Source organism: Erythrolamprus reginae, chromosome 3, assembly GCF_031021105.1.
Source record: "Erythrolamprus reginae isolate rEryReg1 chromosome 3, rEryReg1.hap1, whole genome shotgun sequence".
Lineage (NCBI taxonomy): Eukaryota > Metazoa > Chordata > Lepidosauria > Squamata > Dipsadidae > Erythrolamprus > Erythrolamprus reginae.
Window position 1 is genome coordinate 246,385,275 of NC_091952.1, and position 144,179 is coordinate 246,529,453.

At 41.6% G+C, this 144,179-nt stretch overlaps 2 protein-coding genes and 1 long non-coding RNA gene across 3 annotated transcripts; all 3 read right to left on the bottom strand.

Moving 5' to 3' along the window:
- Positions 1–32,164: 32,164 nt before the first annotated feature.
- On the bottom strand, positions 32,165–116,242 carry OC90 (otoconin 90). Its single transcript, XM_070748650.1, has 15 exons — positions 116,167–116,242; positions 110,413–110,493; positions 100,117–100,267; positions 92,792–92,874; positions 75,585–75,680; positions 72,028–72,087; positions 66,243–66,417; positions 62,875–62,987; positions 58,644–58,772; positions 42,550–42,600; positions 40,989–41,153; positions 34,904–35,078; positions 33,598–33,704; positions 32,366–32,593; positions 32,165–32,256 (listed from the first exon to the last, which is right to left on the bottom strand). The coding sequence occupies exons 1-15, from the start codon at positions 116,240–116,242 to the stop codon at positions 32,165–32,167; spliced, it is 1,782 nt and encodes a 593-aa protein (XP_070604751.1).
- A 3,635-nt stretch (positions 116,243–119,877) lies between these two features.
- On the bottom strand, positions 119,878–123,402 carry LOC139165998 (uncharacterized). Its single transcript, XR_011558863.1, has 3 exons — positions 123,325–123,402; positions 122,606–122,854; positions 119,878–120,043 (listed from the first exon to the last, which is right to left on the bottom strand). It is a non-coding gene; the product is annotated as an uncharacterized lncRNA (long non-coding RNA).
- Positions 123,403–125,380: 1,978 nt separating this feature from the next.
- On the bottom strand, positions 125,381–134,222 carry HHLA1 (HHLA1 neighbor of OC90). The gene is made up of 6 exons (XM_070748652.1): positions 134,174–134,222; positions 131,715–131,798; positions 130,255–130,338; positions 127,773–127,856; positions 126,184–126,188; positions 125,381–125,557 (listed from the first exon to the last, which is right to left on the bottom strand). The coding sequence occupies exons 1-6, from the start codon at positions 134,220–134,222 to the stop codon at positions 125,381–125,383; spliced, it is 483 nt and encodes a 160-aa protein (XP_070604753.1).
- Between the last annotated feature and the right edge of the window lie 9,957 nt (positions 134,223–144,179).

Below are 144,179 nucleotides of genomic sequence, written 5' to 3' on the forward strand. Positions count from 1 at the left end.
TCACCTTCAACCGCAGCAATACACAAGCACGTAATAGATGTAAACCACACCAAACTCGGTTGCAGAAAATACGACTTCAGCAATAGAGTGATCGATGCCTGGAATGCACTACCTGACTGTGGTTTCTTCACCAAACCCCAAAAACATTAACCTTACTGTCTACAGTTGACCTCTCTCTGTTTCTAAGAAGTCTGCAAGGGGCATGCATAAGTGCACCCCCCCCCCAAAAAAAGTCAAAAACAAGATGGCAATGCATGCACAGTGCCGGAAACTCAGCTTCTGCACATACGCCGAAGAAAAAAACCGATGACAGCGTCCACAGACCAGCACCAACAGAACCGGTTCTATGATGTCACCATGATGTCACCAGTGGTCTGCTACTGGTACAGGCAAACCGGTGCGAACCAGGAGGAACCTACCTCTGACCAATGAAGGGCTGCAAAAATGTTTACTACCACACTGTAGGCGTGGCTTATTTTGTGGGTGTGGCTTGCTGACCATGTGATAGGCGGGAGTGGCTTGATGATCATGTGACCAGGGGGGTGGCTTAAAGGTCATGTGACTGGCTTAAAAGTGGGTGTTACTTGACGTCACTCACATCAAGGGTTTGGGTTAGGGTGCCTGGCCTCTCCTCGCCTCAAAGAGATACAATTTCCCTATCTATTTATTATTGCTGAACATCCAAAATATACTATTTAATTCTATGTATATGTGCCATATGTGTACATACATATTACGCACAGGCATACATTATCTACTATATAAACTGTATGTGTATGTACACACACATACGCACGCACAGCTCTTCTAAAATTATACACATTCATCCACATTTACTGCGATAGGAAAAACATACCCAGAGCCCAGAAGGGAAAAAAAGGGGGAAAATTCAAATTTTTCTACCAGTTCTGTGTACCTGATCCTACCTGTAGGAGCCCATTACTGCCGCTGTCCCAGTTCCTGCATATGTTTTAGCTTCCAGTCCCCTAATCATTTTGTTGCTCTTCTCTGTACTCTTTTCTAGATCAGTGATGGTGAACCTAAGGCATGGGTGCCACAGGTGGCACACGGAGCCATATCTGGTGGCATGCGGGCTATTGCCCTAACTCAGCTCCAATATGCATATGTGTGCTGGCGAGCTGATTTTTGGCTCACACAGAGGCTCTAGGAGGGCATTTTTGGCTTCCAGAGAGCCTCTGGGGGGGTGGAGAGAGCATTTCTATCCCTATATCTTTTTCTGCTATTCTCTCATAGTTATATTTTACTCCTTTATTTTTTCCTCTATTCTCCCTTTAATACATTCTACCTGATTATATCCTCTATAACCTCATTGTGTATTATTGTGTATTGGACTAAACAAATAAATAAATAAAATAAATAAACAAATAAATTTTTACCCTCCCCTGGCTTCAGGGAAGCCTTTGGAGCTTGGGGAGGGCAAAACCCAAGCCTACTGGCCCGACTAGAAGTTGGGAAACAGGCCATTTCCAGCCTCCAGAGGACCTCCGGGAGGCAAGGGAAGCTATTTTCACCCTCCCTGGGCATTGAAGTATGGGTGTGGGCAGCTGTGAGTGTGCGATAGCACGCACCCATGCTCTTTTGACACCCGAGGAAAAAAAGGTTCACCATTAGTGAATGGTGGGGTCCGTACCGAATTTTGAGGTGTTCGGTATGCCGAACCCGAACCCAAAATTTTTTGAAACTTCGGGCAAAGTTCGGAGTTGCGTTTGGCGTTCTGAGCTTTGACATCACCAGCAGGTTGTTAAGGACGCCAAGGTGATCACTTCCTGGATTCCATGGAATCCAGGAAGTGATCACCTTGGCGTCCATAGCAACCTGCCGGTGATGTCAAGGCTCCGCCCCCGGAATCTCTTTGTGGGAGGGATTCCCCAGCTCCTTCAAAGGGAGGTCTTCACATAAAAATAAACATTGTTATTTTTACGTGAAATGACACCGCAGCAGTGCTGCAAGCAAAGGGCAGTCCTTTCATGTAAAAATAAACATGTCTGAACTTGCTGAACCCGAACACCATTGGGTTCGCCCATCACTATTCACCATCACTGTCCTAGAGTCTTCACATCCTTTTTACATGGTGGTGGCCAAAACTGAATGCAGTATTCCAAGTGTGGCCTTACCAAGGCATTATAAATTCCCATTGCTAAATGTACTTAAGGAAGAGGAAGTGATTGTCTGTAGATGCATTTCTGGAGTTATTTTGCCTGCCTTGATGCCTGAATACGCCCATCACCACGTGCAGCAACGTCCAGGAGCTCAAACCACAGGAGCTCCTGCCAAGACAAGTGCCTTTGATTGCAGCCCAGATGGAAAATGTCACACAGGAAAATGTTCCTTCAAAAAAAAAAAACCTTTCAAGAACCGAAGCCCCCAATCTTGATTTTTACAGGCTCTATTGCCCCTGGTTGCGACAGATTATTTTTAAGAAGTCCTTGTGATGAAAGAACAGCACTCTTTGAAAATGTCAGTGTTTCAGAAATGTTTAAATTTAGAGTAGAGGAGGGAGGGAAAGGAAAAAAGGTACAGATGACAGGAAAGGCGGGAAGAGGGAAGGGAAGGTGGGAGGGAGGGAGAAGAGAGAAAAGGGAGGGAAGGGGGAAAAGGAGGGAGGAGAGGAAGTTAGGAAGGGAGGAAAGGGGGAAGGAAGGAGGGAAGGAAGGAAGGGGGAAGGGAGGGAGGGAGGATGGAGAGAGGGAAGGAAGAAAGGAAAGAAGGAGGAAGGAAAAAAGGAAGGAAGGAAGAACGGAAGGGGAGAGGGAGGAAGAGAGGGAGAGAGGAACAGAGAGAGGGAAGGAAAGGAGGCAGGAAGGAAGGAGGGAAGGAAGGATGGATGGAAGGATGGATGGATGGAAGGAAGGAAGGAAAAAAGGAAGGAAGGAAGAATGGAAGGGGAGAGGGAGGAAGGGAGGGAGAGAGGAACAGAGAGAGGGAAGGAAAAGAGGCAAGAAGGAAGGAAGGAATGTTTTGAAAGTGGCATCTCCAAATCTAATTTATCAGTTCATCATTCTGTTTTATACCTTTAGTTCCTTCTCCTTTATTTTTGGTTATGTGCTCTAGTCGTTTTTTGACTGTAGCTGTAGGTCAGGATAGTTCTTAATAAGATGTGGTAAATATTTTTTTAAAGGGAAGATCACACACCTTATATATACATATGCATGTATTTTCTGTTGGCCCAAGGAGATGTTGAAATTATTTTTTCTTGCCTTCCTAATGACTCATTCACTTTTTCAGAAAAATTGCACCTAAAGATGGTTTTCAGTGATAATATTATTCATACATTTTTTTTTCACAATTTAACTTGGCCCTTTGGGAACAGCTTTGTTGTTTTTGTGGTTTTAATTAAAGCTTCGTTTGACTAGAGTGTTTAATTCAGAAATCTTCAGCACACAGGACAGAAAATATACTTCATTTCTCCATAATAATGTGTTTTATAGAAAAATACTCATAAAGTATGCCTTTTCTGCAAGTAGATCAAGATGGCATATGGTATGTGTATAGTTTCCTACACTCCTCCTACCCCCAAAAGCCCTGTTTGATATCAGCTATATCAAAATAATCCATTGAGCTTCAAAACTCACAAATTATATAACATTGAATATTGACTAACTTATTTTATTTATTTACTTATTTTGTCCAATACACAATGAGGGTTTTAGTGGGTATATATCTATATACACATAGTAAAATACATGATGAAGGTTATAGAGGAGATACTCATAGTAAAATATATCTAAGAAATAATAGAAAAGAAGGTATAGTAATAGAACATATCAATGAAAGAATAGAATAAGAGATATAGGAATAGAAGAAAGGCATAAGAGATATAGGAGAGCAATAGGACAGGGGACGGAAGGCACTCTAGTGCACTTGTACTCACCCTTTACTGACCTCTTAGGAATCTGGAGAGGTCAACCATAGATAATCTAAGGGTAAAGTGTTGGGGGTTTGGAGATGACACTATGGAGTCCGGTAATAAGTTCCACGCTTCGACAACTCGGCTACTGAAGTCATATTTTTTACAGTCAAGTTTGGAGCGGTTAATATTAAGTTTAAATCTGTTGTGTGCTCTTGTGTTGTTGTGGTTGAAGCTGAAGTAGTCGCCGACAGGCAGGACGTTGCAGCATATGATCTTGTGGGCAATGCTTAGATCTTGTTTAAGGCGTCTTAGTTCTAAACTTTCTAGGCCCAGGATTGAAAGTCTAGTCTCATAGGGTATTCTATTTCGAGTGGAGGAGTGAAGGGCTCTTCTGGTGAAGTATCTTTGGACATTTTCAAGGGTGTTAATGTCTGAGATGCGATATGGGTTCCAAACAGATGAGCTGTATTCAAGGATGGGTCTGGCAAAAGTTTTGTAAGCTCTGGTAAGTAGTGTGAGATTGCCAGAGCAGAAGCTACGTAGGATTAGGTTTACAACTCTTGAAACCTTCTTGGTTATATTGTTGCAGTGGGCTTTGGCACTTAAATCTTTTGTTATTAGTATACCAAGGTCTTTAACCGAGTGGGGATTATCTGTGATAATTAGATTTTTCAGTTCATATTTGGAGTTCAGATTCTTCTTCCCAATGTGTAGGACAGAGCATTTGCTGGTTGAGATTTGGAGTTGCCATGTGTTAGACCACTCAGAAACATCTGGAAGTCTAAATCAGAGTTGGATGAAGTTAGTGTTCTTGGGGGCAAAGAGAGATCCACAAATAAATGGGATCACATCGTGTTTGGGAATCCAGTTTTGGTCACCACACTACAAAAAAGACATTGTAACTCTAGAGAAAATGCAGAGGAGAGCAACCAGGATGATTAGGGGACTGGAAACTAAAACATACGAAGGGAGGTTGCAGGAACTGAGCATGGCCATTCTGGCAAAGAGAAGGACCAGGGGAGACATGATAGCAGTGTTCCGATACTGCAGGGTGTTGTGGTTCAGCCTGAGTCAGATGAAAGACCAGCTGTGTCTCTGCTGGCTCCATGCCTGGGGGAGGATGAGAGCAGAGAGGAAAGTGACAAGGAAGAAAGGCCTGGGAGCCCTGGGGAGGGGTTCTCTCAAGCCAGTAGCTTGGATTCTCTGGAGTCTCTGGAGTCATTGGATGACGAAGCACAAGCTATCATTAGTATGCGACAGAGATGCATAGATCAAAGGAGGAATCAATTGAAGAAATATTATCAGCATTGAATGAGGAACACCAGGGGTTTGGGTGTGGTCCTCATTAGCAGGAAAGGGTTTATAAGGCAGGCAAAGTCTTTTGACAGCGTGGAGTGTTATCAGAGTGGAGTTGCTGTTATCTGCATTGTCTCTCAGCGTTTCTGTTCCTGGCTCATGGCCCAGCAGTCTTGAAGACCCGTGGGAGGTGTATGTCTGTTATCTCAACAGCCTCATCTTGGCATTAAGGATCCTGTGTTTCTGTATGAACAATTGCCTTCATGTATCTATTTGGAGTTCCAGTGTTTTCCTGATTTGTAAGGACATTTTCTGTTGGCTTCTTTTCTCTTTACCATTATAAAACTGTGTTTGGATTCTACCGGTGCGTCTGGCTTATCGTTTTGGGTTGGTCATAGCTTCCGGAGTGACACAGACAGAACAGAGGGGCTGTCACAGAGAGGAGGGGGACAGGCTGTTTTCCAAAGCACCAGAAGGCCAGACAAGGATCAGCGGATGGAAGCTCACCAAAGAGAGATTCAACCTGGAAATAAGGAGGAACTTTATGATGGTGAGAGTGGTCAACCAGTGGAACAGCCTGTGGGGCTTGTGTGAGCTCCAACACTTGAGACTTTCAAGAGGAGATTGGACTGCCATTTGTCCAAAATGGTGTAGGGACTACTGCTTGAGTGGGGGTTGGACTAGATGACCTACAGGGTCCCTTCCAACACTAGTAATCTGATCTGAACTTTTTCACCAGTTGTCAGTTCCTGGCAGGAAACAACAGACCCTGCTTGGTCAGGGAATAGACCGTAAGAATGTACCGTTGTGGTCAAGTACCCCATGGGTCACCATGGCAAAAGTTTTTAAATTATAGCAGACAGCTTTCAGTTACATTCAATTTAAATGTTCAATTTATCATCTTGTGAGAGGAAAAGAGGAGCAATAAAATAAACGCAAGACAAAACACCACCAAGAAATCAACCCCAATTGAGTATTATTCACGGATCAAGAGATGTTTTTAGAAATAGTTTGATTGCAGGCCACAGCCTACCTTAATACACAGCAGAGCATCTTGTGTGTCTATACTTTCTGTAACAAATTGATCCACAGAGACTTGGGTTCAAACGATGTTTGCTGGAGGTCATGGAAAATTCATTATTAAGCCGTGTGGAGGTTTTCTTCAAGAAAACTGGCATTTGGACAAGTCTCTAAAGATGCCCTTGAGCTTTCTACTACTAGCTGCAAGGAATTATGGATGAACAGGGTTCCCCCCCCCCCCTTCTCTTTTCATTCCTCTGCTTTATTTTGTCATCAACTCTTTTGGGGACATCCTGTCAGCAAGTAGGTGGATTATTTGAGTATTGCCCACAAAATCATATGCTGCAATGTCCTACCGGTCAATGACTACTTCAGCTTCAACCGCAATAACGCAAGAGCACGCAACAGATTCAAACTTAATACGAACCGCTCCAAACTTGACTGTAAAAAATATGATTTCAACAATCGAGTTATCGAAGCGTGGAACTCATTACCGGACTCAATTGTGTCAACCCCTAACCCCCAACATTTCTCCCTTAGACTCTCCATGATTGACCTCTCCAGGTTCCTAAGAGGCCAGTAAGGGGCATACATAAGTGCACTGGTGTGCCTTTCGTCCCCTGTCCAATTGTCTTTCCTTTCTTTCACCTATTGTATATATTCTCTTCTTTTCATATATCCTCTCCTCTAAGTTAACTTTCACCCTCATATATATTACTACATGTCTATTTTTCTTCCTATGTATTTGTGTACTGTATTGGACAAATGAATAAAATAAAAAAATATATTTGCAACCCATAGAAACATAGAAACATAGAAGACTGACGGCAGAAAAAGACCTCATGGTCCATCTAGTCTGCTCTTATACTATTTCCTGTATTTTATCTTACAATGGATATATGTTTATCCCAGGCATGTTTAAATGTTTAAATTCAGTTACTGTGGATTTACCAACCACGTCTGCTGGAAGTTTGTTCCAAGGATCTACTACTCTTTCAGTAAAATAATATTTTCTCATGTTGCTTTTGATCTTTCCCCCAACTAACTTCAGATTGTGTCCCCTTGTTGTTGTGTTCACTTTCCTATTAAAAACCTATTAAAGTGGGATCCTTGAGGCATCATCCAGGCCACAGACTGCATCAAAAATAGGCAGTCTGTGGCCTGGATGATGCCTCAAGGATCCCACCAGCACCCCTTAGAGCACACTTCAATGGAAGGCTTAAGTAGGATGTTGTAAGACCTTTTCCTAGTACAGTTTTGGAATAATAATAATAATAATAATAATAATAATAATAATAATAATAATAATTATTATTATTATTATTATTATTATTATTATTATTATTATTATTATTATTATTATTATTATTATTATTATTATTATTTATTATGCCAAAACTGTACTAGGAAAAGTAATAATAATAATAATAATAATAATAATAATAATAATAATAATAATAATAATAGAAACAGATGAAACAATTGATCACATACTCAGCTGCTGCAAAAAGATCACACAGACAGTATTGCAATAATAATAATAATAATAATAATAATAATAATAATAATAATAATAATGATGATGATGATGATGATGATGATGGAGAGCAAAGTGTCAGCATTGATGGAGGTCAACAATAGGAAGCTTCTCAAGGTGAAGCAAACTAAGAACCAGTGCAGGAAAGCTGTAACTCAATGTCACATGGACAGTTGGCGGAACAAAGCATTGCATGGCCAGTTCTTGGAGAAGATTGAAGGCAAAGTGGATAAAGAAAAGACCTGGTCATGGCTTACAAGTGGAACGCTGAAAAAGGAGACAGGGGGACTAATACTGGTGGCACAAGAACAGGCCATTAGAATAAATACTGTCAAAGCCAGAATTGAAAAATCAACAGACGATTCAAAGTGCAGACTCTGTAAAGAAACAGATGAAACAATCGATCACATACTCAGCTGCTGCAAAAAGATTGCACAGACTGACTACAAGCATAAACATGGTGCTGTGGCACAGATGATCCACTGGAACTTGTGCCAGAACTACCATTTACCAGTGGCAAAGAACTGGTGGAATCATAAGCCCAAAAAAGTGGTTGAAAATGAGCAAGCAAAACTACTGTGGAACTTCCGACTTCAGACTGACTGAATTCTGAAGCATAACACACCAGACATCCTGATTGTGGAGAAAAGAAAAGTATGGATCGTCAACATCGCAATCCCAGGAGACAGCAGAATTGAGGAGAAGCATGCGCAGAAGTAAAAAAATCACCGAAGTCTCACACGAGAGTATTCCCTCATGAGATTTTGCTTCTGCGCATGCACAGGAAGCAAAAAATACCAAAAAATAAAGGAAAAAAGATGGTGGTACCTGAAGGAGTGGCACCAGAGCGATCATGCACAAATTGTGCAATGTGCAATTAGGAATTAGACACATTTATATGGAAGGAGGGAATTTATTAAAACCCAATTGAGGAAGACTGGACTAAATTAGATTCAAGCTTAGTCTGGTTTATAATCTATCAACCATCAATCGATTCCCTTTCAAACTGAGGGAAAATATTTTTGAACCCAGCTGAAAAAAAACACCCTTGTGCTACAGGTACAATGTAGAATTACTTCAAAAGGAAATTATTATTAAACTCATCATGTGGGACCAGGCAGCCATGCTCAATATGTAATCCTGTTTGTATATCTGGAATCTTCTAGAAAGTTCTAGAAAGGCAGATGAGGGGGTGCTCAGCACTCCTGACTCTTCAGTCATAGCTTCACAAATGGCATAGAAATGGTTACTAATAAAACTTGGTTTGCTTCTAAACTGTTTTATTCCTAATTGTTTCAATGTATGACCAATTATTTTTCTCCTAGATTAATCTACAACCATTAACTAATCAGCATACCTCAGCTACATCAACGACCCCAATTGTTACCCCACTGACTCACCAGGAAGTTTCTACACAGCAGGCAATTGCTGAGCCATCAAACCACACCCAGCCACCAGTAGTTATAGAAGGAAGGCAGCTCAGGTATCGCAGTGTTCGCCTTAGAATAAGAACAGAAACACCAGCCTGAAGATGACGAGTGAGACCTCGTCGAAACGTCACCAGAAATTTCATATATATATATATATATATATATATATATATATATATATATATATGTAGATTGTTCTGAGTTCGGGTTTTGCCCTGTGTAATGTTTTGCATGTCTATGCGACGTGTGTATATATATATACACACACACATACATACATACATACATACATACATACATACATACATACATACATACATACACACACATACCTATTAAAACCCTCATTGTGTATTGGGCAAAATAAATAAATAAAATAAAATAAAGAATGCAGACAGTGCTAACAATAAAAGCAAAAAATGTTAACTATCTCCAACTGTTGTGCTGGCTGGGTTTCTGCGTGAAACAATTCCCAAATAAGATAGCATTAACTGTGAATGTTTTATTCTACAAAGTCTTATGGCACCCTTTAAAGTTCTCACCTCTTAGAGGTACTGGTACATGTGTGTTTCAACACAAAATCACTGCAGTCACAAAATCTGAATATTGCATCGGACCATCTCTCTTACCATTTTGGATATATTTCAATGAATTATCTTTGTTTTACAAGTCGACTGGTCATTGATGAACATTGTTGTTGTTTTTTAAAGCCCATGAAACAAACACTGCATGATGCACTAATCTGAAATTAAATAGCTGCAAACAAATATTTGATGGGAGAGGGGGGAAAAAATCCAGACTATTTTTATATGCGTCTGGGTCTAATAATATGTATTCTAGTCTTTAGCACCCTCTAGTGAACAGATAAACTTGTGTTAAAGCATAGGGAGAAGTCAGAAGAACGGTTGCACTGAGACTCATTTCAAAAAGAATAGAGATGGAAGGGACCTCCGAGGTCTTGTAGACCAACCCTCTGCTGAAGCAGGAGATCCTATAGCAGTGATGGCAAACCTATGGCACAGAAGCCATCTAAACTGGGCACAAAAGGCTTCTCAAAATTCTCTACCAAATCTGATGGATGGAGGACCAGATAGGTGATTCCCTGGAGATATCCAGAAGGAGAAGAATTTATTTATTTTATTTATTTATTTATTAGATTTGTATGCCGCCCCTCTCCGAAGACTCGGGGCGGCTAACAACAATAAAAAAGACAATGTAAACAAATCTAATATTAAAATAATCTTAAAAAACCCAATTTAAAGAACCACTCATACATACAAGCATACCATGTATAAATTCTATAAGCCTAGGGGGAAGGGAAAATTTCAATTCCCCCATGCCTGACGACAGAGGTGGGTTTTAAGGAGCTTGCGAAAGGCAAGGAGGGTGGGGGCAACTCTGATATCTGGGGGGAGCTAGTTCCAGAGAACCCCCAGCCACCACAGAGAAGGCTCTTCTCCTGGATCCCGCCAAACAACATTGTTTAGTCGACGGGACCCGGAGAAGGCCAACTCTGTGGGACCTAACCAGTCGCTGGGATTTGTGCAGCAGAAGGAGGTCCCGGAGATATTCTGGTCCGATGCCATGAAGGGCTTTATAGATCATAACCAACACTTTGAATTGTGACCGGAAATTGATCGGCAACCAATGCAGACTGCGGAGTGTTGGTGTAACATGGGCATACCTTGGTAAACCCATGATTGCTCTCGCAGCTGCATTCTGCATGATCTGAAGTTTCCGAACACTTTTCAAAGGTAGCCCCATGTAGAGAGCATTACAGTAGTCGAACCTTGAGGTGATGAGGGCATGAGTGACTGTGATAGAGCCGCAACTGGTGCACCAGGCGAACCTGGGCAAACACCCCCCTCGCCACAGCTGAAAGTTGTTTCTCTAATGTGAGCTGTGAATTTCTTCAATGATTTCTTGAGGACAGAATTCCATGTTGGTGGTACCAACCATCCCATGAGGAAACATTTCCTGATATCTTGCCTTGGCATTAAACAGAAGCATTGGGAGTGTTTATTTATTTATTGGCTACCAATCTGTTTCCGGACACAATTCAAAGTGTTGATTATGACCTATAAAGCCCTACATGGCATAGGACCAGACTATCTCTGAGACCCCCTTCTGCCACACGAATCCCAGAGACCGGTGAGGTCCCATAGAGTTGGTCTCCTTAGGGTCCCATCAACCAAACAATGTCGGCTGGCAGGACCCAGTGGAAGAGCCTTCTCTGTGGGGGGCCCAGCCCTCTGGAATTAACTCCCCCCGGAGATTCACACTGCCCCTATCCTCCTTGCCTTCCGGAAGAGTTTAAAAACTCATCTTTGCCGCCAGGCCTGGGGTTCCTTAGATCTTCCCCCATGACCAATGAATGCTTTAGTTTGATTGTTGAATGAATGATATTAATGCTTTTTTCTTTTTAATTAGAATTTTAAAGATTGTTTTTAATGTATTAATTGGATTGCTATTATTCTTGGTTTTTCTGTATATGCTGTTAGCCGCCCCGAGTCCTCGGAGAAGGGTGGCATACAAATCCAATTAAATAATTAAAAAAATTGTTAAATTTATTTGCCATCTTTCTTGTATCCAGTGACTCTGGACACTATAGAACAGTGATGGTGAACCTATGGCAAGGGTGCCAGAGGTGGCACGCGGAGCCATATCTGCTGGAATTCAAGCCATTGCCCTAATTCAGCTCCAAAGTGCATGTGTGTGCCAGCCACCTGATTTTTGGCTCACACAGAAGCTCTGGGAGGGCGTTTTTGGCTTCCAGAGAGCCTTAGGGGAGAGGTTTTTACCCTCTGGCTCGAGGGAAGCCTTTGGAGCCCTGGGGAGGGCAAAACCTGAGCCTACTTGGCCCACCACAATTTGGGAAACAGGCTTTTTCTGGGTTTCAGAGGACCTCCTAGTGGATGGGGGAAGCTGTTTTCGCCCTCCCCAGACATTGAATTATGGGTCTGGGCACTCGCACATGTGCGATAGTGCGGGTGTACATTCTTTCAGCACCTGAAGAAAAAAAAGTTTGCTATAACTGGCCCATGGGCCGTCAGTTTGACAACCTTGGTGTAGGTCCTAGTTGCATTCAACTGGAGCACCCATCATTTCAGGGCTCCAAATAGCATCTGAAACGAAATCAGAGTCTGAGGCATGGCCTTCCTCAAAGTTCCTTTTTTTTAAACAGAGATAAGTTGGCACATCTTTAAGAAACCTGAATTCGAATTCCTCTGGGTTTCTCCACCCAGTTTAAAGTTCATTCTCTTGTTCCCACACCCACAAGTTCATCTAGTTCTGCCAGTGTGTCCAGTCCTCCCATCAACTTCTGGGCAGGTGCTGAACAAAAGGATGACCTTGAGAATCTAGAAGGAATTTGTTGTGTCTACATTCGTGATCCCTCATGCAGCAGCCTTTCCCAAATTCCCACAGCACCAATACATTCTACATCCTAATGTGTGGCAGGCCAAAGTCTCCAAATCGAACAATAGCTTTGGCCTGACATGCAATTTCTGCTTCCATTTTAGGTGAACTGGTCCAAACCGGCTGAATACTACCTCGGGTGTTATAAGTCAGTAATTTCTACAGCTCAATTTTGCCCCAGATCTGATCTAAATATGAAAAAATGCACACTTCTTGTTACTTAAGAACAGAAAAACAGATTTTAGTGACCACAATCTGGCAAGAAGCAAGCCAACATGTTAGGTATGCACCCTTATGTTTTGCAATGATAGCTAGATGAAGACTACTTTGTGATATTTATTTATTTATTTATTTATTTATTTATTTTTATTTATTTATTTATTTATTTATTTTTATTTATTTATTTATTTATTTATTTGTTTGTTTGTTTGTTTGTTTGTTTGTTTGTTTGTTTGTTTATTTATTTATTTATTTATTTATTTATTTATTTATTTGGCGCCCCTCTCCGTAGACTCGGGGCAGCTAACAACAGTAATAAAAAACATCATGCAAATCCAATACTAAAAACAATTAAAAAACCCTAATTATAAAACTAAACATCCATACAAACAAACATACCATGCATAAATTATAAAGGCCTAGGGGGAAAGAATGTCTCAATTCCCCCATGCCTGACGACAGAGGTGAGTTTTAAGGAGCTTACGAAAGGCAAGGAGGGTGGGGGCAATTCTAATCTCTGGGGGTAGTTGATTCCAGAGGGTCAGGGCCACCACAGAGAAGGCTTTTCCCCTGGGCCCCGCCAAGCGACATTGTTTTGTTGACAGGACCCGGAGAAGGCCCACTCTGTGGGACCTAACCGGTCGCTGGGATTCGTACGGCAGAAGGCGGTCTCATAGATACCCTGCTCCGGTGCCATGAAGGGCTTTATAGGTAATGACCAACACTTTGAATTGTGACTGGAAACTGATCGGCAACCAATGCAGACTGTGGAGTGTTGGAGTAACATGGGCATATTTAGGGAAGCCCATGATTGCTCTCGCAGCTGCATTCTGCACAATCTGAAGTTTCCGAACACTCTTCAGAGGTAGCCCCATGTAGAGAGCATTACAGTAGTCGAGCCTCGAGGTGATATTGCAACTATGTTAGTCAGGCTTTCCAACACTCCTCCATTAAATCAGTGTCTCCATAACCTCCATTGCTTATCAGCGGGGTCCATATATCTGCTTTCTTTTCTATCCTGGTGTGTTATTATGGTGACTGGAGGCTAAAACAAATGAAGAATGGTTACAGTAACTGGGCATGGCTAGTTTAATGAAAAGAAGGACCAGGGGAGACATGATAGGAGTGTTCATGTATCTCAGGGGTTTCCACAAAGAAGGAGTCAACCTATATTATCCGAAGCACCTGAGGATAGGACAAGAAGCAATACATGGAAACTAAACAAGGAGAAAAGTAACTTAGAACTAAGGAGACATTTCCTAACAGTTAGAACAAATGGAACAACTTGCCTCCAGAAGTTGTGAATGCTCCAACACTGAAGGTTTTTAAGAAGATGTTGGATAACCATCTGTCTGAAGTAGTGTAGGGTTTCCTGCCTAAGCAGCGGGTTGGACTAGAAGACCTCCAAGGTCCCTTCCCTTATTGTTATTGTTATTGTTTAATATCTACATGAAACCGCTGGGTGAGATCATCCAAGGGCATGGGGTGAGGTATCATCAGTATGCTGATGATACCCAGTTATACATCTCCACCCCATGTCCAGTTGGTGAAGCAGTGGAAGTGATGTGTCGGTGCCTGGAGTCTGTTGGGGTCTGGATGGGTGTCAACAAGCTCAAACTCAACCCGGACAAGACGGAGTGGCTGTGGGTTTTGCCTCACAAGGACAATACCATCTGTCCGTCCATTACCCTTGGGGGGGATTACTGCCCCCCTTGAAGAGGGTCCGCAACTTGGGCATCCTCCTCGATCCACAGCTGACATTGGAACATCATCTTTCAGCTGTGGCGAGGGGGGCGTTTCCACAGGTTCGCCTGGTGTACCAGTTGTGGCCCTATTTGGACAGGGAGTTACTGCTCACAGTCGCTCACGCCCTCATCACCTCGAGATTCGACTACTGCAATGCTCTCTACATGAGACTACCTTTGAAAAGTGTTCGGAAACTTCAGATCGTGCAGAATGCGGCCACGAGAGCCATTGTGGGGTTACCCAGGTTCGCCCACGTTTCTTCAACACTCCGTGGCTTGCATTGGCTGCCGATCAGTTTCCAGTCCCAATTCAAAATGTTGGTAATGACCTATAAAGCCCTACATGGCATCGGACCAGAATATCTCCAGGATTGTCTTCTGCCGTACGAATCCCAGTGGCTGATAAGGTCCCACAGAGTTGGCCTTCTCCGGGTCCCGTCGACTAAACAATGTTGTCTGGCAGGCACCAGGGGAAGAGCCTTCTCTGTGACAGCCCCAGCCCTCCGGAACCAACTCCTCCCAGAGATCAGAACTGCCCCCACCCTTGTTGCCTTTTGTAAATTGCTCAAGACCCACCTATATCGCCAGGCATGGGGGAATTGAGACATTTCCCCTGAGCCTATATAGTTTATGCTTGTGTTGTATGATTTTTAAATGATGGGTTTTTTAAGATATTTTTTTAATATTAGATTTGTTACATTGTATACTGTTATTATCATAGTTGTGAGCCGCCCCGAGTCTGTGCAGAGGGGCGGCATACAAATCTAATAAAACTTAAACTTAAACTTATTGTTATTTTGGTCCCATGCAAATCCACATAAAGCGTCTGGTGAAATGATGATTCTATTAAAAAAACATACAGGCAGCTAATTCTTTTTTTATCCGAGTACCAATCCCCTTGCAATTAAGCATCTGGGAGATACTAAAAATTGCTTTCAAATAAAATTCAGATTGAAAGAGGAGAACACTTACTCCCCCAGACTCACATTTCTACCCTCTGGATACCCAGACGAAGTTGAGCTTGGAGACGTGATTTACGAGTTGTTGCTCTGTTGGTCTCGCCGAGTTCAGGCAATAAGTTTCTCGTCTTATTTTCCTTTTGGATACTGTGACTCTTCTCATATGGACTTAGAGCTGAGGAGTGGGTGGAAGACACATATGGTTCAGGCAGATGGCTGCACGTAGGAGAAAACAGTGAAGTTAAATAGGAACCCGCCCAACTGAAGCAAGAAGCACACGGCTTCTCTGCCAATAGCAATAAGTTGCTGTGTGTCTTCTTAACCACTTACAGTTCTGAGTAGCCTTATTTTGAGTCAACGCCTTAGTCATAATTAGTGCCGCAGTTGCTTCCTACTACTTCGCCTTCCATTTGTTGAAAAAGAATTGACTTTAGACCTTCTTTCAGAGGCAGCGATAATTTCAGTGAAATGCTCATGCTGTTCCTGAATTTATTTGCTTTCTTAAAAAAATCAGCCAATGGCTGTATGTGAAATCTTTGTCTTTCAGTCTTAAGAGAAGAACAGAGTTGGAAGGATCTTTGGGGGTCTTCAACCCCTGTTTAAGCAGGAAACCCTTCACCAGTTCAAACAAATGGCTCTTCAAACTCTTCTAAAAATCCTCCAATGTTAGAGCACCCACAACGTTTGAAGGCAAGGTGTTCCACTGATTAATTGTTCTCACCGTCAGGAAAATTTCCCTTATTTCTGTTCTGGTTAGTTCTGGCCTAGCTCCTGCCCCAAGGACTGTGGATGTGGGGGAGACATCCACGTGGTGCAGGCCTGTTTTGCTCCCGATGGAATCTGCTGATGAAGGCTCCTCTGACCAAGAAGACATGAGTGACAGGGAGGAGGAGAGTGGGGCAGACAGCTCAGAAGGAGATCAATTATCTAGCTCCTCCTTGGATTTGGAACAAGAGTTAATGATACAGCCACGCATGCGGAGAGCGATGCATAGGCAACAACAACTGAGAGATTATTATTAAAGAAAATGAGGCCACCTGTGGTTGGGTGGGGCTGTGGTAATTAGTGAGGCTGCTATGAATAGCAGCCTGTGGGTTTGGCCATTGTGGAGTATTATCTGATCCTTGTGTTTCGTGACTGCTTTGCTGACTTTGACTTTTGTGTGCTGATTTTTCCCCGCTTTGAAACTAAACCAAAGCAAACAGTGTTCTCTCTAAATTTTTTTTGGGGTGGGCGGAAAAGTATAGTGTCTGAGCGGCAGTCCCTTCGGGACTGGGCGACACAGAAATAATAATAAAATTTCCCTCTCGGCTTCTGGGCAGGTTTGGAAAACTCTGAGTTGATGATGATTTTTAAGTGAGCGATTGCTCACCTGCTCAGCTTAGAGGGAACTATGAAAGCAAAGTGTGTTTCACTTTGTGAAAGAAGAAGGACTGTGAATTGCCTCACAGCTGCAAGCTAAGTATCACAGAACTGATAAGGGATTTGTACAAATTACCAGTTTGTTTGGAGACGAGTGCTCTTTGCTATACCAAAAGAGGGCTTGGTTTAAGTGAATTTACATTATAAAGAACATTGTTTTGACTTTTCAAACGTGTGTGTGTCTGAAATTGTATCTGTGCATTTTCGGTAGGATTCTACCTGAGAGTTCGATAGAACAATTTCTATGTTGGATCTTGTTCTATCCCGGGCCTATACAGATTGAAAACAAAGGAGGAATGCATATGCTGATATTTCAAATCAATATTTTTATAAAGAAAGCCTAATTTTACAAGCCAAATTCATGCAGGTGAGTTCATCTTGGCAGCTTCTCAGTGAGAGGAGTTAGGCTGCTGCCAAAGACCAAAGCTGATTGTAAATTCCTTTATGAGATAAAGATTTTTCAGTTTCACTGACCTACAGTTACAGCTTTTCAGATTCCCCACATAAGAACGTAAGAAGAGCCATGCGGAATCAGGCCAAAGCCCATCGAGTCCAGCATTCTGTGTCACACAGTGGCCCACCAATTGTCCATGGGGATCTTGAGCACAAAGAGAAGGCAAAACCCTCCCTTTCCCTTGACCCCCAACAAATGGTACTCAAGGGAATCCTGCCTGCCTCAACCAACATAGAGGCAGCACACTGACATCTGTTTCAATAACCACTAACACTTGGCATCCATGAATCTGTCTAATCCTGCCATGAAGCTATCCAGGCTGACAGCTGTCACGGCCTCTTCTGGAAGTGAATTCCATCAACCAACAACCCTCTGGGTGAAGAAATATTTCCCTTGATTTGTTCTCACCTTCTTACCTATGAGCTTTAGGGAGTGTCCCCTTGTCCTAGTATTGTGTGACAGAGAAAATATTTTTTCTCTATCCACCTTTTCTATCCCATGCATGATTTTATACACTTCGATCAAGTCACCAGTTAAATGCCGTCTTTCAAGGCTGAAGAAACCAAGGGGCTGCAACCTGGGTTTCATAAGGGAGCTGCTCCATTTCCTTGATCATGTATGTTTGTTAGATTGGGGGAGGGATTCTTGGGGGAGTGTTATAATGGGTTTGTTAGGGTCATGTATCTTTGTCTTTTATAGGGTTATTTACTGTTGCTGTTTGACTTCTTTTTATTATTGTACTATTGTATTTTTTTAATTGTTGTAAGCTGCCCCGAGTCCTGCGGGATTGGGTGGCATAGAAATCAAATTAACTTAAATTCTGTAAACTGCTTAGAGAGGGCTGTAAAAGCACTATGAAGCGGTACATAAGTCTAAATGCTATTGCTATCAACACTGAATCCTGTGGAGGGGCTGGTATGCTATAGTCCAGTGATGTCGAACCTTTTTTCCCTCGGGTGCCGAAAGAGTGTGCGCCCATGGTATCGGGCATGCGCAAGTGCCCACTTCCATAATTCAATGCCTTGGGCGAGCGAAAACAGCTTTTCCCAACACCCTGGAGGCCCTCTGGAGGACCAGAAATGGCCTGTTTCCCAACTTCTGGTGGGCCCAGTAGGATCTTGTTTCACCCTTCCCTGGCTCCAAAGGCTTCCTTGGAGCTGGGGAGGGTAAAAACAACCTCCCCCATCTCCTTGGAGGCTCTCTGGAAGCCAAAAATGCCCTCCGAGAGCTTTTGTGCAAGCCAAAAATCAGCTGACCGGCACACACATGCACATTGGAGCTGAGCTAGGGCAACAGCTCATTTGACAACAGATATGGCTCCGTGTGCCACCTGTGGCATCCGTCCCATAGGTTCACCATCACTGCTATAGTCCATAGTAGAGGACCCCAAACTTGTTAACTTTAAGACTTGTGGATTATAACTCTATGCAACTCTATACTATGCTGGCTAGGGAATTCTGGGAGTCGAAGTCCACAAGTCTTAAAGTTGCCATGTTTGAGGATCTCCCAGTGCAAATATGGTTATGACTTTTAAGCCCTTCATGGCACCGGACCAGACTATCTCAGGGACCGCCTTCTGCTGCACGAATCCCAGCGACCAGTTAGGTCCCACAGAGTGGGTCTTCTCCGGGTCCCGTCAACTAAACAATGCCGCTTGGAGGGACCCAGGGGAAGAGCATTCTCTGTGGTGGCCCCGACCCTCTGGAACCAACTCCCCCCAGAGATTAGAATTGCCCCCACCCTCATTGCCTTTCGTAAACTACTTAAAACCCACCTCTGCTGTCTTTACCTTTACAAGGTAGGCCTTTACAATTTTATGCATGGTATGTCTGAATGTATGTTTGGTTTTTACTTTAATGGGTTTTTAATTGCTTTTACTATTGGATTATTGTGTATACTGTTCTATTATTGCTGCTAACCACCCCGAGTCTCTGGAGAGGGGCGGCATACAAATCCAATAAATCAAATAGTCAGACATGACTTAGCAATGAACTAAAGGCTAAAACTCATAATTCCTACCAAACTTTTTAAACTGCATATGAGGACAAGGTGTTCTCTTGTTGTATAAAATGGAATCACTACAGGGTGGGCTGCCCGCATAGTTTTTAAACGATGTGACCTTGCACAAAGACACATAGATTTAATATTGTAATTTTGGGAAATAGCTAGCTGTTAAAAGCTTCTCTAACCACTGGGAAGGCGCGACGTTGTCATTTTATTTCATTCCATTTCAATTTTTGACATTTGACATTATAATTATTGTTTGTTCAAAAAAGTCTTAAAGGCTCAGAAATGTGTTAGGCTTTCTGACCTCAATCGTGGCAAAATGAAAATGCAAATCAATATTTTTAGGGTATGGGAGAAAGTGAAAAGCAGATGATATTTTGATTGTCCCCCACCCTAATAGAAATTGATTTTTGTTGTTGTTGATGCAAAAGCATGCACTTTCCTTTATTGAATGTATGTGGGCTACAGAATTGCACAGCAGCATGTCTCTGACTGTAGAGCTGAATACATTTCCTTGAGAATAGATCAGACTAGATAGTCACTGAATTTAGTGGGATATGTGCAGAATAACAAAGTTGGCAAGGGATTTTGGAGGTCTTCTAGTCCAAACCGCTGCTCAAGCAGGAGACTATATACTACTTCAGACAAATTGTTGTCCAATCTCTTATTAATAAAAACCTCCAGTGTTGGAGCACCCACAACTTCTGGAGGCAAGTTGTTCCACTGATTAAATGTTTCTCAATGTCAGGAAAATCTTCTTTAATTCTAGGTTGGGAATAGGGAGGTGTCTTGCGTGCCTGGGGAGGGCAGAGCAGCATGGGGGGGGGGCAAGTATGCATGCTCTGGGGGGGCATGGGGGGCCTTGAATGATAGGTGTCCCTTCCCTACCACACCCCATGTTCACTTTCGACACCCAAGGGGAAAAAGGTTTGCCATCACTGATATAGGCCCATTTATATGTGTTACAAAATATTTATTTATTTATTCATTCATTCATTCATTCATTCGTTCGTTCATTCGTTCGTTCGTTCGTTCGTTTTGTTAGTTAGTTAGTTAGTTAGTTAGTTAGTTAGTTAGTTAGTTAGTTAGTTAGTTAGTCCAATGCACAATAATACACAATGAAGGTAATAGAGGACACCTTCAAGGAAATAGAATTAGAGAAAGAATAGAAGAGAGAATATAGGATAAAATAAATCAATGAGATAATGGAAGAAAGGTATAGGGATAGAAGAGTGATTGATTTGTGTTTGCATGTGTGTGTGTGCAGTAATGGGCAGCCACCATTTTTACTGCCACACTGTAGTTGTGACTTATTTTGTGGGTGTGGCTTGATGGTCATGTGACTGGGTAGGAGTGGCTTGCCGGCCATGTGAGCAGGTGGGAGCGTCTTGAACGATCATCATCGTTTAAGTGATCTGTTAAGTCCTCGACTTACAACCACACCAGTGTCGCTCTCTGGGGTGACAATTTGATTCGCGTTTCCCGCGCTCTCCTTCCTGGGTCGCCCCCTGCCTCAGACTGGGTAGCTAAGCGAACGGGTGCCAATCAGCTGTTGAAAACAATCAAGAAGAATCGGAATTTTATAAAGTATGGGAGAAAGTCTACATTTGGTTGGATTAAAAAAAATGCTTAATGAATTCTTTTTTCTATTCTTTTCTTTTAAAAAAAAATATACATATACATATAAATATTTAGATTTATTAGTTTGAAATGTTTACAAATAGACAAATGTAATAGATATTTTTTATTCCTCTGAATTTATCTAATTAATAATAGTTTTTCCTTTTTGTATTACGAAGACTTCTATTTTGAGTGGAGCGATTGTAGCTCCTCTTTATGTTATATGTTTGGTTTGGTCTTTCTGTGTTTGTTTGTAATGTTTGTTTTTTTAATTAGAAAATTAATAAAAAATTTAAAAAAGAGAAAAGAGGGGGGCGGAAATGGGCCCCCTTCAACTCCTGCTGGTGCTGGTCTCCTTGCCGCTTTCCAAGGAGGAGGAAGAGGATGGGAGAGGGGGATAGTCAGCTGGAACTGGGCACACAGCTTCATTTATGTTATGAGCCGCCCCGAGTTCTCGGAGAGGGGCAGTATACAAATCCAATAAATAAATAAATAAATTTCCACTGCTTGAAGTGCGTTCCACCCCGTCCTGCCTGCTGCCCACCCCTGTGTGTGTGTGTTTGTGTTTGTGTGTGTGTGTTCCTCTTCTTGTGTGATGGACTGAAAGGCTATTAAAAAGATTCATAACCTATTTTAAATTAGAGTAGGCAGGCAATTAAAGGAAATCACAGCCTATTAACTTTTGCAAACTTATTTGAAAGACAGCAAGCACAAACAGTTACTTTTCCAAGATTGTCATTTGACACCTAACCTGTCTAACCGGTCTTGCCATTCAGCTGGAAATAGATGTTCGAGAATATCCGTGGAGGATGTTTTAATTATAGAATAATAGCCTATTTTTGCGTCGGGGTAAAAACATTATTTTTATGGGCGAACTGGGTGATTTGTTAGGGCTCTTTTAAGCCACTTTTAGGTTAGGCCCTAGCAACAGATTCATTTGTTTGTGAAGAAATGTAGGAAGAGGTTGTGCAACCTTTTCTGGTTGATTGGGAAAGCTTCAACTTTTCTGTAAAAACAATTAACCCTCCAGTTGCCTCAGCAGATAACAAACTCTTTTGGTCTCGACTCCAGCAAAAGGCATCGTTCCTCAAAAAGAACCAACCAAATGTATGTGTTGTGGCCCATCGGCTGCCAGCCCCTCCACAGACAAGGGGGGAAGAGGGAATGGAGCTGGCAGAGAGAGAGGGAGGGAGGGAAGGCAAGAGAGAGGGAGAGAGAGGGAGGAAGGGAGAGAAAGAGAGAGAGAGAGGGAGGGAGAGAGAGAGGGAGGAAGGGAGAGAAAGAGAGAGAGAGAGAGAGTAGCATGCACCATCAGTCAGTCCTCAGATGGAGAGTCAACAGTCCCCAGGTCTGAAGGTGGCTGATGAAGAAGAGGATGAATGGCTGGTTTCCAGGGCCTGACTCGCAAATGCGCAGAAAGCAGAGGAGAGGAGGGCAGTGGAAATCTATGAGCCGGTCCTTGGGACAGAAAATCCACTGCTGCTACACCCTAGTTCTGGGGATAAAAGGCAGGGGGTGGAGAGGAATATCTATTTATCTGTCTGTCTGTCTGTCTGTCTGTCTATGATCTAACTATTTAAGAGGAGTTTGAATTGCCATCTGCCTGGCATGGTGTAGGATTCCTGCTTGAGCAGGGTATTGGACTAGATAGAAACATAGACATAGAAACATATAGGTCTGATGGCAGAAAAAGACCTCATGGTCCATCTAATCTGCCCTTATACTATTTTCTGTATTTTATCTTAGGATGGATATATGTTTATCCCAGGCATGTTTAAATTCAGTTCCTGTGGATTTACCAACCACGTCTGCTGGAAGTTTGTTCCAAGGATCTACTACTCTTTCAGTAAAATAATATTTTCTCATGTTGCTTTTGATCTTTCCCTCAACTAACTTCAGATTGTGTCCCCTTGTTCTTGTGTTCCCTTTCCTATTAAAAACACTTCCCTCCTGGACCTTATTTAACCCTTTAACATATTTAAATGTTTCAATCATGTCTCCCCTTTTCCTTCTGTCCTCCAGACTATACAGATTGAGTTCATAAAGTCTTTCCTGATACGTTTTATGCTTAAGACCTTCCACCATTCTTGTAGCCCGTCTGTGGACCCGTTCAATTTTGTCAATATCTTTTTGTATGTGAGGTTTCCAGAACTGAACACAGTATTCCAAATGGGGTCTCACCTACATGACCTACAAGGTCCCTTTCAGCTCAAACAAGCAGACAAACAAACAAACAAACAAACTGTTCTGTCTGGGTCACTCCAGAAGCCAATACCAACCCAAAAAGAGAAGCCAGACACACTGGTAAAAGGCAAAGGCAGTTTTATAAAATTCAAGAAAAACACAGGTAACAGAAAATGTCCTTACAAACAAGAAAATGCTGTATCTTCAGATATATCCATGAAGGCAAAAGTCCATGCAGCAATACAGAATTCTTGCTGCCAAGCCGAGGCTGTAGATAGCAGATCTACATCTCCCACGGGTCTTCCAAAGCTGCTGGGCCACAAGCCAGGAACAGAGACGCCGAGAAACAAGACAGGATAACGCAACTCCAAACTGATAACACTCCACATGGCTTCAAGGGCTTGCCTGCCTTTTAAACCCTGCTAAGGAGGGCCACACCCAAACCCAGCTGTTCCTAATTCAGTGCTGATAATACTTCTTTAATTGCTCCTTTCTTTGATCTGACCGTCTCTGTCGCATGTCAATGACGGCTTGAGCTTCATCACCTAATGACTCCAAACTACTGGCTGGGGAGAGGCCCCCCCCCCGGGGCTCTCATGCTGTTCTCCTTCATCCCATTCCTGATTTTCCTCTCCCCCGTCCGACTGTTCAGCCCCCTCCTCTTCGCTGTCATCCTCCTCTGGGCATGGAGCCAGCAGAGACACAGCCGGTCCCTGAGCAGCCTCAGGCTGAACCACAACACAAACCAACAATTCAATAACAGGCCATCCTGCTAGACAGACGTTCCTTGAGTATGGTCTCCAGCAGTCAAAAGACTAAACCTCCGACTCAGACTGGATCCTGCAACATGTATATTTGCCTTCATTTGTGAGCAAGCTTTCCTCCCCCCTGTAAGTTTTCCTGGCTGACTTAGTTTTAAACAAAGTCACATCCAGGAAGGTTTGCTGTAATCTTCCTTTATCGCTTGATCTGAAAATTGATTTTCCCAGCCCAAAGCTAACCAGTTCTGAATTATTCATTTCCTTGATCAGACGCGTCTAACATACTGTTCTGACCCAGCTCCCCAAGCACGACAAATCCTCTGAAGTTAACTCAAAGATTCTTTTATTAGGAGCGCCCGCAGCCTCGGCAAAATTTCTCTCTCTCACTGCAGGCTAAGAAATATGTCTGGCAGGGAGATTAATAGTTGTCTGCCATATCTGACTCAGGGCCAGACTATTTACAGGACCACCTCCTACTTTGTAGCAACCAATAAGAGCCCACAGAGTTGGCCTTCTCTGGGTCCCGTCCACCAAACAATGTCAGCTGAGGGAAGGGCCTTCTCTGCGGTGGCTCTGACCCTTTGGAATCAATTATCCCACCCTAGCAGTTTTCTGCAAATCCCTGGCTTTTCCAGCAGGCCTGCGATTAGGAATATCTGTGTGTGTATATGGCTTTTAGGGCTTTTTATATCCCTTGCTGTTTTTATTATTGTCATATTTTTATATTGGTTTAGTTAATTGTGATTAGGGTTAGCCGCCCAGATGTGAACGCCCCAACAACCTCTGCTGGCAGGCCGTTCCATTGGTTGATCACTCTCACCGTCAGGAGGTTCCTCTGCATTTCCAGGTTGAATCTCTCCTTGGTCAGTTTCCATCTGTTGCTTCTGGTCTGACCCTCTGGTGCCCTGGAAAATAGTGTGACTCCTTCCTCTCTATGACAACCCTTCAAGTACCTGTATACTGCCATGTGGTTTATCATGTCTGGAAAAATTTCTGCTCTGCTTATCTGCTTTGGTTTGTTTAATGAAGACAACTCCTGGGCATTTTGCCAAATTTTGTGAGCTATCAAAGATTAATTGCTATTCTATGATTTAAGGCTTTCTGAGCTTATGCCAACTGTTAAACTAATTAAAAGTTGGGCTTTTGCAAGAAAATACTGCTTTGTGGTCCGTGTGTGTGTGATCTATACTAAGACAGTTATTAGTAGTCGGTTATTGATTAAAATAAATTTGAACAAATTGTGTGTTTGTTATGTTCTTATCTGGGGCAGAACAGGTAAATCAGTACTCCTGTTGACTGACAAGGGGCCTGTTTCCCAGATTTCGATAATTACCCTGGCTATTTTTGTCCCTGCTCAACCAACAATCTTAGTAGCTGCAAAATTGAATGCATGTCCTTGTTCACTGCAATGTGAGACTGCCAATGAGTTTGGAGCTCCTCATCTGATTGCTGATTCCTTCATATTCAAATGATTGATCTGAATATTTTATTTAATGCTTTTCTAAAGCAGGTGCTAGGGTCTACAGTGTTATAAGCCATGATTCAAAGTTTGACTCTAACCTGGAAACATGGCCACAATCAATCTGTTTCACTGTTCCTGCTGTTCTTTTTAAGATCTTTTAAAATTTGTGAGTGAAGAAAAAAAAATTACTAGAATGTAACCATTTGAAAATGCTGGATGTATTTGTTTTCCATCTCAATTGCCCTGGATGTTAAATAGTTCTTCCAAATCACTCCTGGCTTAATTGCACTTATAATTATATTTTTGTTTTGTACCAAAAAAAAAAAGGTTTATGAAAAACATAAAATGGAATATTCCTATTCCTAACTCATAATTACATTTGATTTCCTCCAGAAAATTGATTAGCATTGTTAAACGTGAATGTAATTAAAATGGAAATGGCTTCGCAGATGTCTACATTGTTTAAATGTATTTCATAGTATGCTTTCCAGTCCCAACCCAGGAGAAGTAGGCTGTGGACAAATTTTATTTCTTCTTGCTGTTTCAACACAGTAAACGCCTGGTTTCTCTTTGCGTAGAATACTTGACGTGTCACATCTAAAGATAAATCAAGATGAATTTCCGCCAAAATCTAAACAAGGAAGAAGTAATTAATAATTCATTTCAGTGTTGGGATTCAAATTTTTTAACTACTGTTTATATGAGCATGGTTTGGTAGGCGAGGCAGGGAAAAGATACTGTAAAATCTCCATTTTACAGTAGTAGTAGATCCTTGGAACAAACTTCCAGCAGACATGGTTGGTAAAACCACAGTTACTGAATTTAAACATGCCTGGGATAAACATATATCCATCCTAAGATAAAATACAGGAAATAGTGTTCTGTCTAGCTCTCTGATAGAATCCTCCCAACAGTGCACAGATACAATTTCAGACACACACACGTTTGAAAATTCAAAACAATGTTCTTTATAATGAAAATTCACTTAAACCAAGCCCTCTTTTGGTATAGCAAAGAGCACTTGTCTCCAAACAAACTGGTAATTTGTACAAGTCCCTTATCAGTTCTGTGATACTTAGCTTGCAGCTGTGAGGCAATTCACAGTCCTTCCTTTTTCACAAAGTGAAACACACTTTGCCCTGGTTTAGTTTCAAAGCAGGGAAAAATCAGCACACAAAAGGTCAAAGTCAGTAATGCAGTCACGAAACACGACCAGATAATCCTCCACAATGGCCAAACCCACAGGCTGCTCTTTATAGCAGCCTCACTAATTACCACAGCCCCACCCAACCACAGGTGGCCTCATTTTCTTTGATAATAATCTCTCAGTTGTTGTTGCCTATGCATCGCTCTCCGCATGTGTGGTTGTATCATTAACTCTTGTTCTGAATCCAAGGAGGAGCTAGATAATTGATCTCCTTCTGAGCTGTCTGCCACACTCTCCTCCTCCCTGTCACTCGTGTCTTCTTGGTCAGAGGAGCCTTCATCAGCAGATTCCACCGGGGGCAAAATAGGCCTGCAGCATGTGGATGTCTCCCTCACATCCACAGTCCTTGGGGCAGGAGCTGGGCCTGAGCTAACCACAACAAATAGTATAAGGGCAGACTAGATGGACCAGGAGGTCTTTTTCTGCCGTCAATCTTCTATGTTTCTGTTTCCTTTCTGTAGTCCACAAATCTGTAGTTCTGAAGTTCTGAAATCCACAAGTCTTAAAGTTGCCAAGTTTGAAGACTGTAGACAAATTTTCTCTCCTTCTGCCAGAAAGTCTCTGATGCTTGGGTCTCGAACCCAGCCTGTCAATCTTTAACATCGGAGCCATCGCATCCTCCTGGAGCCAATTATTAAAACTGAGGCCATGGAGAAAACTGCTCCAATTAGCCTTGGTAGCAAGGAAAGCAATTATATTGTGATAGTACACTATCGTATGTTCGTAATAATAATAACAAAAAAATCAAACAGTTGTATCTCCCATAGTGTTTCTACTGCTTCTTCCAGAAGCCTTTTATTTTAGCTCTGCTGCCCGTTTTGATTGAATTGGTTTCCATTGATCCTGGAGGCCCCATGGAAGGAATGGAGGCCTGTGTGGTAAGGATGGCTTTCAATTGCTTTCATCGTTGGAGAATTGAAAAGGCTCCCAGCGGACTGAGGTTCCGCCTTCGGTACTTTGATTTTCTTTTCCGAGACCTTTCATTTCTTTCATCCTCTACCCTTGCCCCTTTTTCACAAGACAGACGGCATTTCAAACACATGGCAGATCAGAGCAAAATGAACGAAAATCCAAAGTTTTCCCCAGAAACTTTTCATCCTCAGAAAAATATTGATGCTGAAGGGGCGAAGAGGTCTGGTGATATTTCTATCTCTTTCTGCTTTCTTAGATTAGATTAGATTTATTGGATTGATATGCCGCCCCTTTCCGCAGACTCGGGGCAGCTCACAACAATGGTAAAAACAGTACATAGTGACACATCCAATACCCACCAATCCAATTACAATTTTAAGTTAAGAAATTCATAAAACAACCCCAATATATATAAAAAATAATCAATCAAACACCAAAACAGCATGGGCAAGGGGGAAATGTTTCAGTTCCCCCATGCCTGACGACAGAGGTGGGTTTTAAGGAGTTTACGAAAGGCAAGGAGGGTGGGGGCAATCCTAATCTCAGGGGGGAGCTGGTTCCAGAGGGTCGGAGCCACCACAGAGAAGGCTCTTCCCCTGGGTCCCACCAGACGACATTGTTTAGTCGACGGGACCCGAAGAAGGCCGACTCTGTGGGACCTTCTTCTTCTTCTTCTTCTTCTTTTTTAATTTTTATAAAATTTTATTTACAAATATAATACATGGTACACAGAATCCAAAGAACATTACATTACATTACATCCAATAAGAAAAATAAGAAGCACCGAAAACAAAAACAGAAAAGAAAAGAGAAAAAAGCAAATAAAAAGAAAACCCCCCAATGAAACCTATATATTAAAATAAAGGCGTGTACAGGATCAGTATCTATATTCTTCAAAAAGTATGTAAATTTTCTTTAGATTCAGTAACAGTTTTTATCGAAAAAGAAAGAAAAGAAAAAGACAGTTTGATTTTTTTAAACATTCAGCTCATTTGGTAAATCATAACATTATATATATATATATATATATATATATATATATATATATATATATATATATATATATACAGTGATCCCTCGATTTTCGCAATCTTGATCTTCGCGAAACGCTATATCGCGATTTTTCCCACCCGATGACGTCACTCTCTTCCTTCCTTTCTCATCTTTCTTTCTCTCTCTCTTTCTCTATCTTGCTTCTTCCTCTCTCACACTCTCTTCCTCCCTCTCTCATCTCTTTCTTTCCTTCTCTCTGTTTCTCTATCTCTCCCCCTCTTGCTGGCGGGCGGCGGGCGGTGGGCGGGCGGGCGAGCGGGGGCATCAGCGAGGAGCCGGGGTTTCCCCTTTGCATGGGCAGCGGGGAAACCCCGATCTTCGTCTGCTCGCTGCTGCTGCGCTGCCGAGCAGATCAGCTGCTGGGCGGCCGCAGCAGCAGCGAGCAGACGAAGATCGGGGTTTCCCCGCCGCCCACACAAAGGGGAAAGCCCGATTCGGCTCCTCGCTGCTGCCGCGCTGCCGAGCAGATCAGCTGCTGGGCGGCTGAAGGAACCTTCCCTGGGTCTTCCCCTTTGCGTGGGCGGCGGGGAAGACCCAGAGAAGGTTCCTTCCGAGGAGCCGAATCGGGCTTTCCCCTTTGCGTGGGCGGCGGGGAAACCCCGATCTTCGTCTGCTCGCTGCTGCTGCGCTGCCGAGCAGATCAGCTGCTGGGCGGCCACAGCAGCAGCGAGCAGACAAAGATCGGGGTTTCCCCTCCGCCCACGCAAACTCCACCATCTGCGCATGCGCTGCCATGGAAAAAGGGCGCGCATGCGCAGATGGTGTTTTTACTTCCGCAACCCTACATCGTGAAAAATCGATTATCGAGAGGGGTCTTGGAACGGAACCCTCGCGATAATCGAGGGATCACTGTATATATATATATATATTTGTTTTCGTAAATTTTCACGGGTATATGTATGTAGATTGTTCTGAGTTCGGGTTTTGCCCTGTGTAATATTTTGCATGTTTATGCGACGTTTCGGTGGAATCACATCCACCATCATCAGGCTGAAGTTTCCAAGCTTCGTGCTGTTGTAACATTTTACAACAGCATGAAGCTTGGAAACTTCAGCCTGATTATGGTGGATGTGATTCCACCGAAACGTCATATATATATATGTAGATTGTTCTGAGTTCGGGTTTTGCCCTGTGTAATATTTTGCATGTCTATGCGACGTTTCGGCGAAATCACATTCACCATCATCAGGCTGAAGTTCCAATCTTTGTGTTGTTGTAAAATGTAATATATATACAAAAATGTAACCCTTCCCTGGTACAGAGCTGAAGGGATTGGATACTGTAGCCTAGAGGATAATTCTCTGCCTTACAAGGCAAAGGTTGCAGGTTCAAGTCCCAGTGGGTATGGCTAGCTGATGAGGCCAAAATAAGGCCGAAAAAAGCTAGTCTTGCTGCAGTAGTGATGTGAATAATCAAACAAATATGATGTTGCTTAAGTTGTTGGCATATAATCCCTAGTAGAAAACATTCTGGACTTTTTTCTGTGGTTCTCTAGAATTTCATCAATCCACAACCCGATTTTTTTCCCAATAGATTTGCGTTTTCCCACACTGCCACCATGTATGGTAGTACGATCTATACTCTTTCTGACACTTTCTTCCTCCTCTTCCTCCTCCTCTCGCCCCCCTTCTTTCTCTCTCTCTCTCTCCCAGATTTGAACAATAGCATCTCTAGGCCATGGCACAGCAATTGTATATCTAGGACAAGTGGAAAGTTACTGAATGGATCTCAAGAGCTTAGAGGTCGAATAATTGTAAAAGTTTCTGTCGATTGGAAATCACGGCAACCATAAGCTTCCCAGAGCTTTAGAGGTTTTTTTTTTTAAGATTTGCATTAATACTTCTTTAGAGCAGTAAATCTTTTCAGTTCCCCATGATGTCATTGGAATCCAAAGGGGCACTGTGCATTTTAAAGAAGCACTAAATGGATAGAAACTTCCTAAAACACAATTGTTAACTTGGATTAGGATCCGTGGGGATCATAGCCATTTTTTCTGTGTTGCAAATAGCCCCAGAGAAGCAGACTTCTATTCTCTCACCCAGAAAAATAAAATTAGCCCAGTTCACATCCAGATTTGCTCTATCTCAAATTCCATTGAGTATACTGTATACTGAGCATACTCAATCTGTATGGAGGACAGAAGGGAAAGAGGAGACATGATCGAAACATTTAAATATGTTAAAGGGTTAAATAAGGTTCAGGAGAGAAGTGTTTTTAATAGGAAAGTGGACACAAGAACAAGGGGGCACAATCTGAGGTTAGTTGGGGGAAAGATCAGAAATAACGTGAGAAAATATTATTTTACTGAAATAGTAGTAGATGCTTGGAACAAACCTCCAGCAGACGTGGTTGGTAAATCTACAGTAACTGAATTTAAACAGGCCTGGGATAAACATATATCCATCCTAAGATAAAATACAGGAAATAGCAGAAGAGCAGACTAGATGGACCATAAGGTCTTTTTCTGCCATCAATCTTCTACTGTGTGTTTCTATGTTTCTATACAAGCACATTAAGCAAATTCTTGCATTAACTGTATTAGAAGAAACTAACAGAATTACAGAGTTGGAAGGGACCTTGGAGGTCTTCTACTCTAACCCCCTGGTCAGGCACAAGACCAGTTTGTACTTTTGGCAAATAATGTCTCCATTGAAGTTTATCGTAAGGATTGGTCACACCAGAATTTAAGTCAAGGAAAAGTCAGGCATGATTACTTGGTCATTCTCTTTAAAAATGGGCTTCATTCCATGAACACAGCCCCTCCAGGATTAAGGCAAACCTGAATAAGAATTGTTAGCATATTTAACTTGTTTCATAATGTAAATTTGTTCCTAAAAATAAGGACAAAAGGAAGGAGCGGTGTCAAACTTTTAATAGGGACTTTCGTTTACATGTATGATAAGCTATAATATCAAGTAGGCATTGTTTATTTTAGTTTAGCGTTGTGCGCAGGATTATTTATTAGGAGTCATGATGGCTTGTTCCAGAAACAGAGATTTTAAAACCCTGTGATGGTAGTTTAGAACCTTTCATCTGATCTTTGTACAACCTTAATCCTATGCATAAGATTAACAAAGGAAGTAGGTATTATGGCTGTATAATCAGGAGGAGTGTTGAAGTTCCTCACCACTGATATATATATTTAGGGATCATCCTATAATTAGAAGATCTCTTGCATTTACATCCTGTTGTCTTCTAAGATAGAATAACCGAAAAATAAGTGTTGGACAAGAGCTTTGAGGTCTTCTAGTCCAAACTGATGTTGAAGTAGGAGACCCTATACTAGGGGTCTCCAATCTTAGCAACTTTAAGACTTTTGGACTTTAACTCCCAGAGTTGAAGTTCACAAGTCTTAAAGTGGCCAAGGTTGGAAACCCTTGCCCTATACCATTCCAGACAAATGGCTGTCCAGTCTCTTCTGCTTCCAATGATAAATGACCCACAAAGTTGCTAGAACTGAGGAGGAATTTCCTACCTCTTGAGAACAAATTAATCACTGCCAAATTAATGAAGCCTCCAAGGGAGGAAGCACCCACAACCTCCAAGGGATGAAGCACCCACAACTTGCCTTCAGAAGTTGTGGATGCTTCATTCCTTGAACGCTTCAAATAAAAAAGACTGGACAGACATATAAGATACACTACTGGCTGCCTCTTGAACGACGTTGGCAACAGATGTCACTGGACAGAGAAGTGGAGAATTATCTTCTTCGCAATGGGACTTTTCTGGATCTTCGTCTGCCATTCCATAGGGCTCTTTTTCCACGTCTCAAGAGGGGCGGAGCTGGACCTGCCTCTTCGCTGCTACTTTCTTCTTCTTCGCTGGATGTTCTGGCACCGCCTGAAGGGATGCTCGGAGGCCTCTCACGCCCTGCCCAGCGGCAAGCCAGCTTATCCACTTGGCAACCCTGTCTGCTGGGCAGCCTCCAGCTTTCGTTGAATGGGGCTACAGCCATACATTCTGCTGCAGCTTTATCGCAGGAGCACAGAAGGTTTTCACACAGGGTCCATCCAACACCTGAGAAAAAGGATGTTTTATTATTATTATTATTATTAGTAGTAGTAGTAGTAGTAGTAGTAGTAGTAGTAGTACAGGGTACATGGTTGTTAGGGATTGCCATTGTAAACTGCATATTGTACATTTGTACCAAACTTGTACTTAAAGAGTTAATGTGCACTTAAAGGGTTAACTTGTATTTGAAGAGTTAATATTCAAGGCTGTTTCGTCACTTCCTCATTGAAGCTATAAAAGCTCATTGTTTTGCTCAGTCACTTCCTTTACTTTTGCCTGAGAGATGGGGGAGTTGTGTTTAAGCTTCGTGCTTGTATAAGCTTTGTGCTTTTATCTATATTGTATTTTGCTTTGTGCTAATCTTGTAATTGCTCAGTGCATATTATTCTGTATTTGCTTCATGCTTATTCTGGATTGTTTATATTTTGTTTATATGTAAATAATACTTATTTAACTAAGTCTGTGTCTTGGCTTTATCACACATCCACACTCTGTTAAAATTCTCTGCTCGGTATTGTTGAAGGTTTCATAGCCTAGCTAACCAAGACAAGCCAACAACAACAACAACAACAACTATTATTATTATTATTATTATTATTATTATTATTATTATTATTATTATGATGTCAATACAACACAGCAAACGAGATCACTATGCTGGATTTTTCATCACCGGTCGGGCACTTCCCAAGCACCTAGGACTGCATGATGTAGCGGCGAATTATGTTTCCCGATCCCAGTAAAGCAGCCTTTTGCAATTGACAGATTGAGATTTTGTCAATTTCGATGGTTTTCAAATGTCCGCTGAGGTCCTTTGGCACTGCGCCCAGCGTGCCAAGTATCACTGGGACCACTTGACGTCAAGTTGGCCATCTCTAAGCCAGTCACATGACCTTTAAGCCACCACCCCCAGTCACATGATTTACTGGAGAAAAATGTTTCCCCCCCCTTTTAAAAACATTTCACTTAAGAAAGAGGTGATTCATATACACCATTATCTCAAAACTTACATGTTGGTGTGTGATCAAAACACACAACTTCGGATCTTGATTTTTTTTCTGGCTGACATCCCAGTCTTTTAACTTGTTCCAGGCAGCATTGATGGGAGAAACAACATCTGTTAGATGGAAAGGGTAAGAGAATTCATGTTTTGAAACCGTTTTCTACCCACAAGGATTGCAGCGTTCCTTACATTGGTATAAACCTAGCAGGTATCATATTTTGAAAAATATTTTCTTTCTTGCTTTATCATATCATCTAGTTTAGGAAGGAAGGAAGGAGGGAGGGAGGGAGGAAGGGAGGGAGGAAGGAGAGAAAGAGAAAGGGAGAAGGAAGGGAGGGATCATTCTTTGTCAAGTGGACCAGGTGAAATTGAAGTCTTATTGGAAAGGAAAACATATATAAAACATAGTAAAACATAGTAAAAACAACATATATAATAGGAAAAATGTACTCTTTCTAATGAAATAAAAATGAAGATGATTGAAGGTGAGAAAATAGAGAGTGATAGAAAAAAAGTGCTCTTTCTAGTGAAGATGATTGAAGGTGATGAAAAAGAGCTCTCTGTTTTCTCACCTTCAATCATCTTCATTTTTATTTCATTAGAAAGAGCACAGTTTTTCCTATCATATATGTTGTTCTTGTGATGGTTTCTTTTCAAATAAGATTGCAAAAGTCAGTCAAATGAATACCTGGTCCACTTGACAAAGAATGACCCAGAGGGAAGAGAATGGAAGGAAGGAAAGAAAGAGGGAAGGGAGGCAAAAGGGATGGAGGATGAAAGAAAGAAAGGAGAGAAAAAGAGAAGGGAGGGAGGGAGGAGAGAGGTGAGGGAGGGAGAGGGAGGAGAGAGGTGAGGGAGGGGTAGGGAGGAAGGAAGGAAGGAAGGAAGGACAGAAAATAATAATAATACTAATAATAATAATAATACTAATAATACTAATAATACTAATAATACTAATAATAATAATAATAATAATAATAATAATAATAATAATAATAATAATAAAATAAAATAAAATAAATAGTAAAAAAGAACACAATGGAAATACATCAATGGAACATCAATTGAATACATCAATATGCGACATATCAATCAAATTGAATGCATCAATATGGTTCATAATATCTAATATCCTGCCCAATACCTCTTGGTGAGCAGAAAAAGGGGAACATTTTTTCCCCCTCTGTTTCATTTTATTTTATCGTTAACTGTAAATATTTGTTTAGGACCCACGCGCCTAGATAGACGATTTAAGTTAACAAAATGCACAGAAGCATGGGCAATTCCTTTGTTTTGCTTTTAATGCTAGCCACCTGTCCAGTTCATCGGTCGGATGTCCTCTTCCCTCTTGTCCACAAAAGCAGCCATATAATTCGAACTCCTCTGGACACCGGTCAGTCAAGCAGTAGAGCATCTCACCCAACTGTGGAAACTCTTGTTTGAGTTGTCCATTGTCACCCCGTTGCAGAAAGGAGAAACGATCACAGACTGTGGAAAGGAGATAGGCATTTCATAGTTTTATTCTGCTGAATAGCATATACAGACTTTAATGGGCTGCTGCCCCCATGGGGTGGTGGGGACACACAGTGGGTATAGTAGGTTTTATTTATTTATTTTATTTATTAATTATATTTGTATGCCTCCCCTCTCCACAGACTCGGGGCGGCTCACAACAAAGTGAAGACAATTTACAACAAATCTAAATTACTATTTAAAAATATTTAAAAGACCCCATTTTCTAAACACACATACATACAAACATACCATTCATAAATTGTATATGCCCGGGGGAGATGTCTCAGTTCCCCCATGCCTGACGACAAAGGTGAGTCTTAAGCAGCTTACGAAAGGCAAGGAGGGTAGGGGCAGTTCTAATCTCCGGGGGAGTTGGTTCCAGAGGGTCGGGGCTGCCACAGAGAAGGCTCTTCCCCTGGGGCCCGCCAACCGACATTGTTTAGTTGACGGGACCCGGAGAAGGCCCACTCTGTGGGACCTAATCGGTCGCTGGGATTCGTGCGGCAGAAGGCGGTCTCGGAGATATTCTGGTCCAGTGCCATTAAGGGGTTTTAAAAGTCATAACCAACACTTTGAATTGTGACCGGAAGTTGATTGGCAACCAATGCAGACTGCGGACTGTTGGTGAAACATGGGCATACCTAGGTAAGCCCATGACTGCTCTCGCAGCTGCATTCTGCACGATCTGAAGTTTCCGAACACTTTTCAAAGGTAGCCCCATGTAGAGAGCATTACAGTAGTCTAACCTCGAGGTGATGAGGGCATGAGTGACTGTGAGCAGTGAGTCCCGGTCCAGATAGGGCCGCAACTGGTGCACCAGGCGATCCTGGGCAAACGCCCCCCTCGCCACAGCTGAAACATGGTTCTCTAATGTGAGCTGTGGATCGAGGAGGACGCCCAAGTTGCGGACCCTCTCCGAGGGGGTCAATAATTCCCCCCCAAGGGTAATGGAAGGACAGATGGAATTGTCCTTGGGAGGCAAAACCCACAGCCACTCTGTCTTATCACTATTTATTGAATACTTAACAGTTTTATTATTGTCCTTCATTCTCTAGTACCTTAGTATGATCCCTGATTACTTTTAAATAGAAAATAATGAAAGAATATGTTTTTACCCATAAATGCTTTAATCATTATCTAGAATTGAACTTTTATAGTAATTAAAAATATTGAGCTACTTGCCTAATCTGTTATCATACTGAAACTTCTGGGTTCAGTACAAAACTTTAAAATGTCACTGTGCTCCTCAACAAATAATGCTGTCTATCATTTGTCCTTTTTGTGGCTATTCAAATAATGTGACTTAATCCACTGAAAAAGAGTCCAAGCATCTATTTGAAAACTTTTCTTGGTCAGTAAGCCACTCCCACCCGGTCACATGACCTTTAAACCACCCCAGTCACATGATTGTCAAGCCACTCCCACCTGGTCACATGGCCAGCAAGTCACTCCTACCCGATCACATGACCATCGAGCCACACCCACACAATAAGCCACGCCAACAGCATGGGGGTAAAATTTTTGCCATCCTTCACTGCATACAGATGACTAACAGAATCCTCTTTTCTGCTGCATCTCTCACATTCCTCATATTATCTCCCCTTTATCTTCCAACCTTTTCTAGAGAAGATCTGGACATCAGAAAGATAAGGCTGAATTGGCATGAAGAACTCATTTTTCTGGAACTATCCATTCCACTAGCAAAGGGTTTTAAACTGCTTTTACTATTGGATTTGTACTATTTTGTTGTTGTGAGCCACTCCGAATCTCCGGAGAGGGGCGGCATACAAATCTAGTTAATAATAATAATAATAATAATAATAATAATAATAATAATAAATGAGAGTTGTTGATGCAACTTCTGTGTGCTATTTTTAAAAAAATTAAAAATAAACCCAAGTTATCTCCCAAAGAAGCCGAGTGGTGGCCGAGTAGTGAAGGCACTCGTTTTCCACTAAAAAAAAATAAGAGTTCAATCCTAGATAGTGGAAGAGGTTTCTCTGTTAGGGCACAAAGAGAAAATATCTGCTGTGAACTCCGCATGGTGTCAGGAAGGGCTTCCAGCCAGTAAATGCTCAGCTGCAGCCAATCTCCACAACTCTACCCCGAATTAAGGGATTCCAGAGCCATGAAAGGGAGTGGGGGTTTAAAAAAAATATCTCCTGAAGAATTAATACACTGATGGGTCACTTCTTTTCTGTTTACATTTCTTTTCATGTATAACACTCAACTAACTCTCAAACTAACTGTTTTGTAGGTCTCCTCTCTTTTTTCCAGTGGGGATTTTTTGTTCTGATCCGGTACACCCAAAGCAGAACACAACACACACACACACACACACACACATATATGTTTTTTCGCTGAATTTGAAAAATTAAGGGAGACTAGGATAGATCTATTTCGGCCTTATTTTGGCCTCATCAGCTAGCCATACCCACTGGGATTTGAACCTGCAACCTTTTCCTTGTAAGGCAGAGAATTATCCTCTAGGCTACAGTATCCAATCCCTTCATATATATATATATCTTGGCCAGTTTGAGTGGGCCTCTGCCAACATGAACAGTTCACGTTGGCAGAAGCCCGCTCAAACTGGCCAAGAGATAACAAATGGCAGCCAGCCAAGAGGGAGAGCCAATTAGCACATTATTCCTTGAGATAAGGTCTGTAAATCACCAACATACCCTCACAGATCTCCAGGTTTCCTTTCTTTCTCATTCATCGGCATCTCTGTGTGACTCTTAAAAGAGCCACAGCAGTTTCTCAGCACAGCAGTTCTGGAACTCCTGATTTGAATCCTCCACCATGACTAAAGTTGAAACTCCACACCTCTTTACCCAGAAATCCTCCTTTATATCCTTCTTTATATGTGGTCAACTGTTTCCTAGAGCTATAATTGACTAGACTTTCTTTTATAGACTCACTTTCTTAATGTTTTCCCATAAAGATATTCTGCTTCATGACTTTTTGACATCTAATAGGGTCTCCTGATCTCCCAGTCTCTGGAGGTTCCTTTGGTTCCAGCTCTATCTCACTCTCATTCTCTGATTCAGCTGGCAAGAATGCTGACCTAGGGTACCAAGATGGGCCCGGTTCATCCTCCTTAGAATCTGTCACTAACTGACCCGGTCATGGACCACTCACAACAGGTTGAGTGAAAGTATCTCATACCTTCTCTGAAAGATTCTTCAGGAGATGGTGACACTTCTGGAATCATCGTAGAAAATGCCACAGGTTCCTCCCCAGCTATCTTGAAGACATGTCCTAGATTTGGGGTTTAAAAGATGCCTTTTTAGATTCTGTGGACTTAAGATCTATTAAAGAAGTAACAAAAACAAAGCAGAATCTTGTAATGTTCTTGAAGCCCAGGTCCAAAGACGGGCTACAAGAATGGTGGAAGGTCTTAAGCATAAAACGTATCAGGAAAGACTTTATGAACTCAATCTGTAGAGTCTGGAGGACAGAAGGAAAAGGGGGGACATGATTGAAACATTTAAATATGTTAAAGGGTTAAATAAGGTCCAGGAGGGAAGTGTTTTTAATAGGAAAGTGAACACAAGAACAAGGGGACACAATCTGAAGTTAGTTGGGGGAAAGATAAAAAGCAACGTGAGAAAATATTATTTCACTGAAAGAGTAGTAAATCCTTGGAACAAACTTCCAGCAGACGTGGTAGATAAATCCACAGTAACTGAATTTAAACATGCCTGGGATAAACATATATCCATTGTAAGATAAAATACAGGAAATAGTATAAGGGCAGACTAGATGGACCATGAGGTCATTTTCTGCCGTCAGTCTTCTATGTTTCTATGTTTCTATGTTTGAATGAAAAAAAAATAACCTTCTATGAATCTCACTTTAAATAAGTGTCTTATATACTGTATAAAAAGTATTGTGTAGAAGAGGCCTCATTCTGCAGTGGATAGACAAAAGCTAGAATGATAATGATGATAAATAAAAAGTCGAGGTGTACTCTAAACATACAGCCACATTTGTGCTTGCACCATTTTTTTTTCTAATGAATCATCTGCACCTCTGTAACTGCCTGGTTCAGTTCTGCAACCCAACAAGACAGACACAGACTTCAGAGGAGAATCAGAACTGCAGAAAAACAATTCCATTGGGAACCCATATAACTCACGAGTCAAAAAAAGGGCGTTGAAAATATTTACTGACCCCTCGCATCCTGGACATAAATTGTTTCAACTCCTGCTCTCAAAACGCTGCTATAGAGCATTGCACATCAGAACAACTAGACACAAAACATTTTTCCCCGAATGCCATCGCTCTGCTAAACAAATAATTCCCTCAACACTGTCAAACTATTTACTAAGTCTGCACTACTATTAATCTTCTCATCATTTCCATCACCCATCTCCTCCCACAAATGACTGTATGACTGTAACTTTATTATTATTTATTATTATTTATTGGATTTGTATGCCGCCCCTCTCCCTAAACTCGGGGCAGTTAACAACAATGATAAAAACAGCATATAACAATCCAATACTAAAACAACTAAAAAACCCTTATTATAAAACCAAACATACACACAAACATACATACCATGCATAAATTGTAAAGGCCTAGGGGGAAGGAATATCTCAGTTCCCCCATGCCTGACGGCAGAGGTGGGTTTTAAGGAGCTTATGAAAGGCGAGGAGGGTGGGGGCAATTCTAATCTCTGGGGGGAGCTGGTTCCAGAGGGCCGGGGCCACCACAGAGAAGGCTCTTCCCCTGGGTCCCGCCAAACGACATTGTTTAGTTGACGGGACTCGGAGAAGGCCCACTCTGTGGGACCTAACTGGTTGCTGGGATTTGTGCAGCAGAAGGCGGTCTCGGAGCAACTTTGCTGCTTGTATCCTTACAATTTATACTGACTGGTCCCTAATATGATTGGATTGCTTATTTGTACCCAGACTATCATTATTGTTGTACCTTATTATTCTTGACGAACCTATCTTTCCTTTTTTGTACACTGAGAGTGTATGCACCAAGACAATTTCCTTGTGTATCCAATCACACTTGACCAATAAGGAATTCTAATCTAGTCTAGTCTAATCTATTCTATGGTAATAGGAATTTTACTTGCCGCTGTTTGATGCTCTTGGAAATTCTGAAGTTGGCACGAATTGTGCTTCTTGTGTGCTAATCCCAGATGAAGGGGTTGCAGTTCTTATAGTAGCAGAATAGCTCTCTGGCAATCCTGGGGAAAGATGCAGGATTAGACATAGAAACATAGAAGTCTGAAGAAAATAACATGAAGTAATATATATAAGGATAAAAGTGAAAATAGAAGATAAGATGTATGAAAGGAAGAATATATATATAATATATGAGATAAAGGAAAGACAATTGGACAGGGGCCGAAAGGCATACTAGTGCACTTATGTACGCCCCTTACTGGCCTCTTAGGAACCTGGAGAGGTCAATCATGGATGGTCTAAGGGTTATGGATGGTCTAAGGTTAATACTAATTTAAGTCAAGGATAAATAAGTCCCCCACCCCACCTAATCTTTCAAGTCTTGCTATATTGCCTTATCAGGTGGGAGGTTTGTGGGGGAGGATACATCAGGTATAAGAAAATGTTTGGATGTAAGATTGATTGATTGATTGATTTAGTCAAGTACGTATTGGTAGTATACATAGATATAACACTGTTTTATACATGAGATGGGTACTAATAAGAGGAATCATTAGGACGGGGATGGTATACACGCTGGTGCACTTACACACAGCCCTTACTGACCTCTTAGGAATAGGGTGAGGTCAACAGTGGATAGTCTAAAGGTAAAACTTTGGGGGTTTGGTGACGAAACTACAGAGTTCAGGTAGTGAGTGCCAGGCATTAACCGCTCTGTTGCTAAAGTCGTATTTTCTACAGTCAGGTTTGGGGCGGTTCACTTTGAGTTTGTATCTGTTATATGGTTGTCTATTGTCGTGGTTGAAGCTCAAGTAGCCGTTGACAGGAAGAACGTTGTAGCAGATGATACTCCTAGCAAGGTCACTCAAGGCATAAAAGTCTTTGCAAGCCAGGTCACTTTCAGCTACACCCGTTTTAAAGGCCAGAGTAAAAGCAAGATATGTGTTTCCAATAACTGTAAATTAGATTCACGTGTTCAGATTTAGATTACTAGCATTTGAAGGGACCTTGTAGGTCCTCTAGTCCAGGGGTCTCCAACTTTGGCAACTTTAAGACTTGTGGACATCAACTCCCAGCCTTCAATTCTGGGAGTTGAAGTCCACAAGTCTTAAAGTTACCAAGGTTGGAGACCCCTAATCTAGTCCAACACCCTGCTCAAGCAGGAGTCCCTATATCATTTTGGACAAATGATAGTCCAGTCTCACTTTGAAAGCCTTAAGTTTTGGAGTTCTCACAACCTCCGCTGCCAAGCTGTTGCACTGGTTGATTGCTCTCACCATCAGAAAGTTCCTCCTTATTTCCAGGTTAAATCTCAGCTCACTCAGTTTCCATCCATTATTCCTTATCTGGCCTTGGAAAACAGTCAGACCTCCTCCTCTGTGTCACCCCTGGTCCTGATCCTCACCAGACTAGTCATGCCCAGTTCTTTATTATTTTATTTATTTATTTATTTTGTCCAATACACAATGAGGGTTTTAGTGGGTATATATCTATATACACATAGTAAAATACATGATGACGGTTATAGAGGAGATGCTCATAGTAAAATATATCTAAGAAAGAATAGAAAAGAAGATATAGTAATGGAACATATCAATGAAAGAATAGAAGAAGAGATATAGGAAGAGAAGAAAGGTATAGGAGATATAGGAGAGCAATAGGACAGGGGATGGAAGGCTCTCTAGTGCACTTGTACTCGCTCCTTATTGACCTCTTAGGAATCTGGATAGGTCAACCGTAGATAATCTAAGGGTAAAGTGTTGGGGGTTTGGGGGTGACACTATGGAGTCCAATAATGCTGTGAGCCGCCCCGAGTCTGCGGAGAGGGGCGGCATACAAATCTAAATAATAAATAAATAAAATGAGTTCCACGCTTCGATATCTTGGTTACTGAAGTCATATTTTTTACAGTCAAGTTTGAAGCGGTTAATATTAAGTTTAAATCTGTTGTGTGCTCTTGTGTTGTTGTGGTTGAAGCTGAAGTAGTCGCCGACAGGCAGGACGTTGCAGCATATGATCTTGTGGGCAATACTTAGATCTTGTTTAAGGCGTCTTAGTTCTAAACTTTCTAGGCCCAGGATTGAAAGTCTAGTCTCATAGGGTATTCTATTTCGAGTGGAGGAGTGAAGGGCTCTTCTGGTGAAGTATCTTTGGACATTTTCAAGGGTGTTAATGTCTGAGATGCAACCACTCTTTGCATGTTATAGTTTCCAGGCCCCTAATCATAATTAAGCAGACACTTTCCATAGCAGGATTGAAGACTTGTTCACCCTGGGAACAAACTGCAAGGATCCACTTACCTCTCAGTTCTGAATTATCAAAAGCAACAGTCGGACCTTTCTGGGTTAAAGCTGTAAAGCAACAGACACAAGAAAAGTTCCTGTTACCATGTGAGATAATGTTTATGGGGCTTTGTTTTGTTTTTAAATTTCCTTGATCAGAAAAATGTCAAAACTTGCCTCTCTAAGCAATCAAATACCTTTTCTATTACTTCCTTTTTACAGAGGATGAAAATAGAAGTTTGATGCTTAACTGAATGAGTTGATGCAAACTTCTATCTTCTATCACTTCTAGAAATGGCCAAGTAAACTACAGGGGGAACAGAAAGGGTAAGTAAGTAAGTAAGTAAGTAAGTAAGGAAGGAAGGAAGGAAGGAAGGAAGGAAGGAAGGAAGGAAGGAAGGAAGGAAGGAAGGAAGTCCCCCATTATATTTGAATAAGATATTTGTTTTGAACCACATTTTGTCCCTTAGCCAACACTAGAACTATTTGGGTGTTGAAAAAAACAAGTACTTCCTGAAATGGCACCATGTTGAAGTATGCTGAAATACATTTTCTCCACGTTTTCATAATGAAATATGAAGACCTATACAGTACCCCCGCCTGTTAAGGTTTCAAGGACTCCACTGCTTTCAACATCTGAAGAAACTGAAAGAAAAACAGATTTGTTGGGTGTAAAAATTGTGCACGGATTTCTCCTAGTAAACAAGCATCAAATCATCAAATAACTTATAACAAAAATCTGTTGATTTGAAGGATGCCATATGAGGAGAGAATTCTATTGTACTGCAAACCAAAGCATACAAAACCTTTTGCTAGAGCAATTCTCAAATATATCTTGTCTGCCTGGAATCTACATTGTATAATGGACATCAGTACAATTGAGCAAGTCCAGAGGTGTTTAACAACGGTGCGCTTATGCACACACTCTTACTGACGTCTTAGATTTAACCTTAAACTGTCTATCGTGGTTAAATCTAAGAATTTCAAGGAGACAACAATTGCGCCAGTCTAGAAGAATGTATTAACTTACATCTTTCATGGTTGTTCAAGATCAGGTCACTGAACTCTTGAGGTACATCTGTCAAAGAAAAAAAATAGATTCTGTGACAAATCTGGCTTTGTAATTTACTCCAAGAATCAACACAAGTGGTTTTTCAAAGTAAAGAATGGAGAGGGAGAGGAAGAGGAGGAGATGGAAGAGGAGGAGACAGAAGAGGAGGGAGGAGGAGGAGGAGGCGGAGAAGAAGAGGAAGAAGAGGAAGAGGAAGAAGAAGAGGAGGAGGAGGAAGGAGAAGGAGAAGAAGAAGAAGAGGAAGAGGAGGAGGAAGAGGAAGGAGAAGAAGAAGAAGAAGAAGAAGAAGAAGAAGAAGAAGAAGAAGAAGAAGAAGAAGAAGAAGAAGAAGAAGAAGTCTTATTATTCTTTATTAGCTAAATGTGATTGGACACAAAAGGAATTTGTCTCTGGTGCATATGCCCTCAGTGTACATACAAGTAATACATGATGAATCATGATCATAGTAATCGTAAAAATACATTCATCATAAATAATAAAATACAACAAAGTGATAGTCACAGGATACTAATAAGCAATCAACATAAATCACAATAGGATACTAAAGTAAACAATATAAATCATAAGCTGCAGGCAATGAAGTTATAGTCAAAAGAAGATAAGCAGATAGATAATAGGAAAGATGGGAAGAATAACAGAATACAGCCTTACCAGATAGTTTGACAGTGTTGTGGGAATTAATTGTTTGTTTGTTTTTCAATAAATTTTATTAATTTTCGTAAAATAGACAAAACCGACAAACATACATTTAACATAAAGGTGGGGTTGCAATTTCCCCGCTTATTCTAGAAGATAAGTTTCAATACAGAAAAAGAAATACGTTAGTAATACTTTAAATCTACTTATTACTTTAAATGAAAAGAAGAAATTTGTTTAATCTTGTATAGTAAATCTTCATATAAAAACTATATCCAACACAAAATTTAAAACATATTCATTCTTCTACTATTCTGCTATTCTTTTAACTTTTACTTCTTCTTCTTATTTATCCATATATACACTTTGTTCCAAATCTCATAAAATTCTGTTTCCTAATTGTTTGGCAGAGTGATGGCATAGGGGAAAAATTGTCCTTGTCTCTAGTTGTTCCGGCATGTAGTGCCCTATAGCATCGTTTTGGAGGCAGAAGAAAAAACCCACATGTTTTTCCTTTATAAGATATGATTTAGGATGGCAAAAAATAATAGCAGATTTTTGGAGGTGGGGGGGCAATATGGCAATTATAATAAATATGGCAATTATAATAAATATGTATTAGATTTTTTTATTATGCCTTTATTATTATATAGGTAACTCAAGGCAATTCCCTATATAATAATACTCCTTTCTCCTTCTATGTTTCCTACAACAACAATTTTATGAAACGAGCTGGGCTGAGAAAAAGTGATTGGTTCAGAGTCACCTAATCAGCGTTTCATGTCTAAGGCAAGATTAGAACTCACCATCTCATCAGGTTATTGCTCCAAAGTCACCAAGCTGGCTTTCAGACCTAAGCAGGATCTAGAACTGGCTGTTACCTGTTGTTTGGCTCAAAGTCACCTGGATGACTTCCCTGGCTAAGATGGGACAAAAACTCACAATTTCCTGATGATTGGCCAGATTTCATGTCTTTTTAAAAATATATATATATAATCTTTATTGAAAATAAATGGGGGAGGGGAATACAGAAAGCAAAAGGACTATGTAAACATTGGTACAAATTTATATAACTTTAAAATATGCAGTTATAAAATAGTATACAGTGTTCCCTCGATTTTCGCGGGTTTGAACTTCGCAGAACGTCTATACCACGGTTTTTCAAAAATATTAATTAAAAAATACTTCGCGTTTTTTCCCCTATACCACGGTTTTTCCCGCCCGATGACATCATATGTCATTGCCAAACTTTCGTCTGCCTTTAAAAAACATTTTTTAAATAAACTCTAATAAATGGTGAATAATAATCTAAATGGTTGCTAAGGGAATGGGAAATTGTAATTTAGGGGTTTAAAGTGTTAAGGGAAGGCTTGTGATACTGTTCATAGCCAAAAATAGTGTATTTTCTTCCGCATCTCTACTTCACGGAAATTCGACTTTCGCGGGTGGTCTTGGAACGCATCCCCCACGAAAATCGAGGGAACACTGTACACTTCTTACATAGGGGAAGAAAATAAAGAGGAAAAGCTAGAGAGAGAGAAAGAAAAAAGAGCGAAAAGGGGAAGAAAGGAAGAAGAATAAATACTATAAAAGAAAAGGAAGAAGGGGAATAGAGCCACAAAGTGAGAGAGAAAGGAAAAAAATAGGTTGGAAAAAAGATGGAAATAAGACCAGCAATAAGCTGGTGTATCGTTTCCATAGGATATAAAGTCCGTATTTATCGTTGGATTATCATTCCCTTTTTAAGAGTAGTTATAAACTTCTGTTGATTTGATTAGGGTTATAGCTGTAAAGTTAAATCTGAGTATTGCATTGGCAGTTCTGTGTTAGCAAAAACTTCAGAAGAGAAGGATTTAGGGGTAGTGATTTCTGACAGTCTCAAAATGGGTGAGCAGTGTGGTCGGGCAGTAGGGAAAGCAAGTAGGATGCTTGGCTGCATAGCTAGAGGTATAACAAGCAGGAAGAGGGAGATTGTGATCCCCTTATATAGAGCGCTGGTGAGACCACATTTGGAATACTGGGTTCAGTTCTGGAGACCTCAGCTACAAAAAGATATTGACAAAATTGAACGGGTCCAAAGACGGGCTACAAGAATGGGGGAAGGTCTTAAGCATAAAACGTATCAGGAAAGACTTAATGAAGTCAATCTGTATAGTCTGGAGGACAGAAGGAAAAGGGGGGACATGATTGAAACATTTAAATATGTTAAAGGGTTAAATAAGGTTCAGGAGGGAAGTGTCTTTAATAGGAAAGTGAACACAAGAACAAGGGGACACAATCTGAGGTTAGTTGGGGGAAAGATCAAAAGCAACATGAGAAAATATTATTTTACTGAAAGAGTAGTAGATCCTTAGAACAAACGTCCAGCAGACCTGGTTGGTAAATCCACAGTAACTGAATCTAAACATGCCTGGGATAAACATAGATCCATTGTAAGATAAAATACAGGAAATAGTATAAGGGCAGACTAGATGGACCATGAGGTCTTTTTCTGCCGTCAGTCTTCTATGTTTCTACGTTTTTCCAGTGTTATATAAGATTTTTTTTAAAATATAAGGTAGAGTATCTTGCAGGAGTTTATCATACAATATTAGGTTATTTTATTGGATTATTCTCTTTTTGGATTAGTTGAAAGATATTCTTTTTCTTCAGCCAGTCATACCATTTGCCCCAGACTTGGTAAAATACCGTATCTTGTCTATTTTGTAATTCCATGGTTAATTTAGACATTTCTGCGTAGTCCATAATTTTAATTAAGATGTTTAGTATGATAGGTGTTTGTTTCTGTTTCCAAGTCTGGGCATATAAGATTCTTGCTGCAGTTTCATGTCTATGTTGGGACTAGAACTCACAGTCTCCTGGTTTCTAGGCTAGTATCTTAACCACTACACCAAACTAGCAATGAATGCCCCTGAATTATCATAATAAATGTTTTGGGTATTGAAAGTATTTCTTTAAGTCTTTCTTTACAGGATATATAGTGATACCTTGTCTTACAAACTTAATTGGTTCCGGGACGAGGTTCTTAAGGTGAAAAGTTTGTAAGATGAAACAATGTTTCCCATAGGAATCAATGGAAAAGCAATTAATGCGTGCAAGCCCAAAATTCACCCCTTTTGCCAGCCAAAGCGCCTGTTTTTGCACTGCTGGGATTTCCCTGAGGCTCCCCTCCATGGGAAACCCCACCTCCAGACTTCTGTGTTTTTGCGATGCTGCGATTTCACTGAGCCTCCCCTCGCTGGGAAACCCCACCTCTGGACTTCCGTTGCCAGCGAAGTGCCCATTTTTGCGCTGCTGGGATTCCCCTGCTGGGATTCCCCTGCAGCATCACAAAAACACGGAAGTCTGGAGGTGGGGTTTCCCATGGAGGGGAGCCTCGGGGGAATCCCAGCAGCGCAAAAATGGGTGCTTCGGTGGCAACGGAAGTCCGGAGGCAGGGCATCCCAAATGGTGGCGGTGGGTTTGTAAGGTGAAAATAGTTTGTAAGAAGAGGCAAAAAAATCTTAAACCCCAGGTTTGTATCTCGAAAAGTTTGTATGACGAGGGGTTTGTAAGGCGAGGTATCACTGTATTACCAAGATCATACGGTCATGCAAATACAATTGTCTTTTACATATATCAAAAGTATACCTCCTCCTTCTCCTCCTTCTCTTCCTCTCTGGAAATTGGTATTCCTGTTGCTTTCCATTTGTGCAGTAACTATTCAGAAGAAAAGATTATCAATACAGGAATGTTGACTTGGTCAAAGAACGACACCTTTCAATTCTGCTTATCCCAAATAACCTTTTAAATGAATTGGTGTTATAAATAATTCAACAATGACAATGATAATCATAATCATAATAACGACAACAACAACTGTAGACTATGTGCTCAGCTGCTGCAAGAAAACCACACAGGCTAATTACAAATTATGGCACAACTCTGTTGCACAAATGATCCATTGGAACTTATGCAAAACCTATAACATCCATTCTACTACAAACTGGTGGGAACACAAGCCCGAAAAAGTCATTGAAAATCAGTAGGCCAAGATCTTATGAGATTTTCACATACAAACAGATAAGTTACTGGCACATAATACACCAGACATTTGAGAAAAACAAGGTGACTATCATCGACATTGCAATACCAGGAGATAGCAAGATAGATGAAAAGGAACATGAAAAAAAATCACAAAATACCAGGACTTAAAAATAGAAATTCAATGATTATGGTCCAGACCAGCAGTGATAATACCACTGGTAATTGGAACACTAGGTGCTGTCCCCAAAGCACTGGAATTACATTTAAAACAGCTTAAAATCAACAAAATCACCATCAATCAAATGCAGAAGATCGCACTGTTCAGTTCCGCACATATACTTTGAAAATATATTACAACATCTTAGGCCCCTAGGTAGGGCTTGACTAATAATTAATGCCAAGTCTGGCAAAGCAAGTGGCTGCTGGGATACAATTGATGATGATGATGATGATGATGATGATGATGATGACGACAACAACAACAACAACAACAACAACAATAATAATAATAATAATAATTTGGAACACATTTTAAAATGTTCAGTTGGGTATCATGTTTAATGAATAAAAGAGATTATTATTGTTATTGTTATCATCATCATCATCATCATCATCATCATCATCACAAAAACCAGTAATACATAGCAAATGAGTTTGATATGCTGGATTTCGTATCACAATATCACAAGTCATGCCCCCATCACCTTGAGGCTCAACTACTGTAATGCTCTCTACCTTGAGGCTTGACTACTGTAATGCCTTTGAAAAGTGTTCGGAAACTTCAGATTGTGCAGAATGCAGCTGCGAGAGCAATCATGGGCTTCCCAAGGTATGCCCATGTCACACCATCACTCCGCAGTCTGCATTGGTTGCTGATCAGTTTCCGGTCACAATTAAAAGTGTTGGTTATGACCTATAAAGCCCTCCATGGCTGCATGAATCCCAGCAACCGATTAGGTCCCACAGAGTTGGCCTTCTCTGGGTCCCGCCAACTAAACAATGCCATTTGGCGGGACCCAGGGGAAGAGCCTTCTCTGTGGCGGCCCCGACCCTCTGGAACCAACTCCCCCCCAGAGATTAGAACTGCCACCACCCTCCTCGCCTTTCTGAAACTCCTTAAAACCCATCTCTGCTGTCAGGCATGGGGGAATTGAAACATCTCCCCCCGGGCCTATACAGTTTATGCATGGTATGTTTGTGTGTATGTTTGCTTTTAATAATGGGGTTTTTAATGTATCTTTTAAATTATTAGATTTGTTATATATTGTTTATTATTGCTGTGAGCCTTCCCAAGTCTGGGGAGAGGGGCGGCATACAAACAAACAAAGAAACAAACAAACAAACAAACAAAAAGTCAAACACTTCCCAAGCGTCTAGGACTGAGTGATGTATTTTTGTATGATGCATGCAGATCCAATTACAGTGGTCTTTTGCAACTAACAGATAGTGATTTCGTCAATGTTTATTGTTTTTAAATGCTGACTGAAGTCTATTGGCACAGCACCCAGTGTGCCAATTACCACTGGGACCACCTGTATTGGTTTATGCCAGAGTCATTGTAGTTTGATTTTAAGATCATGAGATCAGCTAAGATTTTCTTGTTGTTATTCATCAATTTGACTGTCACCTGGTATGGTGACATCTATAATCCACACTTTTTTCTTTTCCACAATTGTGAGGTCCGATGTATTGTGTTTCAAAACCACGTCAGTTTGAATTTGAAAGTCCCAAAGTTGTTGTTGTTGTTGTTGTTGTTGTTGTTATTATTATTATTATTATTATTATTATTATTATTATTATTATTATTTGCAGTTTCCACTGGCGTTATTGCAGGAAGCTACACATCAAGAAATTGCAGCTTCCTGCAATAACACCAGCAGAACTGCCAAAAACTGCGCTACTCGGAACATAATATATTTTAAGACGATACTTGGTTGATACTTAGGATGCTGGCAGCAACCCGTATCAACCATTAGCGCCAGTCAGTGGTATTTGTGACACTTTTTTAAAATGCTTAGTTGACAGTTTCATGTTTAATGAATAAAATAGATTAATAATGATGCTGATGATGATGATGATGATGATGATGATGATGATAATAATAATAATAATAATAATAATAATAATAATAATAATAATAATATGGGGCTACCTTTGAAAAGTGTTTGGAAACTTCAGATCGTGCAGAATGCAGCTGCGAGAGCAGTCATGGGTTTTCCCAAATATGCCCATGTTATACCAACACTCCGCAGTCTGCATTGGTTGCCGATCAGTTTCCGGTCACAATTCAAGCCCTTCATGGCACCGGACCAGACTATCTCTGGGACCGCCTTCTGCTGCGCGAATCCCAGCAACCAGTTAGGTCCCACAGAGTGGGCCTTCTCTGGGTCCCGTCAACTAAACAATGTCATTTGGCGGGACCCAGGGGAAGAGCCTTCTCTGTGGTGGCCCCAGCCCTTTGGAACCAACTCCGCCCCGGAGATTAGAATTGCCCCCACCCTCCTTGCCTTTCGTAAGCTCCTTAAAACCCACCTCTGCCATCAGGCAAGGGGGAACTGAGATATTCTTTTCCCCTAGGCCTTACAATTTACGCATGGTATGTTTGTAGGTATGTTTGGTTTTATAATAAGGGTTTTTTTTAATTGTTTAGTATTGGATTGTTACATGCTGTTTTTTGTCACTGTTGTTAGCCGCCCCGAGTCTGCGGAGAGGGGCGGCATACAAATCCAATAAATAAATAAATAATAAATAAATAATAATAATTACAATGCTGATGGACTTACATTCAGCTCCGGGAATCATTGCAGCTGAGCCAGTGATGGATTGGGGAATAACTAGGAAACAGGTAATAAAACAACCTTGTGAGATCATGTCAGGTGAATGTACCTTATTCTTAATGATATTTTAATAAAAATGTCAGCCATGATAATTATAGCTTTTGCACAAATAGAAACATCTGAGTTTCCAATATAATAAGGTAAGCCACCTCCAGAAACATTTCAAAACTTTGACCTCAGTACTGTCTCTGCCTGAATTGTCACCAACTATAATCCCTTTTTTTTTTTTTTAAAGGTTTTTCTCCTGGCAACAAGCTATTTTTGCTCTCATGCTAGATGAAAAGCTATGTGCTGTCTGAAATTTTACAGCACGTTTCTACTCAACTTACTCCATCTCTGTCTAGCATGTGTATCGGCAGCCCAAAAAGAACTGAATAAAAATTGTTTGAGGGAATAAAGGATGTGATTGACCCCCTCAGAGAGGGTCCGCAACTTGGGCATCCTCCTCGATCCACAGCTCACATTAGAGAAACATCTTTCAGCTGTGGCGAGGAGGGCGTTTGCCCAGGTTCGCCTGGTGCACCAGTTGCAGCCCTACCTGGACCGGGACTCACTGCTCACAGTCATCATGACCTCATCATCTCGAGGTTCGACTACTGTAATGCTCTCTACATGGGGCTACCTTTGAAAAGTGTTCGGAAACTTCAGATCGTGCAGAATGCAGCTGCGAGAACAATCATGGGCTTCCCCAAATATACCCATGTCACACCAATACTCCGCAGTCTGCATTGGTTGCCGATCAGTTTCTGGTCACAATTCAAAGTGTTGGTTATGACCTATAAAGCCCTTCATGGCACCGGGCCAGATTATCTCAGGGACCGCCTTCTGCCGCACGAATCCCAGCGACCAGTTAGGTCCCACAGAGTGGGCCTTCTCCGGGTCCCGTCAACTAAACAATGTCGCTTGGCGGGACCCAGGGGAAGAGCCTTCTCTGTGGCGGCCCCGGCCCTCTGGAACCAACTCCCCCCAGAGATTAGAATTGCCCCCACCCTCCTTGCCTTTCGTAAGCTCCTCAAAACCAACCTCTGCCATCAGGCATGGGGGAACTAAGATATTCTTTTCCCCCTAGGCTTCTACAATTTATGCATGTTAGGTTTGTATGTATGATCGGTTTTATAACAAGGGTTTTTAGCTGTTTCAGTATTGGATTTTTACATTCTGTTTTTATCACTGTTGTTAGCCGCCCCAAGTCCACGGAGAGGGGCGGCATACAAATCCAATAAAATAAATAAATAAATAAATAGATAGATAGATAGATAGATAGATAGATAGATAGATAGATAGATAGTTCTGAAACTTCATGTGATGTGTCAGTCCAAAAAAGCAATTGTCTTCCTAGTTTGTAACATGTTATTATTATTTATTAGATTATTATTATTATTATTATTATTATTATTATTATTAATTTATTTATTTATGTATTAGATTTGTATGCCACCTCTCTCCGTAGACTCGGGATGTTCCATCATCATTTGCTGTCATAACAAATGCCAACTTTACTTCGTCAATCCCTTTCATGCCTTAGACAGTACTAGAACTCACAGTTTCCTAAGGCTTTGGCTAAAGTCATTCAGCTGGCTTTCATGCCTAAAGTGGGACTAGAACTCACAGCCTCCTGGTGATTGCCCCAAGGCCACCCAGCTGGCTTTCATGCTTAAAGTGGGACTAGAACTTGCAGTCTCCTGGTGACTGGCCCAAAGTTGCCCACCGGCTTTCATGCTTAAGGTTGCCTAGAATTCACAGTCTCCTGTTTCTATGTCAGCACCTTCACCACTTCCCTAAACTGGATCACAAGATACCCCTGTGGCTTCATGTCACTTTGTGATCCAATTTTTTTTCACATGGATTATGAATAACCCATATGCCGTATTCCACACACTACAGCTATGCAGATGACTTCTCTACACATTTATTTGTTTCTGTAAAATATTCAAAGGAGTTGACAATCAGGTTAGGGTAAGAAAAGCAATCAAGCAACTTTACAATAATCCGTGAAAACTGTTGCCATTAAATTGGATAAGGAATGATAAAGAAATATAATATATTAAAAGCTATCTACCATTAATGGATAATCCCTTGTTTCTTGCAAAATGAAAAACTTCATATTGTTGTGGTTAGCTCTGACCCGGCTCCTGCCCCAAGGACTGTGGATGTGTGAGAGACATCCACATGCCGCAGGCCTGTTTTGCTCCTGGTGGAATCTGATGATGAAGGCTCCTCTGACCAAGAAGACATGAGTGACAGGGAGGAGGAGAGTGTGGCAGACAGCTCAGAAGGAGATCAATTATCTAGCTCCTGCTTGGATTTGGAACAAGAGTTAATGATACAGCCATGCATGCAGTGAGCAATGCATAGGCAGCAACAACTGAGAGATTATTATCAAAGAAAATGAGGCCACCTGTGGTTGGGTGGGGCTGTGGTAATTAGTGAGGCTGCTATAAATAGCAGCCTGTGGGTTTGGCCATTGTAGAGGATTATCTGATCGTTGTGTTTCATGACTGCTTTACTGACTTTGACTTTTTGTGTGCTGATTTTTCCCTGCTTTGAAACTAAACCAGAGCAAAGTGTGTTTCATTTTGTGAAAGAAGGAGTGTGAATTGCCTCACAGCTGCAAGTTAAGTATCACAGAACTGATAAGGGACTTGTACAAATTACCAGTTTGTTTGGCGAGGAGTACTCTTTGCTATACAAAAAGAGTGCTTAGTTTATTTGAATTTTCGGTATAAAGAACATTGTTTTGAATTTTCAAACGTGTGTGTCTCTGAAATTTGTATCTGTGAATTTTCGGGAGGATTTTACCAGAGAGCTCGACAGAACACATATTGGTCCCTGTTAGATTTTGTTCTGTTCTTTTAAACTAATTTTGAGTCAGGATCATCTCATTTAGATTAGGATTTTACATCTGTTCACAAAATGTTATCTATCATGCCCAGATTGACAGCCATTTGTAATAAACCTAATCAACATTTATTCCACCTCTTCATCCTGAACTTTGATTTTAGAAGCTTCCTTGCATCTACAAAAGAGGTTTTTTTTAAAGGAACAATATAAAAATCTATGTACATTTCCTTCCTTGATAATATTTTGGCCCCTTTTTGTTTCCTGGCTGAACAATCTCTTAGCTTGGGAAAAAAGAGAAAAATTCTCTTTCTCATTCTCAAGAGAGAAATATGAAAGAAGAAGAGGAGAAGGACAGGCACCAACCATCTACCAAAGTCCTGTCTGTTAACTGAATTTCTTCGGTCCTCAGGTGTTGAAGCGCTGTGGAAAAAAATTAAAAGAGTGGTATTTGTTATGTTTGGGGTTTTGTTTGATTTTTTTTTCTTCAGCCAAGAATTAATACTGCTCTGCTAAAACTGACTTGGCAAAGAGACACTTTAGTCTTTCCTTTAAAAACAAAACAAAAAGAACAGGCCTTCAAAATCCTTAACTGTGCCTGCTATTCTCTAAAAGCATCTAAGGGTTGCAAATTTATGGACTGACAATAAAGTATATTGCAGGAAAGTTATCAATGCAATGTCACCTGATGGGATCTGTTCTGGTATAAGCTCAACTTTCCCCAGTCAGATAACTCAGCACAATGAAATATCCCAGATCATTTTATTACAGGAATTCTCACAATAACTCACAGACCCTCTGGAATGTTCTCTCCAATTACCCCTCATCCCGAGTCAGAGCCAATAGGAATACACAAATGTGGTCACATGTAGAACTACATTACCCAGGGTGCCATTTCACTACATTTCCCCTGATGAAATATCTTAAAGAGACATGCCTAAATACAGTCCAACTATCTCTGTCTCTGGGGACAGCACAGGATCCAAAAAGAATGCTTTTTTCCATCGTGGTGGCCACCTACTCTTTTGAAAGAAACTGAAAACTAGTCTCTAGGCCCACAGAGACAGGTTTCAAGAGTTTTCAGAATCCGAATAAAGCTGGAAGGGACCTTGGAGATCCAGCCACATAATGATGGTCCCCAACTGGACCATTGCTTTGTTTTGGTGGTTTTTAATCAGATTTTAAATTTGTTCCAAGCTATCTAGTGCCATTTTGAATCAAGTAGGGCTACAAATTGGAAGGGAAAAAACAACAACAAATCGATTTAATAAAGTAATGTTCTGTAGGTGTGAAGCATACCTGAAACAGGAACTGTGGTGTGAACGTTCACACTAGATGTTTCTGGAAAGAGAGTGAACAGGTGCCTAGTATTATAAATGCATCAAATCATCATCATCATTGTCATCTTCATTTCAGGACACCATAATCAGGTGAGTGTGCAGCATTGACTCTCCGGCACGTGCATGCATCCGTCTGAGTGAGATTTTGATTCTGTACATGCTCAGGAAGCAAAGTCTTGTGAGGGGTTGTCCGCACGAGAGAAATTTTGATGATTTTTTTTTTGCTTTGGCGCATGCGCAGAAGCAAAATATTGCCGAAATCTGCAGAAGCAAAATCTCACCCCGATTCCCGAGAGGTCAGTAAGGTCAGTAAGGGGCGTGATAAGTGCACCAGCGTGCCTACCGTCCTTGTACTAAGCGGTGTGCCACAAGGGTCTGTTCTGGGTTCTATTCTTTTTAATATGTTTGTGAGTGACATAGGGGAAGGTTTGGTAGGGAAGGTTTGCCTATTTGCCGATGACTCTAAAGTGTGCAATAGGGTTGATATTCCTGGAGGCGTCTGTAATATGGTAAATGATTTAGCTTTACTAGATAAATGGTCAAAGCAATGGAAACTGCAGTTTAATGTTTCCAAATGTAAAATAATGCACTTGGGGAAAAGGAATCCTCAATCTGAGTATTGTATTGGCAGTTCTGTGTTAGCAAAAACTTCAGAAGAAAAGGATTTAGGGGTAGTGATTTCTGACAGTCTCAAAATGGGTGAACAGTGCAGTCAGGCAGTAGGGAAAGCAAGTAGGATGCTTGGCTGCATAGCTAGAGGTATAACAAGCAGGAAGAGGGAGATTATGATCCCGCTATATAGAGTGCTGGTGAGACCACATTTGGAATACTGTGTTCAGTTCTGGAGACCTCACCTACAAAAAAGATATTGACAAAATTGAACGGGTCCAAAGACGGGCTACAAGAATGGTGGAAGGTCTTAAGCATAAAACGTATCAGGAAAGACTTAATGAACTAAATCTGTATAGTCTGGAGGACAGAAAGAAAAGGGGGGACATGATCGAAACATTTAAATATGTTAAAGGGTTAAATAAGGTCCAGGAGGGAAGTGTTTATAATAGGAAAGTGAACACAAGAACAAGGGGACACAATCTGAAGTTAGTTGGGAGAAAGATCAAAAGCAACATGAGAAAATATTATTTTACTGAAAGAGTAGTAGATGCTTGGAACAAACTTCCAGCAGACGTGGTAGATAAATCTACAGTAACTGAATTTAAACATGCCTGGGATAAACATATATCCATCCTAAGATAAAATACAGAAAATAGTATAAGGGCGGACTAGATGGACCATGAGGTCTTTTTCTGCCGTCAGACTTCTATGTTTCTATGTTTCTATGTTTCACTCTTATTAGTACCCATCTCTTGTATATACTCTATTTCCCCCAAAATAAGACAGCATGTTATATTAATTTTTGCTCCCAAAGAGGTCTACATCTTATTTTCAGGGGATGTCTTATTTTATTTTTTTTCAATTAAGAAAAAATGCAGCTTAGAGGGAACAGTGTTGCCGATATGTATTTTATACCGTATGCACCTTTCTGATCAGTTCCAAGAATTGACATGTCAATTCTTGATCCGAAAGACAGAGCAGACCCCCTACCATATTTAAAACTACGGTATATGGTAGGGTGCGAACCTGCTGCACCAAAAACGCAACCAGCCGCATTTTTTTTTATTATTTATGTATTTTGTCCAATACACAATGAGGGTTTTAGTGGGTATATATCTATATACAAATAGTAAAATATATGATGAAGGTTATAGAGGAGATACTCAGAGTAAAATATATCTAAGAAATAATAGAAAAGGAGGTATAGTAATTGAACATATCAATGAAAGAATAGAAGAAGAGATATAGGAATAGAAGAAAGGTATAAGAGATATAGGAGAGCAATAGGACAGGGGACGTAAGGCACTCTAGTGCACTTGTACTTGCCCCTTACTGACCTCTTAGGAATCTGGATAGGTCAACCGTAGATAATCTAAGGGTAAAGTGTTGGGGGTTTGGGGATGACACTACGGAGTCCGGTAATGAGTTCCACGCTTCGACAACTCGGTTACTGAAGTCATATTTTTTACAGTCAAGTTTGGAGCGATTAATATTAAGTTTAAATCTGTTGTGTGCTCTTGTGTTGTTGTGGTTGAAGCTGAAGTAGTTGCCGACAGGCAGGACGTTGCAGCATATGATCTTCTGGGCAATATTTAGATCTTGATTAAGGCGTCTTAGTTCTAAACTTTCTAGGCCCAGGATTGAAAGTCTAGTCTTGTAGGGTATTCTATTTCGAGTGGAGGAGTGAAGGGCTCTTCTGGTGAAGTATCTTTGGACATGTTGGATGTGTTTTAAATCTGATTGATGCAGCATTTTGGGATGCAATTTATAGATAGCAGTGTTATATATGTTTTGTTTGGGAATGCTGCAAAATGAAACGTCTCCTATGTCTTACTTTCGGGGGATGCCGTATATATGGCAATTCTACGAAACCTCTCCTATGTCTTATTTTTTGGGGTGACTTATTTTCTGGGAAACAGGGAAAACAGCATTATATCTAGGTGCACAATCAATATGTAGTGGACAAAATAAATAAAATAATAATAATAATAATTCTCCAGTCAGCGTGGCTGGGGAATTCTGGGAATTGAAATCCACATGTCTTAAACTTGCAAAGATTGGCAAACTCTGCCTCAGGTTTTAACTCTTGCATGAGATAAAAATCAGGTGACATTAATTTGCTTCAAAATGTGGCACTTTCGAAGGAATAAGATGAATTTACTCAACAAGGAAAGGAAGGATTTGAATGGGAATGAAAAATTGAGATACAGTGGTACCTCTACGTATGAACTTAATTCATTCCATGACTGGGTTCTTAAGTAGAAAAGAAGCAGCAGCAATTTTTCCCATAGGAATCAATGTAAAAGCAAATAATGTGGAGATTCCTAGAAAGGTCCCATGGAGGCTTCTCCCTGCCTTTTCCAGCCCTGTTTCCTCCCAGGAGATTCCTAAGGAGGCCCCATGGAGGCTTCTCCCTGCCTTTTCCGGCCCTGTTTCTTCCCAGGAGATTCCTAGAGAGGCCTCACAGAGGCTTCTCCCTGCCTTTTCCGGCCCTGTTTCCTCCCAGGAGATTCCTAAGGAGGCCCCACTGAGGCTTCTCCCTGCCTTTTCCAGCCCTGTTTCCTCCCAGGAGATTCCTAAGGAGGCCCCAAGGAGGCTTCTCCCTGCCTTTTCCGGTTACAGTTTCAGAGGCTCAAGTTGGTAAGTGGCAAATGGCTCTTGAGAAGAGGCAAAAAAATCTTATCTAGAAAAGTTCATAAGTATAGGTATTCCTAGGTAGAGGTACCCCTGTATTTCCCCCAATTTTCTCACCTGTCGCCAGAGAGGAGCAGAGGGAAGCATCAAAATCATTCCAGGAAGAATTAACGGGAGAATGCAAGAAACATTCAATAGCTTCTTTGTCACAGTTGCAGAGCAAATGCTCACAAGAATCCTCAGACTCTGGGGAGAAAAGGAAAAAAAACGGTATTTAAAAACAGAGAGAGAGCAAAAAACCCAAAGTTGGATTGAGATGATAATCTGCTGACTCTCTGTAATTTTTTGACCCAGAGAGAGATACATTGCATATTCTAAGCCCAGACACAATTTATCACCGCTGGAAGAAAGTAGAATTGAGTTCATTTCACAGCAAGAAATCATTTGAACACCATAGAAAATTCATCTATTTTTGCAAAATGCATCCCTCTCCCCCCCTCCAAGATTTGAACTATTGGGAACAATGTTCACTCTAGAATGGCACTAATAAAATTCAGCGGCTTCTCTGAAAATATAATCTGCCATGTGGGTTAAATGACTGGAGTAAGCATAATGGGATAATAGAGTTGGAAGGCACCATGGAGGTCTTCTACTCCGGCCCCCTATACCAGTGATAGCGAACCTTTTTTTGTTTGCATGCCAAAAGTGTGTGTGTGTGTGTGTGTGTGTGTGTGTGTGTGCAAGATGATGCATACATGCTCACACCCATTCCCTCCCCTCCTCCCTTCCCCACGCATATGCTGCACCTGTACATGCACCAAATCACCTACTAAAAGATATTGACAAAATTGAACGGGTCGAAAGACGGGCTACAAGAATGGTGGAAGGTCTTAAGCATAAAACGTATCAGGAAAGACTTCATGAACTCAATCTGTATAGTCTGGAGGACAGAAGGAAAAGGGGGACATAATCGAAACATTTAAATATGTTAAAGGGTTAAATAAGGTTCAGGAGGGAAGTGTTTTTAATAGGAAAGTGAACACAAGAACAAGGGGACACAACCTGAAGTTAGTTGGGGGAAAGATCAAAAGCAACGTGAGAAACTATTATTTTACTGAAAGAGTAGTAGATCCTTGGAACAAACTTCCAGCAGACGTGGTTGGTAAATCCACAGTAACTGAATTTAAACATGCCTGGGATAAACATATATCCATTATAAGATAAAATACAGGAAATAGTGTAAGGGCAGACTAGATGGACCATGAGGTCTTTTTCTGCCGTCAGTCTTCTATGTTTCTATCTATCTATGTTTCTAAATCCCCTCCATTCACAGTGAAGCCTGGGATGGTGAAAAAACAGCCAAACCGGAAGTATAGAAAAAATGGACTTCCGGTTTGCCTGTTGTGCTGTTTTTCACACACTGGGGCTTGAGGAAGCTTCCCTGAAGCCCCGGGAGTACAAAAAACAGTACAGTGGGTGAAGTTGAAGTTTCTGAACTTCCAATTTGCCCGTTGGGTGGTTTTTTTGCACTCCGGGGCTTTTTTCATTGCTGTTGTAACTTGGTAGGATATTTAACAGAGTTGGAAGGGACCTTGCAAGTCATCTAATCCAACCCCCCTGCCCAAGCAGGAGTCCTTGCATCGGCCTCTACCTAGGATTCTGATTGTGAGGCAAGAGCTCCACCTCTAGGCCACAGCAGCTGGGAAACGGTCTATAAATGAATGTTTGTAAATCAAGGGTTACCTGAACTTCTTTTACAGCACACAGCACACAATCATGCCCTCATCACCTCGAGGCTCGACTACTGTAATGCTCTTTACATGGGGCTACCATTGAAAAGTGTTCGGAAACTTCAGATCGTGCAGAATGCAGCTGCGAGAGCTATCATGGGCTTCCCCAAATATGCCCATGTTACACCAACACTCCGCAGCCTGCATTGGTTGCCGATCAGTTTCCGGTCACAATTCAAAGTGTTGGTTATGACCTATAAAGCCCTTCATGGCACCGGACCAGATTACCTCAGGGACCGCCTTCTGCCGCACGAATCCCAGCGACCAGTTAGGTCCCACAGAGTGGGCCTTCTCCGGGTCCCGTCAACTAAACAATGTCGCTTGGCGGGACCCAGGGGAAGAGCCTTCTCTGTGGCGGCCCCAGCCCTCTGGAACCAACTCCCCCCAGAGATTAGAATTGCCCCCACCCTCCTTGCCTTTCGTAAACTACTTAAAACCCACCTCTGCCACCAGGCATGGGGGAATTAAGATTTCTTCTCCCCCTAGGCCGTTACAATGGTATGCATGGTATGTTTGTATGTGTGTTTGATTGTCTATATTAAGGGGTTTTAATTTGCTTTTAGTATTGGATTATTATTGTATATTGTCTATGATTGCTGTTAGCCGCCCCGAGTTTTCGGAGAGGGGCGGCATATAAATCCAATAAATAATAATAATAATAATAATAATAATAATAATAATAATAATAATAATAATAATGATGGAATGTGAGTCTGGGTAATTTCTGAACCACTTGATACAGCTAGTCCTTGACATACGACCACAACTGAACTTGACATTTCTGTTCCTACGTGAGATTTCTGTTTTAAGTGATCTTTGTTGCATTTTGCAATCTTTCTGGTCCCAGTTGTTAAGTGAATTACAGCAGCTGTTACATTAATAACACAATTGTTCTGTGAATCTGACTTCCCCATGGACTTCGCTTGATGGAAGGAAGCAAAAGGATATCATAAAATGTTGATCATATGACCACAGAGACCTTTCACACTTATAAGTGTGAAAAAAATAGTCATAAGTCGCTTTTTTCAGAATGTTGAACAGTCACTATAAATGAACTTAGTTTAGAACTAAGATGCCTTAAACAAGATCTAAGTATTGCCCACAAGATCATATGCTGCAACGTCCTGCCTATAAGCGACTACTTCAGCTTCAACCACAACAACACAAGAGCACACAACAGATTTAAACTTAATATTAACCGCTCCAAACTTGACTGTAAAAAAATATGACTTCAGTAACCAAGTTGTCGAAGCGTGGAACTCATTACCGGACTCCATAGTGTCATCCCCAAACCCCCAACACTTTACCCTTAGATTATCTACGGTTGACCTATCCAGATTCCTAAGAGGTCAGTAAGGGGCGAGTACAAGTGCACTAGAGTGCCTTCCATCTCCTGTCCTATTACTCTCCTATATCTCCTATACCTTTCTTCTATTCATATATCTCTTCTTCTATTCTTTCATTGATATGTTCTATTACTATACCTTCTTTTCTATTCTTTCTTAGATATATTTTACTATGAGTATCTCCTCTATAACCTTCATCATGTATTTTACTATGTGTATATAGTAACCCTCATTGTGTATTGGACAAAATAAATAAATAAAATAAATAAATAAAATATGCCCTCTGAAATAATGGTAATTAATAAAGTACTGGAATGCGCAGAAATGAGTAAACTCACTCTAGAATTGTGAAATGAGATATGGGAGAAACTGTACATATGGATTGAAAAAAAGAAAAAAGTTAAAAAACCACGAACATTAAAACTGATGAGAAATATATGTATTTACATATATGCAAATTGTATATTTACATTAAAAACTATCAAGAATATTACACTGATGTTCAGGAAGCGAATATTAGTGAAATATCCATAATAATGTTACATGCTTTTTTTTAGGCTACTTATATTATTTGCACTATAATGTATTGCTTCTTTTCCTTGTCTTTTTTTTTTATAGGTGTTTATCTTATTGTTTTCTTTGTCTTTATGTTTGTTTGTAAAACTTCTGAAAATTCAAAATATATATTTTTTAAATTGAACCGTTCTAATCTTAGGACTGCCTGTACAAGTCAGGAGAGGCCTTATTTCACTCAAAACAGAAAATAGCAGAGTAAAAGCGGGACCCAGGGGAAGAGCCTTCTCTGTGGTGGCCCCGACCCTCTGGAACCAGCTCCCCCCTGAGATCAGAATTGCCCCCACCCTCCTCGTCTTTCGTAAGCTCCTTAAAACCCACCTCTGTCATCAGGCATGGGGGAATTAAGATACTCCTTTCCCCCCAGGCCTATACAATTTATGCATGGTATGTTTGTATGTATGTTTGGTTTTTAATAAGGGTTTTTAGTTATTTTAAATATTAGATTTGTCATATGCTGTTTTTATTGTTGTTGTTAGCCGCCCCGAGTCTACGGAGAGGGGCAGCATACAAATCTACTAAATGAATGAATGAATGAATGAATGAATGAATTTATGAATGAATGAATGAATGAATGAATGAATGAATGAATGAATGAATGAATGGTTGTTCCGTATTGCTTTCCTACTCATGCCTCACCACAACTGATGTTTTTCGTTAGACAGCTGACGTTCATGGTGATTTTGGTAGGATCCCAGGTGCATTCTTCTTCCGTCGCCTCTTCGTAGCATTTCCGATGCTGAAAACAGCAGCTGATTTCAAAAAGAGAAGAAGAAATCAAAGCATAATTAGAAGAGACAGTTTGTGAACCTATCGCTGCTTCAAGGCTTGGTCTCGGCTGACTCCACTGCTTCACCTTCAAGGGTTTCTGAAGAGCCACAAAGCTAAAAAAAATGGAAAGACTTATCAATGTCTTGGAATACTGTGTTCAGTTCTGGAGACCTCACCTACAAAAAGATATTGATCAAATTGAACGGGTCCAAAGATGGGCTACAAGAATGGTGGAAGGTCTTAAGCATAAAACTTATCAGGAAAGATTTCATGAACTCAATCTGTATAGTCTGGAGGACAGAAGGAAAAGGGGGGACATGATCGAAACATTTAAATATGTTAAAGGGTTCAATAAGGTTCAGGAGGGAAGTGTTTTCAATAGGAAAGTGAACACAAGAACAATGGGGCACAATCTGAGGTTAGTTGGGGGAAAGATTAGAAGTAATGTGAGAAAATATTATTTTACTGAAAGAGTAGTAGATCCTTGGAACAAACTTCCAGCAGATGTGGTTGGTAAATCCACAGTAAGTGAATTTAAACATGCCTGGGATAAACATATATCCATCCTAAGATAAAATACAAGAAATAGTATAAGGACAGACTTAATGGACTGTGAGGTCTTTTTCTGCGGTCAATCTTCTATGTCTTTATGTTTCTAATGTCAAGCTACCCTGGCCTGACCATTTTCTTGTTGCTTCAGTGCTGACAAAACCTGGAGCTGAGGAGAAGGGAGGGGACTATTAGAAATAGTTGGGGTGTTGTAGCCAAAATAAAATTCTTTCCCCTGGAAACCAAGGACATTCTGCTTGGAAGGAGGAAACTGAGGTCATCTAACAACTGGACATTGTGCTGATTGGGTCTTGTGACCAGTGACTTTGGGAAAATAACAAAAAGTATTACTTGGGCCTTCTTGTGGATGTTCTACATGGGGCTACCCTTGAAAAGCATTTGGAGACTTCGATTGGTCTAAAATGAACTACTCAAAACATGCTTCCCTCCTCTTTCAAACTCTTTTGAAGACAACTAAGTTCACAAAGTTCACAACGCAAAAAGGATGTGGAGACTAGAAAGAGTGCAGAGAAGAGCAACAAAGATGATTAGGGGACTAGAGGCTAAAAGTCACGAAGAACGGTTGCAGGAACTGGGCATGGCTAGTTTAATGAAAAGAAGGACCATGCGTGACATGATAGCAATGTTCCAATATCTCAGGGGTTGCCACAAAGAAGAAGGAGTCAATCTATTCTCCAAAGCACCTGAGGGTAGAACAAGAAGCAATGGGTGGAAACTAATCAAGGAGAGAAGAAACTTAGAACTAAGGAGAAATTTCTTGACAAGTTAGAACAATTTGCCTCCAGAAGTTGTGAATGCTCCAACACTGCAAGTTTTTAAGATGTTGGATAATCATTTGTTTGAAATAATGTAGGGTTTCCTGCCTAAGCAGGGGGTTAGACTACTAGATCTCCAAGGCCCCTTCCAACTCTGTTATTCTATTCTATTCTGTTCTGTTCATGGGGGAATTGAGATATCTCCCCAGGCTTATATAGTTTTATGTATGGTATGCTTGTATGGTTTTAAATGACCGGTTTTTAGATGGTTTTTAGATATTAGATTTGTTACATTGTCACATTGTTATTATTATTGTTGTGAGCCACCCCGAGCCTGCGGAGAGGGGCGGCATGCAAATCTAATATATTATTATTATTATTATTATTATTATTATTATTATTATTATTATTATTATGTCAATACAACACAGCAAACGAGATCACTATGCTGGATTTCGTATTTCATCACCAGTCAGGCGCTTCCCAAGCACCTAGGACTGCATGTTGTAGCAGCGAATTATGTTTGCCGATCCCAGTAAAGCGGCCTTTTGCAATTGACAGATGGAGATTTTGTCAATTCCGATGGTTTTCAAATGTCTGCTGAGATCCTTTGGTACTGCGCCCAGCGTGCCAAGTACCACTGGGACCACTTTGACTGGTTTATGCCAGAGTCGTTGCAGCTCGATTTTTAGATCTTCGTATTTCACTAATTTCTCTAGCTGCTTCTCCTCAATTCTGCTGTCTGTTGTTGTTGTTGTTGTTGTTGTTGTTGTTGTTGTTATTGTTGTTGTTGTTGTTGTTATTATTATTATTATTATTATTATTATTATTATTACTACTCTCCTCTCCTCCACTCCACTCTACTCTATTCTGTTCACATTCTGGACAGAGAGGACCATTGGTTTGAAAGAGGAGTCAGACAGGCCATCTATGTTAACACTGAACAACCCTCTCTCAACAAAGAGTGAAGGATACAACACCACCTATTTGTTAACAACACGTTCCTTTCACCATTCCCAAGAAGGTTGCATACCCACCTGCAATCTAAGTTGGGTGATTTTGAGGATAAGAGGCCTCAACAACTCTTCGAGAGCTAATGACTGGCCTTCAAAAGTGCTAACAATCACATGACTGCAAAGAATATAAATCCTTCCATTCCTCACCAATTCATCAAAACTGAAGAAGCTTCTTGGATGAGAAGTGAAACATTTTCTTTTTATTCCTTTTTTATTTTTTATTTTAATTTAAAATGAAACAGACATATAAAAAGGCACAAACATAAAAGAAATTACACATATCCGGAATGGTTTACATGCTGATTTTCGTCAGAAGCACATGCAGAGTTGTAAATGTTTTTACATCAAATTGAAACTGCTTTAGTCTATGTTCACTGTAAATACTGTACATTTTATGAATGAAAATATATATAAAAGAGAAAAATTTAAGGGAAGGAGAACTTGAAAGAGAATAGAAAAAGAAAAAAGACTTCAAAAACGCAATAAAATCTAGTTTCCAATTTTTAAAAAAAGGACATAAACATGTTGATTATTAATCTTTTAAACCTTGCATTCTATTTCACTTATTTGATTGTTTCTTTGTTTAAATCAATTATAGATTTTATCCCGAACTCTATAATCCGTTTCTTTTTTCCCATCTAATTTTTTGGCTAGCATATCCATTTTGGCACATTCCAAAACATTTTTCATAATCATTTCTTCATTTGGAATGTCCTCGCTTTTCCATAGTTGAACGTATGTTAGAGAAGCAAAACATTTTCAAAGGACACACCAAGAAAATCCAGTTGGGGTTTTTTTTTGGGGGGGGGGCAGCACCTTGGGTTAGTCCTGACCTGGATGATTGAGAATCTCTATAGACATGAGTAGAGTGATATATCTAAGCTCCAAATCTCACCTGTCTACTTCATCCACGGGAAAGCCCTCCATCTCGAATCGGCAGGCACAGCCGTAGTCTTCAAAGTCTCTTGGGCAAACGCCGGTCACACACTTCATTCTGCTCACAAAGTTGAGCAACGGAGGAAAACTGGTGAATACGGACTGAAGCCAAGTGAAGTGAGAGCCTAAACAATCTGCAAAGACGGGAAGAAGCGAATGATCATTCTGACATCCAAGCAAAGCCAAGGATAAGTTTGACATCTGCAGCAGGTGAGCATCTCAGGTTCGGCTCATCCTTCACTTTAAAAACAACAACATAGAAACATAGAAGATTTTTTTTTAAATAAATTTTTTTGATTTTTTAAAATTTTTAACAAAAAGATAAAACATAAATTCAAAACATAAATGTGTGTACCATCACCAAACAAACATAGAAGATTGACGGCAGAAAAAGACCTCATGGTCCATCTAGTCTGCCCTTATATTATTTCCTGTATTTTATCTTAAGATGGATCCATGTTTATCCCAGGCATCTTTACATTCAGTTACTGTGGATTTACCAACCAAGTCTGCTGAAAGTTTGTTCCAAGCATCTACTATTCTTTCAGTAAATCCAGGAACATGTTTATTTTTACGTGAAAGGACCGCCCTTTGCTTGCAGCGCTGCTGTGGTGTCCTTTTTTGTAAAAATAACAATGTTTATTTTTACGTGAAGCCCTCCCTTTGAAGGAGCTGGGGAATCTGAAGTAGACCCAGAGACAGGTTTTATTCAGCTCAGAGAATAAGTGACAGCTCAGCAAGGTAAAGTGACAATTCAGCGAGTACCGACTGACTCTGGCTGGAGAAACCGCTCCTTTTATATATTTGCGGTTCCCGCCAAAGCCAGAGCCGGCCGCGTCTGAGCCAATCAGGAGCGACTTCCTGCTTGGGCTCAGACAGCGCTGAAAGAGGAACAAACTATTTACAGAGTTACAAGGTAGCCATTACAGGATACAACACCCCTCCCCTCATAGTTGGACACATCCATCAAGAAAGCCATGTGACAAAGTCGTCCAATCGGTGGGGCCTCTGAGGAGCTCGCGCTGACCTGCGCAGTTCAATTTCTCCTTCGCCACTGACTGTGGAGGATGGCTCGCCGCTGTTCTCCCGGTGTTGCGGACTTGGCCTGGCGGGCCCAACGAAGGCTTCGGAGGACGAGGATGGTTCGGCGTCGCTGGATGGTTCCCCCTGGCCCGATAAGTCTCTTTGCGTGTCTCTTATTTCGGGCAACGTACTAAAGTCTGTTGAAGGGGGAGAGTCCATGTCAGCGGTTTGTGGCAATTGATTTTCTGTTCGCTTCCGAATGTGGTCTATGTGTCGTTTCCACAAACGACCATCCTCTAGTTTAACAACATAGGTCTTAGGTGCATTTTGCTTAACAATAATTCCCTTCATCCAGTTTACATTTCCATCAAAACTTTTTACATATACATTTTGTCCCAAATACATTTCTCTTTCAGGTTTTGTACACATTTGGTTATTGTTAACACAGAACCTTGGGTTTAACCTGTCTAGTGGTGACCTCAACTTCCTTCCCATCAATAACTCTGCAGGGCTTACATGTGTGTGCGAGTTAGGGGTAATGTGTTGGGTGAGTAAGAATTGGTCCAAGTTCTGTTGCACATCCCCAGGGCCTGATCTGCGCAATGCCTCCTTTGCCACCCGTACGTAACGTTCTGCCAATCCGTTAGCCCAGGGCGAATAAGGCGAGATGAGGGCATGCCTGACCCCTAGGCCATCTAGGAACAATTCGAATTGCCTGGCTGTTAGCTGTGGCCCATTGTCAGACACTAAGAGATCTGGGCACCCATGGGATGCAAACAGTCTGCTCAATACCTTGATAGTGGCACTTGTGGTTATGTTGTTCATTGCTATTATTTCCAACCATTTGGAGAAAGCATCAACCACTATTAAAAAATACTGAGACCCCACTGGGCCAGCAAAATCAATGTGGATTCTAGACCAAGGACCAGCAGGCTGTTCCCACTCAGCCGGAGTTGTTTTGGGGGGACTGGGTCGTGACTCTTGGCACGGATCACACTTTGAAACCCAATTTTCAATATCAGCATCCAGCCCTGGCCACCATAAATGCCCCCTTGCCAGGCTCTTCATCCTGACAATCCCAGGATGACCCACATGTAACATTTTGAGTACCTTTCCCCTTAGGCTTTTGGGAATGATCACTCTATCCCCCCACAGTAAACAACCTTTTACATACGATAATTCAAGTCTTTTGTTTTTAAAATCACACAATTCAGGTTTCACAACATCATTTTGCCATCCCTTTAGAACACAGTTTACCACTTGTTTAAGGATTTGATCTTGCTGCGTGTGTGCAGCTACCTCTTTTGCTGTGGTTAGTGGGTTTTCCTCGAGTTCTATCATTAACACATCTGTGGAAGGAACAGGGTCTTCCACTAAGTCTGCTATGGGGCATCTGCTTAGGCCGTCTGCATGATTGATTTCCTTCCCCCCCTTGTGGGTGAGCTCATACTGATACCCTGAGAGGAAAAGAGCCCATCTGATTAGTCTTGGAGACATGAAAGGTGGAGTGGGCTTGTTGGGGGCTAGCAGGCCTAGTAAGGGTTTGTGGTCAGTGACTAGCTCAAAGCTTCTTCCAAAAATGTAATTGTGAAACTTCTTTACCCCTGCCACTAATGCTAGAGCCTCCTTGTCTAACTGGCTATAATTCCTTTCTGTGCTGGTCATGGTTCTAGAAAAAAATGCTATTGGGGCCTCTGTCTTATTAGGTAGGACGTGAGCTAGGACTCCTCCTATGCCGTACGGCGAAGCGTCGCACGTGAGCCTAATGGGTAGTGAAGCACTATATTGGACTACTACACTTTTAGAGGTTAATAAATTTTTTATTTGAGAAAAAGCTTCACGTTCAGTTTTCCCCCATGTCCAGCGGGCTTCCTTCTGGAGTAAACGATGGAGAGGCTCTGCTACTGTTGCCTTCTGCTTTAAAAAAACGGAATAAAAATTAAGGAGGCCCAAAAATGCCTGCAACTCATTCTTATCTCGTGGCTCTGGGGCTTCTCTAATTGCTCTCAGCTTCTCTGTTGTGGGGTGGATACCTTCCTTATCTATTTTATATCCTAGGAATTCTATACTGTTGGTTCCCCAGACACATTTATCAGGCTTGATTCTTAAACCTTTGTCCTGTAACCTCTTAAGTACTTCCCTTATTCTTTTGTTTACTTGTTCCTGGTTTTCCCCTGCAATTAAGATGTCATCAAAGTATGGAATGGCCCCATTTACCCCTGACAATAGGCGTTCCATAATGCTCTGGAATATTCCTGGGGCTATGCTTACCCCAAACTGTAACCTCGTGCATTTGAAAGCCCCCCTGTGCGTTACAATTGTTTGAGCGTTTGCTGTTTGTTCATCGACCGGAAGTTGCTGGTAAGCCTGCGCCAGGTCGATCTTTGCGAACCTTTTCCCCTCCCCCAGGGAGTGTAGCAGTTGTTGCACAACCGGAATGGGGTAGGGGTGGTGTTGGAGTGCCTTGTTTAGGGTCGATTTGTAATCAGCGCAAACTCTTAACGAGCCATCTGGCTTCAGAGGGGTAACTATGGGAGTTTCCCATGGCCCCTGCTCCACAGGGACCAAAATACCTTGGCTAATGAGTTTGTCCAGCTGTATGTCTAGTTTGGGGAGGAGCGGCAGGGGGACCCTGCGAGGTTTTAGTCTGATCGGTGGTACCTTGGGGTCAATAGAGAAAGATATAGGGGGCCCCTTATACAATCCCAGTGTGGGGCTGAACACTTCAGGGAACTCTTTCACAAAGTTAGGCATATCATAACAGTTTACATTACACACACCCGAAATCTCGATTCCCAGTGGTTCCATCCATGCTAAACCCAGAAGAGAGTGCTTGGCCCCTGTTACAATAAGCATGGGAAGGGTACATTTAACATTTTTGAATGCGATAGGTACATTTGCTGTTCCCAAGACCGAGATTACTCCCCCCTGAAAGTCTCTAATCACCAAAGAGGTTTGATTTAGGTCAGCCTTAGATACATTAGGCATATACAGTTTAAATTTTTCCCAGGGCATGATGGTATATCTAGAGCCCGTATCCAGCTCCATTGAGCAAGGTTGGTTATTGAGTAACAGTGATATAACAATTTTAGCCCCCTTTTTGGTTGCCGTGTTATTCACGGAAAATTGAGAGTTACCTCTATAGTAGTCGCGGTTAGCGGTTGAGTAGTTCCTTTGACCCGCGTTGCGGAATGGTCTCCTTTCTCGCGCTTGGGGGGTCTGGTTTTGAGGTCGCTGGTATTGCGGTGTGGCAAATGTGTCCTCTGGCGCTGTTGCTCTGCATGCGATGGCGATGTGGCCTCTCCGGTTGCAACGGCGGCATGTAGCGTCTCGGAAGGGGCATCGATGGCACTGGTGATTTCCCCGGCAGCCCGCGCAGGGGGCTGGGTGAGTAGCTCTCAGGTGTCTCGGCTGGTCTTGCACCAGGAGGCAGTTGTCTCCGCTGGAACTTTGTTGGCTGGGGTTGTCTGTTTCCACGGCGCTGGGAGACGCAGAGTCGATTTTTGCAATGAGTTCTCGCCTTCCGTGCTCTTTCAATTCTCTCGCCGCCGCGTCGGCTGCTTCTGCGGTTTGCGCCAGTTTAATTACGGTTTGTAGAGTCGGCTCTTCTTCGATGAGGAGTTTATTTCTCACCGTGTTGCTTTTCATGCCGAAAACCAGGGCGTCGGTGAGGCGAGCTTCCGGGTCTTTAAACTTGCATTGAGCAAGTACCGTTCGCAGCCGCGTTGTAAACTGGCTGATCGACTCGGTTTCCCTCTGAACCATCATGTGGAATTGATGCCGAAAAACCATGGCTGGTTTGGTCGGCTTGAAGTGGCTCGCCAGTTTTTGTTGTAGGACGTCCCACGCTGTGGCTCTTGCTTGTTCTGGTTCGGTGAGAGTTTGGGCTAGTCTGCGGATTTCTGCGCCGCAGTAGTTAAGGAAAATAGCCCGTCTGCGATCGGCTTCGGCGTCCTGCATTCCCGCCACCTCGAGGAAGATCTCGAAGGTGGCCATGTACTCGTCCCATGTCGATTTCTCGGGATCGAAGAGTTCCGGAGCCTGGCCGATCTGGATTTTGTCCATGTTGCACGCGAAGTTTCTTCCGTCCGTTCGTCGCCAGTGAAGTAGACCCAGAGACAGGGTTTGGAGCAATCGGTACTTTTATTCAGCTCAGAGAATAAGTGACAGCTCAGCAAGGTAAAGTGACAATTCAGCGAGTACCGACTGACTCTGGCTGGAGAAACCGCTCCTTTTATATATTTGCGGTTCCCGCCAAAGCCAGAGCCGGCCGCGTCTGAGCCAATCAGGAGCGACTTCCTGCTTGGGCTCAGACAGCGCTGAAAGAGGAACAAACTATTTACAGAGTTACAAGGTAGCCATTACAGGATACAACAGAATCCATTCCACAAAGAGATTCCGGGGGCGGAGGTTTGACGTCACCGGCAGGTTGGTAAGGACGCCAAGGTGATCACTTTCTGGATTCCATGGAATCCAGGAAGTGATCACCTTGGCGTCCTTACCAACCTGCCGGTGACGTCAAACTCCGAACGCCGAACACGACCCCGAACTTTGCCCGAAGTTTGGAAAAATTTCGGGTTCGTGTTCGGCATACCGAACACCGCAAAATTCAGTATGGACCCGAATTATGCGGGTTCAGTTCGCCCATCACTAAACACCAATACAAACAAAGGGATCCTTTAATCCAATGAAAGCCAACAAGCAAAAAAAGGTCCACTCACCAAAGAATAAAGCAACACTTTCCACATTCTCAAAGACTCCATTGAAGAAGGTGATATTATCTGAGGGGAAACATAACTATTAAAACATAAATAGTTTCTAAATATAAAGATATAACCTTGATTTCAGAAGATAAAAAGGGTCAGTCTTGATTATTATTAGGGTGGGAGACAATGTAAGAATTTACCACATGTAAGAATGGCTAGGATGTTCCCAAACCCATCTCCAATATGCTGGAAATGTAAGAAGGAAAATGGAACTTATTACCATCTATGGTGGACCTGTTTAAAGGCAAAAAAGTACTGGAACAAAATTAGACCATGGTTGAAAAAGATAACAAAAGAAGATATAGATAGAAAACCTGAATTATTTTTACTGTGCATAATTGATAAAAATATAAATAAAAAGGAATTACACTATTTGGTTATATAAATCAGTATTGCGGCAAGAATAACATATGTGCAATTCTGGAAAAATGAAGAAATACCAAAAGATGATGACATAATTAGAAAAATATTGGATTGTGCCAAAATGGGCAAAGCAACAAAGAAAATGAAAGAAAATGAAGAAACCGAATACTATTTAGTATGGAATAAATTATATGAATGGCTGGAAGAGAGAAATAATAGAATTTATATAGAAATGTCAATATTTGAATGACTCATATGAAGTCTTTACAGGAGTATATAAGATTATTGTACACAATAAGAAAGGAAGGAAGGAAGGAAGGAAGGAAGGATGGAAAGAAGGAAAGAAAGAAAGAAAGAACAAGTAATTTATAAAATGTAAAGAGAGAGAGAGAAAGAAAGAAAGAGTATAATTGTTGAAAGTTATTGTATAGTTGGAGAAATTGTACCCCTACTTGTTTGTTTTGTTTATGTGTGTGTTTACGTGTATTTAATAAAAACTTATTTTTTAAAAAAAAAAAGGGATGGAAGATCATGTGAAGTTTCCCAAATTGTAAGCTCGCCTGGGAATTTGAAAAACCATCCCAGCAGAAGGCAGTGGAACAGCAGTTCTCGACTGCTATGAAGAGTTGAGCTGAACGCTTTACCCTGTCACAAACCTTTTTCGGATCTTAAGAAAAATGAACGTATGATGTGGAATCTAAAGTGAGATTGAAATGGGTCACAATCTTCTATGGGAATGAAATGGGTTATAGTTATGCTCTTGATTTAGGAATTCTGAGCCTTATGGTATCTGATTGAGAGCTATCTTGCGATTATCTCAACATGAAAAATCAGAGGTCTCCAGATTCTGCTTTCTCCTAAGGCAGTGGTTCTCAACCTTTCTAATGCCATGACCCCTTAATACAGTTATATTGTGGTGACCCCCAACCATAAGTCCAGTGCTAACTTTCCCAATAGAGCTTTAAGCTGATTGGCAGGAAGGTCAGAGGGACACCCCCACTGTAATCACCCGATTGGTCGGACTGTAAGAATATGTTCCAAGGCACCAGAATAGAAGCTTTAGTTCCTAACACCATGGGAAATTTGTCTTTTCACACGACCTTAGGCGACCCCTGTGAAATGGTCATTTGACCCCCAACAGGGTTTCGACCCCCAGGTTGAGAATCACTGTCCTAATGGAATATTTCTCAGCCTGGCAACCCTTATGATTGGGGAATTCTGAGAGTTGAAGTCCACATATCTTAAAGTTGCCAGGTTGAGGAATAGTGTCCCATTGCAGAGCATATTCTTAGCTCAGGGTTGAACTGTGGGGACCTTCATTAAATAACTAGGTAAAACCACCAGTGCCCTGAAGACGTTACCTAGTTGGGTATTAAAATGTCTGCAAGAGAACAACCAAGTTCAGAGAGCACCAACGACTTCATCGTGCTGATATAACTGAAGAACATTGCAAAAATCACAGCAATTATACCACATCTTATAGCAACAGGAGGCAAACTTCACCTTTACGAGATTAAAAAAAAATCCAAGATGCACCATCTGTCTATTAAGCTCTTAGAACCAAACGCAAACTGTTATTAAAAAATGAGTATGTTTGTCGAAACAGAACAGAATGTAGTTCACTACGTGTCCATGCAAACATACATAAATATACATTTGGTGTCTCCATTTTTGCTAGTTTTATTTTGGTGGTGTAATTTAGGGAGGGAGATTGTTTTGTTACTAGTGTTGCTCATATTATTGGGCTATTTCCCAATAGAATTCTTTATTGGCCAAGTGTGATTGGACACACAAGGAATTTGTCTTTGGAGCATGTTGTGGTTGGCTCTGGGCCAGATCCTGCTCCAAGGACCATGGGGGTTGATGTGTGTGAATCTTCCCCTTATCAGAAGCCTGTTTTGCTGCCGGCTGATTCTGACAGTGCAGCGTCTGGGGAGGATTCTGGAAGTGAAGTGGGATCGACGGGGGAGGAAAGGACAGGCAGCCCATTAGGTAATTACCCTGTCAGCGAATCCTCGTTATCATCAGTAGATTCTGAAGGGGAAACATTCATAGATGTGTGCAGATGCAGGTTGATGTCAAGGAAAGAGCAACTGCGTAGATATTACAAGAAATAAGGGAGATCACCTGTGGCTCATTAGGCTAACGGGGTTGCTGTTAAATTGCCAGTGTTGCTGCCTCTGAGCGTGGAAGTTTATCAGTTTGATGAAAGTGAGAACTGCGTTTCACATCAGGATTTCACAAGGACCTTTTGATCTGTTTCAAGCCTGTCCAGGACTCTTGGACTAACCCAGTTAAGTTTTGGCTCTAGGACTCTTAAAAGGGGGGTAGCTGTGATGTCTTCACAGCTGCCTTTTATCAGCTCTGCTTTTGTTTTTATGCTCCTCACAGCGTTCAATGCTGTTTGACTTGTGGGAGAACAATGTGACTGACTAAAAGTGTGTTTGAAACGTCTTTGCAGCAGAGGCGGAGTAACGACATGGACACAAAGAGCTGGATTTAAAATGGGTCATTTTTATTAATTAAATTTGCGTAATTTATTCATCAAATTAGCATAAATTTAAATGTAACCCTAAACAAGGACCCGCAGCCACAGGGTCAAACAATTGCTTCCGGGGTGGAAAATGACGTCAGAAAAACTTCCGAGGCAACTCATGGGCGTAGCTCCATGCTGACCCAGGTGAAGGGCCCCGCCCTCACCTGGGTCTCTACCATGAACCTGCATGTGGGAGGTCTTGCCGCCTAACCCCTACAAGGGGAAAGAAATGGGCGGGACCCAAAGACAGGTTCCCACCAATTGCTCAGGCCAGCTAGCCACCACAAGCCTTTGGAGAGAACCTGTCAATCATCCCCAAAGATGCCCAACGGAGAACACGCAGTTGCTAAGCACCACCCAGTTTTCCGCCCCTAACCTGCCTACCCAAATGACCAAAGGTAAGCCAATTAGCCTAAGCTGGGTGCGAAGCACCCCCTAACCGCATGTCCGTCGCCGCAGTGTGGAATAGGCGGAAAAACGGTCGCAGAAAATACCGAGACCGCCAAAAATTCCTGTTCGGCCCCCTAAGGGCGACCCACAGTGGCACACTGAAAGATAGGGAGGGCGGATGGTGTTCGCTCTGTTGTTGTGGGGCGAAAAGGAGGCCCCAAGCCTGCACAGCCCTTTTTATAGGGCTGGCAGGCTCCGCCCCCGATGACGTCATTGACCCCAAGACGGTGGCTACGCCGGAGGTCGTGTCTCCCTGGCCCTGCAGCAAAACGGGCCGGGGAGTGAAGCACCGGCCAGGTATTTCTTTTCGATAAAACAACTTTAGTTCTTTAACAAATGTGTGTGTTTGAATTTCTATTTTTGGATTTAATTGGGGGCTTGTGATGAGGAGCCCGGCATAACAGTGCATTTGCTCTCAATGCTGAGGGGATTATTTATTTAGCAGAGTGATGGCGTTCAGGGGGAAAAAAACTGTGTCTGGTTGTTCTGATGATGATTTAAAGAGGCCCAACCCTACACCAACTTCACCAGAAGAGCCCTTCACTCCTCCACTTGAAACAGAATACCCTACGAGACTAGACTTTCAATCCTGGGCCTAGAAAGTTTAGAACTAAGACGCCTTAAACAAGATCTAAATATTGCCCACAAGATCATATGCTGCAATGTCCTGCCTGTCGGCGACTATTTCACCTTCAACCATAACAACACAGGAGCACACAACAGATTTAAACTCAATATTAACCGCTCCAAACTTGATTGTAAAAATATGACTTCAGTAACCGAGTTGTCAAAGGGTGGAACTCATTACCGGACTCCATAGTGTCATCCCCAAACCCCCAACACTTTACTCTTAGATTATCTACGGTTGACCTATCCAGATTCCTAAGAGGTCAGTAACAGGCGAGTACAAGTGCACTAGAGTGCCTTCCGTCCCCTGTCCTATTGCTCTCCTATATCTCCTATTCCTTTCTTCTATTCCTATATCTCTTCTTCTATTCTTTCATTGATATGTTCTATTACTATACCTTCTTTTCTATTATTTCTTAGATATATTTTACTATGAGTATCTCCTCTATAACCTTCATCATGTATTTTACTATGTGTATATAGATACATACCCACTAAAACCTTCATTGTGTATTGGACAAAATAAATAAATAAACAGGGTTTTAGGTTTTAGGTAAAGACAGTGGGGTGAAAGTTGTGTGAAGTTCTGGGGAGATGCAATCTCAAAGGAAGGGCAGTGTGGAAACTGCCTAATATATTGCCCAAATCTTCTGGTTTATATTGTTCAGCTATGGTAGAAAATAACAGGGATGATCTTGGAGAAGAACTGCAGACACTATTAGCAAGCCATGAATTCATTCTGGAGAGACAAGAAGAAAGAAACTTGCAATTGTCCAACGATGTCTTTTTGGTGTAAACTTTGGTATGAAAGACTTATGTCAGCCTTTTGAGGTGGGCCAGGTCAGGAAACATGGACCACCAAAAATGCCAGAAGCCTACTTTACTAACAAACTCCTTACAGCCTCTTATACCTAAATGAATCGTGATGACACAGTCTTGAGTTTCTTCCTGACACGTTTCTGTTTTTCGAAGCTAAGTTCATTTTTTCGCTAATGGTCTCAACAGATCTTTATTTATTATTATTATTATTATTTATTAGATTTGTATGCCGCCCCTCTCCGTAAACTCAGGGCGGCTTACAACAATGATAAAAACAATATATAATGACAAATCTAATAGTTAAACTCTAAAATAACTATAATACATTTTAAAAGTCTAAAAAACAAGAAACCCCAATATATAAAAAACATACATACAGTCATATCATACACAGAAAACTACATAGGCGGGGGGAGATGTTTCAGTTCCCCAACGCTTGACGACAGAGGTGGGTTTTAACCTTCTCCAAGGTTTTCTCTAACATCTGTTGCTTTTAACCTAGCTTCTTCCAGTTATTAGCTGGAAATTTAGAAGAAGTTGAGATGCCAGGGCTTTCATAACTCCTTGTTTGCCCAAAAAAGAGACTGTCTTAAAAAGTATATCTTATAAGTATATAAAATTATGTGAACTGATCTTGAGCTGTAATCAAAACGGGACTTAGGATTCCCACCATTGTATGTTCATATGTTACGTAATTTTTTTGTGTGCAAATAATTTTTTTTTAAAAAGAATTAAAAAGTATATCTTACTTAGATTTATTTCTGCTGCATTGGGGAGGTCCAGCGAACTACCTCTAGCTCCTGCCTCTGATCCTTGAGTTCCTGCATCAACCATGAGAGAAAGAAGGAGGGAGAGGGAGGGAGGGAGAGAAAGAGAGGAAGAGAGGAAAGGAGGTAGAGGGAGGGCAGTGAGGGAGGGAGAGAGGGGGAAGAAAGGAGAGAGGGAGGATGAGAGAGGGAGGAAGGGAAAGAGAGGGAGGGAGGAAGAGAGAGAGGGAAAGAGAGAGAAAGCGAGGGAGGGAGGTTGAGGGAATGAGGAAGAGAGGATGGAGGGAGGTGGAAAGAGAAGGAGGAAGAGAAAGAGAGGGAGGGAGGTGGAGGGAGGGAGGGAAGAGAGGAAGGGAGAGAAAAGGAGAGGGAGTGAGGAAGAGAGGGAGGGAAAGAGAGAGAAAGAGAGGGAGGGAGGTGGAGGGAGGGAGGAAGAGAGAGGGAGGAAGAGAAAGAGAGGGAGGGAGGTGGAAGGAGGGAGAGGGAGGGAGAGAAGAGAGGAAGGAAGAGAAAAGGAGAGGGAGGAGGAAGAGAGAGAGGGAAAGAGAGAGAAAGAGAGGGAGGGAGGTGGAGGGAATGAAGAAGAGAGGATGGAGGGAGGTGGAAAGAGAGGGAGGAAGTGAGAGGGAGGAAGAGAAAGAGGGAGGGAGGGAAAAGAGGAAGGGAGAGAAAAGGAGAGGAGGGAGGAAGAGAGAGAGGGAAAGAGAGAGAAAGAGAGGGAGGGAGGTGGAGGGATTGAGGAAGAGAGGACGGAGGGAGGTGGAAAGAGAGGAAGGGAGACAGCAGAGGGAGGAGGAGAAAGAAAGAAAGGGAGGGTGGGTGGGAGAGAAAAAGTGTAGGAGAGAGGGAGGCAGAGAGGGGGAGGGAGGGAGAAAGAGAGAGAGAGAGAGAGAGAGAGAGAGAGATGCATTCAGAGGTGAAATCAAATTAACTCTTTAGGATAGGTGAGCTCCCTAAACCATTCCACACTTGACAAAAGATAAACCTAGATTGAACCCCTCACCCCTTCCCACAAGAATGATCAACATAAATTTGCAAAAAAAAGTAATGGAATCATATCTTTACATACAAATCCAATAAATAAATAAATAAAATAAATAAATGATAACTGAAGCAGGATTATTGTATGCAGAAAGATGGGGAATATTGGCATTATTCTCAATAGAAGAATGGTTGGTGAAGGTGAGGGAAGGAAATGGCTGAATTGTCTTCTTTGATCAGAGAAAGTATAAAACATATATTTATACCATAGAGGCCATCTAGTCCAACATGTTGCTCATGCAGGAAACCTATACTGTTGACAAATGACTGAGTCCAATCTCTTCTTCAAAGCCTCCATTGATGGAACATCCAAAACTTCTGAAGGCAAGTTGTTCACACTTTTAGGAATTTTCTCCTTAGTCCTAAGCTGCTTCTCTCCATACTTAGTTCCATCCATTGTATCTTCTGTTGCCTTCAGGTCCTTTGGTAAACACTGTAGATTGGCCCCACCTTCCTTGTGGCAGCCCTTCAAGTATTAGAAGACTACTATCCTGTCACTCCTGGTCTTTCTTTTCACTAGACTAGACGTGCCCAATTCCTGCAATTGTTCTTCATATATTATAGATTCTAGGCCCCTGATCATCTTTGTGATTTATACAGATTGTTAGATAATAATTCTTTAATAAGAGAATAATCATTCCTATCCCCAGAGAAATCCTAACTTGTCATTCAAAGCATACAGTGACTACCACAATGAAGTCATTGTGTGTAACATTCAAAAACAATTATGTGTTTTACTGTTAACCTGGTCATATTATTATTTAATAATCATATTGAGCAAATAGCTTATCCAGCCATGAATGTCTATATATTCACATCATTTCATTATAGAAATCTGTTGTTGTTGTTGTTGTTAATGTTACTAGGGGTTTAGAGTAATTGGTTAAATTAATTGGATTTTGGAGATTTATACTGTAGTGTTTCTTTTATATAAAGTCCTCGAAGAGGGATAGCATATAAATCCAATCAATCAATCAATCAATCAATCAATCATCATCACCATTATTATTATTATTATTATTGTTGTTGTTGTTGTTGTTATTATTATTATTATTATTATCATCATCATCAAAAATAGTAATACACAGCAAATGAGATTGGTATGCTGGATTTTATATCACAATATCACAAGTTGAACACTTCCCAAGCATCTAGGACTGTGTTGTTGTTGTTGTTGTTGTTGTTGTTGTTGTTGTTGTTGTTATTATTATTATTATTATTATTATAATGTATATGCAAGCTAACTTCCAATTATCTACGGAGTCTACGGAGAGGGGCGGCATACAAATCTAATAAATAAATAAAATAAATAAATATCATAAAATCAATAATGGACAACTTTATTATCAAATTAAAACAATGGGATTTAATGTATGGATTTACTTTTACTTTGTTTTACACAATAATATTAATAACAATAGCAACAACAACTTCTGCCTATAGAAATGCACCCCAAGGATTTATTTGAACAAACTGCCTATGCCAAATAACATAGAGAAGAAAAAGGAAACAAAACGATGGCAAGATTTTTCACTTACCACCATTATGTAAAATCATCAACATAGCCATCAATAGAATTATCAGCATTATTTTTCAGGAAGCTTGCCTGGTGGATTAAATACAATGTTTATATATATATATATCCTTTATGACAATAAAGTATGGTTCACCCATGGTATAGCATCAACTTACTTTTGTTACATTTGTTTGTAGTAATAGCAATAATTCTTAAACTAATATACTGCTTCACAGTGCTTTTTACAGCCCTCTCTAAGAGCTTTACAGAGAGTAAGCATTTTGCCCCCAAACAATCTGGGTCCTCATTTTACCGACCTTGGAAGGATGGAAAACTGAATCAACCTTGAGCCTACTGAGATTCGATCTGCAAAACTGATCAGCAGAAGTAGCTTGCAGTACTGCACTCTAACCACTGCACCACCGAGGCTCTAAGTGAAATGCAGGCAGCCGGCAGGCAGCCAAAGTACTGTGCCACCATGTCTCTTTAATTATTTTAATTAACATGTATACAGTAACCACATGATAATTATCAAAGCAGATGTTAATGGAGATTCTCAATCATCCAGCCCATGGTTGTCCCAAAAGTTCTTTTCTATAATACAACTGGATTTTCTTGTCTTTTTCTTTTCTTGAAAACATTTCAAAAATAGAATACCCTGCGAGACTAGACTTTCAATCCTGGGCCTAGAAAGCCTAGAACTAAGATGCCTTAAACAAGATCTAAGTATTGCCCACAAGATCATATGCTGCAACGTCCTGCCTGTCGGCGACTACTTCAGCTTCAACCACAACAACACAAGAGCACACATCAGATTTAAACTTAATATTAACCGCTCCAAACTTGACTGTAAAAAATATGACTTCAGTAACCGAGTTGTCGAAGCGTGGAACTCATTACCGGACTCCATAGTGTCATCCCCAAACCCCCAACATTTTACCCTTAGATTATCTATGGTTGACCTATCCAGATTCCTAAGAGGTCAGTAAGGGGCGAGTACAAGTGCACTAGAGTGCCTTCAGTCCCCTGTCCTATTGCTCCCCTATACCTTTCTTCTATACCTATATCTCTGCTTCTATTCTTTCACTGATATGTTCTATTACTATACCTTCTTTTCTATTATTTCTTAGATATATTTTACTATGGGTATCTCCTCTATAACTTTCATCATGTATTTTACTATGTATATATAGATATATACCCACTAAAACCCTCATTGTGTATTGGACAAAATAAATAAATAAATAAAAATTTCACTTCTCTTCCAAGAAATATGTTAAAGGGTTCAATAAATTTCAGGAGGGAAGTGTTTTTAATAGGAAAGTGAACACAAGAACAAGGGGGCACAATCTGAGGTTAGTTGGGGGAAAGATCAGAAGCAACGTGAGAAAATATTATTTTACTGAAAGAGTAGTAAATGCTTGGAACAAACTTCCAGTAGACATGGTTGGTAAATCCACAGGAACTGAATTTAAACATGCCTGGGATAAACATATACCCATCCTAAGATAAAATACAGGAAATAGTATAAGGGAGACTAGATGGACCATGAGGTCTTTTTCTGCCACCAATCTTCTATGTTTCTATGTTTCTTCTTCAGTTCTGTCTCAGAGCTGGAGAAGTGGAACGTCTTCAAGAAAGCCCAATTGCCTTTCAAAAAGCACCCTCAAAAGGAGTACCAAAGCAGATGCTATTTTAAAACAAAGGTCTTCAAACTGGCTGGAAGGTTCTAGGAGTTGAGGTCCACAAGTTTTAAAGTTGTCAGGTTTGGGGATCCCTTTTTAAAAACATCTCCCAGAATCAGATTCTGTCCAGATGTGCCAGATTTTTTATAATCCCAAAGCAGCAAAGATGGTTCTACCAGATTATGTGATCTGGATTCTAACACATTTAGGTTGGGTTGGGTGCTTGAGCTGCTTATCGCTAGTGCCAGCTCACACCGAGAAGGACTAAAACATTTGGCAGATTCCCAGTTGAGAAGAGGACAAAATTATTCAAGAGGGAATCTTGGTGGAGTTTGGAAACTAGCCAGCTGTGCAGAGAAACAGAGAACAGATGTTTCTCCCTGTCTCTTGATAGAATTTCAGATTGTTCAGTGAACTGATGAGTAACTTCAAGAAAGGCAAACTGAGAGAGAGAGGGGGGGGGAGGGAGGGAAAGAATATTTCAGCATCGTGTAAAATTCATTTGATGAGTTCTTTGTACTAATTTAGCAATTCGCTTTTAGAAGGAAGTGAAAGGAAAATTGCTCGGTTGAGTTGAGATGAGCTCTCACCTATCCGGGTGGTTGCAAAAGTAGAATTGTGTAGTAGAGTTGCAAAAAGTGGTCGTATAGAGTTCAACACTTCAGGCAGAACATTTGGGGCAATACACATTTTGAATAATCACATTGTGTCTGGTATATAAAAAAATTAATCCCCCAAAGTGTTTTTTTTTTAAAAAAAAAAATGCTTATATACCAAATTTCTACAATGTCTATTTTACTTAAGTAACTTTGGGCAGTTTACAAACAACATCAGAAAATAATATAAAACGTGACTACAAGCAAAGTTAAAATGGTCTTTAAAATAGGTTAAAATATGCAAGTTAAAAGTAAAATCAAAGGGTTTTTTTAAAAAAAAAGTTTTGCCCACAATCAAACAGCATAAATTCATGCCACATAAAGCTTTCATTACAGATATAGTTGAACATGTTTCTACACATTTTGGATGCTCAATGGATTCTGCATACCTCTAACCAAGATATGGAATGGCTGTTTAAGGTCGGTCAGTGGTTACTATGTACAGATAGCAAGACAGATCTGATATTACATGGACAGACCTATCTATGACCAACTATAGAATGGGGAGGGGGGGAGAAGTCCCTTGTTTTCTAAATAAGTCTCTGAGCCACCATACTGGACCAAACCAGAACCTGTCCCCTCTACAACCTTGATCTCATCACCATTCTTAGTAGTCTACCCCACTGACAGCAAAGAAAGTTCTGCACCCTTTTGTAGATGAGTTGTAACCCAATACTTAAATAGATGAACTGGAAGTATTCTACAGAAACCTCAGGCTACATTTTAACTATAGTAAGGCACCTGTATTTTGTAACACTGCACGGATCTTATCACTTAGTATGGATATTTATTCTGGTCCATGCTAATTAGGAGCTCAATTTCTGACTAGATTGTAAATATCCTACAGTACTAGTTGCTTCCAGCTGAGCATGAGGTGCATTGAGTTTACAACAGCAATAGCATTTAGATTCATATACAGCTTCCCTAGTGCTTTTACAGCCTTCACTAAGTGGTTTTTACAGAATCAGCATATTTCCCCCAACAATCTGGGTCCTCATTTGACCCACCTCAGAAGGATGGAAGGCTGAGTCAACTTTGAGCAGATGGTGAGATTTGAACTGCTGAACTACAGCTAACGGTTAGCTGAAGTAGCCTGCAGTGCTGCACTCTAACCATTGCTGAACCCTAGCCAATGGCCAACATCAGAGGTGGGTTCTAACTTACCTCGCTGGAGGTTCGCTTCCTCCCACATTGCGTGGGCATGCATGTACTAAAAAAAACAGTTTCTGTGCATGCGCAGAACCAAAAAAAAACCAGTTTCTGCCCAGGCGCAGAACTGAAAACCAGGAAACGGTTCAGGGGTGTGGCCAGTTGGCTATCATTGCCGGTTCAGCAAGCATGGGGGGAATTCCCACTACTGGTTCTAAAGAACCAGTCGAAAGCAGCAGGAACTTCTGGTCAACGTGTGTTACATAGAAACATAGAAACATAGAAGACTGACGGCAGAAAAAGACCTCGTGGTCCATCTAGTCTGCCCTTATACTATTTCCTGTATTTTATCTTACAATGGATATATGTTTATCCCAGGCATGTTTAAATTCAGTTACTGTGGATTTACCAACCACGTCTGCTGGAAGTTTGTTCCAAGGATCTACTACTCTTTCAGTGAAATAATATTTTGTCACGTTGCTTTTGATCTTTCCCCCAACTAACTTCAGATTGTGTCCCCTTGTTCTTGTGTTCACTTTCCTACTAAAAACACTTCCCTCCTGAACCTTATTTAACCCTTTAACGTATTTAAATGTTTCAATCATGTCCCCCCCCCCTTTTCCTTCTGTCCTCCAGACTATACAGATTGAGTTCATTAAGTCTTTCCTGGCAAGTTTTATGCTTAAGACCTTCCACCATTCTTGTAGCCTGTCTATGGCCTTGGTCTTCCATTTCTCCTGAAATTGACTACAAGGTTCACAGAGAACCGAGTAATAATTCACTCGCTGTCAATTCAACAGCTCCTCCACCCTAAAACATGGGAAATTATGGCTTACCTTGAAGGATACTTCTCAAAGGAAGGTAAAAGGAAGCACCTGGCCCTAAGGAGGTTGGGGTTTAGGGATTTATACCTCTTTGGCTCTACCCTCCCTTTGACATGTGACTCCTGCACTTTGTTCATCAACCCAAACTCAACCTTTCTCAATTATCCCTTTCATTAAAATTTCAGCAGGCCACAATTCCTAGAGCAGCGAGGGTGAACATTATAGATCATTTATGTACTTAAGGTTATATTCAGTCGGGGGCTTTGCTCCCCCTCTGACAGGCTCCTGAAAGCTACCCTAATACAGGCCTTGTGTTGTCGTGAAACAATGGTCCCTTTGTTATCCCTGTCCTGCTAAGTCAGATGACGGGCGGTGAGCAAGGACTTTAATAAACAGCTTCATTCATGGTTGAGGGACAGGTGGAAATTTAGATGATAGGGCGGATCCCCCCCCCCTCAAATCTCTGAGTAATGAAAAGCTCAGGGGAAGGGCTTGAAAAAAAACCATTGAAAGGGTCTTCCATAGAATTATGGAATCAAAGACCTGAGGAGTTTTGGAAGAAGCCAAAAATATCATTTATTAAGACCAATGGTCTCCAACCTTAGCTACTTTAAGCCGGGCGGACTTCAACTCCCAGAATTCCCCAGCCAGCTTTGCTCTCCCTCTGCCAGGCTGGGGAATTCTGGGAGTTGAAGTCTGCCAGGCTTAAAGTTGCCTATAGTGATGGGCAAACCCAACGAAGTTTGGGTTCGGCAAGTTCGGCCAAATTTTATGCAAAATTCGGCCGAACCCGAACCGAACCCAAACTTGAACCCAAACGGGGAATCCCTCCCACGAAGAGATTCCGGGGGCGGAGCTTTGACATCACTGGCAGGTTGCTAAGGATGCCAAGGTGATCACTTCCTGGATTCCATGGAATCCAAGAATTGATCACCTTGGCGTCCTTAGCAACCTGCCAGTGACATCAAAGCTCCGAATGTCGAACACGACCTCAAACTTTGCCCAAAGTTTGAAAAAATTTCGGGTTCATGTTCAGCATATTGAACACCACAAAATTCGGTATGGGCCCAAATTGTGTGGGTTTGGTTCACCCATCACTACCAAAGTTGGAGACCCTTGATTTAGACTAACACTTTGCAGAAAAACCAGTGAAACAATTCTCACAAGGTCTAGCTTCTTCTCTCCAGAGATGGAGGATCCTTAACCTCCATAACTTGATTGTTCCACTGTGGTAGCAGGTTATACTATCAGGAATATGTTTCCTGGAAAGGCAAGCAAGAGAATGGGGGAAACACACAAGGTGTAGCCAGATAGTCCTCAAGTTATTACGTTAATGGAGTCCACCCATTAAGATTGTTAAATCATAATGGTCAGTGAAAAGCTGCAAAACTTTTTACTACCACAGAATGGCCGTGGCTTATTTTGTAGGTGTGGCTTGCTGGCCATGTGACCAGGTGGGAGTTGCTTGATGATCATGTGACTAGGGGGTGGCTTAAAGGTCATGTGACTGGCTTAAAAGTGGCCAACTTGACATCAATCAAGTCAAGGGTTTAGGTTAGGGTTAGGGTCCCTGGTCTCTTCTCGCCTCAAAGAGATATAATTTCCCTATCTATTTACTATTACTAAACATCCAAAGTATACTATTTAATTCTATGTACATATGCCATATGTGTACATACATATTACACACAGGCACACAAAAATATACATTATCTACTATATAAGCACACACACACGCACAGCTCTTCTAAAATTATACACATTCAACCTCATTTACTGTGATAGGAAAAACATACCCAGAGGCCAGAAGGGAAAAAAGGAAAAGAAAAATTCTACTGGTTCTACATACCTGACTGTACCCGTAAGAGTCCATCATTGATAATGGTTGTTAAATGGGTCACTCTGATTTTATATCATTTTTTTTGGTGGCAACCATTAAGCAAATGTTTTAATGATTCTTTAAGGGAGCCTATTGTTTGCTATGTCATGTTTTGCCAAAAACTGGAAGCAACCTTCGTAAAACCACACCTGGACTACGGCAACCAATTTTATTTGGTTTATATACTGCAACCAATTTTAGTCACCATACTACAAAATAATATGTTGAGACTTTGGAAAAAGTCCAGAAAAGAGCAAAATGGGAGGGAAGGTACCGTATTTTTGGAGTTCGCCTCATCCTGTGCTGTGAAAAAAAGGCCTGCTGCCCACCCACAGGTTGCCGATCAGTTTCCGGTCACAATTCAAAGTGTTGGTTATGACCTATAAAGCCCTTCATGGCATCGGACCAGAATATCTCCTGGACCGCCTATTGCCGCATGAACCCCAGCAACCGGTTAGGTCCCACAGAGTTGGCCTTTTCTAGGTCTTGTCGACCAAACAATGTCGTTTGGCGGGTCCCAGGGGAAGAGCCTTCTCTGTGGCGGCCCCAACCTTCTGGAACCAACTCCCTCCAGAGATTAGAATTGCCCCCACCCTCCTTGCCTTTCGTAAACTCCTTAAAACCCACCTCTGCCATCAGGCATGGGGGAATTGAGACATCTCCCCCGGGCCTATACAGTTTATGCATGGTATCTTTGTGTGTATGTTTTTGCTTTTAATAAGGGGTTTTTAGTGACTTTTAAATTATTAGATTTGTTGTACAGTGATCCCCCGATTATCGCGAGGGTTCCGTTCCAAGACCCCTCGCGATAATCGATTTCTCGCGATGTAGTGGTGCGGAAGTAAAAACACCATCTGCGCATGCGCGCCCCTTTTTCCATGGCCGCACATGCGCAGATGGTGGAGTTTGCGTGTGGGCGGCGGGGAAGACCCGGGGAAGACCCAGGGAAGGTTCCTTCGGCCGCCCAACAGCTGATCTGCTCCGCAGCGCGGCAGCAGCGAGGAGCCGAAGATGGGGTTTCCCCGTTGCCTGGGCAACGGGGAACCCCCATCTTCGACTCCTCGCTGCTGCCGCGCTGCGGAGCAGATCAGCTGTTGGGTGGCCGAAGGAACCTTCCCTGGGTCTTCCCGCCGCCCAGGCAAAGGGGAAACCCCAAGATCGCTTGCCGCTTGCCCGTTCACCCGCCCGCCCGGCTGCTCGCTTGCCCGTTCACCCGCCCGCCTGGCTGCTCGCTTGCCCGTTCGCCCGCCCGCCCGGCTGCTTGCTTGCCCGTTCGCCCACCCGCCCGGCTGTTCGCTTGCCGCTCGAGAGCAAGAGGGGGAGAGATAGAGAAAGAGAGAGAAGGAAAGAAAGAGATGAGAGAGGGAGGAAGAGAGTGTGAGAGAGGAAGAAGCAAGATAGAGAAAGAGAGAGAGAAAGAAAGATGAGAAAGGAAGGGAGTGACATCATCGGGTGGAAAAATCGCGATATAGCGTTTCGCAATGATTGAGATCGCGAAACTCGGGGGATCACTGTACATTGTTTTATTGTTGTGAGCCGCCCCGAGTCTGCGGAGAGGAGCGGCATACAAATCTAATAAATAATGATAATGATAATGATAATGATAATGATAATGATAATGATAATGATAATGATAATGATAATGATAATGATAATGATAATGATAATGATAATGATAATGATAATGATAACGATAATGATAATTCATTTCTTCATCCGAAGCACACCACCTTCCAGCCTGACACCACTTCTGAGCAAGTGGGGAAGTGAAATGCAGGAAGGGACACACACAGGGGTGGGCCTGATCCTGAATGGTGGGGAACGTGGTTCCGGTGGCAGCAATGTAGTGCGTAGCCTGTGCAAAAGCATGCAGAGAAGCTGAATTCTGTGCGTGCATGTGCATGCTGCACGCTTGTGCGGAGGGAGGAGTGGGGGCGCACTCCGGGTGTGTTCCGGTAGGACCGGGAATGGTAGCCCGCCCCTGGACATACATGCAAAATGTTGCAATGTGCACCAGTAGCGAAGGTAAGTGGAACCCACCGCTGCACTTGCGCCATGTTACCAAGTGCCTAATATGCAGTCATTACCTTTAGATCAGGATTTTAAGTCCTTTTTTTTTGTATTTATTTATTTATTAGTTTGACTTCTATGCCACCCAATCCCGAAGGACTCAGGGCGGTTTACAACAGTATAAAATACAACAACAGTAAAAAAGAAGTCAGATATAGAATCTGAACTATAAAACCATAATTAAAAGCCATAATAAACTAACCCAACATGCATGGGTGGGCAGCAGGCAGGATGGGGTGGAATGCAGTTCCACTGGCGGAAATGAAGACACGTGTGCAGCTCCAGCTGATTGGCAGCTGTCACTTCCAAATTATTGGTCTCGGCTCTGCTCTCCTATTTTCCCCTGCTGCTGTGTCGGCGCTCCTTGCTTTTTTCCTCTTTCCTCCTTCCTGGCCTTGGACAAGCTTCCCTCTTGAAATTTCGTACCCATTTTGTCACATGCTGTCTTGGCATTATGTCCTCTCCATAAACTGAAACGATTCCGCGTTGAATCGCAGCAGCGTTCATACCCTTAGCATTCAGGTAGCGTATTACAGCATGTTCTTCCTACTTGGAGGGAAATGGAATGAGGATGCTCATCTCTAACCTTCCCCACAACGACGGTCGATGATCTACTGACCACTGGCACTGCTCATTCACTTCTGCTGGCTTCCCACTACACAATAGTAATACCAACTTCCCCCGCGAACATTCCCCATGAGAGCTATGTGCCTTGTAACCTTACTTTCTGGATAATCCTCATGCACTAACAATGAACTCATGCATTTCTCATGGGAAGTCAAATAGAAGCTTGTGTGCAGACTTGAGGTTCCCTTAATTTTTGCAGAACACCAAGTATTTACCTTCTACCGCACGAATCCCAGCGGCCGATAAGGTCCCACAGAGTTGGCCTTGTCCGGGTCCCGTTGACCAAACAATGTCATTTGGTGGGCCCCAGGGGAAGAGCCTTCTCTGTGGCGGCACCGGCCCTCTGGAATCAACTCCCCTCGGAGATTAAAACAGCCCCCACCCTCCTTGTCTTTCGCAAGTTACTCAAGACCCACCTCTATCACCAGGCATGGGAGAATTAAGACATCTCCCCCAGGCTTTCTTATATTTTATGTTTGGTATGTATGTGTTGTATGGTTTTTAAATTGTTGGGGTTTTTTAATGTAATTTTATTATTAGGTTTCTTCCATTGTTATACTGTTTTTATTGTTGTTGTGAGCCACCCCGAGTCTTCGGAGAGGGGCGGCATACAAATCTAATAAATTGAATTGAAATGAATTGAATTGAATTTTAGAGGAGGGAAAGTTTATAATGTGAGGAGGGATATTCAAAAGGCAGCATGCCTCTGGTGGCCCCTTAAATGTGGAAGAAAGAGAAAATGTTCACAGCAAAGTGAGCTGGGGAATTCTGAGAGTCAAAGTCCATCCATCTTAAAAATTGTCAAGTTTGTTCTTCAGAGCAAACTTTGAGATACATGTTTCTACAAACCGTTCCATCCTCCCCAAAAATGTCCTGTAACACACAGACACACACACACACACAAACACACACAGAGTTAATTATTTCTAGTAGGTATAACAGGAAAGAAATTGCTTCTCCAAAACTTTCAAAGGAGAAGACAATGCAAGTGAAGTACTGGTAGGTGTTCAACTTACGACCATAATGGAATCCAAAATTTCCATTGGTTAAGTGAATTTCGTCTCATTTTATGACCTTTATTGCCACAGTTGTTAAGTGAATCTCTGCGGTTAGTAAGTTAATGACAGGGTTGTTAAGTAAAATCTGACTTCCCCGTTGATTTTGCTGGTCAGATGGTCGCAAAAGATGGTCATAAACTTGTGATAAATATGAGTCAGTTGCCAAGCATCCAAATTTTGATTTAAACGACCTCGGAATGGAATGCAGCAATGGTTAAATCTGTGAAAAACTGTCATAGCTTACTTTTTTTAATCCTGTAACTGTGAACGGTCGCTAAATGAACTGTTTTAAGTCGAGGACTACCTCTGAAACCCTATAAAGTACTGAATTTACTCCTCGCTTTGATTATGAGAAGGTGGAAAGACTCATCCAAACATCCCTTCTTTACGCATGGAAATTCTCCCGGCGAGCTATTGCAGTAGACCATTCCAAGCTTATAAAAATCAATCTGTGATGCAGCTCTATAAAGATGGAAGGTCAAACAACTCATCAATAAGAAAGAACCTTAAATTGAGCTTGGACATCCCAAAGTAGTACAAAATATAAGCAAATAAATAGCAGTAACCTTGTCACATATTTCATAATTTTACTGAAGGGAAGACAGGATAGCAATGTAATTTCTTACATTTTAATTTCAAATGTGGTTCACTGTTGTTTCAAACAATTTAAGGGTCCAGCAATTTACATTCCCTAACAAACTAGGGAACGTTCACAACAATACATTATTATAACAATAGTAATTGTTATACACAACAATTATTATTATAACTTTTCATATCAGGTAAGTTTCTTCTTGTGAATGTCACCTTCTATTCATTATTAACTTTGTTTAATCAGCGTGCAAGCAAGAAGACCCTGCCATTCAAGGAAAATCCGTGTTTTCATCTTCTGTTAGGTTTGTGTGTGTGTGTATGTGTGTGTGATTTCTTGCACGATGGAATAAACCAACGGACTTCCTCCACGTTGCCTTGTTCTCAGCAAACCCCTCTTGGAGAATCAGATGGATTTACAAATATATTTAAGGCACCTCTGTTTCAATGCTAGGGGGAAACAAAGAAAGGACAAAGGACAAATCAATGGAGATAAAGAAAATATTTAGACAGAAGAGAATATTTGTTGCAAAGGGTTGAACCAGATTCCTTGGTACTAACTGAGCTTGGTTGTTTTCTTGTAGGTGTTTCATTGTCCAACTGGGTAACATCATCAGTGATAGAAGGGAGTGGGGTTTGCTCTGTTTATATATACAGTGGTACCTCCACCTACAAACGCCTCTACTTATGAACTTTTCTAGAAGAATCGGGTGTTTTTTGCTTCTTCTCAAGAACAATTTTCCACTTACAAACATGAGCCTCCGAAACTGTAACTGGAAAAGGCAGGGAGAAGCCTCTGTGGGGCCTCTCTATGAATCTCCTGGGAGGAAACAGGGCCAGAAAAGGCGGAAAGAAGCCTCCATGGGCCTCTCTAGGTATCTCCTGGGAGGAAACAGGGCCAGAGAAGGCGGGGAGAAGCCTCCATGGGCCTCTCTAGGTATCTCCTGGGAGGAAACAGGGCCAGAAAAGGTAGGGAGAAGCCTCCATGGGGCCTCGCTAGGAATCTCCTGGGAGGAAACAGGGCCAGAAAAGGCGGGGAGAAGCCTCCGTGGGGTCTCTCTAGGAATCTCCTGGGAGGAAACGGGGCCAGAAAAGGTGGGGAGAAGCCTCCGTGGGGTCTCTCTAGGAATCTCCTGGGAGGAAACGGGACCAGAAAAGGTGGGGAGAAGCCTCCGTGGGGCCTCTCTAGGAATCTCCTGGGAGGAAACAGGGCCAGAAAAGGCGGGGAGAAGCCTCCGTGGGGTCTCTCTAGGAATCTCCTGGGAGGAAACGGGACCAGAAAAGGTGGGGAGAAGCCTCCGTGGGGCCTCTCTAGGAATCTCCTGGGAGGAAACAGGGCCAGAAAAGGCGGGGAGAAGCCTCCGTGGGGTCTCTCTAGGAATCTCCTGGGAGGAAACGGGGCCAGAAAAGGCAGGGAGAAGCCTCCGTGGGGCCTCTCTAGGAATCTCCTGGGAGGAAACAGGACCGGAAAAGGTGGGGAGAAGCCTCCGTGGGGACTCTCTAGGAATCTCCTGGGAGGAAAGAGGGCTGGAAAAGGCAGGGAGAAGCCTCTTTGGGCCTCTCTAGAAATCTCCTGGGAGGAAACAGGGCTGGAAAAGGCAGGGAGAAGCCTCTGTGGGGCCTCTCTAGGAATCTCCTGGAAGGAAACAGGGCCTCCACCCTCCCTGTGGTTTCCTCAATCGCACACATTATTTGCTTTTACATTGATTCCTATGGGGAAAAAATGCTTCTTCTTACAAGCTTTTCTACTTAAGTACTTCTGTAAAGCCATGAAGACCTGGCTTTGCTGGTAGGCCTGGGGGCCATGAATTAACAACTATCATGGCCAAATCGTATGAATGATTAGTATGCACGTTGTTGTGATTGCTTAATTTATGGGTTTTTAATTAGGGTTTTATAGTTTTTTAGATCTTAAATTTGACTTATTGTTTTGTACTTACATTGTTGTTGTAAACCGCCCTGAGACCTTCGGGATTGGGTGGCATAGAAGTCGAATTAAATAAATAAATAACAAATAAATAAAAATCCCAAAGAAATAGACCAGCTGGGATGTCTACTTACTCTTAGAATAAGTTGATCTCTTGACCTTTTCACAAATAAATGCTGCATTTTTAAAGAACCATGGATAATTTTCAATACAGTACCTAAAACGTAAACCAACATAAAAAGATTAATAGGATATATTTTGAATTGTGCATTTCTGAATTGAAATCCTTAGCGGATGTCTGTAACTAAAGTAGCAAATATACTTGACTTCCACAAAATGATTTCCAAAATATTGATTTCAAAACTGAGCAATAAGAAATACCAAATTTTAAGGACTTCTCCAAATCAATTCTTATCCCAGGGTTACTGAAACCACAGTTTCAATGCTTTGTTAAGATATTCATGAATTGAGAGAGCCAATGGTAACAAGGTCAGCCAATGAATAGGCATAGCAACTAAGTCAGCCAATGGGAGCTAAACACATCTGAGTCTGTGCAGAGAATCGAAACTGAAGCTAGAATGCTCAGCATGATTCAGCCCACTCTACTCTCCAGTTGACTCTGAACTGCTGAAATGAAACTAACTGTTCCTCCTGCCTGTGTGTTTGCTTATAACTGCTTGAAGAGAATCTACATTGGTATTGTATATATCAGTGTTGGTGAAATTTCGAATGCCAAAATGTGAGCACACATACATATGTTCTAAGTCAAAATAAGAAAACAGAACAATTGTTAAAAATATATGGAGCATTGTGAAAGAGTGCAAATTTCCATGGTACCAGATTTTCAAACCATCAAAAATAGAACAATTGGTAATCGGGAACTCCGGTATATCAGCCAGTCATATGAGGTCTGTTATGCAGTATTTCTCACATACTGTGGCCAGATATTACCAATTTAGTCAACGTTTTAACCTGCTGTACATAACAACCTACACAACAATACCGGTTAGGAATTAGTTTAAAGAATACTGTATTATTGAAAGGGAACCATGGATTTAGGATTGCCTTTACAACTATGAAGAGAATTGGAATTGAAATGCTTTGTAGACAGTATTTGGGCTGATAATGTACAAGATAGAAAGTCAGAATTTGTTATGTTAGTAAACATACTAATTGGAAATCTAGAAAACCGTCTTTAGTTGCCATTTCCACAGTTGCAGCACAATCCATAGTATCATCAGCACTGTCTTTAGAGATGACATGGTATATGAGGTCAGTAAGGGGTGTATATAAGTGCACTAGTGTGCCTTTTGTCTCCTGTCCAATTGCCTTTCCTTTATCTCATATATCATATTTTTTTCCCTTTCATATCTCTTCTCCTCTATTTTATATTTGTCTTTAAATATATTACCTCATGTCTATTCTCTTCTATATGTATTGTGTATTGGACAAAATAAATAAATAAAATAAATAAATAATAAATACAGGGGGGATTGCTGCACACGTAGGAATGCCAGCCACCAGAAGAGTAGATCCTTGGTGCACATGCGCGTACCAGGAAGCTGAACTTCTGATTTCCGGCATACACATGTGTGACAATGACATGGTCTTCCGATTTCTGGTGTGCACACCAGGGAGTTGCTCTTCCGGTTTCCGGAACTCTTGTGCGCATGAAGACGAACTGGTCAGCACACATGCATGCCGGAACCCAGAAAAGCAGTGGACGACAGCTGGCATGCCTGGAGAGATGGCTTTGTGTGCCACTTCTAGCATGCATGCATTCTAGCATGGCGAACCTATGGCACAGATGCCACAGGTGGCAGATGGAGCCATATCAGCTGGCACGCGAGCTGTTACCCTAGTTCAGTTACAATGTGCATGTGCATGCCGGCCAGCTGATTTTCTGCTCAAAAGAGGCTCTGAGAGAGCATTTTTGGCTTCCAGGGAGTCTCCAGAGGGATGGAGGAGGTCATTTTTGCCATCCCCAAGCTGCAGAGAAGCCTCTGGAGCCTGAGGAGAGAATGAAAAATGGGCCTACTGGGTCCATCAGAGGTTAGGAAATGGCTGGTTTCAGGCCTCCAGAGGGCCTCCAGGGTGGGCGGGGGAGGCCATTTTCACTGTCCCCATACATTAAATTATGGGTTGAGGCACTCGTGCATGTATGACACTACACATATACATGCTTTCGGATGCATTCGCCATCACTGCCATAGGTTCACCATCAAGGGGATGTTGACTGCTTTTTAATGTAGTGCAATTTTAGATTATCCCAGCAACCAGAGTTGGCCTTCTCTGGGTCCTGTCGACTAAACAATGTCGTTTGGCGGGACCCAGGGGAAGAGCCTTCTCTGTGGCGGCCCCGACCCTATGGAACCAACTCCCCCCAGATATCAGAGTTGCCCCCACCCTCCTTGCCTTTCGTAAGCTCTTAAAAACCCACCTCTGTCGTCAGGCATGGGGGAATTGAAATATTCCCTTCCCCATGGCTTATAAAATGTATGTATGGTATGACTGTATGTATGACTGATTTCTTAAATTGGGGTTTTTAAAAAATTTTAATATTAGATTTGTTTACCTTGTCTTTTTACTGTTGTTAGCCGCCCCGAGTCTGCGGAGAGGGGCGGCATACAAATCTAATAAATAAATAAATAAAATTATAGTTTTAACTATTAGATTTGTATACGTATTGTTTTCTGAACTTCAGGTCTTCGGAGAGGGGCAGCTTACAACAACAATAACAACAACAACAACAACAACAACAACAACAATAATAATAATAATAATTTAATGATGATGATGATGATAATAATAATAATAATAATAATAATAATAATAATAATAATGTATATCCTATGCCTGTGTGTGCTTTCTGGATTTAAATTTTCAGCAACAAACACTGATACTTTTCCTTTGCTTTTAATCCCCCAATAGAGTTCATTGGAACAAAAGCTCATTTTATTTTTCCTGTATTCTCTCCGAGGCCTTATTATTTCTCCTATTCTATTGCTTCCGAGATGAAAACCAATATGGTAATTCTTGCTAAGGTCACGATAAATGTATTGGGTGATAAATTCAGAAACAAGGAACACTGGATTTAGAAATTTAGTTGTTTTGCAGTCTCCGAAAATACAAAAAGAAAGAAAAAGTCCAGGAAGAAAATAACCAATGGGATCATTAATCTTACAGCTCCCTGCAACATAATTTAGTTATTTTTCTACCAGGCTAAAATTCAGCTATATACTCAAAGGGAAAATAAGGAGACAACAGCCATCAACGGTTGCTTCTTTTCTATAAATTTATCTCACAAAAGAACTAAGGTATCTGATTGTTGCACAGGGAATATGGCTGAAAAAATTGTAAAACAGGTAAGGGAGAAAATAGTATCTTTAATCACATATCTTTTGAATATACAGTATGGGAAACGTGTTGAGAATTCACAAATATTTCTATTATTTATTTATTATTTGGATCTCTAGGCTGCCCTTCTCTGAAGGCTCCATCTATCCTGATATCCAGTATTGTGTACCTGGATGGGGGGGGACGGTGCATCAGTAGCGGAAATGGAGCTGTGAACACAGCTCCAAGCAGGGGTGGGTAGCAGGCAGGATGGGGTGGAATGCAGTTCCACTGGCGGAAATGAAGATATGTGCGCAGTTCCAGCTGATCGGTGGCTGCCACTTCCTGGATTACTGGTCTCGGCTCGGCTCTCCTTTTTTTCCCCTGCTGCTGCTGCTGCGCTCCTTGCTTTTTTCCTCTTTCCTCCTTCCTGGCCTCGGACAAGCTTCCTTCTCTCCTGCCTGGCTCCCCTCCACCCTCACATGGCCACCTCCCATCTGAGGTGCAAGCAGAAGACGTGGGTGGAAGCGGGACTGGCAGCATTTATTCTTCTGGCAGCCCCCGTTCACCTAGCTACCCAGCCTGAGGTGGGGGGGGACCCCAGAAGTAGAGTGCAGGAAACGCAAAGCAAATTGTCACCCCAACGAGCGACACTGGTAAGGTTGTAAGTCGAGGACTTAACAGTTCACTTGAACGATGATGATTGTTCAAGCCATTCCCACCTGATCACATGGCCGGCAAGCCACTCCTACCCAGTCACATGACCATTAAGCCACACCCACAAAATAAGCCACACTCTCAGTGTGGCAGTAAAAATTTTGGCTGCCCATTACTGGCTCTAGGTGACCAGCGGGCAGGTGCATGTATCGGAGTGTGATTTGGCTTCTGCATATGCTCAGGAAAGAAAATCTCATGAGAGGACATGGAAACGCATGATATTTTGGTAGATTTCTTTGCTTCCATGCATGTGTGGAAACAAAAAAAGTCACCAAAATCTCATGTGGCTGTGTATCTTCTTGTGAGATTTGCTTCCTGCGTATGTGCAGAAGCCAAATCTCGCTCCGATATGTGCACCTACCCACTGGTCACTTGGAGCTGCACGCGCATCAGCACTGGTAAAAGCAGTAAGTTAGTACCCCTATCAGAGCTGCATTTGCCGAGACTACCTAGCCTGTTGTGGTTCCGTCTGAGGCCCCTCCGGGAACGGCTGACCTTCTGTCGGTTTCCAGCTCAGAGGGAGAGGCTGAGGAACAGGAGGTGCAGACAGACGAGGAGGAGGAATCCCAGGCTGAAGAAGAGGGAGGACAGCCAGAGTCCCACCAGGGGGAGCTCTCCCCAGCAAGCAGCCTGGATTCCTTAGAGGAAAGTGCACAAGCCATAATTGATCTGCGACAACGAAGAGCTACTCAGAGACGGAATCAATTGGCTAAATACTTTCAGCATTAAAGTGGCAACAGCTGGGTTTGGGTGTGGTGCTCTTGGGAAAGGCTAAAAGGCAGACCCACCCTTCCTGGCTTGTGGAGTTTTATCTTTGAGAGTCGTGGGACCTGACTGTGAACTTTGGCGTCTTGGAATCCTGGTTTATGCCTTTGACTATTGAAACCTTGGGGGGGGGGGGGTGCCAGCAAGAAGCTTGCTGTATTGTCTGGACATCAGGACCCTGCTGTACCGTATTATATCCTGTCTGTTGGGAAGAACAGGTTTTCCTCTGTGCTTATTTTTTCCAGTTATAAAATACTTTTGGCTTTTACCAGAGTGTCTGGCTGTTTTTTCCAGTTGGTGTTGAGGTCTGGGGGAACCCAGACAGAACATAGCCCAAGCAGCAAACCAACCCACAGTCTTCAATGAGACACAGCAGCAGTAGGAAGTCTTGGAAAATATATATTTACTTCTTATTTACACTACTGTTTTCTACTTTAGTATACATACATTACACTAGTATCTCACTACAACTATCTTAGTTACAATAACTCACAGGAACCAACAGATCAATACAACAATACAGCATCTTCAGAGTACACTTCACACAGAGCAGAATAAGATATCAGAGAGCGAGCGAGCAGCAGAGAACAAATATTTATATAGCATATTTAAATACTTTTCACCTGATGAGGTTGCTGCTTGCTTAATTGCCTCAGAATGACTCAGCATTCTCTACGTAGGCCTTCCTCCTGCATTGAGATATTACTTCAGGATATGCTTAATCCTGACAACGCCCACTTCTGATATCCTGTTTTCATATATCATCCACCCATTACTGAAGTGACCATAAGTCTGACTTCATTGATCCAGTTTGGAACACCATGGTTGGGGAATTCTAGAAGGTGTTAGAAATTTCCTGATGATTCAGGGTGAGACCATGCAAGAGAAGATGTTGCCCAATGGTGATAGCCAAAGCTGGATGCTCCAAAAGGACACGTTTTGTGGAAATCTCATCAAAGCTTGACAGGAAAAGATGGGGAAGTACAAATAACTAGACCAGGCCACTAACCGACAGAAATAAACCTTTAAATATGACTTATACCAAAAATAACAAATACTATATTAATAACCAGTTGACCACATGACAATATATATCACCCCTGCTTTTATCTATAAGTATATATTACTCTAAATAATTGTATCTTACTGTACAAAAACTGTGACTATACAAGAATTCACCAATAGCGTAAATCTATTCGGAAACAGTTCGCTTAAATACGTGAGTCAACGGAAACAGTTGACCAATAATATATCTCTCTCTTTCTTTTCTCTTTCTTTTTCTATCTTTCCCTTTCTTTCTTTCTTTCTTTCTTTCCTTTCCTTTCCTCTTCTTTTCCCCTTTCTTTATTATGTACAAATCACACTTAGGCTTATGCAATAAATTATAACAAATATATTTAATGATTTAGAATCTATATAGAAAAAAGAACAGTAAACTGCTGAAATGTAAGCCTAAAAACTTCAACCAGTGTGAAGCATGTTTGTCAAGTTTGTTTATTTTAATTGTTCAATAAAGTCTAAAAATAAAAAATAAAAATAAACAAAACATAAATAAATAAATTTTAAACATTTTTTTTTTTAAAAGATGGGGAAGTATTTATTTATTTATTAGATTTGTATACCGCCCCTCTACGAAGACTCGGAGCGGCTCACAACAACAAAATACAGTACAAATCTAATTACTGAAAACAGTTTAAAATCCATCAATGTAAAAACAATCATACATCCCAAACAAATCATACATAGTATGATAGTAGAGCTTAGGAGAGACTAAAAACCCAGAAACTAACATGAGGGATTGGCTTTCTTCTAAAAAGTATGGAGAGTGTATCTATCTCTCAACTCTTCACCAAGACAAAGTTCCTGTGTGAGACCCAACTTTTGCCAGACCCATCCTCGAATACAGCTCATGTGTTTGGAACCCATATCGCATATCAGACATTAACACCCTTGAAAATGTCCAAAGATACTTCACCAGAAGAGCCCTTCACTCCTCCACTCGAAATAGAATACCCTACGAGACTAGACTTTCAATCCTGGGCCTAGAAAGTTTAGAACTAAGACGCCTTAAACAAGATCTAAGTATTGCCCACAAGATCATATGCTGCAACGTCCTGCCTGTCGGTGACTACTTCAGCTTCAACCACAACAACACAAGAGCACACAACAGATTTAAACTTAACTGAGTAACCGAGTTGTCAAAGCATGGAACTCATTACCGGACTCCATAGTGTCATCCCCAAACCCCCAACACTTTACCCTTAGATTATCTACGGTTGTCCTATCCAGATTCCTAAGAGGTCAGTAAGGGGCGAGTACAAGTGCACTAGAGTGCCTTCCGTCCCCTGTCCTATTGCTCCCCTATATCTCATATACCTTTCTTCTATTCCTATATCTCTTCTTCTATTCTTTCATTGATATGTTCTATTCCTATATCTTCTCTTTTATTCTTTCTTAGATATATTTTACTATGAGTATCTCCTCTATAACCTTCATCATGTATTTTACTATGTGTATATAGATATATACCCACTAAAACCCTCATTGTATATTGGACAAAATAAATAAATATATCTGCACAACTTGTAAGATCTAGAATACTGACTAAGAACATAGACAATGAGACAACATTAAAATTTACCTCATAGCATGATCCCTTGAGTAACTCCGGTCTCTGGTACAGAAGCACCGTTGATAAAACTTGCACAACTCCATCACGCAAGGATTCAGCTTTTGAACCGTGAGGGGTGGCACAGTCACAAAATTGCCTTTTTTGATGACCTGTGTGCATTCTAGAGAAAAAAAAGGATGTAACTCCCAAAGTAATCCTTGGGATTGACGTTTTTACTACTATGGAATAAGAGATTTGTTGGCACATCTGAGTACTTTTATTTAAAGAAAGAATGAGTTTTCGCACAGACTAAATCAACGTTCTGGGGTTTTGTTTTAAATGGCCGACACCACTTTTCATTCCGAGAGCTCAACATTTTATGTAACATCTAAGTGAAGATTTCTGAGGCTAAGTTGTGAAATTACTCCATCATGGTCTCTGTGAGATCTCAGTAAAGAAATATGATTTCTTCATTCATTCCAAACAATTTTAAATATTTTAAAAATAGTCATTTATGGCAGCGGTTGTTCTTTAGAAGGACTTTCCTCATAATGTATATTTAGTTCAACACCCTTTCCTCTTAAGTTTAAGTAATAAGTCCCCTTTAAAAGCCTGGGGTTTCCTCCCAAAATAACAACCATGAAGATTCCCAGTTGCCATTTCTATTATCTGAGGGCACAGATAAACCCCTCAAGTGGGCTCAACGACTCTCAGAAATAAGACTAATGACCAGAAGACTGCAAGGAATATATATTCCATTCTCCACCCTTCAGTCAGAACTGAGGAAGCATCTTCGATGAGAAGCAAAACATCTTCAAGGAAAATCCAGTTGCATTGGTTGCCGATCAGTTTCCGGTCACAATTCAAAGTGTTGGTTATGACCTATAAAGCCCTTCATGGCATCGGGCCAGAATATCTCCGGGACCGCCTTCTGCCGCACGAATCTCAGCGACCGGTTAGGTCCCACAGAGTTGGCCTTCTCCGGGTCCCGTTGACTAAGAAATGTCGTCTGGCAGGACCCAGGGGAAGAGCCTTTTCTATGGTGGCTCTGACCCTCTGGAACCAGCTCCCCCCAGAGATTAGGATTGCCCCCACCCTCCTTGCCTTTCGGAAACTCCTTAAAACCCACCTCTGTCGTCAGGCATGGGGGAATTGAAACATCTCCCCCTTGCCCATGTAGTTCTGTGTATGATTCGACTGTGTGCTTGTTTTTTATATATTGGGGTTCTTTTGGATTATTTAACTTAAAACTGTAATTTAGATTGCTAAATATTAGATTTGTTACTATGTTTTGTTTACCATTGTTGTGAGCCGCCCCGAGTCTACGGAAAGGGGCGGCAAATAAATCCAATAAATCTAATCTAATCTTTTGCAGAAGCACCTTTGGAACACTCAAATTAATGTACAACAGTTGACAGCCCTAATTCTCATCAGATTTCTAAGCTAACCAGTCTTTCTCAAACATAATAGTTTCTTGATGATTGAGACCTTCAATAACCCAAATAATGTTTCCTTAAACTTAGAAGGAACCAGGACTTTACTCCAACCTCCAATCTTCTCCCTCTCTGCTCTCGGAAGTTGAACTTTATCGAAAGTTGTTGTGGTTAGCTCTGGCCCTGCTCCTACCCCAAGGACTGTGGATGTGGGGGAGACATCCACATGCTGCAGGCCTGTTTCCCCCCCCTCCCGATGGAATCTGCTGATGAAGGCTCCTCTGACCAAGAAGACATGAGTGACAGGGAGGAGGAGAGTGGGGCAGACAGCTCAGAAGGAGATCAATTATCTAGCTCCTCCTTGGATTCAGAACAAGAGTTAATGATACAGCCACGCATGTGGAGAGCGATGCATAGGCAACAACAACTGAGAGATTATTATCAAAGAAAATGAGGCCACCTGTGGTTGGGTGGGGCTGTGGTAATTAGTGAATAAATAGCAGCCTGTGGGTTTGGCCATTGTGGAGGATTATCTGATCATTGTGTTTCGTGACAGCTTTACTGACTTCGACCTTTTGTGTGCTGATTTTTCCCCGCTTTGAAACTAAACCAGAGCAAAGTGTGTTTCACTTTGTGAAAGAAGAAGAACTGTAAATTGCCTCACAGCTGCAAGATAAGTATATCATAAGTATCATAGAACTGATAAGGGACTTGTACAAATTACCAGTTTGTTTGGAGACGAGTGCTCTTTGCTATACCAAAAGAGGGCTTGGTTTAAGTGAATTTTCATTATAAAGAACATTGTTTTGAATTTTCAAACGTGTGTGTGTCTGAAATTTGTACCTGTGAATTTTTGGGAGGATTCTACCAGAGAGCCCGACAGAACAAAAGTCAACTTTTTTTTCCTCTTGAGCTGGGAGATTGGATTCCCTTGGGAATCCTGCTTAGCATTCTTCATGACTTTGAACGGGTTACCTGATCAGGCAGAGGTGGGGATGTGTCCCCCAAGTAATGAACGGCTGACGACGTATGCCTGACTTGTCAGAAGCGGCCATGAAATTAATAAAAAATGGCATCTAATTACAGCAGGAGAAGGAAACTAGATTCAAGACAAAGAATCACATACAATACTTGACGAGCTGTCAAGGGAAGGGGTTAGAAAGATCTCAGGTCTCCCTCAGAACCAACAGTGTCACTCCTTGGATGAATTTACCTCAGACTTGTTGCAAAAATTGAAACAGGGAGTAAACTGAGCTCTGAGGAGTAAACCAGAAGCAGAAACTATTCCTTATTTTAATTTTAACTGAGCAACATATCAAAGTGAGCATAAGAATATAAATACAAAATAAAAAGGCTTTACATAAAGCCGAAAGAAACCGTTGGTTCCGAGCATCGTAAAATAACAAATGAGATATAAGAAATAGCTGACAACGGGAAGGGAGGGTTGTTATATGTTTCTATGCTTCTTTATCTGTTTATTTCTGTCTCTATTGTTGTCTGTGCAAGATGTCCGTCTGATTTCAGACAATGTACAATACAAGATATATATAGAGATGTGTATATAGATATATACCCACTAAAACTGTCATTGTGTAAAATAAATAAAATAAATAAATAAGATTAATGTAGATAAGTATGGAACAGATGCTGAAGACTACGTACTGTTTTTTTAAATGTATATACTGTATTTTCAATAAAATCTTTTCTATTAAAAAAAACAAAGTGAGCATTGGAAATGATGTTTTTGAATGCAAGCTACAGGCAGGAAGGCAAAACCAAAATTTAGACTTGAAGCCTTTGAAGCAAACAGATATCTACAACATTCACTTGCAAATGTCCTGAAACATTCAGTAATACAAGCAGTTTATTGCATTTTTTAAAAATCCAAATACAATTTGCCTTTGTAGGTATTCCTCGACTTATAACCATTCGTTTAGCGACCGTTTGAAGTTACAACAGCACTGAAAAAAGTGAGGTATGACCATTTCCACACTTACAACCATTCCATTGCAGCATCCTAAGGGTCACTTGTTTAAAATTCAGAGGCTTGGCAACTGATTCGTATTTATGACCTTTACCATATCCAGGGGTCATGTTGATCACCTTTTGTGACTACCACCCGACAAGCAAAGTCAATGAGAAGCTGGATTCACTCACCAGCTGTTCAACCAGCTTAACAACTGCATTGATTCATTTAACAGATATGGCAAGCAAGGTCATAAAATGGGGCAAAACTCACTTAACAGCGGACTTGTTTAGCCACAGAAATATTATGGTCCTACATAATAATAATAATAACAACAGAGTTGGAAGGGATCTTGGAGGTCTTCTAGTCCAACCCCCCTGCTTAGGCAGGAAACCCTATACTACTTCAGACAGACGGTTATCCAACATCTTCTTAAAAACTTCCAGTGTTGGAGCATTCCCAACTTCTGGAGGCAAGTTGTTCCACTGATTAATTGTTCTACCTGTCAGGAAATTTCTCCTTAGTTCTAAGTTGCTTCTTTCCTTGTTTAGTTTCCACCCATTGCTTCTTGCCCTACCCTCAGAACAGGTTGGCTCCTTCTTCTTTGTGGCAACATTGAGGACTATCTGTAGCTCTTACAATACCTGTGACCAGAGCTGAAATGCTCATGGTTTGCTCATGCCTGTCAGTCTTCGGAGAGCCGGTTTTGAAGGAAGCAATTTGGGTTCTTTTACCCTCTGAGTATGCGCAAAGCATTCTGTGCATGTGCAGAGGGTAAAAGAATCCAAATGGCGGCATCTGGGTGGGTGGGTGGAGTCTCATGCTGCCTTCACAACCGGCTCTCTGATGACTGACAGGCATGAGGAACAGGGAACATTTCACCCCTGCATGTGATGTACATTTGGAAGGACAGTCGCTCATGAAACGATGGCAAAAACACAGATTTCCTTGGTTTTAATACGTTTAGTGTAATATTGAGTGTAAATCCTTTGTTTGTTTGTTTATTTTATTTTATTTTATTTTATTTATTTATTTTTTATTTTTTTATTTATTTTTTAATTTTATTTATTTATTATTTATTTACTTACTTACTTACTTACTTACTTACTTACTTACTTACTTACTTACTTACTTACTTATTTATTGGATTTGTATGGCGCCCTTCTCCAAAGACTCGGGGCGGCTAACAACAATAAAGAAGACAATGTAAACAAATCTAATATTAAAAATAATCTAAAAAACCCCAATTTAAAGAACCAATCATACATACAAGCATACCATGTATAAATTCTATAAGCCTAGGGGGAAGGGAAAAATTTCAATTCCCCCATGCCTGACGACAGAGGTGGGTTTTAAGGAGCTTGCGAAAGGCATGGAGGGTGGGGGCAACTCTGATATCTGTGGGGAGCTGTTTCCAGAGGGTCGGGGCCACCACAGAGAAGGCTCTTCTCCTCGGTCCCGCCAAATGACATTGTTTAGTCGACGGGACCCGGAGAAGGCCAACTCTGTGGGACCTAACCGGTCGCTGGGATTCGTGCGGCAGAAGGCGGTCCTGGAGATATTTTGGTCCGATGCCATGAAGGGCTTTATAGGTCATAACCAACACTTTGAATTGTGACTGGAAATTGATCGGCAACCAAGACATATTGCAGAGTGTTGGTGTTACATTGGCATGCCTTGGGAAGCCCATGATTGCTCTTGCAGCTTTGTATTAGACTGTTATCTTTTCAAGAGAGGATTTGGGTTTGGTCCAATGATGGGCTGCTACCAGTTCACCCCGGTTTGGCCGAATCCATAGCGGTAGCATATCTCCGGGACCGCCTTCTGCTGCACGAATCCCAGCAACCAGTTAGGTCCCACAGAGTGGGCCTTCTCCGGGTCCCATCAACTAAACAATGTCGTTTGGCGAGACCCAGGGGAAGAGCCTTCTCTATGGTGGCCCCAGCCCTCTGGAACCAACTCCCCCCAGAGATTAGAATTGCCCCCACCCTCCTCGCCTTTCGTAAGCTTCTTAAAACCCACCTCTGCCGTCAGGTATGGGGGAATTGAGATTCTTTCCCCCTTAGGCCTTTACAATTTATGCATGATATGTTTTGTTGTATGTTTGGTTTTATAATAAGGGTTTTTAATTGTTTTACTATTGGATTGTCACATGTTGTTTTATCACTGTTGTTAGCCGCCCCGAGTCCACGGAGAGGGGCGGCATACAAATCCAATAAATAAATAAATAAATGAATGAATGAATGAATGAATCAATCAATCAATCAATCAATCAATCAACAAACAAACAAACAAACAAACAAACAAACAAACAAACAAATAAATTATCTGTGCTAGTATGTCTCTGTGCAACCTTGTGCAAAACCGTCAACATACACGCAGCAGAGTTATAGCAGTGGTCTAATTATGTGGGCTATCCAGTAAAAGACACAGACTTAGTATTTAACAAAGTATTATTTACATATATACAACACAAAGTAGCAAAAGATAACAAACCGCACACAGCTAAGAATATCTCAAAGTAAACTCCCCCCCTTAAGGAAATGGCCTCTTATGGCCCAACCAGCCAAAGCTCTTAAAGACATATTACATCTTTACAGCCACAGACTACCATTGGTAGTTTACTACATGGCAACCCCAAAACAGGTGAGTAACATGTACTAACAATCCGTGCATCTCTAAACTGATAGCAAAGGTAAGCAAAACCCATTACTGGTTTGGTCACAGTAAAAAAACTGAAGCCTACAAAGGAGGAAATTTCTCGTAGGACCTTCAACATCTCTTCAACATATAAATATGGCTAGTTTAATGAAAAGAAGGACCAAGGGAGACATGACAGCAGTGTTCCAGTATCTCAGGGGTTGTGACAAAGAAGGACTCAACCTATTCTCCAAAGCACCTGAGGGTAGAACAAGAAACAATGAGTGGAAAATAATCAAGGAGAGAAGCAACTTAGAACTAAGGAGACATTTCCTGACAGTTACAACACTTAATCAGTGGAACAGCTTGCCTCCAGAAGTTGTGAATGCTCCAATACTGGAAGTTTTTAAGAAGATGTTGGATAACCATGTGTCTGAAGTAGTGTAGGGTTTCCTGCCTGAGAAGGGGTTGGACTAGAAGACCTCCAAGGTCCTTTCCAACACTGTTGTTGTTGTTTTGTGATTATTATGTTTGTTATGTTTGTTATGTTTGTTATGATTATCTCTTCAATCCTGTAGAAGAATCTCTCCGGGCAAAAGACAGAAATAGACATCTTTATCCTGAAAGTGAAGAGATGCCGGGCTCCCAAAACCACTCCATTTTCTGTCACATTTTTGAACCAAAGCCAAGCAGAAAAAAATATATACGGTATATCATTTCCTCATAACTTCACGGGTGAGACGTTCAGGTGTGGCGGTGCCGCTTCCAGGGACAATGACCTTATTCTTTTTCCAACTCTCCATCCCTCATTGCCTGTTTAAAATTAAAAAGTCATGTGCCAGCAATGAGCAAGTTATATGCTTCGGTGGAAGAAAGCCAAAATGAACAAGGAAATCGCTGAGAAGAAAATGTATACCTGCTACCCAGTCCAAGCATCAACAGGAGACTGCTCAGTTCTTGCTTTCATCTCTGAGATTTGACCAGTCTTTTGGTTTCATTGGACGTCTCAGAGAAACATCTTCAAAAGCCAGAAGTTTTCCCTCTAGTTTTCTGTTATCCCCTGACCATCTCCATGTGGTCAACCCATGAGTCTACGGAGAGGAGCGGCATACAAATCCAATAAATTATTATTATTATTATTATTATTCCTTGTAGTTGGCCTTTGGGATGAGGCTACTTTTTCTCAGTGCTCTTCATTCCTATATGTATGTCTTCATTCTTACTTTGAAACAAGAATACTTTATTTTTGGAGTATAAGACGCACCGGGGTGTAAGACTCATCTTACTTTTGGGGGATGAAAATAGGAGAAAGAATCTGCTTACCAGGTATTCATCTGGCTAGCATTCTTAGTCTGGTCAGCTTCAGCACATTATTTTATCCCCTGGTTAGAGCTTTAAAAAACCTTATTCAGAGAAAGTAACAACGAAAGAGCTTGCAAGCCAGTAAGAGCTGGGAAAATCATTAGCACCTGATTAGGTCTGGAAAGAAACATTTGGAAAAAGTTAGAGCAATGAAAAAAACCTGCAAAGACTTAGGGCTTGGGCAACATTCTTTGCAAAGAGTAACGATGAAAGAGCTTGCAAGCGGGTAAGAGCTGGGAACATCATTCACACCTGGTTAGGGCTGGAAAGAAATATTCAGAGCAAGAAGAGCAATTAAAAAAACTACAAAGACAGGGTTTGGAAAACATTCTTGACAGAGAATAACAATGAAAGAGCTTGCAAGCTGTAAGAGCTGGGAACATTGTTAGCAGCTGGTTAGGGCTGGAAAGAAATATTTGGAGCAAGTTAGAGCAATGGAAAAAAAAACCTGTAAAGACTTAGAGCTTGGACAACATTCTTTGCAAAGAGTAACAATGAAAGAACCTGCAAGTTAAGAGCTGGGAAGATCATTAGAACCTAGTTAGGACTGGGGGGGGGGGGAGCTTTCAAAAAAGCTACATTCAGAGTATAAGATGCACCTGAATTTTCAGCCTTTTTTAGGGAGGAAAAAGGTGTGTTTTATAGTCCGAAAAATACGGTATGTGGAAGAGAACAGGAGTGGGTTCTAACTTAGCTCGCCACTGGTTCACTTTCTCTTGCACTACATGCATTGTGTGCCATGCGGCTGCACCACACAAGAGTATGCACATTGCCAAAACATAGCTTTTGCACATGCACAAAAGCAAAAAGCATCTTTTGCCCATGTGCAGAAGCCAAAAACATGAGACCCGGTTCGAGGGCATGGCCAACCGGTGATAGTTCCTGGTTTGGCGAGTGGGGAGGGGAAATTGCCACTACCGGTTCTATAGAACCAGCCCAAACCAGGAGCAACCCACCTCTGGAAGAGAACTTGCTATTATTTTAGGCAGCATCTGCCCCTAATTGACTTAATTTTCAAAGTCAAGAGCAGGCAACTCAATGCTCTCTATATGGCTAAGACTACAAATCCCACAATTCCTTGCTGACAACAGTTGGCAATTTTAGAGATCCAGATATTGGATATCAGATTTAAATTACAGGAAACAGATTTGACGGATGGTTTGAAAAGTTGATTGCTTGGTAGCCTTATTGGCAAATTCAATCCCCATACCAAAAAGACAAGAAAAAAATTGGAATTGAGATAGAAATAAACTATTAGACAAACTTCTGACGGGTCCAAAGGATAAAATTATTTCTAAATTCTATAATTCTCTTTTGAAATTATGATTGCCTTTTGTGCCAGGATAGCTGTACTACCTGACTCTCTCTTTATTAAGTAATCATTGCAGATAAATTTTGCCCATTCCAAAGAAAGCAAAAATAAGAAAAACGGGCAGCCAAAGGCTCAGCCTTGAGGTCAATTAGTTGCTTGAAATAGAATCTTCCAGGTCAAGACTATAAATTTGTTGGTGACACTCAGTGGCTTTGTGACCAAGAGATGGACAGGAGAAAACGCTACTCAAAGGGACCATTTTCAAAAGTCCAACTTTGAACAGACAGCCTCCAGGGAATAAGAGCTAATAGGGTCAGCGGATTGAAGAATGCAATTATACAAGCAATCGGATACCCAACTTTTTTGATCTCCCCTCTTCGGTCCAGAGAATACAGCTGATTTCACTAAATTCAGCCTAAGCAAGCTGAAGAAGCTTCTTGGATGATGAGGTTCTGGAATATGGTTGCCCACTCCACACGATATTGGTTTAAAGCCCTTGTAACGAGTTGGGCCAGTCGGTTTACTAAGGGGGCTGCATGAGTGCTGCTGGCCATGGCGAGCTACAGCTCATTGAGGGAACCATGAATGCCAACATGTACTGTGTCTGTGACATACTGAAGCTGACTAGAACACAGGGCAATATTCTAACATGACAACAACCTCAAACACACCTCCAAAATGACCACTGCCTTGCTAAAAAAGCTGAGGGTAAGGGTGATGGACCGGCTTGTCTCCTGGCCTAAACTCTATTGAGCATCTGTGGGACATCCTGAAATGTAAGTTAGAGGTGTACAAGGTCTCTTAACATCTACCAGCCTTCTGATATCATCATGGAGGAGTGGAAGAGAACTCCAGTGACAACTTGTGAAACCCTGGTGAATTCTATGCCCAAGAGGGTTAAGGCAGTACTGGAAAATAATGGTGGCCACACAAAATATTGACACTTTAGACGCCATTTGGACACTATCACTTAGGGGAGTACTCATTTTCATTGCCAAACATTTAGACAATCATGGCTGTGTGTTGTGTTATTTTGAGGGGACAGCACATTTACACTGTTCTACAAGCTGTATACTCACTACTTTACATTGTAGGCAAGTGCCATTTCATCAGTGTTGTCACTTGAAAAGATATGCTTAAATATTTACAGAATGTGAGGGTGCGACAAAGGAAAATATTATTGTTTAATATAAGGGAAAACTATGCAAGGATGGATTTATATGCATAGTTAATTGTAAAATGAAACGAGGGACAAACGGATGTAAAATGGATGTAAAATGATATGGGATAATTGTCAAAGAAGAATATCGTAAAATATCTTTTTTTAAAAAAAGTTTAATAATTATTATTTATTTTTTTTAAAGGAAATGTTTTAGCAGTCCCACATGGTAACAAAAGGCGAAGAGGCAAGAATGAAGGCAAAGCTTAGAACAAAAAGAATGAATATTAAATGTAGAAATTGAGAGGTGAAAATAGAAGATGGGATGCTTGTAGGAATTTTTTTCCGCATCAGGATGTTGTTGTTTTTTAATGCGTGGGGAGACTGTGAGAACATTGCACCACAGTCCTGTACATGGATGGCATGTTTGGTTGCTCGAAAGAAAAGTACTTACTGGAATTCACCTTTGATGAGTTGTTGTTGTTAGGCCTTGATGGCAATGTCACGAGGGCAGGTAAAGGTGCCTTTCTTGTCGCTGAAAGGAGAATCAGAAGATAACACATTAGCAAGGGTGGATTGTGAATTGCACTGCTTTAGCGGAGGTTCACACTCAGTGATGGGCTACCAAATTTTTACTACCACACTGTGGGCGTGGCTTATGCATTTTGTTTCAACATCTTTCAGTGCAAATTGGGTGCTCTGGGGTGGAGCTCCAAATTTTGCTACTGGAACTGCGTTCCTGACCGTTGCCCTAGGGGCCCATCACTGTTCACACTAGATCTGAAGTTATGGGTTAGCACATGTGTCCTTAGTGCACGATGTGCATAGAGTCCACGGAGAGGGGCGGCATACAGATCCAATAAGTAAGTAAGTAAGTAAGTAAGTAAGTAAGTAAGTAAGTAAGTAAGTAAGTAAGTAAGTAAGTAAGTAAGTAAGTGTCCTTCATGCACAGGGAGCCAAATCAGTAGTGGTATTTACTTCCCTTTGCTACCGGTTTGGACATGGGAGCATGCGCACAGGGTGCTTCTGTGCATGCACAAAGCAACTGTGATGATGTTTGGGTGGATGTGCAGGGCCCACTACTACCACTACCGGTTCACCCAAACTGTTGCAGGTTCAAGTCCCAGTGAGGGTATGGCTAGCTGATGAGGCCAAAATAAGGCCGAAGTAAATCTATCCTAGTCTCCCTTAATTTTCAAATTCAGCCAAGAAAAACCTGTGACATCTTCAGGCTGGTGTTTCTGTCCTTGTTCTAGGGTGAATACAGCTGTGTTCGCCCTAGAACAAGGACAGAAACACCAGCCTGTAGATGATGAGTGAGACCTCGTCGAAACGTCGCCAGAAATTTCCAAATCCTACACGGGAAGAAACCCGAATATACCAACACCATCATACCTGTACCCGTGAAAATCTACGAAAACATATATGTTTTCGTAGATTTTCACGGGTACAGTGTGTAAGTTTCAGAGATTCCTGGCGATGTTTCGATGGGGTCCCACTTGTCATCTGCAGGCTGGTGCTTTTGTCCTTGTGCTAGGGTGAACACACATCTGATCCCTTCAGCTTTCTATCAATAAACCAGGGTGATCCGACAGAAAAAACCATATAGCCCCTCCCTGGTACAAAGCTGAAGGGATCAGATCCTGTGGCTTAGAGGTTAATTCTCTGCCTTACAAGGCAGAAGCTGCAGGATCAAATCCCAGTAAGGGTATGGCTAGCTGATGAGGCCAGAACAAGGCTGAAATAGTGCTATCCTAATCTCCCTTAATTTTAAAAATTCAGCAAAAAAACATGTGATACATACAGAATATAGTTTGTCGGCTATGAACAAATTAGCTGCCTTGGAAATGGCCCTGGGTTGGGCCGAGAGGCAAAAAGGAAGCTGTGACGCTCCTTCAATATACCAGGGTGATCCGACAGAAAAAAAATATTTATATTTATATTTATATTTATATTTATATTTATATTTATATTTATATTTATATTTATATTTATATTTATATTTATATTTATATTTATATTTATATTTATATTTATATTTATATTTATATTTATATTTATATTTATATTTATATTTATATTTATATTTATATTTATATTTATATTTATATTTATATTTATATTTATATTTATATTTATATTTAAATATATAGATATATATAAGAGCAGGTCTGAATCTGATCGAACACTTGTAAGAGCTCATATTAAGACTTACAAAGTGGCGCTCAAGGCGGCAAGATGCGCGTACCATGCCGCCTTGATTGCATCAGCGGAATCCCGCCCGGCCGCTCTGTTTAGGGTGACCCGCTCCCTTCTTAACCAGGGGGGAGTTGGGGAGCCCTTGCAGAGTAGTGCCGAGGAGTTTAACACGTTTTTCGCTGATAAAGTCGCTCAGATCCGGGCTGACCTCGACTCCAATTGTAAAACAGAGTCGACTGACAATGAGTCAGTCGAGGTGACTGGGGCACGTACTTGTCCACCTGTCTGGGAAGAGTTTGATCTGGTGACACCTGATGAAGTGGACAAGGCCATTGGAGCTGTGAGTTCCGCCACCTGTTTACTGGACCCGTGTCCCTCCTGGTTGGTCTCGGCCAGCAGGGAGGTGACACGGAGCTGGGCCCAGGAGATTACCAACGCTTCCTTGGGGAGGGGAGTTTTTCCATCACTCTATAAAGAAGCGCTTGTGCGCCCCCTCCTCAAGAAGCCTTCCCTGGACCCAGCCATACTCAACAACTATCGTCCAGTCTCCAACCTTCCCTTCATGGGGAAGGTTGTCGAGAAGGTGGTGGCACTCCAGCTCCAGCGGTCCTTGGAAGAAGCCGATTATCTAGGTCCCCAGCAGTCGGGCTTCAGGCCCGGTTACAGCACGGAAACCGCTTTGGTCGCGTTGATGGATGATCTCTGGCGGGCCCGGGACAGGGGTTTATCCTCTGTCCTGGTGCTCCTCGATCTCTCAGCGGCTTTCGATACCATCGACCATGGTATCCTTCTGCACCGGTTGGAGGGGTTGGGGGTGGGAGGCACTGTGCTTCAGTGGTTCTCCTCCTACCTCTCTGGCCGGTCGCAGTCGGTGTTAGTGGGGGGTCAGAGGTCGACTCCGAGGTCTCTCCCTTGTGGAGTACCTCAGGGGTCGGTCCTCTCCCCCTTGCTATTTAACATCTACATGAAACCGCTGGGTGAGATCATCCAAGGACATGGGGTGAGGTATCATCAGTATGCCGATGATACCCAGCTTTACATCTCCACCCCATGCCCAGTCAACGAAGCGGTGGAAGTGATGTGCCGGTGCCTGGAGGCTGTTGGGGCCTGGATGGGTGTCAACAGACTCAAGTTCAACCCGGATAAGACGGAGTGGCTGTGGGTTTTGCCTCCCAAGGACAATTCCATCTGTCCATCCATTACCCTGGGGGGGGAATTACTGACCCCCTCAGAGAGGGTCCGCAACTTGGGCATCCTCCTCGATCCACAGCTCACATTAGAGAACCATCTTTCAGCTGTGGCGAGGGGGGCGTTTGCCCAGGTCCGCCTGGTGCACCAGTTGCGGCCCTATCTGGACCGGGACTCATTGCTCACAGTCACTCATGCCCTCATCACCTCGAGGTTCGACTACTGTAATGCTCTCTACATGGGGCTACTTTTGAAAAGTGTTCGGAAACTTCAGATCGTGCAGAATGCAGCTGCGAGAGCAGTCATGGGCCTACCCAGGTATGCCCATGTTTCACCATCACTCCGCAGTCTGCATTGGCTGCCGATCAGTTTCCGGTCACAATTCAAAGTGTTGGTTATGACCTTTAAAGCCCTTCATGGCACTGGACCAGAATATCTCCGAGACCGCCTTCTGTCGCACGAATCCCAGCGACCGATTAGGTCCCACAGAGTGGGCCTCCTCCGGGTCCCGTCAACTAAACAATGTCGGTTGGCGGGCCCCAGGGGGAGAGCCTTCTCTGTGGCGGCACCGACTCTCTGGAACCAACTCCCCCCGGAGATCAGAACTGCCCCTACTCTTCCTGCCTTCCGTAAACTCCTCAAAACCCACCTTTGCCGTCAGGCATGGGGAAACTAAACATCTTCCCCTGGGCACGTTGAATTTATATATGGTATGCTTGTGTGTGTGTGTGTATGTTAGTATAGGGGTTTTTCTTAAATTTATAATATTTTAATTAATTGGATTATGTATTGGATTGTCTTTTCACTTGTTTTGAGCCGCCCCGAGTTTTCGGAGAGGGGCGGCATACAAATCCAAATAATAAATAAATAAATAAATAAATAAATAAAATATATTTATATTTATATTTATATTTATATTTATATTTATATTTATATTTATATTTATATTTATATTTATATTTATATTTATATTTATATTTATATTTATATTTATATTTATATTTATATTTATATTTATATTTATATTTATATTTATATTTATATTTATATTTATATTTATATTTATATTTATATTTATATTTATATTTATATTTATATTTATATTTATATTTACATTTACATTTATATTTATATTTATATTTATATTTATATTATTTATATTTATATGTCTTGGCATGTTCAGGTTTCTTCCCATGTAAGTTTAAGAAAACATAGAAGACTGACGGCAGAAAAAGACCTCATGATCCATCAAATCTGCCCTTATACTATTTCCTGTATTTTATCTTAGGGTGGATATATGTTTATCCCAGGCATGTTTAAATTCAGTTACTGTGGATTTACCAACCATGTCTGCTGGAAGTTTGTTCCAAGGATCTACTACTCTTTCAGTAAAATAATATTTTCTCACGTTGCTTCTGATCTTTCCCTCAACTAACTTCAGATTGTGTCCCCTTGTTCTTGCGTTCACTTTCCTATTAAAAACACTTCCCTCCTGGACCTTATTTAACTCTTTAACATATTTAAATGTTTCGATCATGTCCCCCTTTTTCCTTCTGTCCTCCAGACTATACAGATTGAGTTCATGAAGTCTTTCCTGATACGTTTTATGCTTAAGACCTTCCACCATTCTTGTAGCCCGTCTTTGGACCCGTTCAATTGGCCTTGTGCTAGAGTGAACTCCGGAGGCCCTCTGGAGGCTGAAAATGGCCTGTTTCTCAACTTTCTGTGGGCCCAGTAGGCTCATGTTTCATCCTTCCCAGGCTCCAAAGGCTTCTCTGGAGCCGGGGGAGGGTAAAAACGCCCCCCCATCCTCCCGGAGACTCTCTAGAAGCAAAAAACACCCTCCCAGAGCCTCTGTGTGAGCCAGAAATCAGCTAGGTGGCACACACATGCACGTTGGAGATGAGCTAAGGCAACCACTCATGTGCCAGCAGATATGGCTCCATGTGCCACCTGTGGCATCCATGCCATAGGTTTGCCATCACTGTCCTAGACCCTTGGCATCCCTTTTGTAGTGTGATGACTGGAATTGGACACAGTATTCCACATGTGGCCTCACTAGCGCACCAAGATCATAAATGAGTTTCCCAAGACCCTTTGAGTAGCCCTTTTTTGTACCTTCTCAAGCGCTGAAATATCCCTTGTTAAGGTGTGACAAACTGAACATTGCAGTTAGGTGGTAGGGAAAGCAAGTAGGATGCTTGGCTGCATAGCTAGAGGTATAACAATCAGGAAGAGGGAGATTATGATCCCGCTGTATAGAGCGCTGGTGAGACCACATTTGGAATACTGTGTTCAGTTCTGGAGACCTCACCTACAAAAAGATATTGACAAAATTGAACGGGTCCAAAGACGGGCTACAAGAATGGTGGAAGGTCTTAAGCATAAAACGTATCAGGAAAGACTTAATGAACTCAATCTGTATAGTCTGGAGGACAGAAGGAAAAGGGGGTACATGATCGAAACCTTTAAATATGTTAAAGGGTTACATAAGGTCCAGGAGGGCAGTGTTTTTCATAGGAAAGTGAACCACACGAACAAGGGGACACAATCTGAAGTTAGTTGGGGGAAAGATCAAAAGCAACGTGAGAAAATATTATTTTACTGAAAGAGTAGTAGATGCTTGGAACAAACTTCCAGCAGAGGTGGTTGGTAAATCCACAGTAACTGAATTTAAACATGCCTGGGATAAACATAGATCCATCCTAAGATAAAATACAGAAAATAATATAAGGGCAGACTAGATGGACCATGTGGTCTTTTTCTGCCGTCAGACTTCTACGTTTCTATGTTTCTATGACACATGACAATTGCAACTTACTCGAAGGAGGACGGGTCTTCAAAGCAACTGGTTTTTCCTCTGTAGACGGAGAAGCCAATGGAGAAGGAACGGCCATTGCTATAAATATTGAATAATAAAATCATTAGCCTGCGCCCAGCATATCTCAATTAATCAAAATGAAATTTAAATTCTAGAAGACTATTTACAATAAGGAGGGAATCTGGATTTAAAAGAATCTGTGGCTTGGATACCCTAAAAGGATTTTCTGCTTGCATGAAATAAAATATCTCTTTAAAAAAAAAAACTTTCTGTGCATATTCTTAAAGGCTTAAAAGCTCTATTTAAAAAATATCATCAGTTGGCTGAATGGAGAGTTTATTTGCACAGTCTGGGAGTCATTACTTCATGCTTCGCTTGCTGTTAAAATAAATACTACCAAGAGTATCCAACTTTTTCAAGGAATGAAATTCCTCCAGTTTTATCTACGCAAATTGGGCCATTTCAATTGAGAGATGCCATCGCATAAGTAAACTTGGTTGGGTCCCTGCAGGTGACATTGTCCCATTTATTGTGTGATCCCAAATATGAATTCTCAGTAAAAAAAAGAAACCAGCAGTGGCTGGGAAGGAAAGTAAATGGATGAGATTAAATCAAATGAAAGAATGCCAGTTTGGTATAGCGGTTAAAACTTTGGGCTAGAAACCAGGTGGCCAGGAGTTATAGTTCCTCTTAAGCATGAAACTAGCTTTGGGCCGATTGCTAGGAGACTGAGTTCTAATCTTGCCTTAGGCATGAAAGCCAGTTCAATGACCTTGGGCCAATCACTGCTGTTCTGTCGAGCTCTCTGGTAGAATCCTCCCGAAAATGCACAGATACAATTTCAGACACACACACGTTTGACAATTCAAAACAATGTTCTTTATACCGAAAATGCAAATAAACGGAGCACTCTTTTTGTATAGCAAAGAGCACTTGTCTCCAAACAAATTGGTAATTTGTACAAGTCCCTTATCAGTTCTGTGATATTTAGCTTGCAGCTGTGAGGCAATTCACAGTCCTTCTTCTTTCACAAAGTGAAACACACTTTGCTCTGGTTTAGTTTCAAAGTGGGGGGAAAATCAACACACAAAGGTAAAAGTCAGCAAAGCAGGCACGAAACACAACGATCAGATAATCCTCCACAATGGCCAAACCCACAGGCTGCTATTTATAGCAGCCTCACTAATTACCACAGCCCCACCCAACCACAGGTGGCCTCATTTTCTTTGATAATAATCTCTCAGTTGTTGTTGCCTCTCCACATGCGTGGCTGTATCATTAACTCTTGTTCCGAATCCAAGGAGGAGCTAGATAATTGATCTCCTTCTGAGCTGTCTGCCACACTCTCCTACTCCCTGTCACTCATGTCTTCTTGGTCAGAGGAGCCTTCATCAGTAGATTCCACTGGGAGCAAAACAGGCCTGCAGAATGTGGATGTCTCCCCCACATCCACAGTCCTTGGGGCAGGAGCTGGGCCAGAGCTAACCACAACAACCGCGACACAGTGAGTTCTAGTCCCACCTTAAACATGAAAGCCAGCTCAGTGACTTTGGGACAGTCCCCTCTTTCTTAACACTAGAAAGCAAGCAATGACAAACCATTTCCAAGAATACTGCTAAGAAGGTATCAGGGACTTGTCCAGCCAGTTGCCAGGGGTCAACAATGACTCAAAGATACAAAAAAAGGGGGAAGGGAAGAGAAGGGAAGAAGAAAGGAGGAAGGAGAAAGGAAAAAAGAAACTTTCATCACAACAATTTATTTATTATTATTTATTTATTTATTATTTGGATTTGTATGCCGCCCCTCTCCGAAGACTCGGGGCGGCATACAATCCTTGAATACAGCTCATCTGTCGGGAACCCACACTGCATTTCAGACATAAACACTCTAGAAAATGTCCAGAGATAGTTTACTAGAAGAGCCCTCCACTCCTCCACTCGCAACAGAATACCCTACGAAACTAGACTTACAAGCCTATGTTTAGAAAGCTTACAACTACGTCACCTTAAACACAACCAAAGCACAGCCCAAAAAATCATCTGCTACAACATCCTTCCTGTCAACGACTACTTCACCTTCAACCACAGCAACACACAAGCAAATAACAGACACAAACTTAAAGTAAACCGCTCCAAACTCAACTGCAGGAAATACAACTTTAGTAACTGAGTAGTTGATGCACGGAACTCACTACCAGACTCTATAGTATCATCACCTAACCCCCAAAACTTGACTTTTTAGACCATTGATGGTGAACCTTTTTTTCCTCAGGTGCCGAAGAGCGTGTGTGCACGCTATCATGTATGCGTGAGTGTCCACACTCATAATTCAATGCATGGGGAGGGTGAAAACAGCTCTCCCTCAAGGATCTCTGGAGGCCCAAAATGACCTGTTTCCCAACTTCTGGTGGGCCCAGTAGGCTCGTGTTTTGCCCTCCCCAGGCTCCAAAGCTTCCCTGAAGTTGGGAGAGGGTAAAAAGCCCTCCCCCATCCCTCCCAGAGGCTCTCTGGAAGCCAAAAACCGGCTGGCTGGCACATACATGCACGTTGGAGCTTGTTCTGTCGAGCTCTCTAGTAGAATCCTCCCAAAAATGCACAGATATAATTTCAGACACACACACATTTGAAAATTCAAAACAATGTTCTTTATAATGAAAATTCACTTAAACCAAGCCCTCTTTTGGGATAGCAAAGAGCACTCGTCTCCAAACAAACTGGTAATGTGTACAAGTCCCTTATCAGTTCTGTGATACTTAGATTGCAGCTGTGAGGCAATTCACAGTCCTTCTTTTTTCACAAAGTGAAACACACTTTGGTGTGGTTTAGTTTCAAAACGGGGAAAAATCAGCACACAAAAGGTCCAAGTCAGTAAAGCAGTCACGAAACACAACGATCAGATAATCCTCCACAATGGCCAAACCCACAGGCTGCTATTTATAGCAGCCTCACTAATTACCACAGTCCCACCCAACCACAGGTGGCCTCATTTTCTTTGATAATAATCTCTCAGTTGTTGCTGCCTATGCATCACTCTCTGCATGCGTGGCTGTGTCTTTAACTCTTGTTCTGAATCCAAGGAGGAGCTAGATAATTGATCTCCTTCTGAGCTGTCTGCCACACTCTCCTCCTCCCTGTCACTCATGTCTTCTTGGTTAGAGGAGCCTTCATCATCAGATTCCACCGGGGGCAAAACAGGCCTGCAGCATGTGGATGTCTCCCCCACATCCACAGTCCTTGGGGCAGGAGCTGGGCCAGAGCTAACCACAACATAGCTGAGCTAGGGCAACTACTCGCGTGCCAGCGGATATGGCTCTGTGTGCCACCTGTGGCACCCATGCCATAGGTTCACCATCACTGCCTTAGACTATCCACTGTTGACCTCTCCCGATTCCTAAGAGGTCAGTAAGGGGCATGCATAAGTGCACCAGAGTGCCTTCCGTCCCCTGCCCTAATGTTTCTCTTTTACTAGTATCATGTATATAAATATTATTATATCTTTGTACACCACCAATATGTACTTGACAAACCAACAAATAAATAAAACAAATAGAAAGGAGAAAGGAAGAAAGCTTGGGCCACTGGGCAATAAACAAAAGAGCTAAAATGCTGAATATATCCAGACTTTGATTGCTCACTTGGTGCTGGCCGCGTCATAGACAGAAAGTCTGACTGGATCAAAGGAGCTGAAGATCGAGATGGTTGGGTAGAAGAAATGGCCCATTCCGTTGAAGCGTTTGTCTGCAGCCAAGATGAGATCTGGGGAGAAGGACGTGGAGAACTTTTCAAAGTAGCAGAGTTTTGCCATATTGTGAACTGTTGCGGGAGGGTTCCATCCTCTTTCACAACAATGGTCTCAGCTTGTAAAGGTATCCTTGGAGCTGGAGGGGGGGAAAAGCAGAAATGAAAGTATGCACATCAACAAAGGTTCTAAATGGAATATTTATGATCTACCTTAAGAGGTCTGCAGTGCCTGGAGTAAAATGTGATGTGATTTTATGTTTGTTTGATAACTTTCTTGAGAAGGAAGCGATCACACTTGGCCAATAAAGAAGTCTAGCCTAGTCTGTATTCTATTCTGTTCTGTTCCGTTCCGTTCCGTTCCGTTCCATTCCATTCTATTCTATTCTATTCTATTCCATTCCATTCCATTCTATTCTATGGTTGATTGAAATTATCAAATTCATAACACACAGCCTATACAAAATTGGTGCTGTGGCCTAGAGGTGAAGCTCTCCCAATCAGGAGGCTGTGAGTTCAATCCTTGGCTAAGGCAGATATTTTTCTTTCTGGGCAAATGTCCAAAGATACTTCACCAGAAGAGCCCTTCACTCCTCCACTCAAAACAGAATACCATACGAAAGCAGACTATCAATCCTTGGTCTTGAAAGCTTAGAACTACGATGCCTAAAACACAATCTAAGTATTGCCCACAAGATCATATGCTGCAATGTTCTACCTGTCAATGACTACAGGTCAGCTTCAATCGCAACAACACAAGAGCACACAACAGATTCAAACTTAATATTAACCGCTCCAAACTTGACTGTAAAAAATATGACTTCAGTAACCGAGTTGTTGAAGCATGGAACTCATTTCCTGACTCAGTAGTGTCAACCCCTAACCCCCAACATTTTTCCCTTAGACTATCCATGATTGACCTCTCCAGGTTCCTTAGAGGTCAGTAAGGGGTGTGCATAAGTGCACCAGTGTGCCTTCCGTCCCCTGTCCAATTGTCTCTCCTTATGTCATTTATCTTTTCTTTCTTTCAAATATGTTCACCTATACTTTTATATCTTTTCTTCTATTCTTTTCTTTATTTATATTACTACATATCTATTCTCTTCAATGTGTATTATGTATTGGAATGAATGAATGAATGAATGAATGAATGAATGAATGAATGAATGAATGAATAAATAAATAAATAAATAAATAAATAAAATAAAATAAAAACAGTGAGATACAGTGGTACCTCTACCTGAGAATGCCTCTACTTAAGAACTTTTCTCGATAAGAACCGGTTGTTCAAGATTTTTTTGCCTCTTCTCAAGAATCATTTTCTACTTAAGAACCCGAGGCCAGAAAAATTTCCCAGGAAATTTCAGAGCGGCACGAAGGCATGGCCAGTTTCCTGCCCTTCCCCCTTTAATCCCAGCCATCTCGGGGCTGCCCATTTTCTGGCTTCTGGGCTGCCAGACGATCCTTTTGGTGGCGCTTAAGGAGGCTTTGGCAATCCAGAGTGAACGAAGCGTTTTCCTTTCTCTGGGCGCTTGGAGAGGGAATAAACCACTTTGCTATGGTGAACTCCCTCGCACTGCCTGCCATACACCTGGCACGAGGTTGCCACCCGGAGCATCAGGGCATGGAAAGGCAAAAGGGGGCGCTTCACCCTGGCTGGATCAACTCGGCTTCAGCCAAACCGAAGAGTCACCACAGTGAAGGAAAGGCGCTGGCTACAAGCGAGCAAGCGAGAGGAGAGGGGAGCCCTTCAGCATGGGAAGGACGAGGAAGCAGGTAGCAGCAGCAGCAGTCTTTTGGTCAAAGGAGCAGGAGGTTCCCCCCTTTCGCCCACCTGGTTTCTCTCTCTGGTCCAGTGTATTGGAGGCAGCCTCTTACCAGGTTATGGGAGGCGCATGCTCCTCCTCGCCGCCTCAAAATCCCTCTTTTCTTTTTTAAGCCTTAAAGTTTTGGATTTTCTTGATTCCCCTCACCTCACCTTCTTCGTTCTGCAGCGACAGTCCTCCTCCTCTTCTTCCTCCTCCCACTCAAATTCTGAGCTTTTATTTCTTTCCTAATGGGTTTGCACACATTATTCCTTGTGTGTCCAATCACACTTGGCCAATAAAATTCTATTCCATTATTTGTTTTTACATTGAGTCCTATGGGAAAAATTGCTGCTTCTTACAAACTTTTCTACTTAAGAACCTGGTCACAGAATGAATTAAGTTCTTAAGTAGAGGTACCACTGTATATCTGTTGGACAAAACTCTGCATTGGTGGCACTCTCTTAGCTCCATTCAATTGCCGAGTCTCCAGAGAGGGGCGGCATACAAATCCAATAAATAAATAAATAAATAATAAAAAGGCAATGGATGGAAACTAATCAAGGAGAGAAGCTACTCAGAACTAAGGGGAAATTTCCTGACAGTTAGAACAATTGATCAGTGGAACAGCATGCCTCCAGAAGTTGTAAATGCTCTAACAGTGGAAGTTTTTAAGACTTTGGATAGCCATTTTTAATGGTCTCCTGTTTGAGAAGTGGGTTGAACTAGACCTCCAAAGTCCCTTCCAACTCTGTTAGTCTATTCTGTTCACTTTTTCTATCATCTATCTATCTATCTATCTATCTATCTATCTATCTATCTATCATATGATAGTAGTATCATAGTAGATTGAGGGGTCATTAAAACAAGATGAACTATATAACCTATATAACTCACTGTGAGCTGGCAGAAATCTTGACAAAGTGCTGGAGATTTCTATAGAAGCAGGAGAAGACCCTGTTAAGGTTGTTTCAGCCGAGGGAAGACCAGATTCTTTGGAAGCATTGGTCTTCAGCCACCAGGAAGCTTGTACCAATGGAACTTCTGGTCCTTCTGCTTTTCCAGGCTTCACCCAATGTGGTTGTTTTGTCAACCACAGGTCTTCCTTCACAGTACCAGTTTGTGACCAGGTAGACAACTTTGGAGCTGAAAGATGTTAAATGTATTTATTATTTGTGGAATACGTTTCCGCTTCACACTCATATATTCCCCATCATTGTATATAAAGGCTGTACACAGTTAGATCTGTAGGAATACCACTTAATGTGCTCAATAGGCTAAATGTCGACGTCACCGATCTGAATCTAAATGTAGTTCATAAAATCACACACCAAAATGTCCTTCCTGTTAATGACTACTTCACCTTCAACCGCAGCAATACAAGAGCACGTAACAGATTCAGACTCAATGTAAACCGCTCCAAACTTGACTGCAGAAAATATGACTTCAGCAATAGAGTGATCAATGCCTGGAATGCGCTACCTGACTCTGTGGTTTCTTCCATGAATGAATGAATGAATGAATGAATGAAGGAAGGAAGGAAGGAAGGAAGGAACAAACAAACAAACAAACAAACAAACAGCCCCTCCAGACTATCTTCTATCACATATACTCACCCAAGAAATCTGATATGTTGCCAGAAAAAGTGTAGTTGACTATAGGAGACTTTTCTATTGCTTCCCAGAGATCTGTAAGATTTCTACCTATGGAGAAAAAAAGTGACGATATCATCGCTTTTGGTTCAGTGGCTACTATAACTAGTGATCAGATCATGGCACTGAGTTTGTCTGTAGCAGGAACCTGAGCATTGACAGGGTTGAAAAACGTTGACTCCCATAATCCACAGCAAAAAATATCACTATCTTTGCAGAATTTAACAGAGTATATCTATATCTATAATCTATAGCTGTCATCATCTTTTAAGCCCATAATCTCTTGCAGGCTGAAGTCTGGGCAACTGAATAGAGCTATCAGAGTGTTTAATGGCCAGAAGTCCTTCCTGTCACTGATGTGGAATTTTGTTCAGCAGATATATTCTCATGGTGCTCAGAGAGAGATATGTCTGCCTCTACCTAGGATCGAACTCATAGTATCCTGATTTTGAAGTGAGAGCTCCACCTCTATGCCATTACACCATTTTTATCCATATCCGTATTCATGTCCATATCCATATCATCTATTTCTATCATCTCTATCATCTCTATCTCTATCACAATCTCTATCATCTCCCTCTCCATCTCCATATCACCTATCTCTATCTCTATCATCTCTATCTCTATCATTACTATATCTATCTATCTCTGTGATCTCTATCTTTTTCTCTATCTCTGTCATCTCTGTCTCTATATCTCTACCATTTCTATCGCTACCTGTGTCTCCCTCTCCATCTCCATCTCCATCTCATCTATCTCTATCTCTATCACCTCTATCGCTATCATTTCTATCTCTATCTCTGTCATCTCTATCTTTATATCTCTACCATCTCTATCACTTTCTCTGTCTCCATCTCCATCTCCATATCATCTATCTCTATCATCTTTATCTCTAACATCTCTAGCTCTATCACCTCTATATCTATCTGTCTCTATCATCTCTATCTATCTCTATCTCCATCTCCATATCATCTATATCATGATTCTTGGCCAAGTGTGATTGGACAAATTCCTTGGGTGTCCAATCACACTTGGCCAATAAAATTCTATTCTATTGTATTCTATTGTATTCTATTGTATTCTATTGTATTCTCTTCTATTCTCTTCTATTCTCTTCTATTCTATTCTCTTCTATTCTATTCCTATTCTATTCATCGGTATCTCTATATCTCTATCATCTCTATCTCCATTTCCATTTCCATCTCCATCTCCATATCATCTATCTCTATCTCTAGCCCACAGTGTGGTAGTAAAAATTTTTTACTACCTACATCCATTTATGGGTTTCAACTCAGTAAATTCCTGAACAAAGAAGAGTCTCAGATTTACCTATTCGTCCTGACATGACGCAAATGTAGATGCAGTCCGTATCATTGCTCTGGCTTACTGAAAGAAGACAGTTGTTTCGTTAATTTATCCAAACAGAAACATACAGAAGGAAATTAAAAAAACTGAAAAAAATCAACCCCAAAACCCAAACCATTAACTCTCTGAGTTTCTAAAACCAAAATGCTTCAAATGCCAATGGATAACCAAAAACTCCCCTAATACTTACTATAATTTCTTAAATGCAAAAGGAAATGATTTAAGGGCGGATAACAGTTTTTGCCTGATTTCCCCCCTTGAAATGGCTTTCTTTGATTGGTTCTGTGCAGGCGAGGATTCCCCATCGCCGGCGCGACCAGTACATCCCTGGTGACCGGCACAGGTGAAAGCGTGTCTGGTAGGTGGGCGAGCATCGGCATGAAATTTGGCTTATATGCATGCGCAGGAACCCAACTCTCATGCAAGGACACTCAGGCGCAGGAGATTTTGCCAGAATCAGAGAAATCTCACACCCGCTCAGATTTCTCTCTTGGATAATTATTGTTTCAGTGATGAATTACAACCTGGCAAGTTGGACTAATTATACCCGAGCGTCCTTATGCAAGATTTGGCTTCCTGTGAATGCACAGAGCCAAGTCTCATGTGGGCACAAATGCGTTGGGGACCCAGAGCTGCCCGTGCAGCTCCATTTTTCCTACCAGGATGCCATATTTGGCCGTACCAGCTGCAACCCGCTACTGGTTCTACAGTTAAAGGATTGAGATACGGACTGGAAAGAATGCTGGCTTGATTCGATTCTGGAAAGCCATCCTCCATGGAATTCAAGAGGACATTCTGTTGTGGCCTGTTGGCTGCTGGCGCCCTCCAGCAGCTGAAACAGAAAAGGAGGAGTCAGGGTGAGCATCAAGGCAACCTGAGAACTCCATGGGGTAAGAGTATCCACAGTTATCCACTATCCATGGGCTAAGACTATCCCTTAGACTATCCACAGTTGACCGCTCCAGATTCCTAAGAGGTCAGTAAGGGGCGTACACAAGCATACTAGCATCCGTCCCTTGTCCTATAGTTTCTCATATATCTCATATATCTCATATATCTTCTCTACTATATCCTCTTTAACCTTCATTGTGTATTATCGTGTATTGAACAAAATAAATAAATAAATGAATGAATGAATGAATGAATCAATCAAATGAATGAATGAATGAATGAATGAATGAATGAATGAATCAATCAATCAATCAATCAATCAATCAATCAATCAATCAATCAATCAATCGGGAATGGAGCTGGGAGAGAGGCAGAGGCAGAGCCTGAGCCATCCGTCATCTCTCATATGGAAAGTCAACAGCCCCCAGAGGTAGCTGATGAGCAAGAGGAAGAACAGCTGGGTCCAGTCTCTGACGTGCAGATGAGAAGGCAGAGGAGAGGAGAGCAATGGAAATCTATGAGCTGGTCCTTGGGAAGGAAGAACCACCACTGCTAGCGAAGCCTCACCCTAGCTGTGAGGATAAAAGGCAGGGGATGGAGATGAATAGATGTTCTGGACAACTATTTATCTTCCATCTGGACAGATTTGTTATTGAGAGAGAAACTTTTTGCTGTTAACTTCAGAGGGTTTGTCATGTTTGGAGAGCTGGGTCAGAACAGGCTCACATTAAAATACGAGGGTCACCCAGAAGGTAATGCAGCCCCAAAAATTTCTCAGGCTACAGTAATGGTACGAATGCAAAACTTTAGATATACATTATTTGAATTGTCAGGAGTGCGTGTGTAAATTTTGTGTTTCTTCAGACAGATAGTGTAGCTGCAGCAGTGTTTTGAAATGGCGTCTGTAAGTGATGTACGTTACAAGCAGCGTGTCGTCATTGAATTTCTCACTACGGAGAAAGAAACTGTTGGGAACATTCACAAACATTTGTGTAAAGTTTATGGATATGAATGGATGCCATTCATTGAAGACATTTTGAGGATGACGAAGAGGTGATTCACACAGTGCAAAAATGGCTGGAGGAAGGCCATAGAATAGGATGGAGATTAGGTGGGAAAATAGGGAAGAAGGTAGAAGAAACACCATTCTTTCTTGTGTGTAAGTTTCATTGTGTTCAATAAATAATTGTTGAAGAAAAAAAATGTGGTGCATTACTTTCTGGGCGATCCTCATATTATCAAAACTGTACTAAAGCTGAAACCAAGATGGATGGGATGGGACGAGGTCTTCTTACCCCATCAGCCAAAGGTTCTTTCATAACCTACATTCTGTTGTGGTTAGCTCTGGCCCAGCTCCTGCCCCAAGTAATGTGCAGGTGGATGTGGGGGAGTCATCCACATGCCGCAGGCCTGTTTTGCTCCCGATGGAATCTGCCGATGAAGCATCCTCTGACCAAGGAAGCATGAGTGACAGGGAAGAGGGGAGTTTGGCAGACATCCCAGGAGGAGATCAATCATCTGTATCATCCTTGGATTCTGAACAAGAATGAATGACACATCCACGCATGTGTAGAGTGATGCATAGGAGACAACAACTGAAGGATTATTACAAGAGAAAATGAGGCCACCTGTGGTTGGGTGGGGCTCCAGTAATTAGGGCTGCTGCTATAAATAGCAGCGTGTGGATTTGGCCGTTGTGAAAGAGTATCTTATTGCAGTTCTTCAGGAACCGGGTGTTGCTGTTTTCTGGACTTTGTTTGTTGATTTTTCACGCCTTTGAAACCAAAGCAGAGCAACGTGTGTGTGTATGTCTCACTTCGTTGGAAGAAGAAGGGGTGTGAAGTTTCTTCACAGCTGCTAGCTAAGTACTTAATGACTGCTTAAGGTTAATTGTACAGACTACCCGGTTGTTTTGGGATGAGTGCTCTTTGCAATACAAAAAGAGTGCTTTGTTTATTTTGAATTTTGTGATAAAGAACATTGTTTTGAATTTTCAAACGTGTGTGTGTCTGCAATTTGTCTCCTTGAATTTTCGGGAGGCTCCTACCAGAAAGCCCAGCAGAACACATTCCCTTCATCCTCATTTTCTTCATCTAGTTGTGTGGAATAGAATGAGTATCAGATTGATCAGCCAAAGAGACAGCAACCATTTATACCTGACACAATGGAAGTCGACTTGAAAATCTCTGTAAGGTAACTGGTGGAGTTTCCCACAATGTCCACCAGCAGTGCTGTAAAATCTAGAAAAGTAAAGAGAATCATTTTGACATTCCAATAACTTCCCATTCAGGACAATAATCTATCACTCAGGGTTGAAGTGTGGAATCTATGAGGGTCTCTGAACTTGGATGTTTGCTTGCAGACTGTTGTGGTCAGCTCTGGTCCAGCTCCTGCCCCAAGGACTGTGGATATGGGGGAGATATCCACGTGCTGCAGGCCTGTTTTGCCCCCGGTGGAATCTGATGATGAAGGCTTCTCTGACCAAGGAGACATGAGTGACAGGGAGGAGGAGAGTGTGGCAGGCAGCTCAGAAGGAGATCAATTATCTAGTTCCTCCTTGGATTCAGAACAAGAGTTAATGATACAGCCACGCATGTGGAGAGTGATGCATAGGCGACAACAACTGAGAGATTATTATCAAAGAAAATGAGGCCACCTGTGGTTGGGTGGGGCTGTGGTGATTAGTGAGGCTGCTATAAATAGCAGCCTGTGGGTTTGGCCATTGTGGAGGATTATCTGATCGTTGTGTTTCCTGACTGCTTTACTGACTTTGACCTTGTGAGTGCTGATTTTTCCCCGCTTTGAAACTAAACCAGAGCAAAGCGTGTTTCACTTTGTGAAAGAAGAAAGACTGTGAATTGCCTCACAGCTGCAAGCTAAGTATCACAGAACTGATAAGGGACTTGTACAAATTACCAGTTTGTTTGGAGATGAGTGCTCTTTGCTATACCAAAAGAGGGCTTAGTTTAAGTGAATTTTCATTATAAAGAACATTGTTTTGAATTTTCAAACGTGTGTGTGTCTGAAATTTGTACCTGTGAATTTTTGGGAGGAGTCTACCAGAGAGCCCGACAGAACACAGAGCAGTATTGGATTCCTTGCCAGTATGGGCTATTCTGTGCACCGGTAGCAAAAAACGTGAACCGCACTCAGCTCTGGGTGATCATGCACAGGAATCAAAATCTTGTCAGAGGACACACGAGTGCAAGAGATTTTGGCTATTTTCAGGGGGGGGGGGGTTTGCTTCCGCGCATGCGTGAAAGCAAAAAAATTGCCAAAATCTCACGTGCCCATGTGTCAAAATTTGCTTCCCAAAGCTGCGCGCACATCAACACTGATAGCGGCGATAAATTGGAACCTGCCACCTGTTGCAGCCGTTTTATTATCCAACTCGGTAATATCATCAGGGTTGATGTTGTTACCAAGTTAGGTAGTGAAACATTTGCAAAACAAAAAAAAGGCAAAGTTCAGAAACCACCAGGAATTCCATGGTTTTCTTTCTACCGTGTGGATTTAAAAACCTAAAAGACAAGCTGCAATAAATGAATTTGCATAGAACCTATGGACAGACCCTTCTACCTTCACCTTGGAAAATAGACTGTTGTGGGATCACCGAACACAAAAATTAGTTTACATGATTCAGAACCTTCTATCTGTTTGCAAGTTTTCAAGACTGTTCAAACATGTGCTATTCCTTTGTTATAGGTAAATCCCAGCTGCACTGTACTTTTTTCTCTTTTTAATTTCTTTGATAACAGGTGCCACCCACCTGCCAAAGATGCTTCTGAACATGCACAGAAGCATCATGCGTGCTTACAAGCCAACCAATAGTGATGGGATTTAGAACCCAGAACTGGTTTTCGCATAAATTATTGCTTGAAGTTTTCTCCCCACCCACAAGGGATCATTTGAAAATCTACCTCTGGAACCGCCTTCTATCGCACGAATCCCAGCGGCTGATAAGGTCCCACAGAGTTGGCCTTCTCCAGGTCCCGTCGACCAAACAATGTCGTTTGGTGGGCCCCAGGGGAAGAGCCTTCTCTGTGGCGGCCCCAGCCCTCTGGAATCAACTCTCCCCGGAGATTAGAACGACCCCCACCCTCCTTGTCTTTCGTAAATTACTCAAGACCCACCTATATCGCCAGGCATGGGGGAACTGAGACACCTCCCCTAGACTTTTATATTTTATGTTTTTGGTATGTATGTGTTGCATGGTTTTTAATTGTTGAGGTTTTATATATTGTTCTCTTTTAATATTAGATTTGTTGCAATGTTATATTGTCTTGATTATTGTTGTGAGCTGCCCCGAGTCTTCGGAGAGGGGCGGCATACAAAAATCTAATAAATTATTAAATTATTATTATTATTATTTGTATGGAGAAAATATGGTCAGGGTGGTTATGAAGTGAGTTTAGTTAATCAAATTCTAATAACTTTAATGTTCATAAATGTTGCTTACAGAAATCTATTCTATTCTTAACAAGAAAAAATGCTGAGGGTATAAGACAAAAGAAACAATTAGGAAAAATGGGATTTAAAAAAAAACTTTTCTACCTCTTATGGGCAATATATTGCCTGCATGAAACTAAAGACTGAAAAATTACATCTCTTTTGAGTGTCGTTTATCCCATCACTTGCCTGTTAAGTCGTTGGTCCTGTTGTTTAAGCAATAGCAGTACCGTGTGGAGAACTTGGTAGGATCTATGTTCTTTAAGCTGGATACTGCAAATAATAAAATGTTATGGACCATAAAATCTTAACCACCAAAAGAACACGAGAGTCAGTTTGGTTAAAGGGCTGGATTAGAAACTAGGAGACTGTGAGTTCCAGTCCCACCTCAGGCATGAAAGCCGGCTGGACAGCGGTGGGCTGCTAGCCGGAACACTAAATTGCGCTCACCACTGCGGCTCATAATCGCTTGCGGAGCCAGCACGATTTTGCTTCTGCACCTGTGAAGGTAGCAAAATCATGCAGGGAGCCGCAGGTGCGCCCGTGTTTCGGCATGAATAGAAGCAAAAGAAAACTTGCGTATGCCCAGGTTTGCCTGGTGCACCAGTTGCGGCCCTATTTGGACTGGGAGTCACTGCTCACAGTCACTCATGCCCTCATCACCTCGAGGCTCGACTACTGTAATGCTCTCTACATGGGGCTACCTTTGAAGAGTGTTCGGAAACTTCAGGTTGTGCAGAATGCAGTTGCAAGAGCAGTCTTGGGCTTTCCCAAATATGCTCATGTAACACCAACACTCCACAGTCTGCATTGGTTGCCGATCAATTTCCGGTCACAATTCAAAGTGTTGGTTATGACCTATAAAGCCCTTCATGGCATCGGACCAGAATATCTCCGAGACCGCCTTCTGCTGCACGAATCCCAGCGACCGATTAGGTCCCACAGAGTGGGCCTTCTCCGGGTCCTGTCAACTAAACAATGCCAGTTGGCGGGCCCCAGGGGAAGAGCCTTCTCTGTGGCGGCCCCGACTCTCTGGAACCAGCTCCCCCCAGAGATTAGAACTGCCCCTACCCTCCTTGCCTTTCATAAACTCCTCAAAACCCACATTTGTCATCAGGCATGGGGGAATTGAGACATCTCCCCCGGGCCTATACAATTTATGTATGATATATTTGTATGTATGTTTGCTTAATAATGGGGTTTTTAAAATATTTTAAATTGTACATTATTAGATTTGTTATGAATTGTTTTATTGTCCTGTGAGCCGCCCGGAGTCTATGGAGAGGGGCAGCATACAAATCTAATAAATAATAATAATAATAATAATAATAATAATAATAATAATAATAAAAGCACAGGTTCACCTGCGGCTCCGTGAGCGATTTTGCTACCTCCACAGGCGCAGAAGCAAAATCGCGCTGGCCCTGCAAACACTTACGAGCCACGGCGGTGAGCACAATTTACCGTTCCGGCTAATAGCCCACCACTGCATCTGGATGACTGAACCAGCCCAATTCACTTCACAGTATTGTTGTCATTGGTAAAATTGGGGGAGGAGGGAGCATTAGGTATTTTTCCACTTTAAATTGCTTATAAAAATAATAAAGGCAAATAAAAACACTATTGGGTCCCAATTATCATTCACTTACTGTTGTAGAGCACAATGGAAACTTTGTGGAAGGCATACGAACTGTAAGATACAATGCTCAGCAAAGAGAAGAACTCTTTCGTTCCTGTGGAAAAATGATTTAAAAACAATAATCCTACTCATAATTAAAAGAGCTGCAAGCTGCAACGCCTTGGTCTCTTCAGCCTTGAAAGACGGCGTTTAAGGGGTGACTTGATCGAAGTGTATAAAATCATGCATGGGATAGAAAAGGTGGATAGGAAAAAATATTTTCTCTATCACACAATACTAGGACGAGGGGGCACTCCCTAAAGCTCATAGGTAAGAAAGTGAGGACAAATCAAGGGAAATATTTCTTCACCCAGAGGGTCATTGGTTTATGGAATTCACTTCCAGAAGAGGTCGTGACCTCGGTCAGTCTGGATAGCTTCAAGGCAGGATTAGACAGATTCATGGATGCCAAGTATATCGGTGGTTATTGAAACTGGTGTCCATATACCGCCTCTATGTTGGTTGAGGCAGGCAGGATTCCCTTGGGTACCACTTGTTGGAGGTCAAGGGAAAGGAAGGGTTTTACCTTCTCTTTCTGCTCAAGATTCCCATGGACAATTGGTGGGCCACTGTGGGACACAGAATGCTGGACTCGATGGGCTTTGGCCTGATTCAGCATGGCTCTTCTTATGTTCTTATGTTTTAAGGAAACTAATTTTCTATCCCTCTTATGTATGGCTACTAAAATACCTTGTGAACAATGAGGGGCCGCACTTACCTCTGCTTACTGGAATGTCTCCAGGCAGGTGATGGACATGGGCGAATGGGCAGCAGGCACATGGGGGGGGGTCGAGCGCATGTGACCATTACAAGATTTGCTTCCTGCATATGAGCAGGAAACAAAATCTCACACGAGGACGCATGTGACCATGAGATTTCAGCAATTTTTGCCAATTCTTTGCTTCTGCACATGCGCGGAAGCAAAAGGTCAGTGAAAATTGCTGAAATCTCCCAGTCACCTTCATCCTCACAGAAGATTTTGCTTTCTGTAGATGCTCAGGAAGCAAATCTTGCACCAGGCACACATCGCCGACCACTACCGGAATGGCATTTTCCCCCCCCCAATTCCGGGAGCTGCCCATTACTGTTTATGAATACTTTGGCACCACAGGACTCCATAATACATTTCACTCCCTGAGGTTCTGATATGACTGGGTGGGCATGGCTTGGTGGGGATGGCAGGAAACGGTTACTGCAAAATCTCCATTTCCTCCTGACCAGCTGGGACTCAGGAGGCAGATAATAGATGAGTGTGAGGCCATTTACCAGTTCTCTAAACCAGTGGTCCCCAACCTTTTTTCCACCAGGGACCAGTTTCAGCAAGACAATTTTTCTATGGCCCGGTGGGGGCAGAAAGGGGGTTTAGCTTATCGTTCCATTGTCTCTCTCTCTCCCCCCCTTTTTAATTTTGCGGGGGAGTTGAGGTGACAGAGGGAGGAAGGGTAGGAGAGGGCGGTTTCCTGTCTCTTTCCCCTCCTGTTCACTCGGGACCGCCGTTTGCCTTTCAGCAGTTCCAGAGGACACCCCCCCTCCGTTCCGGCTGGGATTGCAGCAAGGAATCCCAGAGCAGGGGGAGGTGCCTCCATGGACACAGTCACCTTCCTTTGCGATCGCTGCCTGCTTGGAGCGCCCACCACTGCCAGGTCTGGTAATTTTCTTGCAGCGAGGAATCCTTCCAAAAGAAAATTACCAGAGCTGGTGGTGGGGGTTTCATGGTCACACACACACCCCTGGCTTCGCTCCCACCCAGGCCCCCGGGAATAGGGTGGGGGAGCCTAGCAAACAAAGAGCTGCACAATGCCAAAGCCTTTTCGTTTGAGCTGCAGGCAGAGCGAGGGCTTTGCAAGGGCTTCGCAAGGAGGAAATAGACCACTTTTGATGAGAGAAGAAAGACAGGAAAGGAAGAAAGCAAGCAAGCAAAGGTTTTCTCAGCCCGAGGCAAATGGCGGTCCCAAGTGAATGTGAGGGGAAAGAGACAGGAAACAGCTTGGCACTCACCGGCTCCACAGCAGCTGCTGACTCCGCGGACCGGTGCAACATGCCTTGCGGCCCGGTACTGGTCCGCAGACCGGCGGTTGGGGACCCCTGCTCTAAACTACTCAAAATTTCCGCTACCTGTTTTCCATAGCTGGTCAGAACCTGCTGAAAACCACCTCTGCCTCCAAGGTTGGTAAAATGAGGATCCAGATTGTTGGGGGCAATAGGTTGACTCTGTAAACCACTTAGAGAAGTCAGTAAAGTATTAAGAAGTGGTATATAAGTCTAACATTTATTGCTGTTGCTATATTTTCTTGGTACAGACAGGAGATTTAGAGCAGGGTCTTGGCCAATGGCTTCACTTCATATGCATTTATCTTTTCCTATTTCTTTGCCCGTGGGTGGAATGTGATTCATCAAAGATTTTTAAAAAGCGATCAAATGAGAAACTACCTCTCAGAGCTGTGTTTAGCATGCCATTCACCATCCCCGTCAAATTCATCGCTGCCAGATCAACCAATTTTGCAGGGAGCTCTGGAAAAAAAGTGCAAATATTGATGGTTTTGTGTGTGTTCTCTGGTTGGTCCTTTTTTAAAATTATGACAAAGATGTCCCTAACATGTTGGATCTTCTCTTATCATATATCTTCCTGTCCATCTGTCTTGTCTATTTTTATCTATGTAGTTCATATACACAAACACACACAAACACAAAGGTGCCTGTCTATCACGTTCATACACACAAAAGTGGCGTATGTTTGCACGAAGGTACGAATGGTCATATAGAAAAGGAAAAACAATTGAGACCATTAAAGTAGGTCAGCAAAGAAAAAAGATTTTGTAAATCCAGCTACATTTTTCTTATTGGCTACTTAGTCTTACAATATGTAACCCATAATCAATTTGGTACAATACATTTGGTTTCTGCTCGTGTTGAACTCACCCTAATCCCTAAATTGCCTTGAATGACTACCAGACAAGAATTAAGGAGAGTGATAAGCAGCTGTAGAAAAATATTACAGTCTGCTTGCAATGTCAAAGAGAATCATAGTTTTCTTACAATGCCATTGTTAATTATCGTCTTATTCTGCCACCGTTGCAACAATGCTGCCTTTACTAATTCAGAACACGTTTGCAGAAAGACAAGGAGGAAATGAGCTCTCCGACAAGAATTTACCTGCAGTTGCCATTACAACAACTCGCTCTTCTTTCTTATTTTCTCTCTTTGTGCTTGCAGCTGCAAAAAAATAATATTAATTTCAAAAATAGGCACCTGAGAAAATGTGACCTTCTCTATTGGGAAGAATAATAATGTCAATGTATAAAATATCTTGTCTGAAAACAGTAATTTATTAGTTGCAGAATCAAAATTATGGCATTAATAATACCATTGGGGGTGTGTGTGAACATTATACTGGATAAATGAAAGATTTAGAAATGACAAATGTTCAAATTTAATTAATAGTAATCTTGGTTAGTTTCTCCCCCACCCGAATGTTGCATGTTGGTTTAGCCCATGCCTTTTGCCTAGTTTATTGTTCAATATTTTGTGAAGCAAAGGATTGCAGGGTGATTAAAAGAATATATATATATTTGTGTTCAGTTCTGGAGACCTCACCTACAAAAAGATATTGACAAAATTGAACAGGTCCAAAGACGGGCTACAAGAATGGTGGAAGGTCTTAAGCATAAAACGTATCAGGAAAGACTTAATGAACTCAATCTGTATAGTCTGCAGGACAGAAGGAAAAGGGGGGGACATGATCGAAACATTTAAATATGTTAAAGGGTTAAATAAGGTCCAGGAGGGAAGTGTTTTTAATAGGAAAGTGAACACAAGAACAAGGGGACACAATCTGAAGTTATTTGGGGGAAAGATCAAAAGCAACATGAGAAAATAATATTTTACTGAAGGAGTAGTAGATCCTTGGAACAAACTTCCAGCAGACGTGGTGGATAAATCCACAGTAACTGAATTTAAACATGCCTGGGATAAACATATATCCATCCTAAGATAAAATACAGAAAATAGTATAAGGGCAGACTAGATGGACCATGAGGTCTTTTTCTGCCGTCAGACTTCTATGTTTCTATGTTTCTATATTGTGTGAGCCCACAACATAACTCCATTGTGAAAATACAGCCACAGGTTGTTACTTACCCAAGCTAGAGTCAAAGCATAAGTATAACAAGATGATGGATAAATTCACACCTCCCCGCAGGGAAAACCATGGCATTTTGGAATCTGCTTTTCTGAGAAATTATCTGGAGAAAGAGAAGAGAGACAAAAGGAAACTGACAGAAATTGCTTAAGAAAAATGGCTGCTGTTTATTATTTTGTTAACAAAAATGCCACTGCAATGGAAAGATACTGCTAATGTTTTTGTCCCCAAAGTTTCTGATGTTTAAGATGTGTTGATTTCAGCAACCGGTATCCCCCAACCAGCAATTCTGTTTGATAGTAATAATGTTAGGAACACTGCAAACTTTTTACTGGCCGCAGATGTATTAAAGTCAAAATTCCCTGGGATAAACTGCAGTTCTTTAGTTTTGATACCTCATTTCTGACATTAACACCCTTGAAAATGTCCAAAGATACTTCACAAGAAGAGCCCTTCATTCCTCTACTCGAAACATAATGCCCTACGTAAGCAGACTATCAATCCTAAGTCTAGAAAGCTTAGAACTATGATGTCTAAAACATGATTTAAGTATTGCCCACAAAATCATATGCTGCAACGTCCTGCCTGTCAATGACTACTTCAGCTTCAACCACAACAACACAAGAGCACGCAACAGATTCAAACTTAATATTAATCGCTCCAAGCTTGACTGTAAAAAATATGACTTTAGCAATTGAGTTGTCGAAGCGTGGAACTCATTACCGGACTCAGTAGTGTCTACCCCTAACCCCCAACATTTTTCCCTTAGACTCTCCACGATTGACCTCTCCAGGTTCCTAAGAGGTCAGTAAGGGGCTTACATAAGTGCACTAGCCTGCCTTTCATCCCCTGTCCAGTTGTCTTTCCTTATCTCATATCTCATATATCTTTTCTTCCTTTCATATATCTTCACCTCTACTTTTATATATTTTCTTTATATATAATACTTCATGTCTATCCTCTTCAATATGTATTGTGTATTGGACAAAATAAATAAATAAATAAAAAAATAAAAAAATAGGTATGTAGGTATGTAGGTAGGTAAGTAAGTAAGTAAGTAAGTAAGTAAGTAAGTAAGTAAGTAAGTAAATAAATAAACAAATAAATAAAAATATAACAGGTTTAGATATTGAGTACTATAGTTTATTTTATGTATTTATTTATTTATGTATGTATGGTTGTATCCCATCCATGTCCTGCGGAGCTGATCATGGATTCCAAGGATCAAAAGATGGGTGTGTTTTGTGTTCTGTCGGGCTCTCTGCTACACTCCTCCCGAAAATTCACAGGTACAAATTTCAGACACACACACGTTTGAAAATTCAAAACAATGTTCTTTATAATGAAAATTCACTTAAACTAAGCCCTCTTTTGGTATAGCAAAGAGCACTGGTCTTCAAACAAACTGGTAATTTGTACAAGTCCCTTATCAGTTCTGTGATACTTAGCTTGCAGCTGTGAGGTAATTCACAGTCCTTCTTCTTTCACAAAGTGAAACACACTTTGCTCTGGTTTAGTTTCAAAGCGGGGGAAAATCAGCACACAAAAGGTCAGTCAATAAAGCAGTCACAAAACACAATGATCAGATAATCCTCCACAATGGCCAAACCCACAGGCTGCTATTTATAGCAGCCTCACTAATTACCACAGCCCCACCCAACCACAGGTGGCCTCATTTTCTTTGATAATAATCTCTCAGTTGTTGCTGCCTATGCATCACTCTCCAGATGCATGGCTGTATCATTAACTCTTGTTCCGAATCCAAGGAGGAGCTAGATAATTGATCTCCTTCTGAGCTGTCTGCCACACTTTCCTCCTCCCTGTCACTCATGTCTTCTTGGTCAGAGGTGCCTTCATCAGCAGATTCCACCAGGGGCAAAACAGGCCTGCAGCATGTGGATGTCTCCCCCACAGCCACAGTCCTTGGGGCAGGAGCTGGGCCAGAGCTAACCACAACAGTTTTGGTACCCTAGGCCGGTGTATTTGGCACCCGAGTCTGAAGATCAAGAGACAGGTGTGTTTTTGTATCCTTGGCACACGAATCTGAGAGTGGAGAGCATGTGGAATCAGAGGCTGAAAGCCAACCACAGACCGTGGCACCTCCAAAGGTGTTATTGAGTCACTCTGGAGATGACGAAGAGCCCCATCTAGATACAAGGGTGAGAAGTATTAGCAGGCAGGAATATTTGAGGAGGAAGAGGTTTGGGTGTGAATAGATGTATAGAACACTTGGCCACGCCTGGTGACTATATAAGGGGAGGTCTCGCACTGAATCAGTGTGAATGACAACGTTCAAATAATGGCAGGGTGTGGCCTCCATGATTTGCAGATCACCTTTGCTTCAAGACAGCTTTAAATGAGGCGAGGTGGTGCAGTGGGTAGAGTGCAGTACTGCAGGCCACTAAAGCTGACTGCTAAATCTGCAGGTCAGCGGTTCAAATCTCATCACCGGCTCAAGGTTGACTCAGCCTTCCATCCTTCCGAGGTGGGTAAAATGAGGACCCGGATTGTGGGGGCAATATGCTGGCTCTGTTAAAAAGTGCTATTGATAACATATTGTAAGCCTCCCTGAGTCTAACGAGAAGGGTGGCATTAAAAAAAGCAAATAGATAGATAGATAGATAGATAGATAGATAGATAGGTAGGTAGGTAGGTAGGTAGGTAGGTAGGCAGGCAGGCAGGCAGGCAGGCAGGCAGGCAGGCAGGCAGGCAGGCAGGCAGGCAGGCAGGCAGACAAATAAAATATCTACAATCTGCTTCACCAGGACTTCTGCCAAAATGCTTTGAGTTTGAGTGATTAATAGACCCTTCAAAGAGACTTTTAATGAGTTCTTGGGTTCCAGTAAAATGCTTTTTTACCCTTTAACCATTTAATGCTATGAACATTTTTGACAATATATAGCCATCTTATACCCTTCCGGCTGTGTGTGTGTGTGTGTGTGTGTGTGTGTGTACATATTTTCTGGGATTTCCTCCCTTAGACAGAACATGCATGTACATATGCTTGTATGTATGTATGTATGTATGTATGTATGTATGTATATACGTATATATGAATATATGATTGATTGATTAATTAGGTGATTGAAACAGATGAGGCTCATTTGTATAAATAGAAATAAGCTAATGTTACATTAGTAGGAACAGTCCTTCTTTTCCAATCCAGAAATCCCAGATCTTCTTCTGGATCTCTTCATCAGTTGCTATTTATTTATTTATTTGTTTATTTGTTTATTTATTTGTTTGTTTGTTTGTTTGTTTGTTTGTTTATTTATTTATTTATTTATTTATTTTTATTTTATTTATTTTATTTATTTTATTTATTTTATTTATTTTATTTATTTTATTTATTTTATTTATTTTATTTATTTTATTTATTTTATTTATTTTATTTATTTTATTTATTTTATTTATTTTATTTATTTTATTTATTTTATTTATTTTATTTATTTATTTTATCTATCTATCTATCCATAGTTCCCTCTAAGCTGAGCAGTGAGCAATCGCTCACTTAAAAATCATCATCAACTCAGAGTTTTCCAAACCTGCCCAGAAGCCGAGAGGGAAAGAGTGAGAGGGAAGGAGAGAGAGGGGAAGAGAGAGAAACAGATAGAAAAAAGAGAGGAAGGAAAAGAGAAAGAAAGAATGGGAGTAAGGAAGTGAGAAAGAAAATCAAAATCTAGTTTGAAACTAGCTCAACTATTTAAGTGGCATTTTGATATAGAGTTGCCCTATTATGAGCTCACTGTTATAGACACACAGTACAGTATTTTATTTTGAAATTCTCTGAGGCAAAACAGGGTGAGTTTTTTATTTGTTTGTTTGTTTGTTTGTTTGTTTATTTATTTATTATTTCTGTGCCGCCCAGTCCCGAAGGGACTGCCGCTCAGACACTATACTTTTCCGCCCCCCCCAAAAAAAAATTAGAGGGAACACTGTATCTATCTATCTATCTATCTATCTATCTATCTATCTATCTATCTATCTATCTATCTATTTATTTATTTATTCATTTATTAGATTTGTATGCCGCCCCTCTCCTGAACACAGCATCACAGATAACACACCAGAGAGAAAGTATCTACTGTGCTACTGCTAATTACATTATACAATAAAGATTATCCTTCTGCAGCTAAAGATTGTTGAAGACAGATTGGAAATTGCACATAAAAAAAGAAGATAATCACTTTAGGGATATTCTGCATGAATCAATTTCAGATCTGAAGCCATCATTTCCATCCCTGGACATTCAAAGGCAGCTAAGATACTCGTAAGCTATCATCAGGGCAAAACGGATTCACAGATCAAAAAGCATGATTAAAATAAAATCCCTGTTCGGGTTGCTCTCCAGCGGCTGTAAAATAGCCCCTCTGTTTGGCAGGACAATTATCAAAGTCTCTGAATTATTGGGGCATTTGGGGGTTGAATGAAGGAAAGATAAAGGGCAAGGAAAATGCCTTTGAAGTTCCATCGCCAGGAAAAATGAATCCATCTGACAGAAGATGTTTCTCATCTGTTCAAGTCGTGTCCTGAGCATTTTGATCTGACTGAACAATTTCCCCAGTTTGAAATATTATGAATTGTTCATGAAAACAGGCTGCAAGCATTTTTAAGAAGAAGCTCATTCTGTAGAGAAGTAGAGTTAATCTGCACTTTTTATATTTTCAGGAAAGGACTGGAGACCAGGCCTTTCAACTGCATTTATTACATTTCGGGGGAAAGTCCATTATTTTATTTCATTCACTAACATAAATATCCCATGGGCCAAAAGCATATAAATCAAAATGGGAAAATGAGAAATAAATATACAACAGAGAGGAAGGGAAGAAGGGATGGAGGGAGGGGGGGAGGGAGAAAGGAAGGAAGGAAGGGGGAAGGGAAGGGGAGGGAGGAAGAAAGGAAGGGAAGAAGGGAAGAAGGGAGGGAAGGAGAGGGAGGGAGGAAGGAAGGGAAGTAGGGAGGAAGGAAGGAAGGGAAGGAGGGAGGAAGAAAGGAAGGAAGGATGAAGGAAAGGGAAGGAGGGAGGAAAGAAGGGAGGGAGGGAGGAAGGAAGGGAAGAAGGGAGGGAGGAAGAAAGGAAGGAAGGATGAAGGAGAGGGTGGGAGGGAGAAAGGAAGGGGAGGTAGGGAGAGAAGGAAAAAGGGAGGAAGGGGAAGAAAGGAAGAGAGGAGAGGGAAGGAGGGAGGAGAGGGATAGAACCCTTTAAAAGGCTAAAGAGTGGAAGCATCTATGGAGAAGATCAAAAGAGCCCAGAAGCTAATTATGAAATCTGACCACCACCCCCACTTCACACACACACACACTCACTACCTCTTCCTCTCCTCCTCCTCCTCCTCCTCCTCTTTCTCCTCCTCCTCTTTCTCCTCCTCCTCCTCCTCCTCCTCCCTTTTCTTCCCTCTTCTTCTCTTTTGGGTGTCAAGGGGGATACAAACTTCTGTCTCTTGTTCTTCTGGTGGCCTCAACCATTCTTGTCTTGATGTGGCGTCTCCCCCTATTCCTGGGTCCGTCTCATTTTCTTCAACCTTCTCCTCTTTTTGTATATGCCAAAGCAACAGATGCTCAAACAAACATTAGCCTTTCAAAGGAATCCATACAATGACTGTATAGCAGGAGTGCTGGCTCTATTTTTATTGCAAGGCTACCTTCAAAGGATGTTGTGAGTCTGAAAGTGTTCCTCCAAGCCTTCTACTTTTACTCCCCTTAAAGCTTGGGAGGGTCTTTTCTGGGTCACTCTCTTTTGGCCTAAAATTTTATTTGTTAAGACAATTCTGCCATTCTTCTGTCCTTCAAGGTCACTTCCAAAAAAAGCTAGACCTTGACTGTTTGATGCTATAATGGGCTTCCCGAAATATACTTATGATCCAGTTCTGACAGCCACCCCAACCACCACCACCCCATTGTCACATGACCATACTTAGACCATACTCAACAACCAACCTATATTTACAGTTATTTGCAGTGCCTTATGTCCACATGACCACAATTTACAATATTTTGGCCAAAGAACAGCATTCATCTCCATTATTTGCCCCCCCAAAAAGTCCCATAGTGAACAATTTTATTTTATTTTTTTTATTTATTTGTTTTGTCAAGTACATATTGGAGGTATGTAAATATATAATAATCATATACATGATACTAGTAAAAAAGAAAAAGAAACATTAGATATAAGAATATTCATATACATGATACTAGAAAAAGAGAGACATTAGGACAGGGGATAGAAGGCACGCTGGTGCACTAATGCACGCCCCTTATTGACCTCTTAGGAATTGGGACAGGTCAACAATAGATAGTCCAAGGGCAAAGTTTTGGGGGCTAGGAGATGATACTACAGAGTTTGGTAGTGAGTGTTTGCATTACAACCACAGTGTTTGCTTAATGTTGACTCAAAAAAAAAATCACAAAATTGATTCCAGTGACATGATGACCCACTTTAAAACATCACAACTTACAACTATGATGTGTAGGCTCCATTATGGTTGTAATTCAAGGATTATTTATTTATTTGTTTATTTATTTATTTATTTTCTTACTTATTTATTTATTTTCTTACTTACTTATTTATTTATTTTCTTATTTATTTATTTATTTTCTTACTTATTTATTAGATTTGTATGCCACCCCTCTCCGAAGACTCGGAGCGGCTCACAACAATAAAACAGTACAAATCCAATTGATTAAAACAATTTAAAAACCTTTAGTATAAAAAGCAATCATACATCTCATATAAACCATACATAAAACAGAAACAGTCCAGGGGAATCTATTTCCTCATGCCTGACGACAGAGGTGGGTTTTAAGGAGTTTATGAAAGGCAATGAGGGTGGGGGCAATCCTAATGTCCAGAGTTGATTCCAGAGGGGCGGGGCCGTGGCAGAGAAGGCTCTTCCTCTGGGTCCCGCCAGACGACAATGTTTCATCGACGGGACCCGCAGAAGGCCAACTCTGTGGGACCTAACCGGTCGCTGGGATTCGTGCGGCAGAAGGCGGTCCCGGAGATATTAGCTATACATCAAGCCATAAGGAAGATGAATATTTATAATTAAAGTATTATTTCTTGGCGAAGTGTGATTACACACACAAGGAATTTGTCTCCAGTGCATAAGCTCTCAGTGTATGTACAACACTAGTGATACATCATTATCATAGTCATTGTAAAAATGCATTCATCATAAAACACTAGGTACAACACCGTGATAATCATGGATACTAAATAAGCAATCAACATAAATCATACTAGGATACTAAGTCAACAATATAAATTGTAAGATACAAGCAACAAAATTATAAGAAAACTAAATAAATAATATTAAAAATCAATAATTTTATCATACAAAGGGTGCATAAGTCCTTTTTTTTCTTTTTCACACAGAAATATCCCCTGCGTTTTTGAGTAGCACGGAAAATTCATACTCCAAAAAATCAACAGGGCAAAGGTAGGAATGAATTATCACTGAATTAGCTTTGAATGCAAATTCACATTAAGAGCAATCACATTGCAGAAAACCAGATTTTAGTGACGATAACCGCAATCTGGCAAGAAGCAACTCTTACTCCTTTCCCCCCAGGCCTATACAATTTATGCATGGTATGTTTGTGTGTATGCTTGGTTTTTAGTTATTTTAAATATTAGATGTTTCATACGCTGTTTTATTATTGTTGTTAGCCGCCCCGAGTCTACAGAGAGGGGCGGCATACAAATCAAATCAAATCAAATCACTAACTAACTAACTAACTAACTAAAGATAGATAGATAGATAGATAGATAGATAGATAGATAGATAGATAGATAGATAAATTTAAATTTAAAATTTCCCCCATGAACATTCCCTGTGCCTTGTAACCTTACTTTCTGGATAACGCTCATATATCAAGATATCTATATACTGTTCTTTTTACATACAAGTTCAAGCCATTTCTTTTCAAAGTAATGATTTTCATTGTTTGTTTTTTAATTCAGCTTCAGTAAAATGTTTTTAGTTTGCAAGCCAAAATATCAGTCACGATGTATTTTGCTATTGAAATTGAACAGGTCCAAAGACGGGCTACAAAAATGGTGGAAGGTCTTAAGCATAAAACTTATCAGGAAAGCCTTCATGAACTCAATCTGTATAGTCTGGAGGAGAGAAGGAAAAGAGGGGACATGATCGAAACATTTAAATATGTTAAAGGGTTAAAGGAGGGAATTGTTTTTAATAAGAAAGTGAACACAAGAACAAGGGGGCACAATCTGTGCTTAGTTGTGGGAAAGATCAGAAGCAACATGAGAAAATATTATTTTACCGAAAGAGTAGT

Bases quoted from the DNA above. Each gene is read 5' to 3' on its own strand.
- HHLA1 (XM_070748652.1), bottom strand. From the start codon at position 134,222: ATGAATTTGACGGGGATGGTGAATGGCATGCTAAACACAGCTCTGAGA. The intron at 130,339-131,714 runs GTAAGTGAATGA...TATTATTTGCAG, and splicing joins TTCCATTGTGCTCTACAACA to TATCCAGCTTAAAGAACATA. The intron at 127,857-130,254 runs GCAAGTGATGGG...TTACTTTTCTAG, and splicing joins CAGGACCAACGACTTAACAG to ATTTTACAGCACTGCTGGTG.
- OC90 (XM_070748650.1), bottom strand. From the start codon at position 116,242: ATGGCCGTTCCTTCTCCATTGGCTTCTCCGTCTACAGAGGAAAAACCA. The intron at 62,988-66,242 runs GTGAGATTTGGA...TTTTGAAATCAG, and splicing joins CCCGTGGATGAAGTAGACAG to CTGCTGTTTTCAGCATCGGA. The intron at 33,705-34,903 runs GTGGCTAGCATT...TCCATCTAACAG, and splicing joins CCGACCGATGAACTGGACAG to ATGTTGTTTCTCCCATCAAT.